Source organism: Epinephelus lanceolatus, chromosome 3, assembly GCF_041903045.1.
Source record: "Epinephelus lanceolatus isolate andai-2023 chromosome 3, ASM4190304v1, whole genome shotgun sequence".
NCBI classification, from domain to species: Eukaryota; Metazoa; Chordata; class Actinopteri; order Perciformes; family Serranidae; genus Epinephelus; species Epinephelus lanceolatus.
This window is the reverse complement of record NC_135736.1, coordinates 15499052-15627373: the sequence shown is the minus strand read 5'-3', so window position 1 is coordinate 15627373 and position 128322 is coordinate 15499052. Positions and strand designations below refer to the sequence as shown.

At 40.5% G+C, this 128322-nt stretch overlaps 4 protein-coding genes across 6 annotated transcripts in view; all 4 read right to left on the bottom strand.

Moving 5' to 3' along the window:
• Positions 1-7242: 7242 nt before the first annotated feature.
• LOC117255813 (voltage-dependent calcium channel gamma-1 subunit-like) lies at positions 7243-24546 on the bottom strand. Its single transcript, XM_033625016.2, has 4 exons — positions 23910-24546; positions 15228-15302; positions 10050-10196; positions 7243-9949 (listed from the first exon to the last, which is right to left on the bottom strand). The coding sequence occupies exons 1-4, from the start codon at positions 24145-24147 to the stop codon at positions 9717-9719; spliced, it is 693 nt and encodes a 230-aa protein (XP_033480907.1). The 5' UTR covers positions 24148-24546; the 3' UTR covers positions 7243-9716.
• An 8763-nt stretch (positions 24547-33309) lies between these two features.
• Positions 33310-54076, bottom strand: LOC117255018 (voltage-dependent calcium channel gamma-4 subunit-like). Of its 2 annotated transcripts, XM_078165692.1 has the most exons (5): positions 53939-54076; positions 53067-53552; positions 44494-44577; positions 40457-40597; positions 33310-39840 (listed from the first exon to the last, which is right to left on the bottom strand). In XM_078165692.1, the coding sequence occupies exons 2-5, from the start codon at positions 53287-53289 to the stop codon at positions 39266-39268; spliced, it is 1023 nt and encodes a 340-aa protein (XP_078021818.1). In that variant the 5' UTR covers positions 53290-53552; positions 53939-54076; the 3' UTR covers positions 33310-39265. The 2 variants fall into 2 exon arrangements, with proteins under 2 accessions (XP_078021818.1, XP_033479447.1); XM_033623556.2 differs by lacking the exon at positions 53939-54076 and having other exon boundaries at positions 53067-53906.
• A 24550-nt stretch (positions 54077-78626) lies between these two features.
• Positions 78627-103983, bottom strand: LOC117254831 (voltage-dependent calcium channel gamma-5 subunit). The gene is made up of 6 exons (XM_033623261.2): positions 103843-103983; positions 91301-91542; positions 85953-86039; positions 83408-83548; positions 82916-83061; positions 78627-81502 (listed from the first exon to the last, which is right to left on the bottom strand). Exons 2-6 carry the CDS (start codon positions 91494-91496, stop codon positions 81239-81241), a joined length of 834 nt encoding a protein of 277 aa, XP_033479152.1. The 5' UTR covers positions 91497-91542; positions 103843-103983; the 3' UTR covers positions 78627-81238.
• Positions 103984-117139: 13156 nt separating this feature from the next.
• prkcaa (protein kinase C, alpha, a) overlaps positions 117140-128322 on the bottom strand; it is a 211742-nt gene continuing 200559 nt past the window's right edge. For both annotated transcript variants that reach the window (XM_033624304.2, XM_033624302.2), the window contains one exon: positions 117140-118493. In XM_033624304.2, the coding sequence (XP_033480195.1) occupies positions 118329-118493 (165 nt within the window). In that variant the 3' untranslated portion in view covers positions 117140-118328. The remainder of the gene's footprint in view (positions 118494-128322) is intronic.

The window sequence follows — 128322 nt, the reverse complement described above, 5'->3', positions numbered from 1 at the left end:
TTATTGAAGTTGGTTTTGTTGGTTACTAAATAAGTATGTTGAAGTTTTTATCATTTTGTATTCTTCAGTTTTGAGTGGACGTTACGTCTTGATTTTCATACTACTGTAGTCGTGGTAACGGACAAAAGCTAAGTGGTCAACTGACGCAGAAACTACATGGAACAGTGTATAGAAGTAGATAAATTTTCCTCTAATCTGTAAATATAAAGAAAATAAAAGACTGAATTGTATGCCACAGACATGTCCTTAAATTCCTGTATCATGCTAGCATTTGCATTATGAATTATTTTCTGTTTGTTGGCTTCTGATCCTTAATTCTTAGACACCCTGGGAATAGCTGGGAATTATCTTTTGTGAGTTAGTAGTAAATGTGATTATTTACTGAAAAATAACAATACAAATATTGATTGCGTATTTTACTTTTCACCAACGTTTCATCAGCAACAGTAGATACAGTGTGAAAATGTCAAAATAGCAACAACATGTCATTCCTCCTTTGTTTGTGTTAAGGATCAGAGAACACCAGACGTCGCTTTCTATGATAAGAATATCCCAAACTGCTTCGCTTGTGGCCGATGCTCAGTCATTTTATTTTATTTCTTTTTGTTTGTGTAAACAGAAATCTTTCACCATGGAGATGTTTCAAAATCTGCTGGGGATATGAAATGAGTTTTTATTTTTTGTGCCTAGAATTGACATTAAGCTTTTTTTGTTTTGAAAAGGTTGCAGTACTCTGAAGGTTTGTGAAAGTGAAGAGAGAGTGGTGAGGTCAGAGTGGTGTGTCACGATTGGTAAGTTGAAGCCGAGGGTGTGATGAACACTGCCAGACGTTTTTGAACACGTGAACTGTCAGTATTTTTTGGTTAAATCTGAAGTATATTGAAACTGTAGAATCACAGTAAATACCCTGACATTTAAAAATACACATCAGTAATTCACCAGTGTTGGAGGTTTTTGATTTTATCCTAAATGGCCTAGATGTCATCAGTGTAGCAAAGAGCGGACTGTGTATTATTCTGATTGTTAATGCTGTCTATGCTCTTAACACACTGTTGGTCCCAGATGCTTTTCAGTCAGAATTTCCCAGTTTCTAGATGACTTTTCATAAAATGAGCCAGACTGCCCAAAGATAATTTTCTCTGTAAGACAATCCATTAATCTGTGGAACCTTATCATAAACAATAATCATATATCTCTCCCATGAGCTAATATTTGCTTCAGGTTGTAACAGAAACATTGATCATTGGCCATAATAAGTGAAAAGCATTTCCGTATCACTAATATTTTTTTCTGTGCACATTAGGAAATGCAAAGCAAACACATCCTCCATCTGTTTCAACACTCAGAGATTTAACCAAAAAAGTAACGCAGTAAAAGTTACTATACAATAATTTGTTCAAAATCGTGTGACTGTCAAAGTGTCTGTTTTTTAGACTGTGCATAATAAGAATGAATCAGTAATGTCGTGCACGTTGTTCCTGGTCATTCAGAGAATTACATTATTCGCTGTTTTTCAGTCTGATCTGATTAATATATTAATTAATATTAAAGCAGTAGATTAATCTCATTTCCTCTGTTTTAAAGGGTAAGTCTGATATTTTTCAACCTGGACCCTATTTTATGTTGTTGTATCAAAGTGACTGATGGGAACAAAAAAACTTGGAATTGGTTCAGTACTGAGCGACACTACAGGATGCAGTGTAACACTCGGGGCATTTGCGCACTGTAATGTCTACTTAAAGTGTAAGTTTCAGATTATTATTCAAATTATTATTATAAGTGTCTGACAAGATTATTGAAGAGACCTTTTTTGTTAAAGACCAGAAACAGCCCGAAAATCACTATCACCAAACCCACCAGACTCCATATAGATAAACGGTTATTTCATCATAGTAAAACACACTTGATTCAAAGTCAACAGGAGAAAAATAAAACTCACAATAGCCCACTTGGTTTGTTTTTCACTGCTCCAACAATCACCAACTTTGGTTTGGTTGAAATAAACCCTTAATTTACCCAGCTAGATGTGAAAGTATGCTGGCTCTATACACACTTAAATTTCTCTTTTTTTAAATGGAGTCTGGTGGGCTTGGCGATTACGATGTTGGAGCTCTTTCCTGTTAAATAAAAAGGATCTTACTCTTTGATAAAAGAGCCTGTCAGTGGCAAAAACAAGCACTTTGATTGGGCGTAAATTGATGGGTGAATAAGCCTGATTGGTTACATTACAGCCTTCTACGAGGCTGCTGGCTGCAGTGCTCTCACTGAATACTGGATCAGTTTTTAAAAAATGTTCCCATTAGTTACTTAGACACAAAAACGTGGGCAATAGGGTCCATGTTGAAAAATACTGAACTAACCCTTTAATTGAAAAAGCTCTGACCAAGTTTTACATTTGCGACATTCACGTGACTTTCTTTTCTCACAACCTAAAACACATGATGAACATAACACAGTGACAATTCATGTTTGAGCTCCAGTCAGTGAGTTGCTTGATATTAGTTGACACACACATACACTCACACACACGGAGGCCACACAGCTTACATGCACATGAGTTTCACTGCTTACACACTGAGGCCCCGGTGATCTGAAGGCCCTTGCAGGTAAAATATAAAAACGATGCTGATCCTACATCTGCCAGGGTTTTTCCTTTATAATGAAAGCAATACTGGAAACAGTCATCCAGTGCTCAGTCCTGCTCTATGTAATTAATTTTAATTGTTGAAACACCACTGCCCCATTTGCAAATTGATGAAATTGTAATAATGTCACCCTGCCGTCTCATGGCGTCCACACGGCAGTTAGTCACTGTTAAATCTCTCAAAGTGTCACGACTTGAGAGAGCTAGTACCCCACGACTAATAACTTAGATGTGTTTGTAACAGTCAGCGGAGAGCTTCATGGTTTTATTTGTACGTGTTTTAAGTTTTGACATTGTATTTCGAAGGTCCAGATTTTTTGACTTAGCGGAGAACAACACATACTTGTAAATATGCATTTTCTAGGTATTTACAAACAAGAACTTTGGGAGCGCCTCAATTTTGTAGAAGCTGTTCAAAGAAGAGGTATGCCCTTTTTAATTATGCAAATTCACAAAAAAATAATAATAATTCTAGAAATGGATAACAACAACCCAGTTGGTAGTTGCGACATCTTGTTGTAACTTTTTAGATTTTCTCTTTTCTGTTTTTTTAAGACGGTGTCTGGCTGATTTGACAAAGAGGAGACTTTGTGTTGCAGCTGTTATAAGAGAACTTATTTCACTGTACAATACATATTTTTAAGTGTATGTTGCTGGATTTGTCCTGTTCTGTTTTCTCACCGCTGTACAACAATCAACATGGATATTTTTTTTTTTTTTTTTTTTTTTTTTTTTTTAATGTGAAGACTTTTCTTTTCATGCATGTTGAGATGACCTGGCTGGTTTTTATCCCTGTTTTTATCAGTTTGTATTGATTTGTGGATGAAGAAAATGAAAAAGAAAAAGAAAAAAAAAAGCTTTTGTTCAACCTACAGAGTCAAATTTTGGTATATTATTTGATGTGTACAATAACTTGTGACATTATCAACAAAACTATTATGATATTTTACTAACATGTCAATCAAATATGTAATGGTCATGTAAGTTCTTTTTTTTTTTTTTTTCCTGCAGTTACTTAGCAGGGCTAAAGCTGAGGTTGCTCCCTGGTGTGCGTCGTATTTACGAAGCTTCTGTTTGTTTGGGGAATCATTTCTCCCCAGAGCAAAGTCGTTGGCTAATCTCTAAAGTTGTGCAATACTAATATTTCACCGCTTCTTCACTTTTATTTATTTTTGAAGCAGAAGAGATTGAGCCAAAGACATTTTAAAGGGATTTTTATTTACAAATTTTTGTCATTGCTGATTTATTTTTAAGGCTTCATTTTTGTCCTTTGCTTCCAAAATGAGTTTGACAGAATCTGTGAAACGAAGGGTCTCTACTCTTGTAATGAAGTTGGATTTGAATTGTTCTCATCACCCAGTTTTGCACCATATATACTCATCCTATGAATTATTCTCTTAAAAAAACAAACAAAATTTGTGTTGCCTTTTAAAGCAAGCGAAACCAACTTGTTTGTGTGTGGCACATGGAAAGGGAGCAACCTTTTGCCCAGCCAGTAGAGAGCACTGTGTTCAGCCTTCTATAAACGCCACATCTCTTCCTGTTATCTGTTTGCTCTCCTCTGTTCTTCCCTCGCTGCAGTGAATCAATGGCACACCTGTTCTCCCAGCCTCCCAGTCCCATTGGTTCCTCCCTCGTGGGTACAAAATAATGAATAGATCTGTTTTACTCTTCTTCATTTCAATTGGTGGTGGTTATAATAAAGGATTTAGACTGTGTTTCAAAGGTTTATTTTCTTTTTTATTTGTTTCTCTATTAAAGTGTTTTTATTGAAATTGCTTGAGTTTTGTCCTCGTTTTTATCATCCTCTGCATCACACAGTAGTAACATAGAGAAGCCTTTGTGCCTTCATTGAATACATCAGCTTGGTCACTGTCTACTAGGGCTGTGTATCATTTAAAAAAAAATAAGATACCAGGGGCTGGTTGCACAAAGCGCCTTAAGTACGACATTTAAGGTTTAGCTTTTCCTTAGCCGAGGAAATTACTTAAGGGTGTTCTACAGAATCTCTTAACCTCCCTAGTCCTGAGCTGTTGTTTTATCATTTTTAATTTCTCCTAGCTATTTGGGATCAGTAGGGCCTGATTAGTATAAGAAACTAACCATTATCAGTGATTATTAAGTCCCAATGTCCTCAAACTAGTACTTTCTAATTAACAGAGTCTTAGCTTGTTACTGTTGCTAAAATTGGTAGTTTGTATGGCATATCAAACTAATGTTTTAAATCATAAACAAGTATCGACCATGAAATTTAATCAGATTTTGGACCCTGTCCACTTTTGTGTCGGGTTCAGCTGCAGACTGACTTGGCATAGATGGCTGCCATCTTGTTTTTACATGGATTAGTGTATTGTGGTTTTGCTACCACTAGATGGCACAAAAAAGTGTCCACGAACAAGGACAACAGGTCTAAGTTAAGTAGAATGAAGTATAAGGTCAGGTAAACCCAAAATGTGATGTCCTCACATGAGGACACAGGGTCTCAGGAGGTTAAAAGGTTTCCTTAGTCAAAGAAAGACATGGGAGAAAACTGCAATGTTTGAACGGGAACATCACCATGACTTGGTGAATGACACAGTGTACCGTTGACTTGTGTACATGGAATACCTCGCCAGTAACTGATTGGAAAGATCCTGTTGTAAAAACTACAGGGCAATCATTAGTTGTATATTGGAAGAGTGCAGCTCGTAAAGTCAAGTCCTCCAACTCTAAATTATTAATTGACCTCCAGTTAAATTTAATGTGCAAAATCAATTGCTCATTATTAAAGGTTCAATCAGGTTCTGCTCAGGATGCCTTAATTTTCCTCACTGATCACTATTAACTCAGTCATGTTGCCGTTAAGATGCAGTCATACGTACCTCATGTTTTTTTTCTTTACTTGGGCAGCTAAGGTCCTCTGAGCAAAAGTTTAATGAATTTTAAGCAATGTCATAAGTATTAGACCAAGATGAGGAGAAAAAACTTAAGAAAACCTTAAGGAGAAGACTTAATGATCATTTGTGCAACCGATTTTATGTAAAGGAAACCTTAACTTGGATGTAAAGAAAAAACTTCCCTTAAGGTGCTTTGTGTAACCGGCGCCAGTACCCTTAAAGTGATACTGATAACAATAGACGACTTCATATGAAACCTTTTTTTCCCTATTTCGATATCCATTGTGTCAATGGAAGCATTCAGTTGTGTAAAATACCACTTGCATGCACAGGTGTGTAGTGCAGCTAGGGCTCGGTATTGGGACTTGAACAAACTTAGTTCCAAGTACTATCAAAACTTATCCAGTCAAACAATACCTGCATCTGATTCTTTTCGTACCCAGATCTAGGAAAAAATGACTACTTGTATGGTTTTCTTGCAGGCAATCACTGTAAGCATGCTTTGATTTAATGCAATGTGTGACTGGTTCACTACCGTGAGTATGGCTCTACAACACACCTGTGGTGTCTAGAGGCATTTCACACAACTGAATGCTTTTCATCACATGAAGGGTATTGAATGAAGTAGAAAAAAAGGTATCAAAAGAAGTACTCTATTGGTATCTATCAGCTTTAGGGTACTGGTATGTGACTTATTTGAATAATACCAAGTCCTAAGTAAAAGCCATACTTAAGAATGTTTAGCATGCTGATCTGCCAGATCCGCCAAGTACACCCCGCTTGACTTCACATCACAAATTGTATGGGTTGTAGCTACTGCGGCAGTTGGCCAATCACTTCGTCGCATTAAATCAAAGAAAGTTTTGGGTATTAGCTACAAGCAAAACTTTTTTTTTTCTAGATCGCTATACAAAAATAACAAATGCAGGTATCATTTGGCTGGAAAAGTTTTGGTACTACTACTTTGGTTCAAGGTTATTTCGGTCTATACCTTTAAGGTATTGAGTACTGACACCCAGCCCTACTGTGTACAGGAATTATTGATAGTTTTCAGTGGTAACTAGTTTCCTAGAGAGTCTCGAAGGCTCTGGGCTCCTCAGCACTTCGAATGTAAAAGCCAAGACTATGTGGTCTCAGAAAAAAATACCTCATATACTAGACAGGGACAATGACAAATAGTTAAAGCATTTTTCACCATCTACCTAGAAAGGGTCACAGTGTCAGCAGCAGCGTCTCCTTTGTCACAATCCAGCTCTTATAGGCCATGATAAAAGAGGGGAAATGCACACAGGTGTACTAGAGAGATAATTTCAGTCAACAGAACTTATAAACAATATGCTCACTAAATGTATGAAATGGTCAGTCAGCTGGTCTGTAGTGTGCTGAGTTGATGTATGAAAGTGTAACGTTGTATAGGTGGAAAATAAATTTAAGTGCAAATTAAAGTAACCAAAAAAGGAAAATGTGGCACCAAAGGAGAGCCAGTGACGGCTATCCTTTGCTACATGAAAGTAAAGAAAACAATAAATAATACAAATAGATCTCAGACAAAAGTTTTCCAAAGCTTATCAAGATTTAATTTTGGTTACAAACATATAGCAAATAACACACACACGCACACACAAAATGCATTCAAAAACTTGTTTAAGTGGATGCCGTATGTAATGAAAAAGACAAAAACATAAGAAAGACTAAGAATATAGAAATCCATTACCACGACTATAAGTATTCCTGTTTTTTTTTATTATTATTATTTCAATAGTTTTTTAGTCAAACATATCAGAAAAGTGAAGTCAGTCAAAATAAATATAAGTAGAGATAAACTAAATGGGCTTTTGCCCTGAATAAGCTCATAACATGGACGGTAGCTCTTACAAACAGCAGCTGGTTTTGCACAAAGAGTTCCGATGCATAGGCTGCTACACTGCAGCGCACCTGTATGTGCACAGGACAGCAGCTGTTTCATACAGTAGGTGATGCTGAGCAAAGCAAAAGCAAATCTGTGGTTCACAGATGTTCAGTGTCTCTCAGAATACCCACACAGCTACAGTACAACACAACGTAAAGATCATACAGGGATCTCTCAAGAAAAATCATGATTGGCATGAAATTTCAGTCATTCATAGATTTTCGATAACCGCTTATCCTGTCGGGGGTCGTGGGGGGGCTGGGGCCTATCCCAGCTGACATTGGGTGAGAGGCAGGGTACACCATGGACAGGTTGCCAGACTATGGCAGGGCTGACACATAGAGACAGACAACCATTCACACTCACATTCACACCTACGGACAATTTAGAGTCACCAATTAACCTGCATGTCTTTGGACTCTGGGAGGAAACCAGAGTACCTTGAGAAAATCCACACTGACACGGGGAGAACATGCAAACACCGCACAGCGAGGCTCCCTCACCCTGGGTTCCAAACCTGGAAACATCTTGCTGTGAGGTGACGATGCTAACCACTGCATCACCATGCATTACTACAACTCTGTGCAAGTCTTTTGATGACTTTAGTAAGTAGCTGTGTAATAAGCCAGCTAATGTACCCAAAGTAAGTAATCACTGCGAAATAAACTCCTTCAGGGTGATTCAAGACCCCTCCACTTTGCATCAGGGTCCTGCATCTCCCTGTCAACATTCATTCCATAGTAATAACTGTACATTATCTTATAGAATATCGGGAGAAGGCCTGGTAAGCAGCTCATAGAGGTTCTTCTGCTTTTCAAACCCAACTGGGCCAAAGCAACATTGCCTTGTGGCACCAGCCCACATTTTCTTTTTGCTCCTTGTTTGCTAATCCCGAATGAAACAAAGCAAACACTTTGCATGCAAAGCTTCAACTGTCAGTCATCCTGTAGACAGTTACAGATGAAATAGAGTCTCAAACCATGTCATATATCCTTTTGTATTGTGTTTGCGTGATTCAACTGGTGAATGATAGTCCATTCTATAATGTAACAGCATGATATTTCTTTACAGTTGAAATAAAACTCAATGGCAGTTTATCTGACGCTGTATGTACATGGAGCCAAAGGTTGGCAAGTAAACATCCTGCACCCGTTGGGGGTTTCTGTGATATTCTGCATGTTTGTTTACACAGAAACATGGACGAACGCAAATAGCAACTTGCCACGTTTCAAATGGGTCACAATGACGCATGAACACGAACAGAGAATTTTTTGTATCAGTTTGGTTTGGAAGCTGTCAACAAAAAGTAAAAGGCCTTGTATGTGCACCTGCTGGAGCTGAACCTTTTCCAACATGATCAGCGCTGCAGACTGAGTGGGTGTTTAGCATTCAGTCTGACACACACACACACACACACACACACACACACACAAACCTGCTCTGTGCTACTGTTTTGCTCGAAATCATTCATTTATTCACAAAGTTCTTATTTTGATCAGATATTCTTCATCTTTAAAGGTTCTTATAAATACAAAACTTAATATTTGAATACACATGTCTCCACTTCTCTTATCTAATTGGTATTTCTTGTAATTGATTCCTTGAGCGATCGCATACAAAAATCAACAGATGAACATTAGATATGTACAAGATATTATACATAATGCAGTGCATAAAATCACATGAATTAACCTACTGTGGACGTCAAACCACAACTGAATGCACTATATTCTTACATTTTTGACTCAATCTAAAATCTTATAGTCTTTTTAACTAAGGCGTTCATAATGAGGACAGCTGGGAGACCAACCAGAGCACATTACATAATAGTGTGATAAATCATTGTTAACATTTCTATGTCGGTTGTAAGTAAGGGTTGTATAGTATACTAATAGTGCTTACAATAATTGCAAATGGTATTTGGACAAGGTTATTTAGAAGTATGGTGGGGTTTTTTCAGCCTCAGGTCAGACTTGAGCTGTGATCTCCAGTATAACACTGGATGTGTTGAAGAGATTTGCTATATTTTACACTCTGAGTGGGAAAACAGGATAAGGCAAACATTTAAAACTTCACCAAAAGCCCCATGTTCAAGTTGCTGTATAATTTCAGGGAGGTAATTTTCCCATCGAGGCCATGGTCCGTCCACACCCAAACCAGTTTCTGTCATCATGACATTACCCTTTTATGGCCAGCTCTCATTCTCCAAATTAATGTAACATCTGTACTCAAAACAAAAGACACTGTCACTCTCCTCATATCCTGTATTCATCTGTCTGTCTAGCTATCACTCCGCTTGCTCCGGCTCGGCGTCCATGCAAGTCTCCCATGGATTCCTGGGCATCTGGGGCATGGAGAGGAGCAGAAGGGCGATGCCAGTGAGGAAGAGCAGGACAAAGCCCGAGCAGGCACAAGCGAAGGACCAGGAGTAGTAGTGTTCGATCCAGATTGTTTCCTCGCTCTCGATCATGCGTTTGACCGATTGACGCATCACCTCTAGTGAGATGAAGGCACAGAGACCTGGGAAGGAGAGAGATGTGTCAACATGAGGTGGTTTTTTGCCTTCCACACTGTAGAGGCTACAGGGAATTTGAGTTGTTGTTGGTTTATCTGAACTCACCTGCAAATGCGAAAAACATGCCAGCAGGTTTGAGGAGGTAATCTCGTCCTTTGCCTTTACCAGTACACGATCCCACCAAACACAGAGAGCCCAGGATGATGAAGGCCAGACTGAAGATGGAGATGGCTGCAGCTGAGATGTTGTACTCTGGAAAGAAAAAAGCCAAGTGTGTTGACATAACATGACTCATAGATGTCCTTTGAGTTCCAAAGACATCAAATATTCTAAGATCATTGTCTTCATATTGTGTAATTTGACATTGTTCATATCACAGATTAGCAAATCCACAAACCCTCCCGTACTACAGTCAATGAGACACTGCTTTAACAAGCACAATGTATTATTGAAAAACCACATACTCTTGGGAAATAATGACAACAGCGAGGTCTTGTCGTGACCCTTTTAGCATTATGTTGTCACACCCTAATTTGTTTGACAGTATGTTATCTGGGGTCCTTAGGAAATTAGCTGCTTTTGTATGACCACTTCCCATTAGTGTGTGTGTTTTTTGGAGATGTTCTGAACCAGTAATTAGTGTCAGGTTCTATATTTTCCTTATTGTTAACAGATCCCATTAAAAACAGACAAGAGGTAATAATTATATTAGACTTTTCTACCCTGTCTGTTGCACACCAACCTGTGTGGACACATAAAACTAAAACATACAAACAAAAAATGGATCAAAAATATATAAGTACTGTGATTGGTGGAAAAATGTACTGAATTGTAACACGGAATAATTCACATCTGGTGCTTTGGTAAGTTTTAACAGCGGTAAATACTCATGTCTGATCGACTCAGAGTAAATAAGATTGCCCACCTTTATAGTAATTATGGAATATGTTACCCAGTGCAACAGTGAGTCTTACAGGGTGTCTGTGTTTTCAATAGTTCTGATAGGAGCTCAAAAAGTCCTCCAACCCATACGACCTATGTTTGTTCCTACCGTCAAATACGACCCACAGTAGTGTCTCCTAAACTAGCCGCCTACTAGTAGTGGAGATCAACATCATAATCATCAAAGGTACAATGATGGTAATAGGTCGTATATGACTGTTTACCATTACGGTTTTAAACACATGGTTAACGTTGAAGTGGTCGTAGTTGTATTAAAACTGCTTTGTTAGGTTTACAAAAAAGATAATAGCTTGGGTTAAAATAAGTGTTTATTAAAATAAGTACATTTGTTATGTAACTTAACTTACAGAAGCCATTTAACGACTTAATTTGATGTATGTATGTTATGTGATGTTAGCATAGACTGTATGTAGAGATGGACGACATGACAGCTCCCTAAAAGTGAAGCCGAAACATCTCGATTGTCCCCTGGCTGCTGGCTGCAGTATAGGTCATAAAGCCCGTCGCCTCCATGTTAGCGGATGGGACATGGGCCAAAATAAACACTCAAAGTACATATAAAATAATGTTTCCCAAAGATGGTTCCTGTCTTTTAAGGTATTTTTAATCATGCTGCTGTATGTTCAAGTGTTCATTTATCAGATAACTTTGGCTTTAATTAGTTATTTAATGCCATAAAGTTCTATTCTATTCTAAAACAGGGATTTTACAACATTATTGACAATTGTGTGAGCCAAACGATGTGCTCCCATTCAGTGGCACTGGCATTGTGGCATTGATCAGATGAGTCTATGGGTGGGAAACTTGATATCATGGCGATCGCTACGGTGTAGACTCCGGCTCTGAATGGTGTCACCAAAGCAAGATGGCAGCGGCTGTATCTGGGGTATTTTAGCTTCACTTCTGTACAGTTTGGGTCATTGGAGATGCTTTGTCCATCTCTATATACAGGCTATGGATGTTACAAAGTTAAAATAACGTAACATTGACTTTTGGTGTCTCACAGGACACAAACAGCATCTCTTGGGTGAAAGTCCTGTGGTTGCTTGACTCATCCGCCCACCTTGATCTCCTCCCTACCCACACTTTTTTGGTCTTTATACAGCATCACCTGACTTCCTGCTTTGCACCTGTCATACTAACTATGGTCACTCAAGGTTGCCACCTAACAATTGACATAAATTTGTGTCGTAGTAAACTACTGGTACAAACGACCTGTGTGGTTGCATTTTGGAGGAGGACAGTCTCATGGAGCTCTGTAGTGCAGCAGGAAATGAGTCTTAAAACCTGGAAATGAGTTAGTATTTTAGCACTCCCAGTTCCCTCGTCTATGTCAGTGGGTTTAGTGAAGGTATTCAATTCAAACTTTAATTCAAGTTTAAGAGACTTTTGTGTTTTGCTCTATAACATCAAATATGTCAGTAAACACTCCACTAATATTTTTTTAAGCTTTTACATGTCTTAAGGCCCGAACATACTCGGGCGGAGCATACGCGGAACGGACTCCGCGGAGGTCCGCGCGGACTCAAAGCGGACGTCCGCAAGGCCTGTGCACAAAAATCCAAAAACCAATGTTGTTTTTTTTTTCAAGGGAACCAGTGCAATGTTAACGTCCATGTTGGCCTACAAATGAACGTCATTCCTGCAGCACTCTATGGCACAGAATATGAAGATATATCAGGCAATACTTGTTGGTGTGATCAATTCACTGTTGGTTTTGATCCTTTGCTGACAATAACAAAATATCACCAAACTTTTTATAAAGGCAATTATCTTTACAACATACAAATACACTATATGAAAGTAATTTGTTTACAGATACAGGGCGTCTGTGTAATAGGAACAGCAGCTGGCTTGTTTTTCCGATCAGAGAGGTGGATAGGATGTGAGGCCTTTGATCTGCCGCCTGTTCGCCTGTGAACCGTGCCCAGGGGAGAGGCCCTCCTTTGGGGGAGAGAGCCTTCATCTTCTGCTGGCAGGGGAGGATGGGCCGCACCCTGAACACTCTGTGCTCTCTGAGATACTGCACATCTGTGGAGCTCGCTGGCTAGCTCGGTCTGAAACACCAAAGTTTCTCAGCACCAAGAGCAAGGGAGACATCAAAAGGTAACAGTGTTTCAGTCATACAGGGCTCACTCCACGGGTGAAGGACTTCTCAAAGACTGACATGTTAAAAAGTCAACCCTGCCCAGCAGTTATGGGAAGTATGTGTTAATTTTTGTGTGATATTTCAATGTCTGTGAGACAGTATTATACAGCTTTGCTCTTGCATTCATTTTATATTCATGTGTGAATATATATGTGCAGTAGGCGATTTGAGGGAAGATAAGGGGGGGCGCTGTCCCCCTTATTAGCAAAATGACCAAAACTGTGTCCTCCTTGTTAACCTGCCACCCCTCTCCATCACCCCCGAGGTCACTAATAGGTGGACAGCAGTCCAGACCCAGATGCTATCCTATCCAGACCCTGACCTACATGTATAACTGATACATTATTGCAAATGCATTTTTGAAAAAGCATTTCTATTTCAACCAGCACCAAGGAACTCACAGACCAGTTGCGTGCGCTGTAAATCACCTCATTTGATGCTACTTAGCCAATAAAATATGTGCATTCCAATAAACATTGCCCCTCAAGAGACAGGAGAGCACGGTCTGAGAAAAGTCAGCTAAAACTTAACTTTTAATGAAGAATGGACTGTCTCTTACATCATCAGGGGTCGCCCCTCAGGGGTGATGGGGGTGGGGTGTTATTGATTTGTTACGAATTAACATATTGTTTCCTGTATATAAATATAATGCAGATTTATGTGCTCAGTGTGGGATTATTTAAGTGTATCAATACAAGACATGCATGCTGTATGTTGCTTTTCTTTCTGTTTGTGGGAGAGATTCGTCGAAGTCCCAATGTCTGGCCATAGTATACAGGTGATATTTTTTATGCTGACCAAGAGGACAATCTTCCAAAATAAGATGGCAAAATAGAGTTTATGTAGACATTTTACATAGTTAACTTGTGATGGTAAAATATATGAAGAACCTCCAAAGGCCCAGATCTATTCCTATTGTTCCTGACTTTTCTCAGCTTGCAAGATTTTCATTGCACTTCATTTATTTTGTGCTGGCAAAGTCCCGATGGCAGATGAGTGTCTTACTGTATGGATGGATGTGCCTGCGGTGACATATACATCTACTATGTTCATTCAAGCTCATGCACCATTATGGTATAGCCAAATGACTCAGTCAAGAGTGAGTAACACTGCAGGGAATTTAGGTCAGTGCTGCAATCATTCCAGCAAACTTGCAGTGTGTGTCTCAAGGGCTGGCCATCAGCATTGGGACGCTGTGTGTGTGTTAGAGGCTGGGGGAGGGGTACCTACATATTCTCGCATTTAGCATCCCTGAGGTTAGAGTGTGGGGGTGCGCACGACTCCACGCACAAGACTTTTCACATTTACACCCCAATAATTGAGTGTGACAGTGTTCCATGTAATGTGCGTTAGGGGGCCGAACACATGTGGGAGGGCTGTCATACAACATGCGCTGGCTGGGCTCAGTGCGGTCACAGCCGTAACAGGGGTCACTGGAGAGAAGATGGAAGGAATGGGGGACTGGAACACACACACACACACACACACACACACACAGCTATGAAATGTTCACTGTACTGGATATACGGTATATGTCTTGTACTGTTCCTGAGGCAACATGTGTGAAACATGGTCAGCCTTGTGTCAGTACACTGTGAATGCTTAGTGAATGAACTTTGACCCCCAGCGGGCGCCATCATAGGGGAGAAAACTCTCAACAAAAACATGTTAGATCTTCAAAAAGTATTAGTATACGCACCTTATCAAAAATAAAACTATGTGACATGCATTGCATTGGGCTGTTTCTGCTTTAAGAGTCATAAAGTTTTGCCAGTTATAACTTGTGTAAGCACACTGACTTTTAGCCGTTGGACCAAAGGTTGGGAAATGATAAAGGAAAATCCATTTGCCTTTCACCCAGAACTTCCTCACGTCCTTTAAAGGGTTTTGTCATTGACAGTCAGTTGAATACACCAGCTGTGACATCAATGACTGTTCCGCGATTAGAAATGAAACATGAATGAAAATCCGAACCCACAGAGGGCAAAGCTGCAGCAACAGCAGCAGGTGAGGTCAGTTGGGAATATATGATGCAGCCAGCTTGATGTTTGACTTCACACAAACCTGGCTGTCCTAATGTTCCAAGGAACATATTTACAAAATGAATTCACAAATGATGGAGGGATGGAATGAGAGTAAACACTGCCAGGAAACCAATGACAGAAACCTACCTTTTTGTGTTTTATATTCAAATATCTCGGCATCCTGCCCCGGGGTGAAGTGTCTGAAGTAGGTGCAGTTTTCCTCTGTGGAAAGAAAGAAAAGAGGATTTAGTTCAAAGTTAAACCTCCATTATTGATTGCTTTGGTCACTTGGAGGCAGCACAACGAGCTGTAAACACAACACTGACATCACCATATGAAGTTGCTTTTGCTAATGTGTTAGCAGCTGCTTACACATCCAACTAATGCGGAGCAACATTTATTATTTATTAACTTTTATTCTTAGTCATATTTGTGGCCCCTTGATTAATTTAAGTCAAACATTTACGCCATTTAGCTCTGTGTTGGTGTCCACCAACTCTTGAGGGAAATATATCTGGCTCTTCAGCTGCTAAATGCTTCACTAGCCTATATTAACAAGCTAGTTGCTAATTGTGTCTGTATGCAGTTTGGTCTTATGAAGGTAGATGTGGGTTTTAAGAGGTTCTTACTTTTTTGCTAAAAACAGCTACACACTGCTGTAAATGGGGTGGTAAGAACATTCAAGACTGAATCAAAACAGTAAAGATGTGGGCAGTAAAACAAGCCCCAACAGCGCTGGGCTTTGAGGCTAATTTGACATGGTGGCAAAACTAGGGAATTACCACTTCCAGGTCTGTCACATGAAGTCATGGGACCCCAAATGACATTTGTCATAAACATTTGTGAAAGACATGTCTGATAATTAGAAGATTTTTTTAGGTACATTTCCAGAACAAACAATTACCTATCACTTATTTAAATCATTATGTCCTAAATGTTGTAAAATTCACCACTAGTTGAATCCAGAAATATTAAAGATACAAATGGCATTCATGTTAAAGAGCCCGAGACCGAGGGGTTGGGAGGCGGCGTTAAAGGAAACATCAGTGCGGTTCCTCTATGGGCCCCATGAGACAGAAAATCTGGGTAATTTTATACCAGGATGTTGAACTTGTTTTGCTTCATGTTTAGGGCTGGGTAGCGTTTGAAAAATTACAATACCAGTGCCAATACTAATACCAGCACCCTTAAAGTGGTACTGATACCTCAGAGTAGGTCATTTAATACCCATAATGTGAATGGAGTGGTGGAATAAGAATAACTTTATTCATCTCCAAGGGGAAATTCAATTAAGCCAGACATTTTGGTGGCATCTTGGCATGCTGAACTGCTAACTCTGTCAATACACCAAGCTTTACGTCACCACACCAAAGACTGAATGGGTTGTTGCTGCTGCTGCAGGAGTGTGAGCTCCTCACTGGGGACACTTGAAGAGATGCCACCCACACACACACAGTGATAGGGCTAATTGTTAGCATCACACCGCTAATGTTACCTAATAGTTTTAAAGAGTTGAGCCATTTTGGTGTCAGTGTGAGTTTGTTAGGACCTTTTAATGACTGAGTGCTGAATGTTAGCCCCAATCGCTGTGCTAGCTTGTGCTAACTCGGTAGATGTTGAACTAACTGTTTGCCGAGAGGTGAGTCTGGATGATCCAGGATCAGGCTCCTGGTGCAAAAAGGATCGAATGTTAGTGTTGTTTGACGAAAGAAGTTTTGGTACTGGGTTTATAAGGTCTAATATTGTAGGCAACTGGACTTGCTTGCATTTCTTGAAGATGTTTCACCTCTCATCCAAGAAGCTTCTTCAGTTCTAAATGACTGGTACGAAGTACCATGTGAGTCGTTAGGGTCAGGTGGAACCTGGGGTGAATGAGTGTGAAGTCGCCTGGGGAGGGATCCCAAGACTGCATTGTAGGTGGGGGATAAGCTCACATGGTGGCCAGGTGGGTCAGCGACTCACATTGTGACCTTAGTGACTCTGAAACTAAGAGCTCACGTGACCCCTACAACTCTGCAAGGGTTCCCACCCACACAGGGTTTATAGCCTGCAACTTCATATCAGTCATTTAGAACTGAAGAAGTTTCTTGGATGAGAGGTGAAATGTCTTCAAGAAACGCAAGCAAGTCCAGTTGCCTACGCTATTAGCACTTACGATTACCATGACCTGGATGACTGAGAATCTTCACCGACTTAGTACTGGGTTCTTTTGATACCCAGCTCTATTTGTGCTCCACTGAACAACTCTAATAGGAATGAGAAGGGCCCTGCCTCTGTAGCTCTGTATCAGTATTCTTTATCCATCCATGTTGTAACATCAGAACAATTGGCGGAAAAACACACAAACTCTCTTTAATTCATAAATAATTCTCTGTGGGTTGTTCACCATGAGCCTTTGACGTTACACAGTCATTTGGTCTGAATAATTAAAACTTAAGTGGATTTGATAGAACTGTTCTTTTATGTATTTTTTTTTTTAAGTTGGGCCCTCTCATGAAATTTCATGATATTAAATTTAAATGTCCTCATATGCAAATACATGCTTTATGCACAAAAGCCAAGGGAAGTATCAAGAAAGGGTCATGTAGCAGAGACATGACTATAATAGTTAATTAGTTAATTAAAATGGCAGAGTGATGGAAGCCCGTAACTGCTTTCAACCAGATGACCAGAGAGTGTTGTGTGCTCATTCTTTGATTCTCGCACTTTGTTGATGCAAATCTCTCAACTTAAATCAAATTGCTTAAGTTCAACCAAACTTTAGTTGCTGGCAAATAAACCAAACCTCTATCAAAGTTGTTTCACCTCAACAGCCATTTTGTTGTTAACTCAACACCTAATGTGTTTTGGATAATGTCTTCTTCCTTTGTGAAACCGCTGAACTTTTTAACACTTCTCTTCAAGCTTTGCCTACATACTTTTGCACCATATGTATCATATGAATATGATACTTTAAACACTTAACACTACGATCTGCCTACATTGTTTTCACAAAAGCATCTCGCACATTGACACCACCAGGATAACATTACCACCGAAATGGCTGTGTGATGCCGTGCAGACCCCGGTCTGCTTTGTGTGGTTTGACTGTCAAAGTAAAAACGGCTACAGCAGACATCGCAGTCATTTTTTTTTCTCAAACAGAACGGGTGTTAAACCTTGGGGATAAAGCCAGGCCGCTTTATGTGATCACAGGCTGCAAGTTTGCTAGAGCAAATATTCTTTGATGCTATGCCAATTGTAGGAAAGAAAAAAAAGATAACAGGTTTGTTTTTCTGTCAAATCTTGATTACATTTGACTTATTTCACACCACATACTTCCTGTAGAGGTTTAAACATGTATACTTGGCTAAAAGTAGCTGATCAAATGCACACAGGGCGGCTGGCACTTAACATCGGAGGCCTTACCTCATGTAGCATGTGCGTCTGAACCCAGAGGAATGGCAATAAAAGAAAATAGCACATGGGTTGGGATGATATGTGCCGAGTGAGACCGTTTATGTACTGAATGTAACACCAGATCACTTAATCGCATGAAAAGTCAAGTGCATATCCGCGATCCTCATCATGCTGTCTTCACTCAGTCGCATGTTCTTGATCCCCTTTTACATACAACTCACCATAGGGCGTCAGTGCAATGCTTTCATGTGAAAACATGCAGCACCGCATGGTATCGTATAACCGTAAGAGCTCGACGACCCGTGCTGAGATGGTAAGGCAATTTTCCTATGTACCCTCGAATCCATTAAAAAAGCTAAAGGGGATGTCAGATGGCTCTACCAGGAAATGAGTAATTTGATATAATAGGCACAAACAATATCTCTGAATCATATTTTTCCAAGCCAAGTCAACATTACAATGTTTACAAAAAACCCTCCTTTGAAATTACAGGCTTTTAATGCTGTGGGCCAGCACAATACGGCACACACACAAAAAAGATGTTTTTATGAATGAGGACAGGGACTGGCCATAAAAAAACAGAGGTTGTTACTAAGCAACAAGCTCCACTGTTTTCACTGTGGAAGGCACATATGAGGGCTTGTCAACTTGTTATACTTCAGAGCCAAACATTGCATTCAGAAATGGGAGGCTGAAAAATGTCTCTGAACTTCACCCAGTCCCCAAAACTGTGAATATTCATGTTTTTAAGGAAATGCAAATCCACCCGACAGACAGTCTGCTTCATCCCTCTGCTTTAACACTAGACAACTCTTTTAACAGCATGATCTCTGGATGAGATAAGATTTCAGGCCAAGTGGCTCCTCATTCACTAAATGCAGATCTGGTTTGTTATGTGTGTTTAAGTGGAGCCACTCGGCATTTATTTAGCCTTGGAGTGGATGCTTTGAGCTCATTATCTGTATCAAGCGGCTTTATTCCCACATGTGACTGTGTGTGTTGCCTAATCACACCTTTTTGTACTATCTTTAGAGCGTGAGCTTTCATGAAACCGCGAGGACATGCTGATGGTCATAAATTCATCTGTATTCATCTGTAGAAGCATGCAGCCATGGGCAAACACACTCGCACGCATCGCCGCACCACTTGTTGCTGGTCTTAGTCCTGCTAGGCTCTGTTGACAAGCTCTGGAAAGTCTCTCTTGCTCCTAATAGGGCAATCTGTCATCTTTCCAGAGATCAGGAGAGGACACGAGATTAGCAGCATTTCTGCACATCATAGTTTACACTCTATATAGCTTTGGTGTGCACTGTCTGTTTATTTTGTCTGACAGACCGCTGAGTCTGGGTTTTTGTTTTGCGTACTCTATTTGGGTGTCATGGCCTGCCTCATTCTTTGATCCATTAGCAAAGACAAGTGAAGACAACGTCAGTTATGTTGTTCAGTGTATTCTGCTCTGGAGCCCAGCAGGTTTTGATACAGAATTTTTTTTTGATAACTCGTGCGCAAAATGGATTAATTAACACACTCTGAAAAAATAAACTAGAGCTTTTATTGAGCTGTAACCCACAGCTGCATATGGACACATGCAGTGAAGGGTACTTTTGAAACGTAGTAGGTTACAGATTGCTTGCTACCCTGTTAAAATATAATAAGTAGGCTAATGTAACTATTTTGATTACTTTGTCAAAATAATGCAGCTCATTACTTTACCTCACAGTTGATTATTTTTTGATTACTTTTCTGACACATGTTTTAAACTGGGCAATAAAGCTTACAAATGTCCAGAAATAGGCCACGTCAAAAGACGGTGTCATACCAAATTCTGCGACCTGTCAGAATCAGTGACCCAGCCCCTCTATCCTACAACTAACCAATCAAAAACTCACAAAACTCAGCATTTTTTAATGGAGTCTGGTACAGGGTCACAGAGTTAAAGATGCAAAGCAACAGAATGGATATTATATTCTTCGTAAAAGGAATATATTTGTATCTAACCCCTTTCTAATCACCAACATTTTGACTGGTAACTGCAATGCAATTACATATGTTTTCTCAGTAACTCAGTAACATTTATTTTGTAATTTATTCCCTAACTCTGTTTAATGTATCTAGTTACTCCCCAACGCTGCACATATGTCTCTAAGTGTTGAAGACATTACCCATCACCATGCACAATGCCTATCTCTGGGCTGGTAGGTCATATGAGTGCCTATAAAGGCAAAATACCAGTGGCACCACTTTCTTTTTGGACTATGCATCACAGCCCCCGGGAGTGTCAAGTAATTTGAGTGACTGCATGGGGCTGCACGGAGAATCGAGGCTGCAGGAGGGTCTCGTGGGAACACTTTGGTGGGACAGCGGGCCTCGGAGCTATGCCTGACTCTTCCAGGCGGCCCCGTCACTCAGAGGACCGCCGCACTTGGCGTGCATACCCGACCCATGCAGCTTCCACCCAAGACAGCTGAGTATTTACGTGGCCTATATTTATAAGTACAACGACTGCTTGCCATGCAGTTTGCACAATATGATTAAAAAAATCACACCCTTTCCCTTCCTGTCACCATGGTGAGTACATTGTGGTTAATTAATCGCCTGTCTTTGTGGCAGGGAGGAGCTCTGTAACATATCTGATGTTGCTTATTTACAGCTGGCAGCAGCTCAGACAGCCAGTATAAAAAGAGATCACGGAATGAAAAGAAAGCAGGACGACTCAGACTGGAGTTTAACACCTAAAACTAAAATAGCCTTCAGCAAGGGTGTAGGTTTTGTTTCAACACTGGGGAAGAGGAACACATGTCACAACAAAGGATGGGTGTGGGGGTGCTGCATCATGACATTTTGAGGGTCACACTTAAGTTAATGTATTCTGCTGAACACATCAATTTATGGTGGAAATAATGTTAATATCATTAAAATAAAAGTGCCCGGCTGCTGTCATGTTTTTATTCGGGGGAACAAATGAATCTCAGGTAAATTTTGGTTCGGATGAAACTCTTTTTCATTAAGCTGCAATGACATAAGTCTGCATCAAAAGTTTTCCTGAGATCATCTCACCATCTGCGCTTTGCCAGCAGTATACCTAAACAACGCCTCAGCCCATATTTTCCAGATGAGTGTCTCACAGTGAGAGGGACCTCCTCACGTACTGTTTAAGTCCTGCTTTGGATCAGAGGTTGACTCCTCTCAGAAGACGTGTGGCTGACTATGATAAACAATAGCATTCCTGTCCAAATACAGTTATTGGGCCAGGAGAAACCCCTGGAGACTGATGAAACATCTATCTGATTTACTGTACTTACTCCTGAAATCAAGACTGTGTAGATGGCCACCACAAATCACATGGATTTTTATTCACATGAAAGTTAGGAACATGCTGCCTGTAAAAAAAGTTTTGGCTCTTTGCAACACATATTATACAATATATATCCTAATATTTATACAACACTGCTGTAAGTGTGTGAGTGTGTGTAAAGGCTCTTGGAGCCACTTGTCGCTACAATCTGATGAATTCCCTCCGTGCCTGGGTGGGCCGAGCTGATTTCATACATTCAGCACATGCCTGGCATGTCTGCACCAGTGAAGCACCCTCAGACATTCCACCTGCTCTGGGAATGGCCCTGGACAGCATCCGGGACTCCCAAAAGTCTTACAGGGACATATTTTGGGAGTTTCTCTCAGCTTTGTCAGTTGGACAAATTTGTTGGGAAGTTCCAGGCTAATTTAATTAAAGTGACATGTCAGGGTGACAGGGTCAGATAACCATCAACAGTCAGATAATGGTTTCTCTGATGCCAGCACAGCTCTACGGATGAATGACTCTCACCACAAGTCATTGAGATGTGAGTCACTGCTAGACAGCGACTGCTCCACACTGTTTACATCCATTTTATTCAATTACAGTCTGCTTTTTATTCAAGTAGCCATAACAGCATCTGATATCAGAGAAAGTTTATTTTGAGACATTCAATGCAAGGTGAGCTGTTGCTGGAATATATAGGAGCTATTAGCTGACTGCAGCATCATTTAATAAACAGTACTGTTAGCACATACAGAGGCAGAATATTTTCACTTCTAACTGGGTGAATTAAGGATTTATTTTAACCAAACCAGAGCTGGGGCTTGTTGGAGCAGTGGAAAGACAAACCAAGTGGGCTTTGCGGCTTTTATTTTGTTTCTGTCCACTTTTATAAAGTGTGATTTGCATTGATAAAATTACTATTTAAATTACTATTTTTAGGTATAAAATAAGAAGGTAACATTTTATTTGATTTCATTTTAATTTAAAATAAGTACTCTGATGGTATTCTGACACAGAATGTTTTATGAGGATTACTGTAGTTAAATCTTCCCATTTGTGGAACTGTATTGCAATTACAGCTACACAGGAGGACAATGTTTACATATTTTTTCAGCCACCCTGCAGTGCAAATGTGATTATTAGGAAACTATGGGACCTATAAAATCAAATGTAACCAACAGGAATACTGAGATAAAGTAAAAGGACCCTAAAATTGTATGTATGGTGTGTCTCATTAACTTTCCATCACTGACTGTGAGCTACTCTTATTTCCTGAAAGATTTTCCAGAGAGCGTCTGTATATGTCAGATGTACCCACGATTTGTGAAGCATCAATTATCTACAGGATATGCTGGCTGTTTTTTTACTAATAATTACTCCTTAAAATAGAAAGAAGACACGAGTCGGTAAAATCAGCTGTTGTGGTGTTTGGTGTTTGCTTAGCGAAAGCCTCCTGGGACTCCATGGCTCATGCTCAGCCAGCTCTGGTTGATGTCCAATATCTGCTGAGGTCTGGCTAAGTCTTTACAGCTAACTGATAGCTAAAGCATCCTTTCAAGGCCTCGTCAGGGGGCCTGAACTGGCTGGATGTTGTTTCCACCCTCACTCTGTGGCTTATTCAATTGAGGGGCAGTGGGGAGCACCACCCAGCTGAATGAGGCTCAGCAGCGGATATGCAAACCGCCATAACATATCTGAACAGGGCCTGGGCTCAGAGACTAATGTGTTAGACCGAGACATTTCAACAGCACTGATGAATGACAATGGACATTTTTCTCCAGTATGCACTGTGCTTTCACAGTGAAAAAAAGTTTATCATTACATTATGGAAGGCTTCATGCATGTCATTCAGAATAGGATCCGTCTTCAGTATCATTAGGAAGTTTATGAAAGTTTAAAATGTCATATGACATGTCTGGTGATCCTGCATCTATTCTTAGAAGCTTCATACCTCAGAGCTGCGGTGTGGATTGCACAGAAGCAACTCACAGTCACAGACGCACAATATTAACACACAATAGAGCCATGCCCTTAGTCTAAAAAGTGCAGCAACAGAGAAACTTGCATTTCAGCTTTATTATAATTTCATCTGGCAGTTACAGAAGAGTTTTGCTCCGATTGTCTCTTACCTCCAGGCAGGCTGATGGGTCCGCAGCCGTGCCCCTCCTTGTAGGTTTCCGAACTGATGTAGATTTGCTTCTTGCACAGCCTCCATAGGCCGAAGTGGGCTGCCTCACAGGTATCATTCAGTTTCTCCACCCGTGGACTGAGCACTGCCCAGTAGTCCGTTACCACAGCCGTGAACATGCAAGCCATGCCCACCATCAGCACGAAGATGGCAATCTTTATCTTGGTGCGCTTGTGCATGTTTCCAGGTGATGAGGTTTCTGTTCAGAGAATATTCTCCCCCTGATATAATGGAAAATAAAAAATTTTAAAAAATCTATAAAATTGGATGTTCTGCAACGTGAACACACTGGTCTGTGTCCCAGGGGCGCCTTTCCTCAGTGACTGCAGCAAGCTTCCCACAAAGTCTCCTCTCCTTTTCTCTCCTCGTCTAAGACTAGTGTCTTCTCTCCCCTTGTCGCAAATCTGTGCCTCTGGTTCGAAGGGAAAGGGGCCAGACTGCTCTGTCCTAGTTTCAAGTCCCCTTTTCCCTACTCACTATGAGTTGCTGCACAACTGGGGGGCTGCAAGTTTAGACTTACAGCTGTTGAGGTAGATCAAGAAAGTTGATGACCACACCAACTGTCTGCCATGGTGGGCAGTGGGTGTGGGTTTGTGTTGAGTGTGTTGGTAGGTGTTTTGCTGAGGGGGGGGTCGGATGCTATAAATGTGACTGGTGAGTCAAGTTGTCAGGCTGTCTGCTTATCTGGTTACAGTGTCATTGGGTGGAGACATGTAACGTACCATGATATGTGGACTCACGTAAACAGTTTCTCTTATCCATATGTACACGCAGTTTTCCAAATAGACACTTCAGCATTGTGAGAATAGTTTTCCCCACGTCTAGTTTCCATCCACCCACAGTAGCTGTGTTTTCACTCCCTGCCTCACTACAGCGCCGCCTCAGTGTGTGGATTTGTCTCTGTAAACTATTTACAAGGAGAAAGTGGAAGTGTTTATAAAGTGTCTTACTGTCCAGAGAGCAACTGCGTCTTTATTGAGATGCACAGTGTGTCATCTGTACAGTGTCGAGGTAAGATCTTTTTTTTTTTTTTACTTTCACTTGTGTGAACATCTCACACATTTTAAAAGGTGAAATCAGTACAGACACTGATCTCCTGACTGCTTTATCTTTCTTTCTTTCTACATTTCTTTCCCAATGTTAGTCTATGGGAAAAAGTCTTTTTGGGCCCAATGGCATCATGTGACAGATCCAGATTTTAAAAACTGAGTATAGCGTTAGTTCAGACAGGACAAGATATCAAGCTCAGCTCATATCCCAGCTACATCAGCTGATCTCAAACATTCCTTTCTATGTAACCAATTGGTGAAACTCATTCAGGGTGCCCTATTTAAACTGCTCTGGCCTGCCTACTGTCTCTGCTTTCTCTGCAAGCTGCTTTGCAACCTGCCTCCACCCCAGCTCCTCCTTTTTCATATTGTGTCTGACTTATTAATGTAATTTCTGTTTGTCATTGATGCTGCTCTGTTCTGTTCCCCCGGGGTCTTTGCTGCTGCTCTCCCTCACTGTTGCCAACTCCTCAGTAAGAAAAGTAGCTATTGGCTGTCCTAAAAGTCGCTAGAAGTCGCTAAATGACGTTGTCGCCTAATTTGCATAATTGTCCATATGCATGTAATTGTAATGGCTGCTGTAGGAGAGAGGAATAACGTCGTGGGAGAGACAAAAACTGAGTAAAAAAACACCCTGAATATGTTTAGAACTACAAATGAACCTTCTTTCATTGATTTATATTAGACAAAGAAAATTTATATAGTGATTTATATTAGACAAAGAAAATTTTACATTTACATCCCTCTGACTGTAAACCAGGTCGGGATCAGAGCGATTCACATGCAGTCTGGACGTGGAGGGGTTAACGTCTCCTGCTCTGACTGCTGCTGGGAGGGAGGACTGGGCCGTCTGTGAATGATTTGGGGTGAGAGAGGAGCCCACGGTAGCATCTGCTGCCCGTTGAGAAGAATAAGAATGATACGTGCTCTCACAACAGAGTCTCCAGAAGTCTTCAATAACATCAGAAAAAGTCACTAGATTTTTCGCTAGTTGCTTTTTTGAAAAAGAGTCGCTAGAGGGGTCTGAAAAGTCGCTAAATATAGCGACAAAGTCGCTAAGTTGGCAACACTGCTCTCCCTGCCTTAGGCTTTCCATGTAGGTGCATGGAAGGGCAGGGAGGTTTGCTCTCTCTGCCTTAGGCTTTCTTTATTTGCGCATGGAAGGGCAGAGAGGTGTGGTCTCTCTGACTTAGGCTTTCTGCATAGGCCCAATGAAAGGCAGAGAGGCCCCAGAACAGAGCCATACCACCAAAAATAATATTGCAAATGGAAATGAAGTTTTCTTTGACAAAAGTGGTCCTGACTGAATTACAGGTTTTGGCCACTATGTAAAATTGGCTTCAAAGTTCAACACACCTTTTGGGGACCTGAAATAAAGTCATGCTACTTCTGTGTGTGTTTGTAATCAGAGCTCTTTTGGGGTTTGTTGTGGTCAGTCGGTCCAGCTGTGCGTGTATGTTAGTGCACACACAGCACTTTGCACTGCGCTCATATGGTGGTTACGACTGATATTGGGGCGGCATTGTAGCACCCACCCTCCAGATCCCCTGTGGTTCACAAAGTTTGTTCTGTCAGCACTGTTGCCATTGTTTAGCGCTGTTTATGGAGTTAGCACTGTTAGCTGCTAGCCTCTGGATCAGCTGGCTCCAATGCCGTAGCACTGTTTCGACCTCTCATTGTTCCGACCTCTCATTAGTCCGACGTCACGTTGTTCCAATATGTGATTATTACTGTATTTGTGTACCATAGAGGATCAGCAGATGCAACAAAAGTAGGCTATTGGTCGAGATACAAGTGTCATAGAGAGGAGAGAATGAAACACAATAACCTCCTGTTATTAACTCTGGGGTCCGGGTTGTGTGGGGAGCTCTCCGCGGTGCTGAACGGCTCCCGGTGGGCGTATTTCTACCTTGATGGTGCGCCGTGACCGGCTCTGGGTCAGCTGGGAAAGGCTTGAGGTGGAGCAGGGTCACGGCTTATGTGTTTGCCACTTTCTTTTTCATTTTAACCCACACCATGATCTTTTCCTGACCCTAACCAAGTGGTTTTTGTGCCTAAACCTAACCAGACCTTAACCACAGGGCATCATGATGATTTCGGAACAACGGGACTTCAGAACAATGGGTTTAATATGGTCGGAACAATGGGATGTCGGACCAATGGGCAGACCCCCTGGTTCCATGTTGAGAACTGTGCCCTGACAACCTTTACACGTTGAAGTAACCATAGAGTCCCTTCAGTCCACTGCATTGAGGATTAATAATGAAAACACAAGTCAGACATGATATAAGGGTACTTAAAATGTACTGCCAAGGAATTTTTGCTATTATAGACATTAACTTTAAAGAGAAGAGTTCACAGTTAGACATTTTTATTGCTCACTTCTTGTTAGATTCACTGCCTGTCTGCCTTGTGCTTCAGCACCTGTTCCATTCTGCTGTATTTTACACAGCAGCTAATAATTTCAGAAGGCCTTTTTCACAGTAGAAATAACAGGCAGAAAATTACAGGTGTAAATAATGAAATGAATGATATCTGAATTCTATTTAGCTGCCTTCATTTCAGGGTCCCCGGTATGGTGCATGCTTGCTCACTGTCACTGTCACTGGAACACTTGAATATAACAAAGCCATTGTTTGTCTTATTCCTAGGTTTTTCCTACAGCGACAAGTCAACATGTCTGCTGTGCTAAATGCCTGTTGTGATGGCAATAACAGAGCACAGTGTTTGCAGTTGGTGCAAAATGGTGACAAACTAGCCATCACCCTTTACACACTACACTGAGTTAGTTCTAAATCTAACTGCTACATTACACATGTCTTACTGGCACATCCTGTCATCTAGAATTTGTTCAGCTGAAAGAAAAACATACCAAAATTCCCCAATACAACAAAATAGTCCTAGATCAACAAAAGTTGTACCTTCAAAGGTCTTGGACTTTTCCTTTAATACTTTAAAATGTACTCTGTATACTGTCATTGTAAAAGATGAAGAGCATATATATGTGAAGAGGCACATTCTTCTCTCAAAGCAGGGCTGGAACATAAGTGGAGAAAAATGAGACCCTTAGAACAGCGTAAAAAGGTGTGCTAAACCCTTTGATAACTCCCCTACAGTAAATCACGGTGGTATGTCTCTGTTTATCTTTTTTAAGCCTTGGCCCACTTTGAGTTTCTTTAAAAGAATTGTGACCCACTTCCCCCTCTGCATGAGTACAGGCACCAGTGAAAGTGAAAAAGTTGTAACGGCAACAAAGTAAAACTTGAGAAATCACTGCAAACCTACATATACATACACACACACACACACACACACGACAAGCTAACATATGTATGAGTGTAGTCTCCTGCTGAGGGATCTGTTAGCCGTTACCACCAGCTACACTCGCCCACTTGTGTCCCAGAAAGCATTGTAGTAGTTCCTCTCCACAGATCCTCAATCAAACAACACCATTCTACTTTAAATCTCTTTTTCCCTCCTATTGCCACTGGTGATACAACAACTTCTCCATTTTTGTGGGTTTGGCCACTATGGGCAGTGATCCCATTTCACTCACCATCTTACCCGCTGAGATATGATAACATGAAGACTCCCCTAGCGGAAGATTTACAGTAGATTCCACAGCACATTGCAAACAGAAACCGTCAGGTTTTAAACAAGTCCAGTTTATTGGAATTATATAAAGATTGTGGCCACCCAGCGTGTCTGTTATCATTCATCCAACCAGGCAGTCACATTTCAAATCTAATGGACATTTGGGTTATTATTTCAGCAGTTTTTCCAGTTTTGTTTTTTTAACTTCCACATTGGCATTTTATATAATAACATGTAATGAAAGTAAAGTGTAAATATTCAAAACATGTTTGATTGCGCAGGTTTGTGCAACCCCTGTCACTGCAAAGTTGTCAAATACTGGCGCTTGGCCACAAGTCCGACCTGGAGCCGGACTTCTCCGTCGCCAGTAAGCCCTTATCTTGCACCGTATTTGACAGGAATACGGTGTCTGTGACCCCTGTTCAACCCACATCCAGCAGTATTCGCTTTTAGTTTCTGCTGCTGGTTGAAATCTGTACTCGCACAGTGTGCTCCTGAATGATTTGTTTTGCTTAAGCAAAACTATTTTTAGTTGCAAATGCGAGTAAAATGCTCGCACTGTAGAGCTCTGTGGAAAACAAATCACTGTAGCATATATAAACAAATCTAACCTACAAGTAAAAAGAAATAAATAGTAACTTTCACTGCTTAAAGATACTCAATAGCTCAGCTAATACCTGAAATGTCACTGGATACAAACCACTGCAGCAGCATATTGAGTGCCAGGTGGCCAGCACGCCGCTGTTATTGGACGGCGCATGGACACTCACCCTCTTGCAACTGGACTTTGAACTTATCCCACAGTGGTGGTACTGTGAGGTAACGTAGTACTACGGTACTCCAACAATGCTAGCGTGGGTGGTAACCAATCATGCGGGACATGGTCTCAATTTGTGTGACGCATGAAAAGAGACAGAAATGCTGTGCTGGTCGCCCTACTTCCACTGCCACTCACAAGCAGCAGCTAGTAGGGGGCCCCATTAGGGGTGATTCCAACGTGTTGTCGTTGTTGCAGTGTCTATAGGGGTTCCATCAGATTGTCATTGATATGGACCAATGTCAGCCATCTCTGGGGGCCCCCTTCCAGCTTGGGGCCCTAGGGAATTGCCTAGTTTGCCAGTTGCGACGGCCCTGCCTTCACCTGGGAGGCCAGTGTTCCCTACCCTTATGAATGTAAAGCCAAACTGTTGTTTTACCTCAACCCAACCATTTACTTTTGTTGCCTCAACCTAATCAAGTGTGCGTGTGTTGACTAATTGTAACCACATGCATTTGTTGTTGAAGGAAAAAAAAGTCAATTCACGATGTTGTACCAACATTGTACTTTTATTTTGAAAGAGACTATATGCAAACTCTACATACCCTGTGAAAACAGTGGTGTATTTTGAAAGGACAGAATGCATGTAACATGCTGAAGTAGACACGGCATCCCAGAATGTCAGAAGCAGACACAACCAGGCTATCTGGCACATCATATGTAGATGTGGAACGTTAACGCCCAAGCAGTGATATGTAATGAGGCCGGAGTGAGAATGTGTTGTTCTGTGATGCCTTAAGGTCTCCACTGGAAAGCTGTCTTGAGCCAATTAAGCTATGTCATATGTAATATGTAATATACAACATATTCTCACTCACAACTTGTCAGATATTACAGCTTGGTCAATCGCCCTGTGCTTCAGACTATGATGCTCTAGGTTCCCCTCCAGTGTCAGTTTTTAAACATGCCAATTTCTGCGACCATTTCCGCTTCTTACATGCATAGTGTAAAAATAAACTTCTGTGTTGACAGGAAACTTAGCTTAAACACCAAAACTACTATAGGTTTAAGCAACAAAAGTACTTTCTTAAAAAAGGTACATTTGTAATATAACTTAACTTATGGATGTAAGTTAAAAACTCAATCTTGGACCATTGGTTTCACATGAGATGTAAAAGTACTGTGTTTGTTTAATTCATTCACCACTTCCAACAATTCCGTGCGCAGACTTTCTTCGTCTCATACATACGCTAACGAGTGACTTGAACGTCGAAATCAGATGCCAAGGGAAACTGACCAGGATGCCATATTTTACTCTCATAAGCTATTAAAATTATGTCTCAGATTCTTCTTTAACGCTGATGAGTTGACAACTTTATCATACAAAAGTTGCAGTGCTGTCACCTCCCCACTGAATCATTACAGACATCTTTGATTTTTTTTTCAGGATTTATGAAGTAAAATGGAGTTCAGTCTGACTATCAGGCTATATGTAATGTATCCGCATAGGTGTCCATAGGTGAATTGATGACTCCCCATACTGTATGTGTTATCCAGCTAGAGTGACCTGTACAGGGTGCATCCTGCCCCTCACCCTGTATGAACTGGAATAGGCTAAAATTATCCCTTACTTCCTTTGAACTATTCTTGGCATGTAGGACACCACTGTGAACCGCCATTACCTTGGTTTTGTACTTGTGCCTGATCAAAATATCTTTACTGCCCATATACCTATCTATTTTGGTTTTAAGAGTCGTGCCTCCTAAAGGCTATGTAAGCTTGGTTTATGGCGGGTGTATTCCTGAACGTTTAACAAGCTAAAGTTCATGTGAGGTGAAGTCGGGGGGCAAACTCAAATATATTAAATTGAGTTGTTTGAGTTTTTGTTCATAAGCTGTTGTAAGCAATGAGTAACAGGAACATGTCAGATTTGGCTCAGGCTTTATTCACTATTTTATGACATTTTTGAGACTAAACATTTAATATAATAATAATAATAAGAAGAAGAAGAATGACTATTAATTACAGGTTTAGTAAACTGTAATTGTTACATAAATACACATTATTCGTGTTGATAAGTGTCTGTGAAAAAAACAAACATTCAATGATATACGAAATATAGTGCAGGAATATGATCTGTTTTCTGCAACACTGTTTACACATCTAATGGGCTGCACCAGTTGTCGTTTGCAGTCAATCAGTTGTTGGATAACAGACATTACTGAGAGTCTGTGACATACGTATGGGAGTCACACATCATCACCGGCCTGGATGACTCACCAGATACACAATCTAAACTGAACCTCTAATCAATCCAGTTCTTCACACTTTCACCATCATTTTAAATGATGACACTGACATAACAACTTCCAAAGGAGCAGCGACCCCTGACCTCACAGGCATTGGCTGCTCCCACCTCTGACGTTTGTTACATTGAGATCGCTGCACTGGAGCTGTAAGTGTAGGTCTGAGTCCTCGGGGAAGCTTCTGGCTCTCAATCATCTTCCATGGAAACCTCATCCTGCGGGCTAATGGTGTGGACAGAGCCTGAACCACTAAACTCTATTGATTGTAATCACAGAGGACACAAGGCGACATTGATTACGGCTTACTGTGACTGTGTCTCAATTGCAGGAATAACACCCTAATGTAACGGTCAGAAGAGTCATTGATCACTTTCTGGGAAAGTTAATGTGTATTTTAAATCACTTTGCGGTCATCTTTGGTCTCTGCTGACGTAAACCAGCTTTGGTGTTTCTTTACAAAGGTAGAATGTGGTGATGCAGGTCCAGGCAAGCTTTAGACTTGTACATTCACGGTCTCTTATTTCTGCACACTGCATACAAGCCCAGTCTGTGTGCCAAGTACGTGTTGCTGAATGGATTTGTAATTTGGTGGTGTAGTCGCTGTCCAGCTGAATTAATTGCATCCACCAAGACAGCAGAAAGAAAAAGCGAATTAATCAAGTTTTGCATAATTAATCTGTGAAGGCTCCTGTAAGACGATCTGGATGCTGCTCATTGTCAAATTTAGCTTCAAACACACTTACTGACTGAAACTGACAATTTATATTTAAGTGAGCTGCTGTTTATTTGCAATAATCAAAGAAAGCAATAAGACATTGATTGTGGCTCCTAAAATGATTAACCTTCTTTGATGCAGGATGTTTATCTATACAACTTCATAAATAAGAGCAACAGGTGGCTACTCAGAAGATCTTGTTTTGCCGGCTGTTTATGAAGACGTAACATTGTGTACAGCAGCCTCCGCCTGCTGCTGGGCCATGTGTTTTTTTTTTCGTGCGTATTTTTTAATCCTCGACACTGTGTTACAACCTCACTTACCAAAAGTTCACTTTCTGTAGCAGCGAAGGAGGAGTGCGATGTTCACTTTGAAGTTACTGATTGTGTGTGGAAAAGTAGAATTTTTAGTTGCTGTCTTTCAAATGACGTCTTGATAAATGAGGGACCTGGATTAACTACCGTTGCTGTTGTCTGCTGTTGTCTTGGGTTAATCCTTATTGCGTAAGTATGAATTTTGCTCTCATGTGTTATCTCAATGTGAACATAATGGAGCACAGTGGAATGCAACCATCCAACCACCAACTAGTTTCTGCTGCAGCTACTATACGACCTTAAATTGTACCCAATCTTTTATCCCATGTTCTCAGAGTTTGTTGGTGTTTTTCCTTTTCTTCTTAGAGACGTGTGCTGTCGTAGCGTCAGGGTTAATAAGGGTTGCTTTGGCCAATACAAATACACTTGACTTGCCTGACCAGTTACCACAACAACAAAACAAACATATCCATAATCACAGTAAGTGTAAATGTTAATGAATGTGCTTAAAATATACAAAGGGCTTACTTCATAAACTTGATAAAACACCGTGAGCAAACTTTGTCTTGAAAGAAAAATCAAACAGATGTTCAATTTCCAGTCACTCTTTTTTTATTTCAGAGTAATTTATCAGCAAAATGATACATTACAAACCTTTCATGGAAATAATTAGACACTTTGTATTTACAGGCTCTGTAGTATCGTATAATATACATTAATTATATATGTTGCCATTTCACCCATAATACAAGCCCTCAACTGAAACAGACACGCAGACCATAGAGGGTTGAAGGTGTATGAAGCACAATTAAAGATAAAACGACTAAAAGAACACACCAAAAATCTCTGTGTACCAATCTCACAGCTATGACTTTAAAATTCTGATTCTTTTTTCACCACCATTTCGAAATCCTTTATTATAACCATCTGATTCTCCTGATATCATGAGCCCCTTTTTGACAGCAGAAACTTTCCCCATGATCAAGATCTCATTGCATATCGGCTGCTGGGACCAGGATCTAAATGACTACTTTTTACCTCCCAAAAAGTCCCTGATTAGAGGGTAGTATTTTCTGAAAGTACAGGAACTTTTGGGGTGAGGTTTGCCAAACACACACAACACTGCTGCTTCACTGTACCGCTTTAAAACAAGGAAGTAGGGTAGTATTGATTTAGGGCCATTTTAGGATGAGGGGAGAACATTTCTCTTTGTTGGATAATATTCCACATTAAGTATGGCTTAGCTGTCAACTCCTGACCCATTTTAAAAAGGCAGATTTAATATTTTTTCAACCAATCTAAAAAAAAAAAAAACATTGATACACACCAGTGATTTATTTAATTGCCCTCATATTTTTAACCTTGTTAATGTTTACTGGGGAGAAGACATCTTGTCATTGTGTCGTCATGTCACCTGAGGACTTATTCTCACCTCCTGTCAAACGTGTTGAAAGAGCTGATTAGGTCATATTCACAGGTTTAAAGCAGGTGATTTCTGCTTGTTCTCAGATATGCTGCATTTCTGCAAACATTGCAAAAATTACAGCCATGATGGTCTGCTGTTTTTCATGTGCCACAGAGGATAAAAAAGGTTAAGCTCTAACTTCTGCCGGCTAAATCCAGTCTTAGCACAGTGACAGATGTCATGGTAATGGACACCTGCGGTTCCTGGATCGACAGTATGGCACCGATATATCAACAGGGAGCGAGGAATCAAGCCCACTTGCTGGGAGAAATCTCAGCCACTTTAAATTTTCAAAGGGAGGAGAGGGCGCTGCCTGCGGAGATGGGATCACTCAGGAGGAAATCACATCGGGCTTTAACATCCATCCTGTCACCTCTAAATACGTGGTGTGCAAATAAACAGTGTGAAGATCTCAAAATATTAAATTAACATGTTAACAGTTATTCCCTCATATGAATGAATAAAATGGCTCTCCAAGCAGCAACATGGTGTTCAATGTTGCTCTCACCACTGGCGACAGTTAATGACATTATACTAGTCAGACACTGTGGTTTTAGAAAAGAAAAATATGTTGTTTTTGTCCTGTGTTTGATAAAGATCTTATCTCTGTGTGCACAAATATCGTCAAGAGGGCTTAAAATGAGGTCAACAAGTCATTATTTAATGACAGAAAATCTAATGTCAGGTTAATGGCTCTGTTTTATACAAATGTATGCCAGATTTGTAATGAATTGTTGTAACACTTACACCTGCAAATTGTACTTGTAATTATATTGTTCAGCAATGACCACAAATCATTCCTCCTACAAGAGGAGACGTATGACCTATAATTAAATTCAAAATATCTTCGACTAAAATTACAGCTGTTAAAGTGCTTTTTAAAGAAATCATTGCTGGCTGTAAATGCTTTGTTATGGCGTCGGGTGTATCAGGTTCAGTATAAACATAGCTGAAGTGTGAACCATGAAGGGTGCTGAACCATTTGTCATGCCAGCAAATCAAGTTACAAAGGCAGAACCTGAGTTGAGATCCCAAAGCGTTATTTTATCCGCCCTGCACAGCAAGGTACCGATGCTAACAAGCACGTTGGCTACTTTTGTGACTGCATGGAGAGGTGACCCTGCCATTTTCCTCTCAATTACTGGAGGAGACATTTTGCTGGCGCACGACAGGAGGGAGTGGAGGCGCAGCTTTATTGTGGATGAAAATACCAGTGAGGGTCCATGGCATTCAAATGCATGGGGCTTAACAGCCTGGGTGATGGACAGAGGACGGGGTGAAGAGGAATTGCTCAAATTCAGGGCTGGAATGGAAAACAAGGTCATCAGACTGGTTTGGCATGACAAAGATACATCAGACACACGCAGAATGAAAATAAGTCAATTCTAATTCGAGGCTTCCCCTTGTCCACGTCAGTGACTTGAATGACAACAATAGCTGGGAGAGAGATTTCACACAAACTACATGCCCTCTCATGGCACTGTCATTTAAGTACGCATGGCAACCGCCATGACACTGATTCACTAACCAACAACCAAATTAAGCCAATTCCAACTGCTGCTAAAAATATTCAACTGGGAAACAAACCATGGAGCTGACATGGGACCCAGTCGAGCGTGTACTATACCAAGAATGAGTAATTTGAACTTTTACTAACCCTCCACACACACAACGCTTGCTTTGCTCCGGCTTTTGTTCGGAGACAAGGAGACAAGCTTTTTGAAGTCTGGATGAGCATTTGGGAGCCTGTTAGTTCAGTCAAGCATTAAGTTGGCTGATGCCGATTTCCTTTAACACCCTGTGGTTGCCTGACTGTCTGCCACACAGTTTCATAGCAGAGCCTAGCAGGCCCATCAGCCCCGCGTCATTAGCTAAATACTTCCTCTATAGAGAAAAACAAACGCAGTGGACCAATTCTTCGTTCATATTTTTGCATTAAACCACAAGCAAGTCTAAAACTGAAGTTAAGTGTAATTAGTTGAGCCTCAGCAGTCACTATTTAGGATAGCTGGTATTTAATGTGATGTAATGAAAGTCAGAGCATGTGGCTGAATGGAAAGAGTCCTGACCGAGGGTCAGGGTCAGGGTCAGGGTAAGGGTTAGGGTTATTTTTGTTCTTCACAGCATGGGAGCAGAGGGGAGGTGTCAGCCTGGGTGGGGCACCTGTTCAGTGGCGGCTTGTTCATGACCTTTGACCAGCTGAAAGAGGGAGAAACTAAACATCAGTATTTCCATAATGATACACCTATCCATAATTAAAGTCACTGAAGGCCCCCCAAAATGTATATATATGTATATTTTTTCTCATCACAAAAACACTGTATCAGTACCTACATTGATATCAGAACTTAACACACAAAAATCCCAAAATTGACAAAGTAGAATGTGACAAGACATTTTCCAACACTTGCAATTCTAAAACCCAATTAATGCAATAAAGGTTCTTCACAGGGCTAAGACAACTCTTCCTCATGGGATTCTCTGGTACTACAAAATGCCCTAACTGTCCACATGCAACAGATGCCATCACACTCTGCACGCTTTGATCTTACTGGTCGGAGGTCAAGAGCAAGCTATCCCAGATATTCTGCCTCAGCATCCCCATGAGTCCATCCATGTCACCCCTGGGTAACCTCTCTGCACTTAATGTCACACAACACTAATAGCATTAACTGCGGCTAAAACGATCATATAACACTGGCTCAATTTGTCAACAGAACACTCCACTCTAGACGAAATCACAGAAACCTTGCACAACAAAATTAAACCATATAACACAATTTGTTTATTGCATGTAAAATGACTGTCATCTGTCCTGTTCCCCCCGAGTCTCCTTTTTCATTGTAATGTGACAAAATGTATTTTCTGTTTCATGTTGCTGTTGTTCAGTTTCCTTTATTGTCATTATTTTCTTGTTAACATACAAAAAAAAACAACTTTTTGCACTAAAGGATAAATTTGGACTTAGCTGGATCCTATTTTCCCATTTATGTCTAAGTCTAAACACTAAGGGCATGTTCATACGGTCAGTTTATATCTTCTAAATGTGCTTGTTTATGCCACTGATGAGCTCAGATTTTTCATATAAGTGCCCAACAGCATTATGGAAATTACCCTACAGAGATAGAAGCTTTTATCAAGGATAAAATCCTGTTTATTTAATGAGAAACAGCCCTGAAATCACTATCACCAGACCCACCAGACTCCATTTAAATCATTTTAAAAATGTAAGACACACTTTATCAAAAGTAGACAAAAACAAAATAAAATCACAAAAGCCATCTTACTTTGTCTTTCCACTAGTCCAACATCACTAACTCTGGTTTAGATGAAATAAACCTTAATTAACTCAGTTAGATGTGAAAATATTCTAGGTCTCTACTCACTAAAATTACTATATATTTAAATGTAGTCTGGTGGATTTAACGATAGCAAACTGAGGCTGTTTCTGGTTAATAAAAAGGATCTTACTCTTTCACAAAAAGGTCTATCTCTGTAAGGAATCCTTTCAACAATATTCTCAGACACTTAGAATAATAATCTGAGCCTGTCAGAGGCAAAAACAAGCACTGTGATTGAGCATAAATTCACAGTGCATAATTGCCCCCAAGTGGTTACATTGCATTCTGTTTCACGGCTGCTGGCTGCAGTGCTCTCACTCAATACTGGACCAATTTCAAAAATTGTTCCCATTAGTCAGTTAGACACAAAAACATGTAAAAACAGGGACCAAGTTGAAAAATGCCAAACTCACCCTTTAACCCCTGAACAGATCATGAGATTAACTGGATATGTGTACAGATGTAGCCATCCATTGCCATAATAATGCCATTTTTCAATGTCATGCAAAGATAGTTGTCAAATTCAGGACGTCACATAACACAAACTCTCAATTCCTTTGAAATTATAATGACAACAAATTGATATGGGGCAATAAGACTACAGAAATACTTTGAATAGAAGTTCCGCATCGACTACAAATATATCAAAAACCCTCTTAACACAAAGGCAGTACAGACACATGTTAATTAACAGCAACACACACAGCGTGATCTCACCTCTGTTTTTACACACAGTAACAGTCTGTCTGGCTTAGATAAGGAAAACAACTGAAACATATTTGTTCTCTCTCGTGATAAGCTCTACATCTCTAAAAGTAAGATTCATTTGTGTCCATACATCGTCCCTGAGCGAATGGAGAGCAAACGGCACAGTCTGTACAAACAATGTTTACACTGATATATCACACAGCATACTGGAATGTACTAACATTACTGTGTGCCTTGTCATTTTTGTCGCTATATATCTACAGAAATCCATATGTGTCATAGCGTGGCAGTGTCTCAGAGCAATAACACACACTTCACATACCGCAGCACACATATTTACCACCTGACTCACACAAGCTTAAGAGAGAGGTTATTGAGATACAGTAGGAGTATTTAAATGGCAGTTGAGAAGGCTTAAGACTATCAAAGGTGTACAGATTAAGTTAGCACCAGTTGTGTTAAGTTACAAACAAATACAATACAATAATACTCAAACAATCACATGAATCACTTCATTTGAGCAAACAACTTTGGAGACAAACATCTTTTTGTCTCAGAATAAAAGAAATACGTTCTTTTCCAAAATGCTATACAAAAAATCATTACCTGAAGTTCAATATTCAGAATCTGTATTATATTGAGCATCAAGTCTATAAAAGCTTAATTATTTAATCAAGCAATTATCTTTTAAAGAACACCCGAAGATATACGATATTTTTCAGGAGGAGGAGGAGAAGTCACTTACACATGGTGGGTATCATATTTTAGAATTAAACTCTTCAAATGTTGCTACAAACGGTCTGCAGTCACATTTTAGATATCGTAAAAAGTTGTTCTGATATCACCTTCCCTCTTCCTCCAAATGCAACACAGATTGGCACTTTTCTGTCACAGAGGGACGCAATGGAAAAACAATTTTGAGGCCTGACCTTTCAACATTGCCGCTGCCTGAACAGCCCCGGGGAGGAGTTGTCCTTTCTCATCAGCTGTACAATATCTAATGTGCTCCATCAAGCCTATTGTTTTACACAGTCATACACTCCTGACCTCATACCGGCGTGGTCCTCCTGTTCACTCCATCTTTCACATCCTTCTGAAAGCAGTTGTGGACTTGTAAAAACCCAGAGTCCCTCTCTGGACTGTAGGGCCCTGCAGTCGCACTTCCGCCCTTCAGAGGGTCCCTACTGAGGGCGTACAGAGATATATCCCCCATTGGCAAACCCATCCCCAACCCTCCTCCTCCTCCTCCTCCTCCTGTTCCACCACTTCCTCCACCGATCTTCATCCCCACTGGAGAGGGGTCACGGGACGGGTCACTTGACCTCGAACTGGAGTGTGAGCGCCTTCGTCTGTAACGGTAACTTGGGATGCGTGAGTATGGCGAAGAGGAGGAGGTGGTCTTGATGAAGTCACGCCGGGCTCGGAAGCGTGTCTCTTTGTTTTTCTCAATATATATGTTGACCGCGAGGACGCCCACTGCTTCAGCCACGATGAAGGAGAGGGCGCCAAAGTAAAAGGACCAGCCGTAGTTGTAGTGGTTCTTCTTGTCCTCGTCTTTCTTGTCACTGGGATCTCCGGCATTGCTGGAGATGTAGACAATGATGCCGATGATGTTGCTCAGGCCTGAGGAGAAGAGAGGTGAGACAAGGAGAGAACAAAAAGCATACGGATGTTAAAGTTTAAGCATATAAGTGGATGATAAAGCCGACAGATGACACTACAGCACAGTGTTTATCCAGAGGCTCACACACACTCTACACCTACAGTATATCTTCAGCACATCACCTGAGAAAATCATCTTCACAAGTTAGCTCTATTCCTTAATGAGTGATAGAATCCCCTAATGAAACAATGAGGTATTGTCAACAAAACACAACTTGAACAGTCACACCTTTCCTGCACATTGTCACCTTCTGTCACGCTTCTTTGCACATTCACATAGAATTATTTATCACCGCCAATTAGAGAGAAACAACAGATTCAAGGGGAAGGAAAGGTGCGCTACAAGTGTGTTGGATATCCGTGCTTTATTTGTTGTGTTGTGTAAAAACACAACAAATAAAGGAAAAGTTGAGGTAACTTGAAAAGAAAGACATGAAACACAGCCACCAAAGGGAGACCCTCTTGTATTGTGTCTGTCTTCTCCTTCTTTCTGTCTCTGGCACTGCACAGAATCTATTTATTTTTTGTTGCACTAGTCTGTGTGTTTATCTGTAGCGTGCTGTCAGTCTCATCCTACCTGCAGCCACAAACAGAATGCCAGCGCTGAGCAGGATGTTGTTCTTGTTGTTGTAGACGCGTCCAACCCCGACACACAGGCCACCCAACATCAGCAGAACGTTACTGAGGATGGGGAATAGGCTTGATGCACGCACTATACCTGTTCATACGAGACAGTGAAGCCTTCTTTTAAATAGGAATTAAGACATACGTCACTTTTAATTTATGTGACAAAGGCTGAGCAGCATTTATATGTGTCAATAAAGTCATGTTAAAAGTAGAATTAGTTGTAGCTGTAGAAAAAATGACATTGCTGATTTTAAGACACTAGTACTGTAGTAGTAATAGTTTTGACAGTACTTGCAATAGATAATGAGGTTCATTCATTCAACATGCATTGTTATTATCATTAGTCATGAGGTGTTTAAATCTGCAGTAATACTTTTTGGCCACTTGGGGCAGCACAACAAATTGTAAAAACAACACCGACATATTAATACATAATAATACAGTAAACATTCACTTGTCTTTTAGCTCTCTTTTGGTCTCATCAACTCTGAGGTTAATCTTTGGACCTCTGGGTGATAAATGCTCTTTGATCACCAAACACTGGCCAATTTTGTTAATGACAGGGTGTCACCAAGAGGAAGGAGACATTCAAAAAAATCAAACATAAAAGAAAATGATATACTTTTTTTTTTCTTTTTTTCTTTTTTTAAATGGGGGGTTGAGTGTGGGTGGAGGAAACTTCTCTAGGGCACCAAATGAGCTTGCTCCAGCACTGGTAGTGGGCAGATAGCGTACAGTGATCTTTTTCGCTGTAACAGCTGCTGAATTCACGCTTTTGTTACCTCAAGGCTGGATTACTGTAACTCTCTATTATCAGGTAGCTCTAGTAAGTCCTTAAAAACTCTCCAGCTAATTCAGAATGCAGCAGCACGTGTACTAACAGGAACTAAGAAACAAGATCATATTTCTCCTGTTTTAGCTTCTCTGCACTGGCTCCCTGTAAAATCCAGAATTGAATTTAAAATCCTACTGTTAACTTATAAAGCTCTAAATGGTCAAGCTCCGTCATATCTTAGAGAGCTCATAGTGCCATATTATCCCACCAGAACACTGCGCTCTGAGAACGCAGGGTTACTCGTGGTCCCTAAAGTCTCCAAAAGTAGATCAGGAGCCAGAGCCTTCAGCTATCAGGCTCCTCTCCTGTGGAATCATCTTCCTGTTACGGTCCGGGAGGCAGACACCGTCTCCACATTTAAGACTAGACTTAAGACTTTCCTCTTTGATAAAGCTTATAGTTAGGGCCGGCTCAGGCTTGCCCTGTACCAGCCCCTAGTTAGGCTGACTTAGGCCTAGTCTGCCGGAGGACCCCCCTATAATACACCGGGCACCTTCTCTCCTTCTCTCTCTCTCTCTCTCGTATTCTATTACTGCATCTAGCTAACTCGGCCATTCTGGATGTCACTAACTCGGCTTCTTCTCCGGAGCCTTTGTGCTCCACTGTCTCATTGGTTAACTTCTATCACAGCGGTGCCTGGACAGCGTGACGTGTGTGGTTGTGCTGCTGCCGTGGTCCTGCCAGATGCCTCCTGCTGCTGCTGCCATCATTAGTCATTAGTCATACTTCTACTGTTATTATACACATATGACTATTGTCATACATATATACTATCAGATATTAATATATACTTTCAACATATTGTACCACAGTAACCAGAACTATAATTATAATATTATTACTTTCATTAATGTTGTTGTAAGCTACTGTCATTACTGTCTGTCCTGCATCTCTCTCTGTCTCTGTCTCTCTCTCTGTCTCATTGTGTCATATGGATTACTGTTAATTTATTATGATGATCTGTTCTGTACGACATCTATTGGACGTCTGTCCGTCCTGGAAGAGGGATCCCTCCTCAGTTGCTCTTTCTGAGGTTTCTACCGTTTTTTTCACCCGTTAAAGGGTTTTTTGGGGGAGTTTTTCGTTATCCACTGAGATGGTCCTAAGGACAGAGGGATGTCGTATGCTGTAAAGCCCTGTGAGGCAAATTGTGATTTGTGATATTGGGCTTTATAAATAAAATTGAAATTGTATTGAAATTGAATTAAAAGGTTGATGAGAGCGTTGAAACGGAACCAAAACAGTAAAGTTGCAGGTTGTAAAAACCAAAACAATGACCTTAAAGACATTAAAATGCTGAGTAGAACTGAGTCGAACCGCAGAGTCTGGTGATAACTCTGTGTGGGTTCAACACTAAGAGAAATGCCTTTTACATTACACATAGTCATTTCATCCATTGTTAATACAAAATCATTGATTAGATCAGTTTAATCATATTGAAGGTTCCCTGTGGAGTGTTTGACCTTTTCTTGTGGGTCCCCATTTTCCCTACCTGGATGTGATACACATTCCTGTATATTCATTGATCAACAGGTGGCTGTAACATGTCAACATATGCAGCAATGTGCCAGGAAAGACAGGGAAGAAGAAAGCTGCTAGTCAACATCCACAGATGTAAACAATGAGGGATCCAAAATACTTAAAACATAAACTCTGCATATGTCCTGTGAGGAAGGATGCATTCAGCACATTTCTTAAAGGCCAAGAAGACAAAAAAGGAGTTTGGTGAGTAACATGAATGTAAACTGAACTTCTGTTGTTAACAAGAAGGCTGCACACATGTAATATAAATGTCACATGTGTCTAGCAGAAGAATTCTCACACTAACATTATAAAACATAGAATATAGTAAATTTGGGTTTTCTGATCCCTTAAACCCTATGGAGGCAAACAGCAGATACACATTTTCCCTTTTACCTGTAAGGCTTTTATATGTAATCAATCTAGGTGTGAGCCGCAGAGTGTTGGAGGTATTGGCCGTAGAGATGTCTGCCTTCTGTCGAATATGATGTAACTAGATGAAACTTGTGCTCAAAGTTAATCTCAATATAATCCACAGACCTTGTCATTGGCAGTTTCATGTAGGAACTATTTTCTTTCTACCAAACTACACCTACAAACCGTATCACTGCGCAAAAAGAAGCGTGCATCTTCTGCTAGCTCATAGCACCACTGAGTTAGCTAACATTACTGCTCAGCTGAGGAGAACGGAAATAATGTTTAAACCTCACAGTGTCACAAGCGTGAGCCTCTTGTCCATGAGTAGATGTTTGCTCTCCTCTGCAAGGCGATACGGTCGGCGAGTGTAGTTCAGTAAAAAGAAAATAGTGCCCACGTAAAACTGCTCACAACAAGGTCTTTGGGTTATCTTTTAATCTATTTATTTTGGCGGCTTTGAGCATCACAAGCTGAGTGCCATTGAGAGAAGGCCAATATCTTTGCCAATCACACTAAAACAATCTAGATTGATAATAGCACAACAGATAAGAGGAAACATGTATTTTTGATTTCGGGATGAGCTGTCCCTTTAAGTTGTCCTAAAAATAACAAAATATGGCACTCCTGGTTGATGCATGCAGTAACTCTGCCATAAGTGCAGCAATAAAGTGAGTGAAAGACGAGGAAAAACTGCCTCAGGTTCGTCAGATGAATACTTCCACAGACACTAAAGCCTGATTAGCAGACGTCCCTGCCTTTCTGTGACGCTAACCAAGTGAATCCATGAGCGTAATGAAATTCATCATTTTAGACAACAGGGTGTTGTAAGACATTGTAAGACAGAATCAGTTGCTTTGGGGCATAGGGCAACCTAGAATGTGACATGCAGAGTGAAGCTGATCTGAAACCTCAAGCAATATGGATAGATGGATTGAACTGCGAGACCAGTGTGCGTCCTCATCAAACTACTTTGGACAGACGTGAGATCTTACGTGAGTAAAGTCATGTTTTAGACCAATTACTCATCAGCACACAACACACTTCATCATCTCCATTGCTCCAATTACTGTTATGACATCAGGCTTTTATGGGGGAGGGATAGAGATGTCATGACACATTAAGTACCCTTGTGATAACTCCATCACCACTCCAAGAAAAGAGACAGAGGATTAAGGGTTTAAGTGTTTGAAGATGAAGAGGTTGCAGCGACTTACGTAAGATGTACTCTGAGCTGTCTGTATCGTAGTCGTTATCCTCTGGAAAATGATTGATCCGAAAACAGCTTCCTTTGTTGATACCTGCAGAGGAGCCAAAAGCACACCGAGTGTTAATGTGACTGATGGTGATAACAATGATAACAACCTGTGCAGGGACAAAATGACAACAGTTACAGGAAAAATATTGTGCCTTTATAATAGAGCAGGGCACCAGATTCTCCAGTTAAGAAAGAGGTTAAACATAATGTCTATGAGACAAACAAGTTATAGAGTCTCTTTTTGGTAAAGAATATCGAAACAAGTCCTGAACTGTCTTGTTTTCACCTCCAACCATGTCAGAAAGCATGTGAGGACGGGCTGCTGTGAATCTGAGGTTCTGAAGTTATCAAGCCCTCAGGCACCTTCTTTTCAAAGACCCAGTCTCTTCACCGAGAAAATCTTCCCTCCACTTTTAAGAGAATAAAACATTGGCGCATTATGAATATTGAAAGGTTAGACTTTGAATTAAAAGTCCGATGTCTGATTCTGCCGCCGCATCCTGTCATTTCTGCCTTCGCTACTGTGTTAGTTGCACTGGAGCTACACCTGACATGTATAACACACCTGTGGATGTTGACATGCATCATCTGTGCGAAACCGATAACACGTCCAAAAACTAGACTGAACACAGCTTGGATTCTCTCAGACACCCAATAAAATGTGAACCAGCAGTATGAACTCTGTTATTCTGTCAATCATTCATTCATCCTCTTGAGGGTCGTGGGGGGGCTGGAGCCTATCCCAGCTGACATTGGGCAAGAGGCAGGGTACACCTTGGACAGGCTGCCAGCCTATCACAGGGCTGACACATAGAGACAGACAACCATTCACATCTACGGGCAATTTAGAGTCACCAAGTAACCTAACCTGCATGTCTTTGGATTGTGGGAGGAAGCCGGAGTACCCAGAGAAAACCCAAGCTGAACCAAGAACATGCAACCTCTGTAAGAAGGGCTACCCCACCCAATGCTAACCACTGCACCACCGTATTCTTACAACAAGAAACTTCTCAATCCTTCATGTTGCAGTTTCATAATTTGGATGTTAAGATAAGGTCAAGATCCTTCAGTAGGCACAATATTAAAACATTTCTCTTCTCACCAAGAGAACAGAATCTGGATCAACCTGTTCACTGTAACAAAACATCTATTCAGCAGATGTGCCTGATGTAAAGGTACCCTGTGAAGTTTTTGACCACTGGTAAGAATATGAAGCAATTGTGATATAAGCAGGTCACCTTTTGTTTGGATCTTGTGCACACGTACAAGCATGTGGGTGATGTGACACACACCTGCCAAAGACTTCACACAATACCTCTGTTTGAAAATAGGCTGCAGTGAAGCGTCAAGAAACATGTGCCAGCAAACAGGAGGGAGAAGAAGACTGCAAGCTGGCAAAACTCGATGTAAACGATACAAAATGTAAAATAAAACAAAACAAATTCCACTCTGCTATTTTTCATGAGGAAGGAAATGCATTCAGCAAATATATCAGCCTTTAAAGAAACACACAATGCGTTAACACTGAATATAAACGTAACTATTCCACATGGAGTCTAGGTTACGGGATGTAGACTGTGGGTATAAGCCTGTCAGTGGCTGCCTCTCTCAGACGTTTCCTGCATGTTTTTTAAAATCCCTGTCACTGCGTGAAATAAGCATAGCCAGGCGTATCTCCACACTTCATTTTAGCGCTATGCATGAAACAACAACCTCAACCTGAAGCTAGAAGCTCACATGTTAAAATGTCTTTTAATGTTTTATGCAGCCTTTTCTTTTGTAGCCATTTTAATACCAGGGCCACCAAACCAAGTTCCCTCCTGATTTTGGCAGAGCACCATCGCTGCATCCTGGGCTTAGCGCCGCCCAAGACGATTATGATTGGTTTAAAAAAATATAAACAACCCAAAGCATTTTTCCCCCTAAGTGCAGAATTACAATGGTTTCAGCGAGACCTTTCTCCAGTGCTGGCACATTATGAGACAAGTCTGGCTGTAGCCCGGTTTCCATCAAACACTTTCGGTATGGTACCTTTGGAACCAAAACTAACCCTTCAGACATGGTATCCAGGCCCTAGGTCACTCACTGCTCCGTCCAGCACTCACTGTATTTCCTCCTCCATTAGTGTGCACCTCGTTTATTGTCCAAAGAACGGGGTTGTATGCCAGCATTTTCAGAACTACATAAAACACGCTGCAGCGAGAGTCCCTCTTGATGGGATATTTAAAAAGAGTGGGTTTGTGCATTTAGTCCTTCTAAGGCAAGCTCAGGGGTTTAGTATTGCTGTAGGCCTCAGGAATGATGCTCCACGATGCTTTTTTTTTCTCCTTCAAATGAGGATTGGGATATGTGCAGTTCACATAATCTGGTTGAAATTATTAATTTTTAAAGGCTTGAAGATTCACTCATTACTAAAAATCATCCAAGAGAGACAATAAAAACTAAAGTAATGGTCAAAGTTGTCACATTAAAATTTAAGTTTGTTGATGGATTCATGTTGTCAACTCATGCATTGAGTAACATTACAAGTAAACGTTCCACCTTAAAAGTTGCTGGCAGTCGACCCAGTAAAAAAAATTTCTTAGACCACAGCTGCTGTGAGAGGCAGCAAAACGTCCTTTCATTTTATAGTTACAGTTTACTAATAAACCTCTCCATGGTATGAACAGCGGTTACAGTACATGAGCCTCAAAACCAGCCACAACTCTGAAATTTCTAACTAAAATTTAAGGTGTGCTGATTGATTCATGTCATCAAACCATGCACTGAGTAATATTACAAGTGAACGTTCCACCTTAAAAGTTGCCGACAGTCGGCCCAGTGAATGAAGTTTTTTTTTCCTCTTTCATTTTATAGTTATAGTTTACTGATGTATGAACAGAGGTTACATAAAACCAGCCACAACTCAGCCCTGAGCAGAGTGACCATTCGCTATTGACCAATGAACAGACTGCAGTGTTCACAGTTACACCTTTTGGTGCCAGATCTGTGTGCTAGGTACCCCAACAGAGGGGGGACCAAAAATGGGGCCGGTACAGAACAGTTCCATTGGTACCATCCACAACTTTTACAGTGGAAATGGGAAAAAAAAGGACAAACTGAACCGTAGTGTACTGCCTGGTGGAAACAGGGCTTATGTGAGACTACTCCCCAGAGTGCCTTGAAAGCCACTGTACTGTATGTAACATTAACATTCAGCCTCACTAACATGTGCGGTTGTGAACACCAGTGAATAGCCTTACAGTGATGGGATTTTGAGGGGGCGTGCACTGTTTTGGCTTGTGGCGAGCTGTGTTGTGGCTATAACATCAAAATCCATGTGGACGTTAGCTCGTTAGCTGCAGTCACTGGCTGAGTCTTTGTATGCCTGAGTGGCTTTGTGCACCTAGTTAGCATGGCCTTGGGCTACATGGCATTTTGTGGTAGACAGCTCATCCAGATCAGTTACAAATTCTGTGTTGGAAATCATTTACGAGCTAGGAATGCATTCACCATGTCTGTTAGGCTGTGAGGGCGCACATGATGTGATCTGATGAGGAACGCTACATGTAAACAAAACAGTAGCTGTTTACACGAGGCACCTTTAGTACGTTTCTTACTTAACATTGCGGCATGATTTCATCCCAGCCATCAGCATAAAAATTTCAGTGTCACATTTGTCTGCTACATCTCCATGGTTAATCTGAGAGTGCTGGGAAAGAGAGAGAATGAAAAGCAAGAGATAAAGTGATGAAACATCCTCAACAGCCCAGACTCAAAGAGTCTATCTCCACCAACTCCACTCTCTCAACCTCACTCTTTCAGTCTCTTTAAACCCTCATCTTGTCTCTTCTTAAAACACTCACCACTATCATGTCTCAATTACCTTCTCTCCCTCCTGTGTTCTAAAGTGTTTTCCTCTTCGACTCCCTCTCAGCTTCCTTTTGATCTTTTATGTACCAAGCACATTCTTTGGATCGATGGCAGAGGCAATCATTGTGTTATATAATTATCATACTGTGTGTGTGAGAGTGTATCTTGCATGTATTTTATATCTATAAGATCAGTGTTTGACTGTAATTGGATGTTTTCTCTTGATTGTGTCATCCCAAAGGTCTTGGGGAAAAAGCAGTCACAGGTGTACGGTAAAAGATAACAGGATAAAGACATTAAAAAAAAGAGTTTTATTTTGTACGATCAAACCAGAAGTGAAGATGTCAAAGTAAAATAATTGTATTAATGAATAAAACATGGAGAAGTCCAGGGAGTTAATAATCAGAGGAATGACGCTGAGAGAGATAGAGAAAGGAGAGAGAGAAAGAGAGTGAGCTCAGTAGGGGAGGTATCTCCCCAGAGCCCATCTGTCTGAGAGACCCGAGCCCATCTTTTATTACTCAGCATAGCTTCACCATGGCAACCTCCCCCCGGCAACCCAGAATCACATTTCTAGCTCCGCTTCTCAGAGGACGCCTTTGACATCTTACTAATGCATTCACCAGACTAACACACACATACTCCGGTGCTCCACGGAAACGCACACACACTAACAAAGCTACGGAACCAGAAAGCAGCCTTTACAACACTGAGAATCTCAAACAACAATCACATTATGAAAAATAAAACTTGGTGAGATGTTGGCTCACAGCAAATCAGCAGGATTTACCCATTTGAAGTCGGACCAAATGTCTGTTTGAAACACGTTGTATGTTTTAGTGCCACTCTGGCATGTTCAGCTATCAGGGGTGATGGCTTAAGTGAGAGCTCTTGTCGTGTTTCAGCATGAATGGCCGCGGAACAAGACTTCACTTTGTTTCCTTTTAAAGCTCATTTGCCATCATTGCTCACCTTCAGCGAACCTCCTCCTTGTTCTACACGACACAACACTCATACAGGCGTCTGTTTGGCACATAAGAGCGACAAGCGTAATTTCTTCTACAAGGTTAGCCAACGTGTCCCTGGGCTTACCCATTATTTATGCTGCTCATTTGACCTGATATAAGTGGTTGGATTCCATCTTGTTCTTTGTTCCTGGAAAAGATCATATCTCAAGTGGACAGTTAAATGAGCGGACAATTAAAGCTATGACCCCTATTTAGTCTTTTCTCATAAAATGGACCAATGATGCTCATCTTCAGGTTCATACTTGAGCTTTGGGTTTCTACTAGAACATGTTTACATGCTTTACTGTTCTTTATACTGTCGATGCTGGAACGCCTGCATTCAACCTCCTTCTGAAGGCCTTCGTTTTAGCATGTCTCTTTAAGCCCGTCTCGCAAAACAGCCTAGATTGGTCAGCATTTTGGACTTCCGTATCTCAGAGTCTCTGCACAATCATTGCAACCCAAGCCCTACAGAACAGCTCTGTGCTTTGAAGCCAAATTTATATGGTGGCCAAACATGGAATTACAACATGCCATGGGGCCCAAAGAAACTTTTTCCTATAGACTAACATTGCAAAAGAAACATCTGTGTGTCACAACCCCCACGAAATGGCTCTTTTCACCGTCAGGATTTGATCCATGCAGTCCAATACCATTTCTTAAGTCTAGAGAGCCACATGATTGAATCATTTTGTCCCCATTCAAGTCAGTGGAAGGCTAAACCAGAAGTTAGACGCTCAGCTGTCGTAAGTTTCTTGTGTGGCTGCTCTGTGGGCCCCATGATGTGGAAGATCTGGGTAATATCATATCTGAAATCACCTTTTTTTGGCTTATTGTGCCACTGAGCAACTTTCATAGAAATGAACAAGGCCCGCCCCCAGCGCTGTATCCAGGTCTCTTTATGCATCCATGCTGCAGCAGGGGCATGACTGTAATGGAGTATAGCATTTTCTACTGTGAAAAAATTGCATGTTCCCGCAGGAATATGATCCAAAATCTGGAGGAAATCCGCAACATCTGCGACCAGGTTTACATGTTTTCCTGATGTTAGCATGTAGCTACATGTAGCTACACGTAGCAGCGTAGTATGCATGGAGCAGATGAACAAATAATGTTACCATCTGATGTCACCTTATAGCCAAAATTGAAAAAGGTTTTTGCTGTAACATTATGAATGTGATAGAAAAAAGGAAACACATAATAGGTTGACATTTCAACTATGTATTTAGCCAAAGAGAGACACTTAGAGGGTGTATCCCAACTGCTTATATGCTGGGAAGTCACTAAGATCTTTGGTGTACGAGTCACTGGATGTCATTATCATTTTAATTTCACCAAAATCTTATAAAGTCTTTTGGGTTCAGCTAGCATCACTTGTAGATTACAGGTGTGCCGCCAGAAGCCAGTTAAATTGAATTTCACAGCTGTATGGCAATAGTGCTGATGTGATGTGTGACAGAGACACAGCAAGAGAAGAAGTGTTACTTTCACTCTCCGCTGTGTGTAACACACATCCAGCAATTTATGCAGGGAAAGCGAAGATAGTGGAAAAGATGACAGATGCTTAAGAACAGCAAGCACTCTGCTTCACTTCTGCTGATGGTACTCTCAAGGGTTGGAAGTGGGGGAGAAGGGAACGTGTCTTTTGATTAACTTTACAGGAAATCCATAAATAGTCATGCATTTTTATATGTATCAAACTCCAGTAAGAGTAGCAACAGTGCAGAGCAAAAGTGTGTGGTGTGGGACTGCATTCATCTGCATATGAGACAAACCTCTGGGCAAGTACTGCAATGTCTGAGAGACGCTGCCTTCTGGTCACAAGGAAGAACATAGGAGATGCAAGCTTCCTTGTCATGAGTTCATCTAAACCAGTGGTTTTCTCTCCCTTTATGGAGTTCTGGGGGGATTCCAGAAAAATGCGGAATAGTTTATTCTCACAATTTAATTCGTTATAGAGGTGAGTCCAGTGTAAGAGCCATAAGAGTATTCTGATCATAAGGTTTCACTTCCTCCACGGTTAACTCCTCTGCTGTAGTTGACAACTAACTGGTCTTAATCATATCTAACAACCAAAATCTTTTCAGATGGGAGTGCCTGAAGCAAAATCTTATCAAATGAGGCTCAGTGTCTTAATGTGTATCAACTAAGGGGGGCTTGACATAAAGCGGTTGAAAACCACAGATCTAAACACCACATGGTTTTGGGATTAAACAAATTTCCTTTACTTTTACTCAAGTGTTTTCTTGTGATCAGTTAGGGAATGGTGAATATGTGTCAAATGTCATAAAAACTATAATGATTGTAAGTACGGTATTATATTCTGTGATGTGCTTATTTTCAGTGTTGTGATGTGATTATAGTCCATAATGCAATCACAGTGCTCAGCACATTGCTGGAACATCTACTTGGCTACAAAGCATGAATGAGAGGCCATAAAAGAACCACCTGTAGGCAAAATTCTGCCTTCTGTCATGGTGTTCACAACGAGAATATTTCGCAAGTCAGCAACTAACTATTTCTGCCTTTTAGTGTGTCATGATCATCCCCATGCATCTGAGGTTTTTTCGCAAATGTAAGACTTATTCTATGTATTAAGCCTCGTTATTTAGTTGGTCTGTTAGTTAAAAGGAACACAGTCATTCAGAGTTGAGGTTTCAGCACCAGCAGCAGTGGACAGCGCCACAACAGGGGAGGCTGATGGAAGACGTCACTGGTGATGACTACTTTCACGGATCGACTGACTGATCTCATTGATCTCATTCTCCTCGCTGAAGCACTCGTGTCCAAACAACAACTAGCTGTAAGACCAGCGCAGGGAGCCCAGCCCCAAACTCCTCGCACGCGCGTGTGTGTGTGTTGGGGGATCATGGATACGCAGAGCAACAGCTGAGAAAATGTTGACAGGATTTTTATGAAGTCAGTTTCTTGCTGAATTCTGTAGCTGAAAATTATTTCATCAGTCTAAGCAATTTTATGGAAGTAGTTGCCAAGCAACCGTCCTGAGTTAATGAGAAAATTAGGACGAGTCCTTAAATTATTCCTGGGCGATTTGGAGACATTTCTTGCTTGTAACAAAATGTAAAACATAAAAAAAAAAACATTAGTTCTGGCTCTTTGCCGTCATCTGTCTACTGAGTGCTCTTTTTCAGTGACAAACTAAATCATTTACGAGGGAAACTGACGCAAACGTAGCATTATGCGCGCGCAACATCGCCTTTGCGCGCAACAAGCAGCACTTTCCCTCCAGTTTTTCCTATTTAATATCATTCCAACGTACCCTTTGTGCCCATTCAGCGCACTCAACAATAGAAATGACTGTTGGTGATGATGCACCCCTTGGCACATCTCCAGTTTTGGTGCGTCGTCACACAAAACAAACAGGAAATCATTTGTTGGGAATGCCCGTGTACTTTATTTTGCACAAAAGAACAGTGTTACAGATATTTTCATTGGGGGTTTTCCCAGTTGGAGAATTCGTCTGGATCACAGACAGAAGATGTACTGACTATTTGATCAATCACACTGACTATATTGTCCCCCTCCCACCGTAAAGCGATCAGGAGATCAGGGGGCTCATCTATGGACACAATGCTCGGCTGTGCCAATGAGCACAACAGAAAAAGTAACAAAAAAGTTTGCGTAATAACTAGTCACTAACTTATTAACTTACCTTCGATACAGCAGATCCTCCACAGCCCGGAGTGCGTTAGGTCGCCTTTGACTTTCTTGGTTTGCATCTGGGACTCGTCCGTGGTGGCGTTAGTGGCGTTACAGATGTAAGCCCTGGAGTAAAGCCAGTAGTCGGTGCCGATGGCGATGGTCATGAGACTAAAGGCGGCGAAGGCCCCCGCGATGGCCAGCAGAGTCTGAACCCCTCGGTCACACCATGCCATGGCGTCTCATAATGTGTGAATCCTCCACAGCAGCTTACGCACACGGCGAGGAGCGCATGGTGCCCATGATCATGGTCAGAGGAAAGCGCACGCGTCTCGCGTTTTTTCCCTCTCACCAAGTCAAGTGTCGATCCTTAAAACTGTTCAATCAGCGGTCCTCTCTCTACCTGAACTTCAGTCGGAGTTCAATCCAAGTTTCCGAGTTTGATACGGTCGCAGCTTCCGTTGAATCCCTTTGAGTTGTCTGGACACATCTTCAATTCCTGCCACAGGTGGGGATGAGGGAAAAAATGGAAATCCCTTGATTAAGTAGACTTTTCTGATAAATATAAAGCAAAATCATGACATTTATATCGAGCACATGCGGCTGCAGCTTCTTAACTGTTTACTATTCAATATTAAAGTGCACGGTTTAACAAAGGATGCAGCATCGCTCATCCAGACCACACCTTCCACGGCTGTAGCCAGGCCAATGAGAGAACAGCTGCTGGAGGAGGAAAACATCAGACCTACACTAACATATACAGTCATGTTAAAGAGCAGGAGAATATAGCGACTGTCTGTGAGGAAAAAACAGGCTTCCAGGGTTTGCAGCTCGTCTTTCACACACAATAATAAAAAAAAAAAGAAATCAAGCACTTCTACTCACCCACGTACAAAAAACACGCACAGATCATACACACGTAAACTGGGTTTTCAAATGTTTTCCAAAAAACATCCACAGAAATCAAGCAAAGGATAAAAACACAGCCACTGACAGCAGAGTGGAGATTAGAGAGGCTTGAATTGTGGCTGAACTACTTTAGCAGCAACTTAAAAGAAGTTGAAAGCATCGCCACTGATGAAATATTCCTTAAAACATCCATCAAACCCACTTTGAAGTTCGAGCAGTCTGCTTGCAAGATCACCCGGCTCATAAAAGTAGAAGAGTAAGACATAAATCTTCGGCACAACCAGAAACTCGTGCTCCTAAATGAATGTTTAAAGTCTGCGTTATAGGGCCAGGCCTGTCACTTTAAGCTGTGGGTTGTGTGCAGTTTGGTGGGGTTTGCTTTTCACACTGACACACACACACTGAGAGGGGCAACCAGAGAGGGGCTGCAGGCTTTGGCTGGGGTTGCTGCTGTTTACACTGTCCCATGTCCTGGACTGGGTGCCACATCACTTCTTGGTCCCTGCAAAGAATGCGGGTCAGGGTCTTAAGGTGTGTGTGTGTGTGTGTGTGTGTGTGTGTGTGGCTGGAAACGGGATAGGACAGTGTGGATTAGGAGATAAAGTGAGGCAGAAAGGAAGGAGAGAGAAGTGGAGGAAGGGATGGGAAGATTGGTAAAGTGAGAATATGATAAAGAGGAGCATGCAGGAGAAATGGGGGAGGAGGATGTGGAGAAGAGCTCAATACTTTCACATTTTACATATTAAGGCTGTAAAGCAAGTGACAATAATGTATTCATGCCACATTTTTGGCTGTGAGGCAGCAGAGTGGGCTTTAGCTTTCAGTCTGAGCTGGAATATGTCCACCGGACTTCAATCATCTTAACAAAGGGGTGAGAGCGGGGGAGTCACAGCAGGTGAGCAGAGGCCGAGAGACGTGATGCTTTAGATTGCATCAGCAAACAGAAAATTTGTGGAAGATTTTGCACAATGGCTCAGAAAGCTTTTATGAAGCCACCTACTGTCTTTCTTTCCAGTGAAAGACTAAGCTATTATTTTGTTTCAGTTTCAAATGCTGCTGTTTTGTAGCTTGGTGCAGGACTTAATGACAAATCTTTAAATAGAGATGTAAGTAACAAGCAGGTTGGGTGTTCTGTGCTATGAGACACGCCAGATAATTTGTAGTGATGGGTACAGAGCTCCCATCAGAGAGCACAGGCACCAAATTAACTCCTTTACTCAGTAGAAAAGAACATTAAAAAGATACTAATTATATTGCTTTGATCTGTAAATATCAGTTAATAGTGATCCTGAGGTGATGTCACTAAATGTCATTTTCTGTGACCAGCTAATATATCCTAACAAAATAGGTTGTTTGCTACTGACTCCTGAAACATATATGACCATTCGAGAGTTCCAGAAACACGTAGGCTACTGACGTTAACGTTGTGAAACGATTGCAGTTCTGCACCATGGTTTGGATTAAAATAATTAACATGTTTGTTATATTGACCTTTTGTTTAACACGGGACACAAACAGCAGTCTCCTGGGTCAAAGTCCTGTGTTTGTTTGATCCAGCCATCCACACAGATTTCCTCCCTATGTGGACTGTGTTACTCTTTACATCACCTGACTTCCTCCTTTGCTCCCGTCATAATTCCTATGACCATTAGAGGTCCTAACAAATAACATAAATATGGGTCGTAGGCTGGATCAATGCTCCAAAACCCCAAAATGTGTTACTATAAATGACCAAGAAAACCAAAATACAGTTAGCTCAAAGACCCAGGAACCACTGAATTGTTGCCTCTTTTGCTTAAAAAGATAAAATAATAATGGATTATCAAAATTAACAAAATCTAAAACAAAGCATCATCTGCATAAGGACTAAGAAATCAGCCAGAAATATATAAGTAGTCGAGTGGAGTTTTGTATAACCCAATATCACATACATTGCCACAACGGGCTTTAGAGGCCCACGGCAGCTACAGGTCTTGACTCACCCCAAACTCTGCTTAGGTGCATTGTCTTTCAAAGGAGCAGTGTGTCGGATTTAGCAGGATCTATTGGAAGAAACTGAATATAATATTCATAATTGTGTTTTCATTAGTGAATACAATCATTGCATTTTAATTAGCTCAGAATGAGCCCTTCGTATATACATAAGGAGCGGGTCATCTTCCACAGTTCCAACATATTGCATTACCATGTTTCTACCATAGCCCAAAAGGAATAAAACCAAACTCTGGCTAGAGAGGACCTTTCAATTTTTCCGCTTTAGTGAAGGCCACCATTTGTTTTCCTACACACTTGGAAAAGAAGAGGTGGGTGGAGGGGCATTCAGTTAGTTTCAATCTGCAATCTCAATGCTAGATTCCACTAAATCCTACACACTGCTCCTTTAAGAGGACGAAAAGGCAATTAACAAAAGATGCAAAAAATGAGTATGATTTAGTAGAAATATAAGATGCAATAATCACGAGTAAGATTATAAAAAGTCAAAAACCACAGTGTTATAAATCCAAAATAAGCCAAAGAAAAGGGTTCAATGAATAGTGACATACTGTAAGTCCTCAAGGACAAGACAACCTATGAGTCCAAAGCCTTTCTTCACAATGTTTTAAGTCCACATTATCAGGGCGTAGGCATACAAGGAACTCCTCATGGCACCTGAACCAAGTCTAACTCTTCAACCATATATATTAGATGACATACAGCGTAGTGCACCTAGGTTTCCCAGCCACACTGTCCCACTTCATCTTAGTCAGAGTGTCTGTGATTGTTCCTGTCATCCCATGTAGTTTGGCTTTCAAGTATATTGTCCTTGGACTATTTTTTGCATCCTGACAAAACATGCCTGAGTGCTACTATTTTTTTTTTTTTAATAAAGAATGACAAGTTGGCTTCTCAGCTAGCCTGTTGTAAAGTTTCCGCAGTATTAGGAGTACACAGGGGCCACTGATAATGAGTTTAATTCTCATCACCATGTCCCCGAGTTCTTTTCAACTCCACTGTTTCCTCTCTCCATTTCCCAGCTTCGCCATTGTCCCTGCTTAACTTGAGAGAGTGCTTTGGCACAGCTTGCCATTTCACTCTGGTAATTGATGTCTCCTCTGCCAGCTTCCTCTTCTCTCATGGTGTTTTCGTCCTGCAGGTTTTGGCCAGTGCCAAGAAGAGCGCCTCCTCTATGACCTCGCTGAACTTGCTGTACTATAATGGCAGGCTAAGTGTTGCTGGTGTTTCTTAAATGTTTTTTTGTGTGTGCTTGTTTTCCAACCAGCTTGAGTAGCTGCCATAGTCTGGCCTGTCCAGTGAAAGAGATTAATGCTGCATGGCTGCCTGGTGTACAGCAAAATGTGAATGTGCCAATGTGCCAGGCCTATTTAGATAGGAAATTGGAGGCTTTATCAAGGAAGTAATTGGTTATTTCTTTTGAATTTATTTTGTCAAAAAAATACAGGCTGATTTTGGCAAAATTGTGGGGTGAATGAGAAAGTGTTTGACTGTTTTTTTCTTTTGAAAGGGTTTTGATATGTTTTATGTTTTTATCTATGGGTAGACCCACACGCTTTTCATACGTGCTAAGTTAGAACAATAATAATAAGTGTTTGTCAAAAAGGGCAGAACTACAAGACAATGTTTCTTTACACTGTAACATGCACAGTGACATGACTGCTCTGTGCTTATGACGATTGCAGTCAGCAACAGAATATGAACATAACTGACCAAGCACGTCAATTTGTGACAAGGTCGGAGTGAGAATGTGTTGCATATTACAGTCAAACTGTAAGCTAAAATATGTTTCTGAAAACATTGGAGGGGAGAAATAGGCAACACAGTGACAGAGTCTTGGTTTATAATTTTATCAGCGCTGCCTAGTTTTACTGTTTGATCTCAGTTTAGTCTGAATTTGACAGACAGAGGGACAAGTTTGTCTCCTGATACCCTTCTATACTCTTTGTGTCCGTGGTATCGGCATGGGTGGTGAGCAATACAAAAATGTTTAAGTACAGCCTGTAGTTTTGAGCAACGAAACACATTATTTGGTAGAGTTTCACTGGGAGGGAGCAGGGAGATCTAGACACTGCTTAGCCCCTTGACGCCTGAATTTACTTACAATTACAGTACAGGCCAAAAGTTTGGACACACCTTCTCATTCAATGCGTTTTCTTTATTTTCATGACTATTTACATTGTAGATTCTCACTGAAGGCATCAAAACTATGAATGAACACATGTGGAGTTATGTACTTAACAAAAAAAGGTGAAATAACTGAAAACATGTTTTATATTCTAGTTTCTTCAAAATAGCCACCCTTTGCTCTGATTACTGCTTTGCACACTCTTGGCATTCTCTCCATGAGCTTCAAGAGGTAGTCACCTGAAATGGTTTTCCAACAGTCTTGAAGGAGTTCCCAGAGGTGTTTAGCACTTGTTGGCCCCTTTGCCTTCACTCTGCGGTCCAGCTCACCCCAAACCATCTCGATTGGGTTCAGGTCCGGTGACTGTGGAGGCCAGGTCATCTGCCGCAGCACTCCATCACTCTCCTTCTTGGTCAAATAGCCCTTACACAGCCTGGAGGTGTGTTTGGGGTCATTGTCCTGTTGAAAAATAAATGATCGTCCAACTAAACGCAAACCGGATGGGATGGCATGTCGCTGCAGGATGCTGTGGTAGCCATGCTGGTTCAGTGTGCCTTCAATTTTGAATAAATCCCCAACAGTGTCACCAGCAAAACACCCCCACACCATCACACCTCCTCCTCCATGCTTCACAGTGGGAACCAGGCATGTGGAATCCATCCGTTCACCTTTTCTGCGTCTCACAAAGACACGGCGGTTGGAACCAAAGATCTCAAATTTGGACTCATCAGACCAAAGCACAGATTTCCACTGGTCTAATGTCCATTCCTTGTGTTTCTTGGCCCAAACAAATCTCTTCTGCTTGTTGCCTCTCCTTAGCAGTGGTTTCCTAGCAGCTATTTGACCATGAAGGCCTGATTGGCGCAGTCTCCTCTTAACAGTTGTTCTAGAGATGGGTCTGCTGCTAGAACTCTGTGTGGCATTCATCTGGTCTCTGATCTGAGCTGCTGTTAACTTGCGATTTCTGAGGCTGGTGACTTGGATGAACTTATCCTCAGAAGCAGAGGTGACTCTTGGTCTTCCTTTCCTGGGTCGGTCCTCATGTGTGCCAGTTTCGTTGTAGCGCTTGATGGTTTTTGCGACTCCACTTGGGGACACATTTAAAGTTTTTGCAATTTTCCGGACTGACTGACCTTCATTTCTTAAAGTAATGATGGCCACTCGTTTTTCTTTAGTTAGCTGATTGGTTCTTGCCATAATATGAATTTTAACAGTTGTCCAATAGGGCTGTCGGCTGTGTATTAACCTGACTTCTGCACAACACAACTGATGGTCCCAACCCCATTGATAAAGCAAGAAATTCCACTAATTAACCCTGATAAGGCACACCTGTGAAGTGGAAACCATTTCAGGTGACTACCTCTTGAAGCTCATGGAGAGAATGCCAAGAGTGTGCAAAGCAGTAATCAGAGCAAAGGGTGGCTATTTTGAAGAAACTAGAATATAAAACATGTTTTCAGTTATTTCACCTTTTTTTGTTAAGTACATAACTCCACATGTGTTCATTCATAGTTTTGATGCCTTCAGTGAGAATCTACAATGTAAATAGTCATGAAAATAAAGAAAACACATTGAATGAGAAGGTGTGTCCAAACTTTTGGCCTGTAGTGTATATAAAAACAATTATTTGTGTTTTTGCTTCCAAGCTGATGCTAAAATAAGTGGAGATTGTTCATTTGTCTATAGCACATAAAATAGATATACATTTAGGTATGATGCAAAGTAGTGACAACAGGTATAAAGGGTAAAAAGAATGGTAGTTGCCGTGACGCCGTCGTGAACCCTTCAAACTTCTCCGTCACTCCATTTCGTCACGGTGCAATTCACCGCCAGAGCGGTAGGAGGCTGCGTTCCTTTCCTGAATGGTTATCGTCGTCTCTAGTTGATTCTTTGTTTAGCTTCCGGCTTTTCCGGTCACAGAGAAATGAATGCGGAGCACGGACAGACGGCTCCGTCCGTATCGGTCTGTATCCGTATTGAACGTTGAGCATAAATGGGCCTTAATACTGCAACATCTACATCGCAACAGAAGATGTTTAAAGATGGCGGGGATGGCGCAATCTGGAAATACGGAACCTGAAATGCGTTGCTACCAAGCAAACCAATCACAGCCCTCTCGGTCTGCGCTGGGTCTGCGTCGCCTCGACGTGTAGTTACATTTTTGGGGAGGTGCACGTCAGGCTACGCCGGGGGCTACGGCGAGCCTTCTGCGTAGCCACATACCCTACGACGTAGCAACGTCGTTGATTTAACGCAGGACCATAAATCAGGCTTAATCCAGGAAGTGTTTCCGCGATGCGCGTATCGAGGCTTGTATAGTTTCAGATGAGTGACGTCATTGATGACGCCCGAAGCCTCGCTGCCAGGCTTTACCATGTGACTGGTTCGGGAAGTGGTTCAGATCTTGGTGTGAGGTTTGCACAGAAGTGATACAGAACACGAATATTACCCCTTTTGCCATTATTATATTATATAACACTACACAACAATACAATTTTTAGCCAAATGATTGGTTTATACACATAGGATGCATTCACAAAACAATAACAGTTTATTGTAGATGTATTTGATACAGTGTAGTCATAATATACTCACTAGAAAATACACTATATTGATAAAAAGAAAGTTATATTATTATTATTATTATTATTATTATTATTATTATTATTAATAGTTATTCCCAACACCCATTACTGACACAAAATACCGTGTATCACAGATTACATGGTTAAGGTCACAGCTGCCTGTTTTACACACTTTGGCCAGCAGGTGGTTTCGTGTGCACATGAAGCCTTGAGAAATGAACCCTTTTCTGAACCAATTTGCTGGAAAGCTTCAATGCTCCATGAGGCTTCATCTCACCATCACTAGTACCTAGTACACAGATCTGGTAATAAAATGTGGAGCTAGAAACCCTGCAGTCTGATTGGTCAGTAGAGGACAGTCACTCTGCTCAGGGCTGAGTTGCGGCTGGTTTTATGTAACCTCTGATCATACATCAGAAAACTATAACTATAAAATGAAAGAGAAAAAAATAGCTTCATTCATTGGGCTGACTGTCGACATGTTTTAAGGTGGAACATTTACTTGAAATGTTACTCAGTGCATGAGTTGATGACATGAATCAATCAGCACACCTTAAATTTCACCATGACATCTTCACTCCTACTCTGTCCTTGTTTCTCCAATGTGGAGAGTGAGCATGTCACTTGAACTGTCTTTGCATGAAACAGCCTTACTCGTGGAATTCACGAAAGCAGTTTTTGTTTTTGTTGAGGCACAGGTGAACGTTGCACTTTGCACATTTGAACACAGTCTGGCCCTTACAATTTGGGAATTTGCAGCGTTGCCGATCTCTTTCAACCACTGGCCAGTGACCCACAGCATCTGAACGGACTTCCTGTGTTGGAATAGCCTTAGCTGGACCTCGACGCTTCTTCTTTTCAAACTCCCTTTCAACATCCGATGAAGGCGGCCCCCTCTTGTTTTTTGACAGATCCTTGCCTTGCATGCAGAGCGCCTGTGCAATAGATGTTCTGAAAGCAAGCAAATCCATCTGCTTCTTTCTCGGAACACTCAGTGACTCACAATCACGCCGATACAACAACCAGCTGTTGACAATGACCATATCCACAAAGTGAAAAAAGAACCTATGGTAGTACTTTTTTGACCTTATGTGGATGCGGTAATCTGCAATCAGTGCATCAAGAGCATCAACCCCGCCCATGAACTTGGTGTACAGGCTGATGATACCTGGGCATTCCACAGACACTTTCTTTTTCAACTTTCTATCCCATCTTTCTATGTTAGAAACAGGCCGGGCACTGGCAAAAGTGCTGGCAACGATCACCCCGCTGTTGTCAAACCATTTGACTGCTCTTATTTCCACATTGTCTATGTCAACCTGTTGCTCTTCAAATGTCCCTCTTCTCTTTTTCTTTGTTTCTGTGTCTTCACTGAAACTGCACCCTTTCAGGCAACTTTGCTGCACAGTACCAAGGGCTGGTATCCCCTTGTTTGCAAGAGCAACAAACAAATCCAAGGAGGAAAACCGGTTGTCAAAGCACAGCAAGTGATTGGCAGCATCATGAATATCTTGTGCAAGCTTTAGCACAATGTTTCCACTTGCCCCAATGTCTGGTTGTCCTGGTGCAGGACCAATTTTCCCTGCAAATATGTCAAATGAATGCACCAGGCCTTCTGTGTCACAAAGCACAAAGATTTTGTATCCCCATTTGTATGGCTTCTCGGGGATATACTGCTTTAGACTTGATCTGCCTTTGAATGGCACCGTTTGCTCATCAACAGATAACATTTGAGCTTGAGGGAGAGCCTGAAATTTGGGGAGAAGTGAATCAATAAGTGACCTGACTTTGAAAAGCCTATCACCGTTATTGGGTGCCATGTTGTCACTGAAATGAATGAAATGTATTATTTCTTCCCATCTGTCTCGGGACATCACATCAGCCACCTGCGATACTCGACATGCACTGGACCAGTACATTCTTGGCCTAGGTAAATGCAAAACACTCATGTACACTACAGTGCCAATAAACTGCTCCAGTTCATTCTGATCCAATTTGAGGGCACAATTTTGATTTTGTTGTGTGCAATACAGATTGCTTTGTTCCACAATACCACCCAAAAGATCAGCATCAAAAAAATCTCTGAAGTATTGAATGGGCAGTCTGACTTCATTAGCACCCAGAGGAGCACCTTGCCTAACTGGATCGTCTGTTACAGAGTTCTCTTGCTTCGCCATCTTCCATGCTACCTTGAGTCTTTTTCTTTTTGTAGTAGCAGCTGATTTCCTTCTTGCAGCAATAAAGTCTTCATCACTGCTGCTGTTGTCAGCACTCTCACTACTGCCGCTTTCATAACCTGGTGCAGAAAAAAAATCACTTTAGAAAAGTGCAGACATTTTTATGTACATTATATAAACATCATGTACACATGGTTACATTCAAAAACATATGGCCATATGTAAACAACAAAAAAGTTGAAACTCTTCAAAATGATAGCATTATTACTGCTGCTTCAGCAAACTTGGTGTGCACACTCAAAAGTCTCAAAGTGCAATTGAGTACAACAAATCATGAAGCACAAAATACAACACAACATCAAAAGATAGACCAAAATATATTTACAAAGTTTCTTATATATTTTTTATATTATATATATATATATATATATATATATATATATATATATATATATATATGTACACACACACACATCCAAATTTTGCTACCGTTAAACCTTCCCCACATTTTCCCGGGCTATACGGTATTACCCTGACTAATTAATAATCACTTTAAAGGGCTCACAGGGAGTCGCCAAAATGTCGGCTTGTGCCTATACCGTTCAGAAACATAATAGCAAACATTACATAGGCCTAAGAATACTGACAAAAATAACAAAACATGTACAACATTAATAACTTTTATTAATAAATATTTAAAAAGTGCAAATGCAGCAGTCAACCAAACAGAATTAAACAGGCTTAACAACAAATTGTCTGTGGGCTACAGTCCACTCCAAAAAAGTAACAATAAATAACGGCAGTAATGATAATGTGTGCTATACAGCGTATCGTCAGACCGCAATGAGTACTGTCCAATGGTTTATTTTTAGAACTTATCAACATAAATCAAATACATTAAAAGCACAGCTCTACAGCATCCAGTACTAGGGCTTATCAAATTAGAAAAACAGAACAATAAATAACAAGGCATGACTGAAAATGAGCATAGGCTATATAGGCTATATAATCCCATCCTGAGAACGCAACGGGAGATACTGTTGGTTAGTTTATTTTTAGAGCCTACCTTTAGTTTGAAAAGTTCACCCTCTCCAAGTCCCAACTGTTTTGACCGTCAGAACAGGCTACTCCTCATTGAAAATGACATAAAAACAAAGTATAATGATAACTATAGCAGCATCCTATGCGTCAAAACTATTCGAGGTTTTTCGCCAGAAAAACCAGCATGTTAACTTTTTCCAGCTGGAGCAGGGCACGTGGTGGATTGACAACTTCGGCCGCGGCGCTGAACACCCGCTCTGATGGAGAGCTTATGGCACAAACGCACAGGTACTTTCGGGCATGTACACATACATATCCATACATTCTATTCTTTTTAATTATATTTAGACTATTCGATGTATCACTGAGGTTGCATTTATGAATGATCCATATTTGTATTTCTAATGTTAATCTGAACCAGCTGGTTTCTGTTAAAAGGGGCACACGCCCACAAACCATTTAACGCTGAGGACGGCTATTCGTTCGACTGCTGCTGTGCAATCCACTATATTAAAAAGTATTACACTTATCAGTGAGTGCTGTCGGGTTTTTGTGCTTTGCTGTAATTTTTTGGACTGGCGCCCAATTACACTTTGAGACTTTTAAGTGAGCACGCCAAGTTTGCGTAAGACTTACACAACAGTACCGGCCAGCCGGCCGCGACCTCCCCAAGATGATGGCGACGCTGACGCATCGCTGAAACGGGCCGAAGCCGTCAACGAGGTATCTACCTTAATGTATAAGATATCTATAGTGCCGACGCCCCTATTACTGCCGTTTTCATCACCTGGGGTACAAGTTTTGTCTTCATCGCTATCCCCACTGTCACTGAGACAGCTGTCGTCACTTTCGAGTGGTGGAATCCCGATATGAAATCCACCTGATCGCTTCCCGTCCAACATTGATGCGTTGATTTTGGTCTGTGTTATAAAAAAAAGGCAGAAATGACATTTATATCTCAGCACACTATCTTAATAATGATTAAAGAAAAGTAACTAGAATGGCATTTCCTACAGAAAATGCACGTGAGTGCTGAAAGCCATCTAAATACAGCATTATTTATATGCTGCTGTTTTGGACTAATGTAGCCATTATGGACGAACGTAGCGAATTAGCAACAAACCGAAATCTCCAAATAACGTAAAAAATATTCGTCACATGAAGTCTATTCCAACATGGCAGCTGTAGAAGCAAACAATAAACTGCTACGTGTGTTCATCTTAGCACAACTTACCTCAAATGGGACAATCTCTCCAAGTTTGCAGCCTCCACACACAGTGGTTGCTAGTCAAAGCGTGAACTTCCATGAACCGGATGTAGTTCCCACTCAGACCGGTCCTACCAGAAACTAGTGCTTGCAAAAGGTTCCTAGGTGCGTACTGAATATGCACAAACTGGCAGCGGGGGATTGCAGACGCTATCTCGGCTACAGTCTGAATCATTTACACATACTACCCACATTGTTATGATAGAAAGCTGGTTGAAAATCAGCAAAGTATCCTTTTAACTAAATTAAGATTGAACTGAACTCCCCTCTGGGTGGTGCCCTAGGCGGCTGTCTATGTCGTCTATAGGAAGTTATTATGAATATAGAAGACTGGGGTAGTATCGCGCAGCTACCAGGTGTAAATGTCTTTAACTACATTCAGTTAACAGAGCACTCAACAGAAAACAATCATGCTCATCATTACTCTTCACCAGAAGAGGGAGGGTTAAAGATAATGACCAGCATGACCATTTTCAGTATATCCCTCTTCTCTTGTGTGTCTCTTAGTGTTGTTCAAGGATGAGGTGAAGCAAAGACATGTGCCTGCTGCAGTCACTGGCAAGATGTTGTGTGTGTAGACAGTGCCCGGAGCAGAAGAGAGAGATAAAGAGCATATGAGATTGGGCTAAAAGAAAGCAAACACAGACTTAGCCCTAAGGGAGCCAGGGGCTTGCTATGCTGTGACAAGCACTAGCAAATTTCTCCTTTTTTCTCAATTTCTCACAGTAACAAAACATACCAATAGTTTTAAAGGAAAGTTCCAGTTAATTGCAACCAAAGTCTTATCGTATTAGCTTTGGCATCATTTCTCTCAGTTAACAGAGCACTCAAAAAGTAATTACTGAAATTTGGAAACATGCTACGACAAAGACAGTAGGGAAATAAACAGTTAGACATTTAGACAGGTTGTAAACAAGCCAAGAGTTTGGTTAACGAAACGCATGCTTTAGTAGGAGGTAAAAATGAAAGAGAGTGCACCTGAAATGTCAGTGACAATGCGGATTGTCACTGACATTGAAAGGAATTGGCGATTAACCAAACTGGAAGAATCTTGTTTAATCTGGACAGACAGTCTCAAAACTTATAAGAGGGGCCTCCGCAATGCCAGAGCAAACTATTACTCAGCATTAATAGAAGACAATAAGAACAACCCCAGGTTTCTTTTCAGCACTGTAGCCAGGCTGACTGAGAGTCAAAGCTCTATTGAGCCTTGTATTCCTTTAGCCCTTAGCAGTAATGATTTTATGAGTTTTTTTAATGACAAAATTCTTACTATTAGAGGCAAAATTCATGACCTCCTGTCCTCAGATAGTACCTATCTAACCTCAAACACAGCTGTAAGACCTAATATATATTTAGATTGCTTCTCCCCAATTTCTCTTCAAGAATTGACAGCAGTGATTTCTTCATCTAAATCATCAACGTGTCTCTTAGACCCCATCCCCACTAGGCTACTTAAGGAGGTCTTTCCTTTAGTTAACACTCATATATTAGATATGATCAATATATCCTTATTAACAGGCTATGTACCACAGTCTTTTAAGGTAGCTGTAATTAAACCTCTACTAAAAAAGCCCACCCTGGATCCAGAGGTGTTAGCCAACTATAGACCAATATCTAATCTTCCCTTTATGTCAAAGATCCTTGAGAAAGTAGTCGCAGACCAGCTGTGTGATTTTCTCCATGATAATAATTTATTTGAGGAATTTCAGTCAGGATTTAGAGTGCATCATAGCACTGAGACAGTACTAGTTAAAATTACAAATGACCTTCTGATTGCTTCAGACAAAGGACTTGTCTCTGTACTTGTTTTATTAGATCTTAGTGCGGCGTTTGACACTATTGACCATCAAATTCTACTGCAGAGACTGGATCACTTAATTGGCCTAAAAGGTTCTGCACTAAGCTGGTTTAAATCTTATTTATCTGATCGTTTTCAGTTTGTTGACGTTCATAATGAATCATCCTTATGTACCAAAGTTTGTTTTGGAGTTCCGCAAGGTTCTGTGCTCGGACCAATCCTATTTACTCTATATATGCTTCCTTTAGGTAACATCATTAGAAATCATTCTATAAATTTCCATTGTTATGCAGATGATACACAGTTGTATTTATCGATGAAGCCAGAAGAAAGTAATCAATTAACTAAACTCCATAACTGCCTTAAAGACATAAAAACTTGGATGAGCACCAATTTCCTGATGTTAAATTCAGACAAAACTGAAGTTATTGTTCTTGGCCCCAAACAACTCAGAGACTCTTTATCTGATGAAATAGTTTCTCTAGATGGCATTGCTCTGGCCTCTAGCACTACCGTAAGAAACCTCAGAGTAACATTTGATCAAGATTTGTCTTTTAATTCTCATTTAAAACAAACCTCACGGACTGCATTTTTTCATCTGCGTAATATTGCGAAAATTAGGCCTATCCTGACCCGAAAAGATGCAGAAAAATTGGTCCACGCTTTTGTTACCTCTAGGCTGGATTACTGTAACTCTCTATTATCAGGTAGCTCTAGTAAGTCCTTAAAAACTCTCCAGCTAATTCAGAATGCAGCAGCTCGTGTACTAACAGGAACTAAGAAACAAGATCATATTTCTCCTGTTTTAGCTTCTCTGCACTGGCTCCCTGTAAAATCCAGAATTGAATTTAAAATCCTACTGTTAACTTATAAAGCTCTAAATGGTCAAGCTCCGTCATATCTTAGAGAGCTCATAGTGCCTTATTATCCCACCAGAACACTGCGCTCTGAGAATGCAGGGTTACTCGTGGTCCCTAAAGTCTCCAAAAGTAGATCAGGAGCCAGAGCCTTCAGCTATCAGGCTCCTCTCCTGTGGAATCATCTTCCTGTTACGGTCCGGGAGGCAGACACCGTCTCCACATTTAAGACTAGACTTAAGACTTTCCTCTTTGACAAAGCTTATAGTTAGGGCCGGCTCAGGCTTGCCCTGTACCAGCCCCTAGTTAGGCTGACTTAGGCCTAGTCTGCCGGAGGACCCCCTATAATACACCGGGCACCTTCTCTCCTTCTCTCCTTCTCTCTCTCTCTCTCTCTCTCTCTCTCTCATATTCTATTACTGCATCTTGCTAACTCGGCCATTCTGGATGTCACTAACTCGGCTTCTTCTCCGGAGCTAGATGGAGAGATAAACCAAGGGAGGGATGTCGTATGCTGTAAAGCCCTGTGAGGCAAATTGTGATTTGTGATATTGGGCTTTATAAATAAAATTGATTGACTGATTGATTGATTGATTGATTGATTGATTGTACAAGGAAGCTGTGTGCATGCACAGTTTGTTTATCCTGGGGTTTGTTTAAAACTATTATCTCTGTATAAACAGATATCTATATATATATAAAATCTGAAGACACCTGCTGGACATGATTTTAGTAACAGAAGCATTCAAGTTTACGTTTGTGGTCCGAGTAGTGTTGATCAGTTACATCTGAGCAGGTTTTGGTAGCATGCAGGTAAACAGTTAGTGTGAAGGGAAAAAGAGGCACAACGCATCAGCTGAAATGCAGTCTTGGAACCCAGCAGCTATTATCTGACAATAATCAAGCTTTTTATTAGCATTTTTCTATTTATCTGCTTTTATGTGCAGATAAACACATAGATATATGATTATAGAGATTCACCTAAATGATGTTTAAGCCTGTCTCAAGTTGCTAATTGAACTGTAAACAATGACCTGCACACAAAAGAGGAAGTCGTGACAGCTCTGGAACCCACAAAATATTTTAGCCATTTCCCCCAGATGCTTATCATCATCTGGGTTTTGATGTTGGTTCAAAACCTGCATGATTGTTTGATACTCATGTCCCTTGACCTTTCTGACTTATTATTTTAGCAATGCCACCGTGATCCCAGATCTAAGCAATTAACTTGGTCATTAGAATATTGTTGAAGTGGAGCTTGGAGAAAGTAACAATGGCCAAAACTATGACAGTAAGACCCATATTGTAATGAACCAGAATTGTCTTAACCCAGAAATGAGAGAGAGACAGAGTGTGTGTGCTTTGAAGGTGACTTTTCCAATAACGAGATGCATGTGAGCTCCAATATTACACCAAATGAAATAAGCTGGCACAGGGTTAGGCAGACAGGGAGAGAGACAGACTTTTCAGTTTTCTAATTTTCCTACCCGTTTAGCACAGAGTGGTATCGGCACCAAGGCATTTCAGCCCCTTGGTGGTTTCACAGCCCTCACTTTGGACCATCTGTCCCCTGCTCCCGATGACTTTTGAAAATCCTGCACACCCAGGTCAGTGGCAGCTAGCAGTCACTGCTGTGGGTGGTTTTTGAGATTTTGAAAAGGGGGTGCATATTTGGAGGGCTGATCTTCAAATGCTAATTTTCAAGTCTCTCGAGTGCAATCAGGCTTTGAATCCTGCTGCACTACGGCAGTGATTGGAAACAGGAGTTCTCTCTGAATATTTCAAGAAGCCAAACCGTTATATTTTCAGAGAAAGTTGCTTTGTTGCTAATTGATTGGGAAATCATTTTGGTATTTTTCACATTTATAAAGGGTGAAAACAAGTAAGCAAGTAAATTTAATTTCATTAAATAGTGATGAGTCTGGGTTTAACGGACAACCCAGACACACACGTTGATAGATTTCAAAGCAATTGCTTAATGATAGGAACATTCAGATGTGTTTACCTCTCAACTTAGCTGGAGCTTTCATCATTCCTGTGTAAGAGGGTGAATGAAGTGGAGCAGGGTGAAACACAGTCTGGGCTGATACAGTGTGTCTGGTAGGAGAGGTGTCTATCCCAGCTGACACTGGGCGAAAGGCGGGGTACACCCTGAACAGGTCACCAGACTATCACAGGGCTGACACATAGAGACAGACAACCATTCACGCTCACATTCACACCTAGTAACCACCAACAGTAACTTCAAGTAACAAAATATTTGCTGTCTATTAGCTGCTGTCTGATGGGTCCAAACTGCCAAACAGGAAGTGAAAGCCCTCGCTGGGCTCAGACTGTACCATTTTGAGTAGAGTACAAAGGAGCGTCATCCTACCCTTTCGTACCCCCTTTCACTGTCTGAATGATATACCATCTGCCATTTCCATGCATACTCAGTAATAATTTCATGCTTTCATTGTCATTTGGGGCTGTCAATTGAGATATCAGCTGGTCTATCAGCCGATCACATTTAGCCAACAGTACAGCGACACACCGTCAGTGTCAGCCTATCATCTTGCTGCTGTCTTTTAAAATATGATTCTCTTTCTGCCTCTAGTACATTCATGCTCTAGTTGTGCACACCCTCAACCTCTCCATCACTGTCTAGACTTTGCAGATGCATCAGCTTCATCAGCCTACCAGTCTCAGCAGAGTCATCAGCCACCATCAGTGTCTGGGCTTCTTAAGGGGAATTATCATCCTGCTGCTCAGGGATGATGCCCTTCAAATACAAAATCTCCCTGTGAAGTCTAAGCACCAGAGTCTTTCTGTCAAATCTTAATCAGCACATATCATCTGTTAATTTGTGCACCTGCAATCTGTAATAAACAATCATCGTTACTCCATTCACTGTCTCTCCTGATTAGAATAAGTGCTATTCCATTGACTTAACTGATTATGGGCTAATATTTGGTTTGTCTTTGTCTTTGTGTTTAGAGAAGCTCCTCAAGGGTAGTTCATTGTTGCAGTTGATTTCAGGTGCACATCTGCTGGAAAGTTTGCTGCGAGCTGCCCAAAAGCAACGGGCCTAGTCAAACTGTTCTTCTGTTGACGTATGGATTTCCTTGTGTTCTTTGGAAAAGTTTATTTGTGTCTCATTTTTGTACACACTGCAGTTTTGTTTTCACACCTAAAACTAGTCTGAACTGCTTGATGGTGTTATGTGTGGTGCTATCCTTCCTCCGCTCACCCAATCCTTACAAAGTCACTGACCACAAGTAATTTGCTGCATGAAATTTCAACACACAAAACAGACGGACCATGCAAATACACACACCTCATCATCTAAAACCATGATTACTATCACAGTAGCTCATGCATTTCTGTGATTCCTCCCCATGTATCCTCCGCCACAGCAACACGCTGAATAAAACTTCTGAAGGGAAACTTGTTAGTTCTCGCCTCTCTTTAGTCTTTCTCTGTGTCAGTCTTCAGCTTTAATGAGTAAACACAGCGGTTTATCCCACAGTGTACAGCGCGCTGACCCGTTCTCAGGACCAGCGTTTTTACTACCAATCAGTTAAAAATGGAAGCTGCTCACAGGCCTGACAATCATGGCCCAGATGAACAAGATGTGAGTGTTTGGCGCTTGTTAGCAGCATCCCTCATGGAATTGAGTCCCAGTTTGTTTGTCCTTAATTTTGTTTAAGTAACAGCTTCAAAATGAAGGCAGCAAACCCACTTCTGTCTGTCTGATTTGGCCCATGGGTCTTACTCTGTTGTTGTCTTCTTTCTCCTCTACTTTCAAAATAAAAAATACTGTCTAAACTAATATAAGTGTATAATACTACAATGTGTGTTTTGGTTTAAGAGAAGTATTGGAGGTGGACAAAATAGCTTGAACAGCTCAGCTCACTAACAACACTAACACAAAATATGGACGCAAAAATGACACAGCATTAACAAATCTCAAAAAGTAAATCATTACATCAGCTCGTTAAGGCTCGCAGAGATTGCATGGATGAAGGATGGCCATCCTTTTGTTGTCGTAGTAGGAGAAGCAGCGACCTTTCTCTCCTTGTGTATCTTGGTTAAATCTTTAAAGACCTTTGGTTTGTTCTGCCCACAGATTTAACGAGCAGGGGGCTCACAGTTGGGGAGAAACAAATTGTTCCATCACTCAGTGAAAAAGAGCTAATCAGTCGCTTCAGTGTACACACATGCGCGCGCACACACACACACACACACGCACACACAAACACTGCCATCAAATCATGTAAAGTCTAATTCATTAATTAATCACTCTTAACAAAGCAAGCACAGAGCACAGAGGCCATGGTATAGATAAAATCCAGCGGGAAACATTAAAAAGCCACAACTGCCACCATTAATGAGGTGACCTGACAAACACACAGAGCCTTGGGCTCCGTGCTGCCAAGTGCTTGTCCTTCAGGCCCCCTCAACGGATGGAGAGGAACCTTCTGTATTTACAAATAACCTATTCAACAGAAGGTAACAGAAGATTTGCCTTTTCCACAAGCTGTCAGGGGAAAAAGAAAAAAAGAAAAGAAACAGAGATGGAGAAAAGATGATGAAAGACATAGGAATACTGAGAGACGAGGCTAGATGGAGTGATAAACCAAGAAATGGCATGAAAGGAGCGTGTGTGTGTGTGTGTGTGTGTGTGTGTGTGTGTGTGTGTGTGTGAGAGAGAGAGAGAGACATGGACTATCGATACATTATTCATGACCTTCCTTCCATGGTCCTGTAAGGCTGGACTCATGGGAGTTACTATACATTTAGATCATTATGGCATTATAATAATTTTATAACATCATTTTCTTGGCCTTTATTCCTCAGATTGAATTCATCAGTTTTTCAGAGTAAGAATACATTAGTTATAAGATAAAAGGATTTATTTATTTAGCGTTACCTTCTGCCTAGACTTACCAGGTGATAGATTCAGACAAAAAAAAGCCTTTCAGAGGGTATATGAAACCAAAATAAATAGGAAGGTTAGAAGGTACAGAGGACACATGCATTCATATTGATATTTGTATGCGAGCAATGCCACACCATCTGCCCTCAGCAATCTGGCAGTGTAATGTGGCCTTGACTTTTTGGGCTTGTTAGAATACAAGTCAAGGCCTTGTCCAGCCTGGTGCGACTTTTTAGTTCCACATAACATCTGCCAGCACACACAGTGAAGTAAAATACTGACTGCAGGAATTGATTGTTCTGTTTTTCTCACCGGCTTCCTCCACAGAAAAATATGCTGCTGTGAGCACAAGTAAACAGCAAGAATCATTTCCACCAGCTGAAATTTTGATAAAAAGTGGATTGAATAAGCATCTCACTGAGTTTACCGATGATTAGTCTCACATGGTCAGACCTGTACAACACTGTGCCAATGATATATGTGACTTTGCTAATGTGACGTTATTCTGAAACAAAATATAATTAAGCAAACATAATATTACTTTTACAAGCAGATACATTCTGTTTTGTTTTAGCTCAATTCTTTTACTCATTAGCTTGTTAACCACTTTTCATTTCAATGCTCCTCCTTTGTCATCTCGATCATATATTAGTGTTTCTATACACAATTGTTAGTGTGTAACCTAGAATGACATAAGATGTAAAATGTATCACCAATGGTAATCCAGTTACATTACACTATTATACATCCATCCATCCATCCATCCATTTTTGTAACCGCTTATCCTGTTAGGTGTCATGGGGGGGCTGGAGCCTATCCCAGCTGACAATGGCCGAGAGGCAGGGTGCACCCTGGACAGGTCACCAGACTATCACAGGGCTGACACATAGAGACAGACAACCATTCACACTCACATTCACACTTACAGCCAATTTAGAGTCACCAATTAATCTGCATGTCTTTGGACTGTGGGAGGAAGCCGGAGTACCTGGAAAAAACCCACCCTGGGAGAACATACAAACTCAACACAAAAGAGCCCCCCCCACCCCAGGGTTCACACCACCTCCCCTGGATTTCAACCAGGAACCACCACTGTGCCACCCTACTTTATTTTACATGTAACCAAAATCAAAGCAGCATTTCTTAACAACAACATATGTTTGAAAAACCCGTATCATGAGTTATGTATTCAATAGATGAGAAAATTCATAGAAAAAAACTTCCATTATGATACCCATACACTTTTATACTTGATGGAATCAATGAGGTGAGGTTCTTGGGGACTGTTCACTATTTAAGAAAATCGCCAAAATTACACTATTTATCAAAGCCAGAACATTTTTCAGATTTTCAAATTTACAACGGTCCCTGAACATATCATGCTCTTTGGTCACTTATTGGTCATATAATGATTTTATTTGCTAGTACCAGCGAGGGGTGGCTGCCATGCACCCATTTCTTGCTTTAGTACACAAAAATCTGAAATGAAGCAGTTTTTAAGGAGGACTTGCACTTTGTTGAAGAAATTAATTGTTTGTTTTGGTGATAAATCTCACTTGTGCTGTTTGCTCATTGCGTTGGCTCTGATATATCTACATTTGGTGGCCTTTGGGCCTTCTTCAAGATCAGCAATCATGCAGAATTCCCAAAGGCCAAAATGTCATTAAAAAACAAAATGGAGCCAGTGTGTGTGTGTGATGCTTGTGTTCTACAGTCAAATCTACTGCCAGTGATCAGCACTTCGTTATAATTCTTGGTGTGCATTACTTTAATATTTTAAATATAAAATAAATGGTCATTTATGGTGGACAGAGAGTCATGCATTTTGCTCCAGTCGCTTCAGGAGGCTCAAGGAAAGTATTTATAGTTATGGGGAGGGTTAAAATGAAAAAAAAAAAATAAAAAAAAAAATGAAGACACGTCAGCCACCTGCCTCCACTGATAGTAACATACAGTCCCTCTGTCTTGTTCAGGTATGGAATTTCTCTTTAGTCATTAGTTCAAGATCCACAAAGTTTAATTCTGCGTCATACTGGCGTTTGGCCATGTCATCGAACTGGTTTGCTGCCTCTGTTAACTAGCTGTCTGGTAGTCACTTGACCCATTTGCAAGTCACTTGCGGTCCATTCATAATGGACCTGCACCCCACTTTTTGACCGGGACCCACCAGTTGGCAACCGCTGCTTTAGGTAACAGGCATACTGTGCTTTGGCGCCATCTGAAAAATACGAGTAAAAACTCGTGAGTCTGAATATTAGATAAAGTGCTACAGTGGATATTCAGATCATACGCACAGTTGCACTGTAATTGCCTGACCAGACTCCCTTTACCAATCATCCAATTTATTGTGGCCTTGAGTCCAAGAGAACACAGAAACCTCTCTAGAGGGCCCTCTGCACTTGGTGAGACAGAGACTAAACATCAGGTGGCCTCTGGCAGAGTGAGGGGGCAGGGCCCAAGAGGAGCGCAGGACTGTAAAGGGTGCAAACTTGCCCTGGAGCAAACCAACTAATTGAGCATAATGAATAATCATTATGTGAGCAAGAAGAATTGCAGATGGGCTACTGTCATAGATATCTAAATATTGTTTGTGTACTTACATATTTGTTTTTCCCTCAGTGAACATTGTGCAAAGGAATCTCTATCACAATGCTCACAATACTCTTTGAACCATTGAGGTTCAGTCTTACAGAAATCCCTTGAGTTTTGGATGTATTAAAACAACACTTAAGATGGATTACACGGAGGCAAATAATATAATTAGAAAATGATATATACAGGAAGTCTTTAAATAGAGCATACGCATATCTGTTTATTACAACATTACCTCCTGTTGTTCGGTCAACTTAGGCTCGGGAGCAGGGCCACGCCTCAACCACACCTCTAATTACCTGCCAAGCCTACTTATACCTGGTCAACCCATCCTGTTCTGTTTGTCTCAGATTTCTCAACCCACCCTCCCTTTCCCTTCCCTTCACCGATCATCCTCCCTACCTCATCCCTAGCACGGTCCTTTCATCCTCTCTTCCCTTCTCCCCTTATGTCTACTTATTCAATCTGGTGCATATCTCTCCCATGTCTCATTCTAGGTACCGTCTGGGGGGTCTGTAATCAGACGGAGACGGACAGAACCCCCACACTGAGTCTCCCTCTGCCCGATCTCCAGTACATCCTCCCAGATCAACCTAATACAAGAAATTCCTCTTCCACCTTAACCTCCCACTTCCTGAATTACAATTAAACCTTCAAATGACATATTGTGTGTGTCCTTGCCAGTGAAATCATGGTTAAGAAAGGATCATGGTTTGGCTTAAAATACCTGGTTTGGGGACACAATCCCTGCTTGAAATGCAGTGATGTTTCAGTAACAAACAAGTGCTTTTCATGTCACTATTCCTGCTTGAAACACAGCAGGTCACTAAAAGCTGCAGCTTGGCAGGCGTGTCACTTAGGTGTCACACCATCCACTATCCTCCCCTCCTCCCGATTACAAAGTCCGCTTATACACTACATACCTTTAGAAAAGTTGATATGATACATATGAAACATGCAGATATAACATATCTGTGGTATTCAGTTGCCTACAATGCCTACTTTTTCTTCTGGTGACTGGCTGAGTTCACAGAATTAATCTTTAGTTGAGAAATCTGCTTCATTTGAATCCATGCCATAGTAATCTGGGCTGCTCTAATTGCAAATCAAGGATCCCCAACAATGCCAAGTAAATGTGTTCTTCAATATTCTGAAGGAATTTTAGGCCAGAAGAAGAATGTTTACTCAATTACATCAGACTTCTGTAGGGACTAACAGAGCACGATAAGCAATATGAGCATATGTTATTATCTGAATGTTAAAGTTAAAGGTATTTTTAGGGACTTTTGAGAAAATATTTGGTGCTCAAGCCCCAGAAGCCATCTCCTTACTCTGCTTCTGATGAACCTTGAACTATAGGTGGAGAGTGGTTAGCACTTATTAACAAAAGTTCTAAAAAACTGTACTAAATCTGATCATCTGGAATCACTCCCACTCTGAAAAGGACTAATGGCTCTGTGTCTCTTATTTTACATGTAGCACCCAGTACACCCAACACAGATCCCCTGTGTGCCTTCTGTGTGCCTCCACGAAATTGACACTAGATGGAGCTGTTGTCAAAAAGATACTGAGCCACTTCTCATCAGCAACAGCCAGTCTCAGAAGATCAGAGGGATTGATTAAGAAATAATTCATCTAATTACTTTATTCCCTCATAGTACAGCAGGATGGAGACATTTTATTTTAAAGAGTTTACCACCAAATGTGCATTAATTATCACCAACAGTGAACTTTACAACATATGGTTTCATCGTTGGGGGTAATCAATTTGGGAAAGTGCCAGCACATCAGGCCAATAGATGAAACTGCTCGTTCAGTTTGTGGGAGCATCGGTACACGATGCAGATTAGCTGTTTCCATCCTGCTGATAGCCCCCATTACATCCCATTCCCCCAGATAGATGAGTGTCAGCTCTCACAGTCAGAGCAGTGCTGTGGTTCACACTGTGTCTAACTCTCTGTGACGGAGATCCAACCTTATCTCTGTTTGAGGGCAGAGCCCTGCTAATGTGCTTTGATAGCCCACAAGAGGGTTTACTCTGTTCTTAAAGTATTTTTCTCTCACAGTGCAAGTTAGTGGGAAAGAAATGTGACGTAACATGATCTTCTCAAGCCAGGTTTTTAGTTGTGTGACCAAACTCCAAAAACAATGTGATCAGTAGTTCATATTCTGTTGTTATACATCTGCACTGACAGTATCTTGTTGATATGCATTTCTGTTCCGTCTCAACAGAGGGTGATATTGTACAACACATAGTTTGCTTATATGACTAAGACTGTTTTCACTATAACGTAGTAGACTATATGTTACAATACATGTTTGAATCAATGGTTTCACTGCTTCATTGCTAATGACAGGCTTAAGTATCTGTCGTCTCAGGTCTGTTTACTGTCCTTTGTACTCAAATGAATAACAGCAACCCCATATAAATCGTTTTACTACAATTATAGAAGGATGCTTTACTGTTTTTTATTATGTTACTCTTACCGTCTGAGTTTTAAGAACTTGTTAAAGGGCTTTGTTACTGTGATACAAACAATATTTTTCATTTTTGCCTTTGAACCATGAAAAAATAGTAAGAAATATAAATAAATACCACCCCAAAACTGGATCTTACCTTTAGAGATGTTATAGCTTTATAATCATAATATTTTTATTTATGTAGCACCTTTAAAAACAGTTGCTAAAGTGCTTTTACAACCAAAGCAAAACAGAAGCAAGATACCTTTGAGGCAATATAGCAAACTAAAGCAAAAACTAAGGTAAAATTAAATGAGAAAGGATGCAACAACACATTTCTACATTTTCTATTTTTATTTCCATTTGCAGTAATATATTTGGTGGTGTGGCTCTGTTCTGGGGCCTCTGCCTTTTCTCGGGCCTGTGCAGAAAGCCTCTTCCACATGCCTAAGTGGAAAGCCTTAAGGCACAGAGAGAGAGAGAGAGAGAGAAAGAGAGAGAGAGAGAGAACACACCTCTCTGCCCTTCCACGTGCAAACAAGGACAAGCCTGAGGCATAGAAAGCAAACCTCCCTGCCCTTCCATGCGCATTATGCCTACATAGAACCTAATGCCTGCCTAAGGCAGGGGCTCATTCACATTCTCAAGCTGACTCCCTTCCATCAGTCAGCTGCTCCATCAGTTGATTGGGCTGTTTGAGATCAGCTGATGTAGCTGGGATGTGAGCTGGGCACAGTCACCTTTAGATTTAAGCCTCAACTTTGGAACAACCAAATACTGTGATGATTGTGATGATCAACATTCATGAAGCCTTACGACACATGGACAAGAAGAAGGAACACATTGTTTATCAAATTCCATTAAACTTTATTTCATTGATTATACATATTCCATTGCACATTTAACATCATGAAAATGACTCTGATTGTAAAAATACACAGATATTGACAGTTCATGTCTGACGATGACACCATCTGAATACTTTACAGTTATGTAAGTATAACATTATGCAAAAGCTCACATTCTCAATGTGATGCAGGAGGCAAAGCAGCTTTCACATAATCTGCAGATGAATCTACCCAACAACAACCATATATTTTTTACATGTTCTTTCATCTATACAAAAAATGAATCTATATACACACCGATGATTTCATATTTACACTGTTTAAAATAAATAAAATGTAACAGGTCTATATATATACCAAAACAGAGTGAGCATAGCTTGGCACTGTGTGTGTTTATTAAAGTGTGTGTTTGTTTACATGTATTGCAGGTGGTAATGCCATAATCCAGTGATGAGATGTTGCATGCCATTAATAATATGTGGAGTTACACCATGCAACACTAAGTACTGACGATAATTATAATTTTCGTTATATATCAAACATAAGATTATTGCACAAGACAAAATGCTTCTCTGTAATATGATTACTCACACTTAATGCTGCATGAAATGTATATATTCAATACATAACCTCAAGTCACTTAACCTGGATACAACTTCTTTCTTGGCACACTAAGGACTGCAGTATAGCTGTATGTAGAATACCCTGTCATTATAAGGGGGTAAATTAGAAAAATATGCATCTATAATTTGAGTTATTATATCTCAGTGAAAGAGGTATTTTACTATATGTAAAAGAAAGATCTATTAGCAGCGTTTCCTTCGGCACATCTTACATTCACAACGGCTCCATGTCAAAATAGTCTTTAACACCACCTGACTCATTCACATTCACCATCAAAACCCACGACTACACAAACTTCTTCTCCACTTTGGCCTGTTCTTCTTTAAACATATAACTAATGTTTTTTTAACTCTTATCTGATCTTCACACTCAGACAGTGCTGCCCCTGTACTGCTTCTTTTCTTTTTTTATTTGGGTTAAATACACTTGTTGTCCTCAACTCCATGAAGACAACTGAATACAGGAATCATATGTTCTCAGAGAATATAAAAGGTTTATGTACATCTGTACTGTTTAATGCAAACCATTCCTGTATTGTTCATATCAATGGGTTATGATGAGAGCATATTTATTTGTTTGTTTTGGCTGTTTCCTTTACAAGAATATACAATAATACACTCAACGTTTATATAACCATTAATATATTCAGACTTAGGCCTTTAAAAACAATGTTTCTTATACTAGAAGTGTATAATACAAACCCTTCCTTTGGTGTCAGTACTTGCAAAATAAAAGGAAGCAGTGAAATGTCCAAATGAGGTGGTCACGGCCAACTGTGACAACACTCAGGCTGTCACAATGCAAATATAAAAAAGTGAAGCCTTCCACCCTTCAGGTACAGCTTTAAAAGTTTAAAAACACCTGTGGCTACATAACAATAAAGGGCTCCTCTGCAAACGACCTAAAGGGAGTTATATTAGTACTTCTGACTGTTCACACCTGATACAGAAATACTGAGAGGGTGGTGTAAGAATTGAAGTTCATATGGAAGGTCAAATACCATCTGTCATTAATCCAACTCCCCAAAATGATCTGTTTAAGTGGCTGAAATTCATTCATTCATCATGTTTCATGAGCTCTAAACTTGAACATGAAACAGTTTGTCTTTAATAGCTGTGACGTGTCAGAAAACACAGTATAATACAGCAAAAAGCCACTTTCTGCAGCACACTGCAACTGAGGAGTGACACCTAGGGATGTGAGGGAAAGCTGCACACTGGGTGCACATGTACGATGTGTAGAAGACAAAAAAATTAACAGTTTTATTTTAACCTTATGAACCTTTAGAAATCAAGTCTGCACTGTGTGTGCAATGGTCTTAGGTCAAATTAAGCAAACCACCCTCTGAGATTTATCATTTTAATCAACTCTCCCCTTCACCTGAGGTGATGTCACTGATTAGTTTCTGCTTTGTGGCTGAAAACTCACACTGTAGTGTTTTTGAAAACCTGACTCTGCATGCATTGCACACAGTTGCTTATCCAGTTCTAATCCCTGTTCCAAACTCTCCGTGTTTGCAGATGTGCAGCTGTAATCCTGTCAAAAAGCTATCAGGATGGTGGCAGTGCTACAAACAATAGTGGACTTTCTCCCTGCAGGTTGAGGCTACTCAAGTTACTCCTTTCAGATGACTTCACCCTACCTTTGTCGATTCTGCAGGTGGCTAGTCACCTGTCACTGAAAAACTACAGAAAAACAGATTAAAGTACAACCTGGTCAGACTCTTTTGTCTCGTGTCTTCTGACAGCTCCCCCCTAAACAAGACTGAGCTGAGGATAAAGTGAACTGGCTAACCCTCAACTTAAGTTAGGCTCCCTACAAAACCAAAAAGTGTAAATAAAAAAATCGGTAGCAGGGAGGGCAGAGAGAATCAGGTCATAGTCAGGACACTTGAAGAGGAAAGCGATTCAAGCTGGATAATATCAAATTATCAGACAATTTTACTCCAAATTCCAGATAGATAGAAACAACCACTGATCCTCTGCCTCAGCAAGGTGAGGAGGACATTTGCTCATACTCTGGACACTTGAGGAGAGCAGGGTAGTGGGAGGAGTTCATCTGGAGGGAGGCCTCAGAGGAGATGGAGGAGGCACTGCGACCACGTCCGGCCCAGGCGTCTGGATGGAGGAACTGGCCGGAGTAATCTGAGCAATTGCTGAGGCGAGGCCGGTAGAAGCCCTGATGGGGCCGATACATTTCCTCTGCTGTGTAGCGCTTCATGAACAGGTACACTGACATGACACCTGCCGTCTGAGGGAGAACAGAGGCAAAGGAACACTCAGTTCACTCTCCAAAACACATTCTGTTCACAAACATGTCAAATTCAGGTGACTTTAAACCAAACACATGAAGGCATTTTAACCATTGAAATTATTCATTCCAAGAATTAAATAAAATGAATTATGGAAAATCAGAGAATTATGCACTAATTGATGATTCATGACTTTGCTGAATAACAATCTGAAAAAACAACATCACTTGAACACTTGAATCATGGCTTAGTTGAATGGGTTTATGCCAGGATGTGTGTATGTGCAGTATCTGTTCATTTCTTTCTTCTCTTTTCCTCTTTGAATGACATCAAATGCACAATTTCACAGAAAAAGAACAATGCACATTCAATGTTTCCCGTCATTGTGACTTCAGATTATTGTGATTGACTACAGGAGAATTAAGTATCAACAAAAGACACAGAAAAACATGAATCATTGCTTACTAACCCCACATTATCATGTTTTATCAGGGCTGTTTTGCACAGTCCAGTACATTAGAGACGATCATATCTCAGAGAAGGGACTTGTATTAAAGTCTTTAGACAGTATTTAAGGATAAATGAGTGCATCTGTCAAACCTGATCATTCCCAGGGTGTCAAATACCAACACTGGATAACATCCCACGGTATGCGATATTGAAGCCAAAGGCACCCTTTAACTCCATTTTAAACCCCATATGCAGCAATACTTAATGCTGAGAGCAACTGACTATAAAGAGTGAGAAAGTCCACACAGGGTTGGAAGGAGGGATGGTGGATGGATCAAACAAAACCAGACTTCCAACCACAAGACCATAGTTCATGTCCCGTGTGAAACCAAGAGTCGATGTTGTTTTAATGTAACTGTACGCAATTTACAGATGGTTGTTACACATTGACTAACGTGACTTTTATAAGTCATGTTACATTACGTAACAAACTTACTTATTTTAACTGTTTCACTACATGATTTATGAGTTATACTGTTTTTCAGTTGTGCGTCCCATAGACACACTACACTGTGCCCTGTGCATCGCTATGAGACACTGAGGCATGGCAAAGCATTGGTATTTGATGACCTGGGAATGAGAAGAGTTGGTTGAATGCCTAAAGTGTATCTTGAATAATGAACGCAACAGATGAGAGATGTAAATTAGCAAAAGCAAAGTAATGCCAGAGCTGTCATTAAGCACATACTTATGAAAGCATGAGCTTGGATAACATCTTAAAGGCACCTGGACAGACATGAATTAAGTAAAATCTTCTAGCCTGGAACCTAAATTGAAAAAAATCTGTGTCATGTAGATATACATCTGGGTTTCAAGCAGAAACAGACCCACGGCTAATGTTTTGGTCAGGCAAGAAAGATTTAGAGGATTCGTTTTGATGCTTGTGAAAAACATTAAGTTACCTCAGTGAGCAGGAAGGAGATGGCAGCAAAGGCAAACGACCAGCCATACTTGTAGCTGAAGTATGCCTCATTAGTTTTGGTTCTGTTCAACATTTCATCGTTAATGTTGGAGATGTACAACACCAGACCAACCACCAGAGAGAGACCTGAGGGAGGCAGGCAGAGAAACACAGAAACACACAAACTCCAATGACTATGCAGAGAAAGGTAGACGGAATTTACAAAAACATTGATAGTATATGATTGGTGTCCCTCTTGTTGCAGACCATGCATCTACTGATTTCAGATTTTAATAGAACAATAACAGTGTTTCATTGTGTTCTCTTCCTTAATTTAAGTGACACACACCTGAACTCTGCAACATAACAGCTATGTTTATTAAAAATCCTTTCACCATTTACTTAGTTCAACACATGTTCACCTTCTCAAATGTACCTGTGTTTGTTGATTTATTTATTTGGATATGTTGTGAGTAAAAGCCAAACCAAGTACCTGACAGGATGAAGAAGATTCCAGAAACAAAAGCCAGGATGGTGCGATGGGGTCGGATGTGACCGATGTTGCTGAGTACAAAACCGATAAACATGAAGAAGAGGCTGACCAGAGGGAAGGGTGTGGCAGAACGGATCATCTCTGGAGGGAGACACGAAATGTTTGATTTAAGATGTGACCTACGGCAGCAGTTTCGGACCCAATCCCCATAATTCTTAGGCTACCGTGAAAATATTCATATTATATCATAACTTATATATTATAATAAATATTTTTCATTAGTAAAACATTTGTTACAAGCTAAGGACCGATATGTTTCCTCACACCACCTCTCCCTCTTGTCTTCCTTCTGTTACTCAAAAGTCTGTCATCTCGTGTACGACAGGTTTGGCAAAGCAGACTGCACCCTAAGTGCGTCTAGTGGTTCATGGTGATGCGGCATGTAGATGATGATCATCGCTCTTTGCTGCATGTTATGCATATCTCTCCCACTGATGGGGAGGCAGAAGCAAACACTGCCAACCAGCTCAACAAATCACGAGAACCTGACCCGATCCAAGCCAGGGGCAATAATGAGAAATTATGGCTCAGTCCAGCCCTGCCTGAGCCTGAAGGGGTTGGACAGAGCATCAGAGCTCTAGTTGTTCCTACTTGATTCTAACATAAACTTTTTTTTCTCTTTGGGTTTTTTTTGTGTGTGTTTTCAGTGACTTTGTGAAACTTTTAATGAAAGCTTTCCCTTAGAGTAGCAGCATGAGGTTTTCCACTGAGGCTGGTCTTACTCGTCAAGGCAGCATCATGTGGGTTTAGGAATTTGGGTCCTCGTTTATATCAAGATGAAGCTGGACCTCCCTACTGTGAGCAAATGGTAAAGCACCTCCCAGAAGACAAACAAGTCTGTAATATTTCTCTCCACACCCCCATTGTGTTCTCCATTACACACAATGTTGCCCCTCCAGCTAAGTGGACCAGAAGTTTAAGGCCATAACCTTAATGGAACTGGTTATTTAGTTGAGTAAAGTTTGGATTGTGTGGTAAGCGTGTCCATTATATTCTACTGTGGATATCCAACACCATAAATAAAGTCTTTCTGGATTAATGTTGAGTCTGAAACAAAGTCAGGAAAAGCTTCAGTTCTGAATGGAAAGTTTTAACTAATGCATACAGGATATTAATGTAATTTTACCAGTGTGCCTGGATGAATACTGAGCCAATTAACTCTTATTATCGCCGTCTATTTAAATCCTTTCTTCCTATATATCTGTCACTTCAGGGAGTCTTCTTATTTTGTTCTCACATTTACACTTTTAAATTCACGCCAATTCTTTCATGTTCAAGTTTGTCACTTCTTGACCTTCATATCTTTACAAGACTTCTCCTGTCTCCCACTTCTTTTTTCTGTTTCTCCTTTTCTTCTCTAATAAAGTGAAAGAATAATCGCTCCTTTGATACTTCTGCATTGTTAGTTATTATCAAAGGAGAGTTATTTGTTGCATCTCGAAAGACATTTGAAGTGTTGAAATTTTACTCTTTTTGTGCCCACATAATAAGCACATCAAAAACAAATGGATGAATTTATTTAATTGTTTGAATATCTAATTTCCCCTAAACTTGTTTATTTCAGTTGATGAGTCCCAAGAATGTGTTACAACAACCATCAGAGAGGGAGGCATGTAAATGTACCTCTATGACCACCTGGTTTACCTCCGTCTCACTATGTCCTTCTTCTTTGACCTTAAAGGCTATCTTTGGACTGCAGCTTGAAGACATGAGGGATATGGGATATGAAGTGGCTGCTTGTCGGCACACCACCAGTACTCATGTGTATCCATGCGTGTTCACGCTGCAGGGGGTCTCTACAAAATGAAAATGGCACCCTTACATTTTTCATACACGCCCAGCTCTTATCTTGAGTGGACTGGCCTTGGGGAATGGGCCAGGAATAGCACAAACAACACAGATGACAGCATTGTGCAGAGGTGTGGACTCAAGTCACATGACTTGTACTCAGGTCAGATTTAGGTCATAAATGTGATGTCTTTGGACTTGGCATTATAAAATAAATAAAAGGCTTGTGCATTGCAGTCTCTGTCAATGTTAACCCTATGGTACCACTGGCCTGGAGAGGACTACAGACAGACATGTGCTGCCACAGTGACACATGGTGTTACCAGACACTTTTTCACCTGCCAGCAATGAGGTTCACTGGGAGGGCGTAATGTGCTGGAGGTCCAGTCCATCTAACCAGTTCCACTCACCACTACACAGGTGCCAACACAACATGACAAATCTTGAAATACCATGGGAAATAACTGGGTTCTCTCTCCTGGTGTCCGCTGCATATTGTAGTATCACTTGTTTTGCTCGCCACTTTTTTTTTTACCGCTGCCTCTTATTAAGCCAATCTTTTATGCATTTCTTACACTGCACTGTAACTTTTAAGCTTGTATATTATACCTGTCCCACTATATTTCAACTTATTTTTTTTCCATTCTCTAGTTCTCTTGTTCTCTTGTATAATAGTGGAGTGTGAAAAGTTACTTACTCAGGACACTAACAGTGGACTCAGAGGTCATCTGGACGTTAGTGGGCATCACATACTCGATGGTAAAACATCGGCCTTTCTCCTCCCCTAAAAGAGAGGACAGGGAGAGAAATACATTCAGTAAAATTTCACATAAATCTAGAGCACTCTACAAAACTGATTAAACTGTTAATTCACCCACTGCGACAGAGAAAAGTCAAACACAGAAACATGTACAGTATTCTGGCAGAATACATAGATGTCTTGTAGCCTTTGAATGATAATAATACCTATCCTGGCAATTAAACGTTATGACTGCACATCACAAATGTCAAGTTTTTAGGATTTATTTTCATTCATGAGAGTAAGCTTTGTGTGATGGCTGTGACACGATTTCAGCTTTCTCCTCTGTGACGTTGTTGAATGCCACCTAACAACAACTTCACAGCAAGTTGCAAGCAAGCATGGACTCAACAGCTTGTTTCATACAATACACAAGTTCTACTGTCAGTATTTGTGTGAGGAACACCCAGCATTAGATTTCAGCACCTTTCCCTTCATCGCTCTGACACATACAGTACAAAGTCTAGCACCAAAACGCACAAATACACACTCTTGTAACTGATGTCTTTATCAACACTTAATTAACCCCACACTATGAGGTGTTTGATTAGGTGAGATTTTGTGGTTCAGCATATGTAATTAGCTTTCATAAAGTGTTGATAATGCATACTAGAACAATGCAAAGTGAGAGTTTGGACCAGGGCAGTCCTAAAATATCAGCATACAGTAGTATAAGTATTACAGTTAAGGATCACAATGGTGCATTGATTACAGTTCATACTAACAACACACATGCCTGAACTATTTTGCCAGTGTTAGTCATTGATGGAGCATTTTTGTAAACTTCTCTGTGTGTGTGTGTGTGTGTGTGTGTGTGTGTGTGTCCTCTCTGTAATCTTGCATTTCATGCAGATTATAACCCATCCATTTAATTTTTGTGTGTTTGTGTACATGTGCACAAGGGAGAAGAAGCCTTTGATGTCAAAACTTCAGCTTCAGGGTCAAGCCGGGTGAGTGCTGAAAAATTTGGTAGGAGGTAGCGCCCCAGTCTAGCTGAAAACTAATTGCATCATGTCGGGCAGAGTTCATTACTTTGTGGTTCCTGGTACAAACTCTCATTACAGCAAGAATTTAAGGTTTAAGGCTGGCCACCTTGCCTGAAAAGACCCCCCTCTGCAAGCATCATAAAATGCGATGCAGTATCATAACATAAACTAGAATTACCACCTCATGGTTGTATGCCTCCGCAAACCAGTCAAGTTGCAGGTACAGTTTACATTCATGTCACTCCAGATTCATACATAGCCATGACAGCTGGCAATGCTTCAGATATGGGTGTTGTTCAAAGAAACTACAAATTTTAAAATATGGATGCGTCACGCACATCTTCAACCCAGCAGCACAGAAGATCTATACAATCAGCACAATTTCAAGGAGGGCATCCAAGATTAGTGTCACAAATTCAGCATCTGGCCACTTGTTTCCCCTTCTGTGGCTGGAATTATGTAATTCAAGAAGACTATGTCACAGTGAGGTTGACCTTTGACCTCTTGGATATAAAATGTTATCACTTCTACATTTTATCCTTTTAGACATATGTGAAATTTGATCATAATTGGCACATCAATTTATGAGTTATGGGCAAAAACATGTTTTTTTGTGGTCACAGTGACCTTTGACTGCCAAAAATCTAATGACTTCATTGCTGAGTCCAGGTGAACGTTTGTTAGCCTGGAAATCCAGACCCAAATCTAGAAAGATTTAGGGTCTGGCCATGAGTAATGAAAATGGCCCAGCTCGAGGGGCGGCACCAAGCATGCATTTGTAAATATCACTGCACGCAATTGGATAACACTACGACCAATCAGAACAATACACGGGGTGACGTATCCAGAGCGCTACCAGCGGAGCTAACTGGTAGATTAGACTGTTGCCGTATCCGGTCAGCAAAACAGCAAAAAGGTCCTTCTTGCAAAGGAAAGATTCGAGCGCCGTCTTCTGTTCCTCTTTTAGAGAAAAAGCCAAGTCTAACTCGTTCATTGTAGCGGCCAGAGCCGTTTCAAACAGCTGGTGTTCATCCGTAGCCATCTTGCAATGTTTACTGACTGATTCCGGACTTTGTTGTGGCAGTGCTGTCGTCATCTGTTTAGCTTGCCTCTGGCCCGCCTACATTAGATAAACCAATGTGATTGGTGCAGCTCGGTTTCATGGGCATAGGTAATGAGCATCATTACTGATTGCCAGAGTGACTCGCTGAGCAAATTCAAATTGTGCTCTTGCGAGAACTCTGGATTTCCAGGGTAAACGTTTGTGCCAAATTTGAGGAAATCCCCTCAAAGTCTCCTTGAGATATCACATTCTCCAGAATGAGACAGATGCAAGGTCATAATGACCATGACCTTTGCTCCCCAAAATCTAATCAGCCAACTGTTGAGTCCAAGTAGACATTTGTGCAAAATCCGAAGAAATTCCCTCGAGGTGTTCTTGAGATATCACATCCACGAAAATGTGACAGATGGACATCCCAAAAACAAAATGCCTCCAGCCACAGCTATCGTAGGCACTGAGGCATAAAAACTGACCTTTAGGGAAAAGAGTGTCTTGTGTACTTAATAAGTGCAGCTGTTGTGTGTTTATGCTATCATTTAGTAACTATAAATTAATCATTAGACAAGATGGGACGAAATCTGGGTGATTTAACACCTCGGCTTCCTGACAGAAACACTAGAATTTCAACGCTCTGAATGCATCATGACTGATATAGATGAATGAGGACTGAAAGATTAAAAATAAAATATGAGAGCAAGAACTGTCGCAGAGCGTGTGAGGGAGATCTACAGGGTAAGCAGGCAATCATGAGCCTGTCAATTATCTCTCCCCCACTCTTGCTTTTATTTGGCTTCTCCTTTTGCTTTTGGCATTAAGTCATTATGTAATGCGGCAATATTGAAAATATCCTCACAGTTACACTTAGACATTATGTAATGTAAGGGATGGAGTCTGTGGTTCCTGGTGGCTCTCTTTCCCTGGGTTATTAACCATCACTTAAAGGTGTGGGAGGCTTCTTCCTTATTGACAATCAGGCTCGACAAGCTTTCTGTTGTAGCTTGACTGTAAAGCTAGTGGGTTTTTTTTTGTTTTTTTACCTCTACATAAAAACCCCCAATTCTCAGCCTATTGAAATATAATTGCAAAAGATGGAGATAATGACTATTGCAAAAGACCTTGATTATGCTTCCACATTGCAGACTTAATGGGTCATTTTCAGTCAGTCTTCAAGGACTCCAGTAACACAGCTGTTCCGGACTTGCAGTGAAAAGCGTTTATAGAGAAATGCAAATGCAAATGCAGTTTAATCGGGGGAAACTGCGCTCTTAAAAACACTTGGGAGAAATACTTTTATTTCCAAGAATGGCAGGTCATGCCAAAAATAAAAACCACGCTGAGTTCATTTTATTTACTGAACTAGTCCTGCTGCAAGCCTTGCAGTCTACAACACACAAGAAGCCCAGTTCCCCATATGGTCCGATGACAGACTGTAAGTGCTGGCTGCAGAGATCCTCTACATGCTGTCCTCATGCTGGAATCAAATAGCCTAACACCCAATGAACTCAAACTGACATCAATACTAACCAAAACACAATGCAACCTCATTCACGTTCCCTTGCATAACAACATAGTGTGCAGTAATTGTTTCTGGGTCAAATCAGAACAGTTAAGTGGGCAATAAGGCCACTCAATTGCCCCTAAAACACACACTGGACCATTAGTCCATTACACTGCTACGTGGTAGAAAAACATCTGTTACCTAATTACAACTGGGTTGCCTGAATGATTAACCCTGAAATGGGACAGAGCAGGTCAGATGTGAAACAGGGGTTAAAGGAACAACTCCACAATAAATGAAATAACATTACAGGATAAATGACATATTTGCAAAACAAAAGCTTTTTCCTTTTTTTCAGGCCTAAACAGAGTTATCATTGATTGTAATAAATGAGAGCTACAGTGCACATCCAAAAAGAGTAAGACAGCATATTGACTCAGTCAATTGTTGCTGTTACCAGAGGAAGCAAAGGGTAAGAGCAAAAGTTGATACCTGGTTTACTCTGGGGCAACACTTGTCTGGAGGGTTGTTTCTCTAAGAAAAGAATAAAATCTAACAGTTAGTATTTCTTTTCCAATCAAGACCTCCAAGCATGCCTTTGTGATGTTGGAGCTGGGGAGGAACGATGTTTTGAAAGGCCAGAAGGTGTAAAAAAACCATGCACTGCCGACATACGTAAGCATCGCTAACTGTACAGTCAGTAATACTTGTTTTTCATGTTGAGTGCTTTGGCGGAAAAGAAATGCAGGTCAAAGAGAAGGAATAAGAAATAGCAGTCAATCAATCCAAGGTGCCTTTGGTGCCAGGAGCCAGCCACTGGGTAAGTCATGAGGAAAGACATCAAGCAAAGCCAGTCTTTCAACTGGAATAAAACTACTTGACACTTTCAAGGATCAACCTAAAATTACAGCAGAGCGTGGAAATCAAATATGAAAGGAAACACACTGGTCCTATCACTGCACAGAGGTTAAATCAAAGTTAAAATATTCATGCTTAAGTGCTAAAGAGTATTGGTTAAAGAGGGGGAAAGAAAGAGGAAAGAAACACAAGTGACTGTGCATGTACAGTACACATTTTATTGAATGCTAGAAATTGAGGCCTAGATTCACCAAAGCAGTGTGGTATAGAGGTGCCATGGCTAATTAATGTTATTCTTAACTACATGTGCACTTTAATATCTTTATTTAACTTCTTCACAAAGATTAGGTGATGAAGCTGAATTCACTGATAGTTCACAAATTACTGTAAATATGTATGCAGAACATGTATCATCCTTTAAAAGATGGCATTAAAGTGTTGCATGCAATGTTTTCATGTAAAATGGCATGTTAGCCAGAAGTCTGTTTGTGCCTCTGCACGTATTTCTTTGAGAATAAATGTACAGACCACTCTTGCACAGGAGTCTTGGTGAATCTAGACTTTGATTTTGTACTTTATCCTTTAATAAGATTCTTTGTTTTGGTACAAACTGATTGTGGACATTACTTCATGGATAACTAAACAGGGATCTTATGCATCTAAATTGTTTCTCCATCTCTCCTTGCCTGGATAACAATCAGTATCTAACACTAATTATAATCAAATGAGTCATAAAGCTCTGTGTCAAAGCAGAATCTGACAGAAATTAGATATACCTTGCCTCGAGGGATGAGGGATAAAACCACATAATCTATGTGTTTCAGACTTCACACTAACTCACCAGCCAAGAAGCAAACCCTCCAGAGGCCAGAGTGAAGGGACATGCGTATCTCTGTGCTCTGGTTGAGGGGAAGGATGACGCCCTCCTCTAGGTAGAGCCAGTAGTCGGTGCTTACGGCGATCCCCAACAGGCCCAGGGCGCAGACAGCGAACACGCTGCTCAGCAAAGTCAGCGCCTTCCTGCCACATAGGCTCATACCACAGCCTCAACAGCAGGGGGTGCGCCGCCGGCAGAAAGGGGAGCTGGCAGAGGAGAAGAAAGAAAAACATTTTCACTGAGTCCCTTAAAGTAGAGGGGAGCAAGTTATCACAAAACATCAAACTGTCCCTGAGGGAAGAGAATAGGAGAACTGGAGGACACAAATGAGAAAATATCATTTCAGAAAAAAAGCGGTGCTTGTACATGTTGTACCTTAAAAGAGGCTAAAAAAGAAAGAAAGTCACTCTACTGAGTTACACTTTTCTCTCAAAAAACTGAAACCATCATCTCATAGCTGAAAAACTGTATAACTTCTTATCACAATGTGTGACAATGATATGATTAATGCATTAATATGTTAATAATAGTTTGGGGGCAGTAGATGGTGTGTCTGTGGGATGCAGGGTGGAGGGGAAAGTCTGGGTAAAGTTCTGAGGTTTATTGTTTCCTCTTATTTCAGGTTTATAATGGAAGACTTTGAGAACTGACTCCAGTCAGAGATGAGTTTGAAATGAATGGGAAGTAATAAACAGGAATATGATAATAGATAGCTTTAACAAAGGACTTTCTTCCTCTTAGCCGAGAAAGAAATCTGGGAAAGATCCTCTCTTCTCCCAAGTTTCTCATTAGAATTTGAATAACCACATTGTGCAGGGCCAAAGGCTTAGTGGAGCATGTTTGGAAAAATATTATGTAAAGTTTTTCATTTGACTGCCCTCATGCTGCCTGCAGCCAAAAAAACCAAACAAACATGCAGTATAACTCATGACACTGATGATGCTCAAAAGAGCACTATAAAACTGCTTTCTCTACATTTTCTGCTATAACACAACTCCTAATATCTCATAAATCCACCTCTGCTCTGTTACATCTAGTGATGCAGAGACAGCATTGCAGATGGCGTACAGTATGTGTCAGCGCATGAATGCGTGCGCTCGTCACACAAAAGGATGGATCTGCTCGTACGGTAGCTGATGCCCACATTTGCCGGAAGCTGGAGTGCTGGGGAGCTTGGCATAGGATACGTGTCAAAAGGAATTGATTTTACATAATGAGTTCTCAGTGGGCTGCCATATTGAGCACCCACTGGGAAACTGGAAAGATGGAGTGAATATGTCAAAGGATTTTGAAGTTTTCATAAGATCTGTGCCATTTCTTTTCTCTCCATGGATCAACGTCTTGTATTATGACTGGATGTAAAGCCACAGTGGAATATAGAGTGGGGAGATCTCCACACATCTGCCAGCTTGCAGTGTCTAAACAGACAGAACAGTCACATGTAAAGGGGTGAGGTGTGGCACTCACAGTTATAAACAGAGCTTTAAAGAAGATGCAGCAACTAATATTTCAACAAATTGCATGTTTTCAGCAAAAAGATGACACCGACGCTAAACACCTCATGTGGCTGCATCTCTCAGATTACACACGTTCTAACACTAATATACAGTATTTCTAAAAAAGTATGTAATATCATATAAAACAATACAAATGAATCATTTAATTTGATCTGTATAGTTAGATTGTGTTCAATGTATATATTCTGTGCAGGCTAACCATATACACTCCAGATGGATGTGAAGCTGGTTGCCCCACTTCTTAGATAACAAGGGTAATAAATCCTAGAAGACAATTGTTGTAAGTCCAACACACACTATTAATAAGATCTGTATGCTCAGCACATGCCCACAGCCTGTTTTGTCTATTCTGTTCTTTCTTTTTTATCTTGTATCCATTTCTCTTCCTCCCATGTATCAGTGCTTATCTGTAATGTAACATGTATCTTTAAAATTGGAAAACCTTTTCTTGCTTTAAGCTATAATATAGTTTATCTTGGTTGTACATTTGTGTATAGGTGCACACAGGAGTGATCTCGCATGCTTCAAATGATAATACTCATTTTATATAGATCACCTAATTCAATTACAAAATAAATGTAATTGTAAACAGTTACTGAGAAAAATATGTGATTGAATTACATTTACTAATCAAAATGTCGGTGATTACAAAGGGGTTAGATCTGAATATATTCTTTTTAGTAAAACTTTTTATATAGAATAAAACATTCACTCTTCTTTGGCATAGCCTATTTGTGGACTTTTTGCTTTTGCTTTATTGCCCAGTTTAAAACATTAGAACAGTTATTAAAAGTAATTGGTTATATTATATAACTTATTATTTATTTAACAGGGTAACATGTAATCTGTAACCTACTGCATTTCAAAAGTAACTTGGCCAGTACTGCCTGTTACATTCTCTGATGTGAAATTACTTTTCTAAGACATGTGAGCGTGATAACACCCTTTCATCCATAATTAGGTATAATTTAGGACAACAGTCACATAGCCATTACAAAAAATTACTTTTAATGATACCTGTTCAACCTAATGTGACTACTGAAATTTCACACAATGAAAATAGTAGTGTAAAAAAGAACACAGACTCTAATCTTTTCTATTTTTATCTATACGTGTCTTTTCCTGTCTCTTGAGACTGGGCTGATGGTGAGTGGATGCAGTTGGGAAGCATGTCTAAGCAATCAGAGTTCACTAAAGCACAAAGAACCAGCATTAATGAGAAATGATATCATTAAACCTCAGCTATTCTTGACCACGCTGCAATCAGTGGCCATTCATTTACAATGTCCATGGCTCTATTTTCAGTCATTTAGCATCAAGCTACAACTTGAGGACAAGATGCATGCTTTTTACTCAAAACTTTTTTGTGTCACTGTACATGACCAGAGGGCTGTTTTAAGCACACATTGAAGGGTTGATTGCACATAAATATAGGTTTTCACAAATAGGGTATTATTACTGAAAGTGAGAAGAAAGGAGCTATTTAAGCTGGTGGTACCTTTCAAACACGTACAAAAATCGACAAGGATACTGTAACGATAGTAACGATGCTCAAAATAGCCACACCAATCATCATATAATAACACATGCAGTATGTGTTTGAATCTGAATTTAAAAGTCAATGATACAGTTTTTGTTATATGTGTCAGAAATACAATCATGATTAGAAATGCTTTTTCGTGACATACAGCTGCTTTTCTGTGACCCATTAAAGATCAAATATTGATTGTTGTTGCCAAAAGGTTTTGACACAGATACTATTCACATAAACCAGATTAGCCCTGTATTTCTACAGTATAAAGCCCATGCTGAGAACTCTATTTTGAGAACAATTTACCACTATAATGAGGAGCTGCTGAATGACATTGTAGCCATTTCACAATAATACTTTTCTAGTGATAATAAGATAGAGACTTTTACTAGGGCAGCTCAGCTCAGTTCAATTAGGAGACAACTAAGGCCAGAAATCAACATTTGGACATTGTTTTTGTTGCATTTTCCCAGTAATACCAGCAAACTGCTTAGAAAAAGCTAGAGGCACTTCTTGCAGTTTGGTGAAACTCGAACATAATCAAGAAAGGCAGCATCTTTTTTCCTGTGCCAGCCAGCAACCCCTTCACCACCTGCATTAGGTTGCATTATGAATAACATTACTGAGATCACTGCATGGGCCAACTCAATATGTGTGAGGGCAAAGCTAGAACACCTTGTGGCATGTATATAGGAGCACTGTATTGATGTGTCCATGGCTTTGGTAGAAGAAAGGACAATGAGTAATACCAACAATTAGGCATATGAATAAACAATAAAGCTGGGTCCTACTAGTCGACCAAATGTTAGTCAACCAGAAAGATCATTAGCTGGCAAGATTTCAACAAACAAACACACATGAAACTCTATTAGGAGCTGCACTTTGTCAAAATAAATCAAAAACCTATATGACTGGACCATGTGGTAACTTAATTTGAAAGGACAGACACAGGAAGTGGCCACGCTCAGCAGTCAGACAGGACTCACGTTAACTTACAGAGCTGGTACCTGCAGTTATTACACAGGCTAGTTAATAATATGTCGGGCAGGAAATCCAAAGTGTGGGATTATTTTGAGAAGGTGAAGGACGAACCCAAGGTGATATGTAAACTCATCTTCATTCGTCAACTACAAACATGACGTATCATCTGAAACATGGAAGTAGCTACATGCCCATTAGCCACTTAGCACAATCATTACTACTTTGCCGACAGCGTCATTAACAGGCGGCTCGCTCAGTGTGTGACGTGCACTGTAGATAAAATATAGGCCTATATTAATGATGGTTCATTAGTACAGTTTGTATTTCTCTGTAATGTAGCATAGTGTTAACAATGTTACTGATACTATTCTTTCTCAGACCTTGACTTCATACCAGTGTTGCCCCGTCCAAAATGTATAATGTAATAATTAAATTTATATCATAAACATGCGGAGGAGTAGTCAACTTATGGCCCGAAATGACAACTCTTGGTCGACTAAGAAAATTCTTAGTCGGGGGCAGTCCTGAGAAACAACATCTGATTTTCAACTGACACCAACTGTACTATCTTAGATTAGAGAGACAACTGACCAAACAAATGGCCAAACATTTAAATGGACAATCCTAAAACTGCCTAACACAAAACCCACAGTCAGTCCACAATCACAGAAAATGTTACTGTCCTGGTGATGTTCCAGTCAAGACATATTTTACTGACAAACTCCCTATTGTTGGATGAATGAAAACATTGAAAGATATGGCAACTAAATTGTCAACTAATTTATATGCAGCATCGTTCTGTCACGTGTTGGGGGGCATTCTTAAAAGGAATTTTCTAAAGTGTCTTGCAGTTTCTGTGAGGAGTATCTTGCAAAATATTTCCAAGCATGTCCCTGTGCTGTGGATGCAGGAATGTGTAAATAATTACATTAACAATTGCTGCATTTCATTCAAGGGTCACATATCCAGTGCCCTGCTATTATGTGTGCTGGTTCACTGGCATGCATTCTTTGGACACTTTAATGTTTTATGTGCTTCTCCTACTATGAGAGGTCAAATTGTCCGTTGGGAAAAAGTTACCAAACTTGGAGTTTATATTTAAGTGCTTTTATCTGCTTTCATCAGTGATGATGTGGCTGGCGACTGCCGGCTTGACTAAAAATTATGTGATTAACCCTTTCCCTTAACTCCAGAAGAAAAGAAAAGGAAATTAGGGTGCGAACAATTAATGGACAGAAGGTTGAGAGTCAAGGGTTTTCCTTTTCAACAAAATGTTTGTTAATTTTTTGCTTCACACAGGTTTGAACTTCTCTAAACTAATGAGAAGAAATGAAAAAGGGGGGATAAAAATAACTCTCATATTCCGCAAAGTTAAACAGAACAGGCATGTGTATACTGAAGGTTCAGAATGAGTCCTCCACCCTTCAGAATACATACACACACACACACACACACACACACACACACACACACACACATACACACCCAGTGTTATCATATTCAATCCATTATGAATACTGATAATGCTGCTCATTCTCCTGGTCTCTAAGGGATTATAAATGGCTTTATAAAAGGTTCTGTTTTTATTATTGAGAAACGTTTCTCATTAGATGTTCAAAGCCACTGTGACCAACACAAAAGCTCGTGGTCCCTCCCTGCCTGCAAAGGGATACACAAAACACCCTCTCTCCTGAATAAACATCAACATTTCCTTTGAACCTGGTTGAACCTGTGGCAAGGCTGAAGTCTGCTCCTCCTTAGGCAGAAGTTTTATAACTTTATAACCTAAAATATATTTTTCCTGTGCAAAAACAGACACTAAAAATATTTTCACAGATTATTACAGAAAACCTTCCACTATATAAAAACATTATTTTCAAAAGGATGTAACTGAAAGCAACATGAATGTGATACTGAACAAAGCCACTAGGGGTCCAGAGGCCATCAAGTAAGGCGGAGGCACACCGCTGCTCGAGTAAAGGGCACGTCATCACCAAAAGTAGGGCATTCCTCTTCTGTCTACTTTGTTAACATGCACCTAACCTCCTGTCAACCTTAATTTAAACAGTTCACCGCCAAAAATACCCCATTTTCCGAGAACAATTGGAAATCCAATAGCGAGGCAAAGAGTAACGCAGATGTCTCCACCCTTTTCAACTGCTGTAGTGTGCTATGTTGAAACACAGACAGACCTCCAAGGCACAAACATGGCTGACCCGTAATGTCACATTATGTTGTAGATATAATTTGTTATCTCTTCTTAACAGGACAACTTCTAGTAAATAAGTCAAATCTGGCTTCTGATGTGAAACACAGCAGTACCCTAACACTGTGTGACACACCAATGCTATAGTGATCATCTCTGGTTAAACAATTGCAAAGATAAACAATGTATTACAAACTGACTGGGCAATTTGTGTATTTGTTTCTCTTTGTCGAGGGTTTTTCAGCGTCACAGCATGCTTATTGACCCAGCCACTGTGGCTGCAAGAGCGTGGCTATGAGTGCAGTCCCTCTGCTGCTTCTGATGTAGACAGGCGACTAACACTGTGGGAGTTAGTTGCTGTTGGTTGATGTTGCTAGGGCTGGCTGGAGGAGCCTGAGGACAATAGCAGTTCAATGCATGAGAGAGGAGATATGTCATCAAGCCACAGACACAGCTGGATGAAGCTGGCAGCCCCCATCGTCAGCCTGCTGAGATCTGCTTGTACAGTTTAAGCAGATGAGCTAAAGGGAAAACACAACACAAGCCTACATGTGATGCACACATCATACATACTCTCTTAGACTCTGTACATGCACCCTTGTACATGAAAACATCACCATACATTAGAGCGCAATACACTGACCCCCAAACTGTCTGCAGCCACTCTTTGTTGTCCTCACTTAATGCATTCTGAGTATTACAGAGGGAGTGTGTCACTGGTCATAACAGTATTACACAGAATGCTATATTTTTCTGTATCTCGACTGTCCAAAATGTCTCCCAGCATTAAAAGCAAAGCTAGTATGAAGTAAACAGCCCAGACAGATTATTTTGGGACCATTATATCCAAAGCAGCAGTGGCACTATGAATCCAAATGTGACTTTTTAACAATATTTCATACAACAATCAAAGTTACATAAGTATCAGTCTCAGAACTGATCAAAATCAAACAATGGGTTCCCAGATTTCATTTCACCTTTCACCTTTCCAGAAGGACTGTCTGTTTACATTCCACTCAACTGTGACTCATACCACAAACAGAAACCAGAACACTTAGGACACCAAAATCTTGTCCTGTTTGCTATATTTTGCATATATGCGCATATATCTGTTTATAGGGATTACAAAAGTATCACCTGCCCTCTATAAGTTGAAGTCATAAATATTAAATTCTGCCGTTTACTGATTGGAAATAGGCTAACACATAAGCCTCACTCTTGATGAGCAATTTTACCATAACTACTGTTGCCAATCTTGATTTTTTTTTTTTTTGTTTTTGAAGAAGGAAAACCATTTGAAAATTTAAAAAGGAGTTTAGGGTCTGACCCAATAATGACCTAGAAAAGGGCATTTTTAAGCCTGCAGTCATGTTCAGACTAGATATAAACTGTTCCTACAATGGCCAGTTTTAAAAGAGGCTACACACCCCTCTCTAGTATATTAACCTAGACGCTGCATGGTAAATATTTTAATGGATTATGTATCGACTAGAGCAACTGTTCGATTCATCTAATACCCAAACACAATACCCAACAAGTTCTCCATCCATACCACCACACCTGTATTGTTTCTTCAATCTAATACAACCCACAGGAGCATTCCCTAAATTCGTGTCCCTACTGGTTAGGTTAGGTTTAGGAAAAGAATGATGGTTGGGCATTGTCATGTTACATACTTAACCTGATATTATGAAGTAAAGGTAATGTGATGACGAAACAATACGTGACTCTAGATTACATATGTGCATACGTTAAAATGACTCAGTGTTGACTTTGTGGGGGACCATGGATGTATTAGAGAACTGGGTATGGCACAGCAGCTCATCCTTGCTTCCAATTTTTCCAGTGGCCACTCGCAGTATTGCAGCGGAAAATTCCCTGTGGCCAGAAAATCATTTTCCCCATAGACCGCCGTTATAAAAAGAGACATCTGTACAACTGTTGACAGAATAATTTGAAGCACAGATCAGTTATTACTCTTTGTACAATTAATCCTTGATCCATGGAGGTTTAATATTTTTAGAACTTTCCCTGAGCTGAGAAAAAGGACTTTAAAAATCTGGGATGTCATCACAATGTAGAGTCTATGGACCAAGTGGGAACTTGAGGACAAGGCCAGTAAGAGAAATACTAGCAAAAATTCTCTTTGACTGAGTAGGTGCCCTCTTGGGGTTTGGTATCCAGATCTAATAATACATCCATGCACGTCATAATAATTATAACCACTCGAGGTTGTTGCCCATACCAAACTTCAATTTGATAATAATAATAAGCTCCTTATCAGCCTGTGGTGTTGTTTTTTTGGGGAGGAACACACAACTGAACAACTCTTTTGTGCAGTTGGGAAGAATATGTCAAACCTTTGCAATTAAAGTTACTAATGATAAGTGCCTTGTTTCCAATCTGAATACAGCAGCCATTGTTGTTTTGTCTGGTTTCCCAACTATGGGGTTCTAACAGTTAACGTTATATCAAAGAAGACAGTTCTTTTCCATATGCTCTCATCTATCAGCCATTATGTTTGAGCTGTGCTGGCCTCCAGTAGGGAGCTAACAAGCCAGAATGATTTCTCAGTGGTCTAATTTTGGAGATGCCTCAGCCCTCCCTTGAAGACATGCCTCCCAAAAATGAGAAAATACAAATCTCTGCTGTGGGCCAGACAACTTACAGCACATCATCCGGCGCACAGCAGAGTGAGGTGGTGGTGGTGGTGGTGGTGGTGGTGTGAGTTGTCAAGACAGAGAATGAAGTGGAAATTTCGTGTCATATTCTCACCTCTTCTCCGCAGTGAAATCACGAGATTCGGGGCACAAAATCAGTCAACTGGCTGTTAAATGTTGTGCCACATTTGCATACAAACAGTTGAACCAGCTGACCTCATGTTGAACGTGTTCTCTTAACTCACCCTCAAGACTCTAGAGCAGACTGCATCAAAACGCAGTACATCTGTAATGTCAGATCATCTTAATTTGATGGGGCAGCTCTGGATATAGCCCAAGCATTTCATGCTGTTCCAAAGGCAGTTCCCTTATGTCTTTTAGCAAATGGTTTTGGCTCTGAGCTGTCATCCCCCGTGTCTTCCTTCATACAGTATCATGATCAGAAAGTGTACAGATAGCTTGTCAGTCAGCTTGTTCTCTACATTTTAATATCTTCCAAGGTAATAATGAGATAAAATGCCAAAACTTTGTGTTCATCAGGGACAGTTATCCTGAACTGTTTTTATTCCATGTAGACATATTAGTAACAAAGATAACAGACGGGTCTATTTAATCTAATAACACATAAGTGAATGGTACAGTAGTGATCTCTAAAAGGGTTGACACTCCATCGAGTCTGGCACAAAAAAAACAGTGACCCACAGCACTAACATCCATTTTCCTGTATTTGTTGTGAGAACAAGTCTCCCATTTATAAGTGCTTGACTTGGTTCTGTCGCCAGGCAACACTATACAGAAAGGCCTCCGAATTAGTCAAGCATAAATGAACTGATGAGCGAGCCCCAAATGAAGGCTTCCTATTTGGTAGTGAATTTTACATGCTGGAGAGGGGAAACAGAGGAAAACAGGAGAGAGACACAGAGGCAGAAAAACATCACAGAGGATTATAGAACAAAAATATACACAGGACATGTTACACAGTCTTTTAGGCACTCAAACACACACACACAGAATAAAGACAAGGAATGACAGTCTTATGAAAATGCAACTGAAAGATATCAATTATACATGTAAATATTTTAATAGTAACATCCTATCGTACAAGACTTTAACAATGACTACCACAGTCAGTGTACAGCCACAGCGTACTACCAATCTAAATTAAAACTTAAAAAGTGGATTGCTGTCACACTTCAAGGTGTTTGAAAACTGAGCACCTCTCTGCCGTGACAGCATCGTGTTTACTTTTTAAGGATAATCCCATGAGGATGTCTCTTTGAGCCTGAGTGATCACTGAAACTGGCGAGGCACAGCCAAGAGAGTGGGTTGACGCTACAGGGAATTCTTATTTACTGTGCTTAACAAATTTGTTTTACTGTTTAGCATGTTTCATACACACTCAGTACCTACTAATAATATTGCTATGTCATCCTATTTTTTTACAACTGTGACAAATTAATATTATCCTCATGTGTTTATGACATAAATCTGAACAGAAACAACTAGAATTAACAGTTTTATGTCAAAAACTAAATCATTTTAATCTTACATTTACTAATATTGCAATTAAGTAATAGTAGACAAGCTCTTTCTCATATTACAATGGTAGTATGTGCAGTAGGTATAATATTGCAATAGTCCAATACACACTGAGGACACTGACTATGATCATGTTTCTCCATGTGGAACCTGTATCAGGCATTTAATGATGACCTGCAGCTGTGTTTTCTTGTGGGCATAAGTGACAAGTTAGTAAACTGTCAACAGTGATATTGCTGAGTTAACAAGGCACGAAGGTGGATGGAGAAAAGGAGGAAGACTGCACAGTTTTAATGAGAGGACAAATGAACAGGGCTGTAAAGCGCTCTGTAACACACTGTGGATCCTTGAACTCTTGAAAATCTGCCCATTATGACCGGCTGCATGAAGACTTGCACCCCAGAGATGGGAAATACAAAGATTCACTGACTGCCAGCCACGGGTTAAATATGTGGCTCAAGATGGTAGAATAGATTTTGACAACATGAATAAAATAAAAAGCAATGCCTGTAACATTGACAGACAATGTCTAACAAAAGCAGCAGGGTTTACAAGTAGGTCGACTGACTTCAGTTTTATCCTGAACCTATTTAAAGCTTTAAGAATTCTTTCTTTCTTTTTTCAAGAAAATTATTTATAAAAAAGTGAGTTTCCAATAGCTTTTGAAAGACTGAATTGAAATGGAACAAACACTAAAATGCTATGCAAGTGGCATCTCTTTATGTTTGAGTCAGAGTCTGAACCACATAATTTCAAGTCCAGATAACACGGACAACCTATTATCAATGTCTGCCTTACTGCAACAAGTACACAACTCTCATCCAGAGAGGATGTGGGTTGCGAGCCTGTATTGAACAGTGGCAAGAAAACATTTTTCCTCCTGCAATTGCAGAAAAATAATCCCCTGCTGCAGCCCACACCATCCCTGTCTAAATTTGTGCTGTAACAGTATTTGTCTGGCTGGAACACTGAGGAGTGGATGTCAGCCAAGTAGGCCTGTGGGCTATCTAGTTGTTTACCACTGCTTACTTTCGGATAACTTTCTGCAGTGCTGCAGTGCTAAATAAAAAGAAATTGTAGTAGGACTTTCAGTTACTGACCAGAGTACAAGGTGTAGAGCCTAAAAATTAACAAAATCTCAAAAAGCATTAATTCATACATACTGATCATGGGTAATCTGATAAATAGGTGACTACTGCCCATCCACATCTGTGTATTTACACTATTTTTTCAGTGTTTTTTCATTTAATTTAAAGCTAATTCATCATTGTAATTATTGGTCAGTGATGTCAGTGTCTTTAGCCTGAGTCTATTTGTTGGCCACATCCTGTGTGAAGTAATCAGAGCCAGCTGTTTGTTATGCCTGTGCCGTTTAATCTTTGGCTCGGGCTCAAATCGCTGTCCGCGGTGCTGAAGCTCCCACAAACGCTCCCTGGCTGAACAGTCAGTCAATAATGAGCTGAGTCCACGCAGCGTGTTGTTACACAGGAATATAGTGGGAGCTCATTTATCTAAACCCCCTTTGCACACGGCTCTATCGTTGCAGTAATATCTAAAGTAAACGTAGTGTGGTCAAGTTGTTTTCATTTGGGCGTTATTTTCCATATAACGACTGTGGGTTTCTCATCAGTTAACATTAAGTTATTTAAATCTCAGTAGCTCTATTTTCTCCTCTCTCTTTCCATTTTCTGTCACACTAAAAACGAGCAGTTGTGTCACACCACTTTTCTTTCCTCAACTAGCTACTGTCAATTATGTCTCCATTATCACATCTGTGTTTACTTCGAGTAAACTCCGCTCCTCGCTTTTAAATGTGTTAAAGTGAGTGAATATAAGTTAGTAGAAGCTTCGACTCTGGTTATCAGTGCAATTGTCTGTTTTACTATTTAAGTATTAAAACAAGTGTGAGTATAACTGGCATAAATAAACCCGTGAAAAACAGCAAACAACAAACAAAGCACACCGTGTTATCTGTCAACAATCAACAGCGCGTTTCTCTGTACAAACTGCCGACTGTGATATGTATCTGTAGAAACCGCACCTCAGAAAAACACAATTAAATTGTTTACTACCTTCACGAAGAAGACTCGTCGAAAAAAAAACACTCTTCTCCCTCTACTTTTATTCTTTCTCTTCTTTTGTTTCTCTCCGTTCAGTCGGTCCGTGTTGTCTCAGGTTTGGCGCACGATAAGCCTGTGTTGCGTTCAGGACCCGTGGCTGCGTAGCTCGCGCACCACTACTATCCAAGCCAGCACTAGTGGCGCGTGGCACGTGGCGCCCCAACTCTCCGCACTCCACCTCACTTCAGGTGTGCGGAGGACAGGAGGGAGAGGCTGCCTGCATGTGATGTGGTTTGAATAAGTTTATGCACCAAACCAAACACAACCCTGTAGGCGCCGAGTTTTGTACACATCAAATACTGAGCTGTTAAAGGTGGCATGGAGTTGTATGAACCTTTACAATTTGACTTAAATTCATATGGGTCCTGAAATGCACAGCATATCCTCTTGATACCCGAACTTTTGTTTGGTATGCATTGTTAATTTATCCTAGCTATTTGAGATCAGTAAGACTCGAAACTTATAAAAAATCAAACATTGTCAATGATAATTAAGTCCCAGTGTCCTCAGATGAGTACTTCCTGTTGCTAAAATTTGTTTCATTTGTGCTCCATATCAAACTACAAACATTATTAATCAGAAATAAGGAAGTTTCAACTATAAAATGTGATCAGGTTTTGGATCTTGTCCACTTTTGTGTCAGGATCGACTGCACACTGACTTGGCAGAGATGGTTGCCATCTTGTTTTTACATGGATTAGTGCATTGTGCAAATTACCCTTCTGTATTTTCACTGACAGAAACCTTGTTACGACTTACTTCCTCTAGATAGTCAAGTTTGATCATCTTCTTGGCAATCTTGACACAAAAAAAGTGTCCACGAATGAGGACAACAGGTCTAAGTTAAGTAGAATGAAGTATATGGTCAAGTAAACCCAAAATGAGATGTCCTCATATGAGGACACAGGGTCTGAGGAGGATATATTTTAAGTGTCAGTACTGCACAGAAAAAGCTAGAAGTTAGAAATTAATACAATAGAAGTACTGTCATTACAATGCAGTCTGACTGTGACCTAAAAAATGTCATTGGACATCCCTCACAGTAATGGATGGATTCATGGACACAGGCCCAAATTAACAGGTACCAACCAAGAAGACACAAACATAAAACCACTACAAAGACACACAAAACGACAACAAATAGACAAGACAGCTGCAAAGAAACAAAGAGACTCAAAATGACTCCTAAAAGGAGCAAAACAATAACAACAACAGCAACAACAAAATTAGGGATAGATGATATTAGATTTCTTGCCAATATCCAATATGGCGATATATAACATATATGTAACATATATGGCGACAACAGATAGCCTACCAATACCAATATCAATATCACCACTTTTATTCACCAGCTAGTTTTAGTGATCAAGTCTTCACTGTGGTGAATTTAACATTCAACACATTCTCACTCTGATTTCGTCACATATTGACGTTTGGTCATGGACTTTCCACGTCTACATATGACGTGCAAGGTACCCTGGGTGCGTTAGTTGTTGACGTTCTGGGACACCGTGTCAAGTTCTCTTCTTTAAAGATATTTTTTAACAACAAACACAAATGGTTCAGTTTAGGCAACAAAAGCACATGGTCAGGTCTAGGAAAAAAGAACAGGGTTTGGCTTTAGAATCTTATGGGATGCGAACACCACTTACGGGTGGAAGTAGGTGTTCCTGTGCACCACCCGTACCCTACCGCTCACACCACTCTGACTTTTGCCGCCTTAACTTTCGTCCTTGTCCTGCCACGTTTTCCCCTGGTGCTGCCAGGTGCCGTTAAACTATAATGGCAACCGGCAGCATATTTTTTTGTTGGTTTCTGGCGCTGCAAGTCACCACCCAAGCGCCGACTTCAGAGTGAGACCGTGCTCTAACATCATATTATGCATGCATACTCTTATTGTGACGACCCACCTGCAGATGGAGACATGACATAGAATGCTTTTCAATGTCAGTGATATTCATTCAATGTGCAAAACAAGAAAAAGCATGTTGGCCAATTCTGATAACCCCATTTAAAGCCAATATCTGCCGATACCGATGGCTTGCCAATATTATTATGCAACTCTAAAAAAGGAGACACAAAAACACCACAAAGAGACACAAAACCACAGAGATGCATAATGACTACAAGGACGTGGTGGGGCCTGTGGCATGTCTGTGCCCACGGGCCCATTGTCTCCTAATCCAGCCTTGCTCATAATGCGTGCTGGAACAAGATTTGGTTTCTAGCCAGGCAAAGCTGCCAGTTCCCAAAAAGTCACAATCACTTTTCTGTACAAAATTCTATTTTTTCATCGGCACATGCAACCAGCTTTCAAGTGCTATAGTAACTCAGGAAAACTGTGTACTTTCTAATAAAAAACAAAAATGGGCTGCGGTAGGAAGGCACCACATAATGAGCTTTCACACTTACTCTGATGAGAAGCCTTTTTGGCAGTCTCTGCTTTTTTTTCTCATAAATTTTATTTCCTCACATTCTTCTCTTATTTTAAATTGGCTTCCCCAGCTGAGACACAAACTGTGGTTTTGTTTTGATTTTTTCATGCCATGCCTTCAAACACTGAAGGGAATATTCTGCCAAAGAAAAAGAGCCTTCAGCAGAATCATTCAGGGGCTTCTGTTCTTTTTTTGTATTACCACTCCTCAATAAATGACATCAGTGTAACATCTGGTTCATACTTCATGTGGAAACAGATGTGTAATAGTCTGTCACATGTTTCTGCATGAGGTCAGGGACCTTGTGTAATGGCAGAAAACAGTGGCCGGACAGATGAAGGATGTAGCCTACATATTTAATAAACCCAGCTGAAATTTATGTTTAATATGACAGGTTCATGATAGCATCTGGTCACATGTTCAGGACGGCACAGATTTACAGACAGTCTGAGCTGCTAAATTCAGCATAAACCCTCTATCGACTTTCATTCAGTCATTTAGGAGCATCTGGTGGATCCTGTGCATGTGTGACTAACTGCCACATTCTGCTCCCGACTGATCATATAGTCAGCTTGGCTCTGACTTGGACTCTCACGTAACCCCTGACTGACCTAACAGGAAGGCAATCGGGACCATCATATCCCATTTTGCATCACCTGTGTCTTCTCTCAGAAGCTTATGTCTCACGCATTTCATCATATACTGTTAGATGTATTCTCCCTTCTGCTTCCTCCACTTTTAATGTATTGTTTAACTATACATGTTAGGCAATCAGTATTCTTTAAATGGGCTGGTTGTCCATTTCCTTTGAAAGACGAATATACAGATTTGATTTGAAGGAGTACATCGATTGTAAGGAACAAAACATATATAGGTAACAAGCCCCGTCAAGTTTAGGGGACGCTCATGGGTATCCACAGAACCAGTTCAAGGGATCCCTCGTCAAAATGTAGCCAGAACTGGTGTGTTATTAGCCCCCTTTCCGACAAACTATGGCAATTTGGATGTTACCAATGGATGCCTTATGTAGTCCTGTTTTACAAGATACCACCAGCGGCACTGGCTTCCTTCTCCCAGTAATCAAAGCCAGAAGCAAAACTTAGGCCCAATCCCATTTCTACCCCTCACTTGGTATTGAGTGCCCTCGTTTGCGAGATAACCCTTGATGAGGGAAGTGAGAAATATTAGGGTAGAGATCTTTCCCTAAGAAATGAGACACCACTTCATGCAAATTGGTGTGGCCGATGTGCAGGCATACGTCACGCGTAGTAGCAGCGCAATGAAAATGCCGTCTCCAGCGCTTGTGTTGTGGCGTGTGCTATGTTTATTCTTCTCCGTCTGATGAATCAACGGAGAAGAAATGCTGAAAACAGGAGTCGCCTACGACGTCTTCTAGTTCTGATCGATTTTGTTCGGGTAAGTCGATTTGTTTAAATATTTTGATGCTGTGTTCAACCGAGTTGCTGATGAGTTTACGCTAGTCCAACCATCTGTTGTATGTATAGCCTACATTCCGATCGTACAGTAAGAAATTGTTTTCCAAAACTTGCCGAAGTTGCTGACTTCGCAAGGTGTTTCATCTTCCACTTCGTTGAAAGTGTGGGTCGCGGCTCCCTTGGAATCTAGGGCGGGTTTTAAATGTTGGAAACCACTTCCACTACCTCAATTCTGTTTTGGGACACCAGTAGCCTAAACGTGAACGCGCACAACCAAGTGCAAGTGGGTATTTCTAGGGGAAGTGTGGGTATTGGGACAGGTCCTTAGTCTCCTGCTGGCTGAGTGAACACTAACAGCAATCATGAACTTCCCTGGCATCCTTCAGGTATTTGGGAAATACTAAGCCCCTGCTGACCAGAGCAAAGTGAAGTGAGCATAAGGCTTTAAAAATGAAATATGATAATCTGCCCATGATATTGAACTATATACAGAACAAAGCATGTCTCCTAGTTTGCTGTCACTGAACTTCAATACCTTCTGGAAGAAAGAGTGGAGAGAAATTTGTACGTTTATTGTTTGATTTAGGAGCCAGAAACCTTGTAAATTAGGCTCCCCTGTCTACAAGAACGTGGACTCAATTTGGAAAACATAAATCATTCAGTCAGCTTCTGTGAAACAGCGCGGCTTAATCATTATTCACAAATATGCTAATGTGTATCAGACTGTAAAGATAATGCATCTGTTTTACTTAAGGCCAGAGCTGCTCTCATAACAGCACAATATGTTTATATACGATTTAGCTCAAACTGTTTCATAACAGATGAAGATGTGTGTGCATGCACGTCCGTGCATTTGTCTGCTTGTGTAATAGAGGGAGAATGAGAGAAACCAGTGGACTGAAACATGTAAGGTGTTAAACAAAAGCTCGCACGCCAGCTGGTTCCACAGTCAACACACTGCAGGCCGTTCTCTAATCACATGGCAAGCATGCATTGTATGAAAACACGTGAAGGAATGAACACAAATTTAATAATGTTGTACAGTTTGTGCCCGCATTACAGCAATATTACATCTCAGGGGAGAAGAAGCCCAGTTTTAAATCTAATTAATTAATGAGATACAGTTGGACTGACTCTTTTCCTAATGCAGTATGTCATATTTAAGTTAAGTATGGGCTTACAGGCTTGTTTGACATTCAAGAACAGTGTAGCAAGGGTTGGTAAGTTTGTAAAACAGCCACAGTGATACACCAGTGTGTGCTGTAAAACCTCTCTCTATCACTCTAAGGCACCATTTAGGACACTGGCCACCTGCCAGCGAGGAACTATAGTAATTATGGGCCCCTGTTTAAGAAAACATCAGGAAGATAGATGGAAGCTATCAAGGGAGTTGTGAAGAGTCTGGGGATATGTATAGTGGCTGCAGTTTCGTGACTAACAAGATAGAAGAGAGTCCAAACTGGAGGAGAGGTCAAGGTTGGAGAAATTAATGGAAAACTTTTCAGTGATCAATACAATAATGGGGAACAGCGGTAAGAACGGCAGACTGTATTTACCTGTTTTTTCTTAGTTTATTTCCTCCTAAAGTTAGCATTTGCACTGTTATGTTAATCTTGTACTGTGGAAAAGAAGTAGAAGGATGCTATTTATGAGAAAAAGTAAAGATGTTACATTATAATCTATTCAGAAGCAAAGCAGGGGATGGCTTCTGGGGCTCCAGCGCCGAATGTTTTCTCAAAGGAAATCTGGTATAATTGAGTAAATGTGGTTCTGTTGAGTGTTGAAGACCACGTTCACTTCTTGGGGATCCTTTTTTGTAACAAGAGCAACCCAGACTGTTGTGGCATGGATTCAAGTGTATCAGATTTGTGAGCTAAAGCACGTACTGTGAACAGTGTAGGGTAACAAAAATAGATTTCAAGATTAGTAATGCTGTTTACTCCAGTGTTATGTAACTTAAGAAATAGTAACATCTGACAAGTTCTGCCTCTTTCTAGGTGGCAGGAGTGAAAATTAGTCATGCTCAACATTTGTTGTGTTACGGTGTCAGAATGATGAAGAGAGTTGGAGAACAATTACAAAATAGGATGTAGGCTCTACAGAATCATTGTTTTCCCCTTGGCAACTATCATGTTTTTCCCAAATGATGCACAGATTTTAAAGCATTCCATTACCTCAAATGGCTTGATAAATACTGCATGTAGTTGGGAAGAAAATCTCCCTGACATACCACTGGTCCCCCAAGGTTTGGGCTGAGCATCAGGCTGAGCATCAGGCTCTGCCCCTGAATCTACCGCTCCTAATGTAGTTGAAGCACTTTTTTGGCTGCTTGTTGTGACAGGTATTTAGTTAGGCTAGTCTCCTAAAAACTAAGTTAATCCTTGAGGGGATAGTTTGGATCTTTTGTATTGGGATTGTATAAGGTACATACCCATTGTTAGTATATTACCTAATGTGAAAGTCAATCTGCACCACCCCACTTCGGAGAAGGCGGCTTAAGTGTGACACAGAAGCTGAGTAATGTACTGCTGTGAAGGGGTCAACGACAATAAGTATTTTAGCCGCGTAAAAAAAAGTTGATATCAGTTTAACTGTATGCTACATTTAGAACATTTTCACAGCTTTACCTTAGCATCAGACAAAAAATTCTGGTGGGAAACTAAAGTTGTTATATCCTCTCTTCAAAGCCAAGCTCCACTGAGAAAACAGGGATTTAACATTACTGAACACAGGAGCTGCTGGTCTACCGCTGCCTCAATCAGTTATGCTGTTTGTGATACCTTGTGACATTGGTGTTTTATAGAGTTAGTTCAGATTTAGTAATAAATAAATAAAGTCACATAATAATACAAATTAACTAACTGATCAAGACAGTGGTAGACCAGCAGCTTTTATGTTCAGTGAGCCAAAATGGAGTCTGGTGACTTTGACGCGAGCAAAGACGGGGAACTGAGGTCTGTCTGATGCAAAAAGGTAAAGTGATGAAAACACTACTTTTTAGGTGGGACTTTTTTTAAGTGGCTAAAATATGTTTTGCTGATGCCCCCATCCACAACAGCACTCCTGCCACTTCTCCAAACTAGGGGCACCAACTGGATAAGTACCCCATACAACCCCCACATTGTCAATCTGAACTATCCCTTTAAATAGCCTCCACATAAACCCTCTCCTTGCTTCAAAGGAAAGCCCCAGCTGTGCTCACACAGTCTGAAATGTGGCAGAAATCTTCCTGTGTCAGTCAAACAACCAGGCTGTGATGCTCCACTATTGTCTTCCATCACTAACACCCCTCAGCCTTCACCAGGATTCAAGCTCAGCCATCCAACTAATAAAGACACAGAATTGACAAACCCACATGTAGGATGAGATATGCCTACCACTGAACATAGGGCAACATACTACTCCTGTAAGAGGCACACATGAACACAGAATACATGCAGACGTGTTGAAATGAAGAAGTCGGGGGAGGCTCAGCTTTCTTTGATCAAGCTTTGTGTGTCACAACAACAACAAAAAAAACTGTTTTAATAATGGTAATATTTTTGCTTATGCATACACTGTACAAGATAAAAATGAAATCCTGCCAGTGTCTTCACCAAACAACATTGTATGTGTGTATTATTTACATTTTTTTTTAGTGATGTTGTTTTGTCTTTTTGAATCAGAAAACCTGACAGGTGTCACTGACACAACTCTTAAAATAGATCAACACGCACCTTTCCCACTGAAGGAGAAACTCAAAGTCTGCACGAAGACTGTTGCATAGGAGAGTCACAATCTGTCTTATAATTTCCTGGCCAGAAACCCCCCCCCCCCCCCCCCCAAAAAAAAAAAAAACATTTGCAGAAGTGTTGGATCTCATTTTCCTTTTTTTTATTTGCATTATCATACATTAGGTACAAATGACACAATCAATTACAAGGTAAGTAGCTCAGACTCATTTTAAAGGTTTCAGGCTGACAGGGGAAGAAAACAAACATACACCATTTTGCAAAATACAATATATTCTTTCTTTTACAGTCTATGTAGATATCTACTGTAAGTCATTTATGTACAAGGACAGGGGTGCTGAGAGAATAAATGAACAAAGAGAGGCGAGTTAGAGACCATGTTACTGTATGGGTTACGGGATAAGGCTATTCTGCACATTGTTGATCCTGTGCTCTGGTACGGCCAAAAAGATGGCAGCTCACCTCAACTCTCTCATTACACAGTGGACAGGACACAGCGGAGAGTGATGACTGACTACGAAGGATAGACGTTACACAAGATTTATCTAAAGCAAACCTGAAAGGAGTACTGTACGAAATGCCAATCAAAAAAAACCCTCTTTCTTAAAACCTTCCATTTAAAATAAAACATAATCAGACAGTTACTTCATCATCTTCTGGACATCCTGATCAGTTAAAAACAAAAAGGTAAGGACATCAAACAGAATGTAAACAAAGTAAAACTCTTTTCCCATGGGGCACTGGGGGGACTCAGTAGAGAAAAGGAAAAGGTGGAATTGATGCCAACTGTGTAAATCGCACGAGAAAAATCAACCGCTTTCCTGACCTGACGGGATTTAAAGGGTGAAAAGGACGAGCGTGCTGTCGATAAGATGATGGATTGACTTGGCCCAGGCACTGAGGAAGGAGGAACAGGTGGAGTGAAAGAGGGGCGTACAAGAGACGACGAGGGAGGGGCGGTTCGATGTGACGAGGCACAGGGGTCGTCCTTCAAACAAGCCATCATCATCATCTATCTTTTCGTTCATTTAACTATAAACCCCATCAATCACCCATCCATTGTTCCTTCACTCCCCGAAGATCATCAATTGATATTGTCGATACAGATATTAATTAACTCACTACATCATTCAGTCATTAATAGGCACAGGGAGGTAAAGGTGAAGCAAGCAGACACGGGAGGATAAGTCAAGTTGTGACTGTAAAGGTTACTGGCGTCAGACAAAAAAAAGTTCTTAGTTTGTGATGTACTGACCAGATGATGGAGCATTTGTGTGAACAAAGCGTGCAGAACGTTTTTATTTTAACATTTATTCACATTCATTCATTTGTAAGATGTGCTGAAACACTGAAAAATGAAGTATAAACAGAATGAATTGACTTTGACAATGGATTTAAAGACACAGAAAGTGGTGTAAAGGTATGAAGTAAACACGGAGTAGAAAGTTTAGATCAGAGCTGGATTATGGAGATTAAGAACACGATGTACAGTATATCTGTTCAAGTTGGGAAAGGCACACAAGGGGAGAGTAAGTAATCTTTTTTTCATGCCCACACTGACTGTGACGTTTTGAAAACATTATTAAGAAGAAAGAAGTTTGGGAAGCAAGTAATCAGAGATTCTATTAAAGGGATGGATCTATTAAGTCAGCACATACAGAGGTGCAAGTGAGGCTCGGACGAGGGCAAGAGTGTTGCTGAGTAAACTCTAAGTATGTACAAGGAATATTTTCTCTCACTTCTGTGGAATTCACTGTAGGTGTTAAATCAAAATGCTCCACAAGTTGAAATGTTATTTTTTTCCCGGACACAACTCTGCCCAAGGCTACACAGGCAGGAAAATCTAGTGCCGTATATGATGAGTCGTTTATCAAACTGACTGGCATCGTAAAGCGTACTGACACAATGTGCACTGGTATACTCATGGCAGCATGCTATATGGTTTGTGGCCAACAGAGTGTACAGCAGGTGTGGCTTCAGGCAGGTCTCGACCCACGCTGGGAGAAGCTGCCACAAAGAAGAAGTCATCCATGTGACTACAGCTAGTGCAACGCTGCTATTGTCGGGTTCTGGCATTTTCCAGGTTTGGCACATGCAAAAGGTTATATACTATAGGAAACACGGCAGGAGAGAGCACATTTCTTAGAAAAACATGGAGAAAACCGTACAAACGCTTCAACAGTTCCTATATCAGTCAGATATGTGTTTTCTAATGTGATATATCCTTTGAAACATTCCTGAATTTCTGAGCAGAAGCTAGAGAAACAGAACTGACAACACTGACAGCAACTTACAACAGCAAAAGCATAAGAAACAAAAGTTTTACAAAGTGACAAAAACACAACATTAAGATTACAACATAAACCCCATTCATGAGACACTAAAGAGCGAGTGGTCCCACTGGTCTAGCAACTAGCAGTGCGTCTCAGTCACAACTGACGACAGATCTGGATTCAGTGTTCCACATCGCCCTAAAAGGGTAAAGGCAAAAGGAACCAGGGGCCATATATATATATATATATATCAAGCTTCTACAGGAAAGAGCACTGATCTAAAACCAGGGACTATGTCTCAGGAAAGTCTTTTAAAAATTGTTTTAGTATCTATTTAGATTAATAAACTAAACGTCTACTCTATGTTCTTTAGCCCCTGTGATCTGCATTCTTTTGGCAAAAATCACTTGTTCCTCGCTCTTACTTTCACAAATAGTTTACAAATCTGCCTGAGCAAGGTGTTTCATTACTGTAGCAGGACTGTGTCATTGAAACTTTACTTGTGATTGGTATGCAGTATAGTTACAAAATCCTGCAATCACCTCTCAAAGAGTCTAGCTGGTCTAAGATCAGCACTCTTAAAGGGTGACATCAGCATTTTTCAACCTGGGACCTGTTTTCCCATGTTTTTGTGCTGAAGTGATTGATGTGAATATTAATTTTTTAAATTGGTCCAGTATTAATAAAGAGGGCTGCAGTCAGCAGCCGTGCAATGCACACAATGTTACCAGATGGGGCAATTGTGCACCATTATTGTACATCCTTTAAAAGAGGTTATTTTTGCCACAGACAGACTCAGATTGTCATTGTAAGTGTCTGAAGTGTCTCTTAGCCTTTGGCTTGATCTGGTCTGTTTGTGAATGTGTTTAAGTCTTACTCAAGGAAAAGTATTGTTCTGAAATCTCATGAGATGTGACTTGTTGCAGGAAGAAAACATTAGAAACGCAACATCGAAAATCTTTTGAATAAAACACTGAGCTACCTTTTCTGTACTTGTACTCTTGTCTTCCTGCAACAACTCATGTCTTGTAAGATTTCAGAGCGAGACTGCTTCTTGAGCAAGACTTAAGACACAATAACAAACAGACCAGATCAAGACAAAGGTAAAGAGACACTTCAGACATTTACAAAAACAATCTGAGCCTGTCTGTGGCAAAAATAAACACTTTACTGGACGATAATTGTCCCACCTGGTTACACTGTGGGCATGGTACTCTCTTAATGCAGGACCAAATTCAAAAGTCCTTGTTTGCATCAGCCACTTAGAAACAAAAGCATGGAAAAATAGGTTCCAGGTTGAAAAATGCCAACGTTATCCTTTAAGGTACCGGACTGTGGTGTGTACTAGCCATGTTAAATTTAGCCGGTATAGCGCTATGGTTACAGTTATAGTCCACCTTAAATCTGTGTTTTTGGTGTCATTAACCTCCCATATAGGTTTGTCCAGGCCTGCAAGCTGAAGGTGGGTTTGTTTGTCTAGGTGAAGACTGAGATGGATATTTTCATATAAAAAAAAAAAATACATTTGAAATCAAACTTTAATGTTTTGACACCTTTTTTTTTTTTTTTTTTTTTTTGAAAACTTTCAGTAAAAATCTGTCATTATTTTAATCCATTTAAAGTCAACCATGAATCTAAGCTAACCATGGGCATTATTCTTCAAGAAGGACAAAACCGGTACAAACTTCCAAGACCACAAGGGGTGACTTTTACCACTAAAGTTTGATTTTGAGTGGAGTATCACTCTGAGGTCGTACTGTAACTCGTTTATAATTACTAGCATGCAGCCTTTAGCGGATCACGTGCATGAATGATGCCTACCAACAGCATGCAGATACAGCGGGACAGTCAACAGCCAGACACGCATCCAATCAACACACAATTTGCAGTCATTGAATATGAATAAAGAAAATAAAAGCTTTGATAAATCTGCCAAAACAAGTAGAACAGATATATTTCACAACTTGCTCACTCTGGACTCTTAAAGACATCCAGCTGTTACAAAGTTGATCTGCACTGGGTTACTTTCGTCATTGTTTAATTTTTTTTTTCTTTTTTACACATACAAATATTGGTTTTATATAATTAATGTAATAAAAGCACATTCAGGTGTTGGTATAAAAACTGTAACTTGCTATACTCTTTTTAAATAACTCATGATTATTTACAAAGGAGTTATGCACTGATAGTAGATGCATTAAAATATCAATCTGATCTAATGAAAAAATATGTATGAGATCACAAAAGAAGAGGAGATTAAAAACTAATCTATTTTTAAAGACATTAAAGAAATTAAAAGGGGTGAGAAAATAAGTGATTTAACTCAGAATTATTGTGTTGACAGACTCCTAATGAGGGATGTATTAGTTTTTAGGACAACAAAGCATTGGCAGAAGAATTGCTTCTACTGGTTTGCAACTTCTCCATCTAAGAAAACTAAGGGCATGATATTGTATGCAGTATAACATTGGATGGTTAATACACAATGACATCATGTTATATTCCAAAAAAAAAAACAGTTTATCAAAATGTATATGTGTGTTTTTGTTGAGACATTTATGACTAATGGGAGGATTTGTAGTTCTGGGTGTATCATGGGACAGAGACAGTGGTTCACACTGACTAATGTTAAAACATGACAAACTGTAAACCTTTGATTTTTTTTTAAGTTTTTTTTTTAACTGAAGGAAGATATAAGAATGTCCTACCACTGCCCACATACTAAACTGATAACTGTGTGTCCACATAGTGTCCACAAAATTATTGACAAGAGAAGTATACAATCTGCAGCTTCAGTAAGGGCCAGAAAATTGGTGTGTGAATTATAACTGTTAGGGCTGGGCAATATATTGATATTATATCAATGTCATGATATGAGACTAGATATCATCAGATTTTGGATACTGTATCGTAAGTGTTGTCTTTTCCTGGTTTTAAAGGCTGCATTACAGTAAAGTGATGCCATCTTCTGAACTGACCAGACCATTCTAGCTGTTTGCTTTTATTCACTTAGCCATTATACCCACATTACTTATGATATTCATCAAAAATCTCATTGTGTAAATATTTTGGGAAATCTGTCCAGGTCCACATCTTTGAAGCAGCCCACTTTACCGAGTTTAAATTGACTGATTCGTCTGGTATCGTGACATGAGACATCAGTTTCTCGGTTAATATAAAAAACAATCAATGTGTGCAGTGGGAGGACTTGATTAGCCAATTAGCACCATAGGTGGGGCTAACTCGCTGTCAAGCTGCTGTTAAGCATTGTCAAGTGGTGCTCCAGAACTACGAAGGCTACAGACAAGATAGACACTGCTATTGACGCTACTCTAAATTGGCTGTCTTCTCAATATCACCTGATATTGTAGTTTTCTTTCCTTTACTTTGCTCTCAAAACCCTGGCAAAACAGGTATGTTGGCATGGCTACACATCAGTGTGGACTTAAAATGATGTAATACTCAGATTGATATATTGCCTCGAGTGATTGGTGAGGGAAAATCGTATCTCCCTCCCCCACAGAAATCAGTTAAATGTCAGACTGAAGATGGAAACAGAGTTTAATCAGCTGACAATTCTGTCTGGTGTCAGGCAACCTTACAACATTGTCGTAATATCGTTATCAAAGTATTTGGTCAAAAATATCATGACAAGTGATTTTCTCCATATTGCCCAGCCCTGAAAGTAGGTAAAATAGGGTAATAACTGTTAAGCTAACAAGCTAAGTTTTGATAGATTGGAATCAAACCTGATGCACTTTCATACCTATGTGTCTCACATATTTGCATTTTTACAGGCTGCATATTTTCTATAATTACACAACTGTTCAATCTTGAGTTGATTTGCTACGCACACTGGAAGTTGAGACTGGCTAGAATCATATTTGACTTAAAGAGAATTGTATACCTTCACCGTGAAATCAACAGGGGAAACAAACTGTAAACATGATACAGGAAACATTGAATTACAAGGTGCTGTTTCAGCGCCTGCACTGCCTGTCCTTCATATTTGGCTGTAGTCTACGCTGCCTTATGTGAGTGGTTCTGAGGTCATCACATTATATCTACGGTATACTGGAAACAAACTGTGACCCATCAACTAGATATGTAGACCATAATGTTTATCTTTTCCAGGACCATACGTCTTTAATATTCTCTTGCTTATATTATATACAGCCATTATTCTCTAAATGTCATCATATAGTGGCATAGATAACTAAAGCCTGACACCCTTCTGTCTCGGTGCCTCCAATTATGGAAAACCTTCAATACTAATTGCCGCGATAAGGAAGGGCATCCTTGTCTACAGTACATGCTCATCATTAAACTAAAGGAAATCATTTCTTTTGATGGCTGAGGATCTAATCTATATAATGTATACTGGCAAATATATTGTACAGAACAATTATGCATGCCCTACAATGCTGCTTGCGAATAAATCCAATACATAAAGGTTTACAGTGGGCCTTGATCAAGTTGTGGTCAGATGTTAGGTTGACGGTTGCTTTACGTGGGTGGCAGTGAACAGGGAGGTTCTTCTGGGACGCTTCCCCATCCTTCTCATACGCTGTTTATAAGCGACGGGTGTATAAACTGTGGGTTGATGAAAGAGAACCCTGCAAACTCGGCCTGGTCGATGTTGGCGATAACCAGCTCATCTGGCGGTGTGAGCTGGGGCTGGGTGCGTGTAAAGAACTTGTCAAAGTTCTCTGCTCCTTTGCCACACTGTAGAAAAGAGAGACAGGAGAAGGAAAAGTTAGACATAAGGTATGTAAAAATAACATGAGAAGTGCAAGCAGACCGACAAAACAGAACACACACGAAAAAACTGGAGCGCTGGCAGAAGTTTGTGTGCGCATGGCAATTCTGTGAAGGCAAGAGACGTTCAGCAGTTTTCAACTTCTTGGAACTTTTGACAAATCAGCCCAAAGCACAGGACACGCATTATCATTAAACATCATTAAACAGCCACCATACATCCTTTGTATGGTGGCTCTGACAGTCAAAACACAACCACATTTCAGAAAACACAACAGCATTTCAAAAACAAAAATAAGATTTCACGAAACACAACCACATTTCAGAAAGCACAGTCACATTTCAAAAAACAATACATTTCACAAAACACATTTTACAAAACAGCATTTCTCAAAACAAAGTTGAATTTTCACAAAATACTACATGATTTGTGAGATGTAATGTTTTCTGAAATGTTGCTGTGTTTTGTGAAATTTGATTGTGTTTTATGAAAAATTTTGTTTTCTGAAATGTTTTTCTAAAATGTTTTGGTTTTGTAAAATGTGTTTTCTGAAAAGTTGTTGAGTGACGTGTGATTGTGTTTTGTGGAATGTGGTTGTGTTTTGTAAAATGTAATTTTGTTTTCTGAAATGTGCCTTGTGAAATGTTGTTTTCTGAAATGCATTTCCTGTAATGTGTTTTCTGAAATGTGTTTTGTAAAATGTAGCTTTGTTTTCCAAAATGCTGTTGTGTTTTCTACAATGTTGTATTTTGTGAAATGTGGTTGTTTTATGGAAAATTCTGTTTTCTGAAATATGTTTCCTGTAATTGTTCTCTGAAATGTTGTTTTCTGAAATTTTGTTTTTTTCTGAGATTTGTTTTCTGTAATGTGTTTTCTGAAATATTGTTGTGTTTTATGAAAGTGACTGTGTTTTGTGAATTTTTTGTTTTGTGAAAAGTGGTTGTGTTTTGTGAAATATGTTTGTGCTTTCTGAATATTGTTGTGTTTTCTGAAACAATGTTTTTTGAAAAGTTGTTTTCTGAAATTTTGTTGTGTTTTGTGAAATGTTGTTGTGTTTTGTGAAATGTCGCTGTGTTTTGACCCCAGGACCACCCTTTCATTGTCATCACCAATGACATTGCTAAATGAAATCACACTGGGCTGTGCAACTAGACAATGTGCATGGACAATTACAACAAGCAACATTTGTGATTGTTCCCACATCAACCTGTTGTCTAATCAAACTGCATCTTCACCTGCCCCCCTGACCTACATAAAACACCTGATCCCCCACTTTCCCCACTGCTACATGCAGTAGGAGGCCAACAAGATTACATGCTCTACATCTCATTCACCTGAATCACAATGCACCCTTCTGAATACCAAAGCAACACTGACACAGCTGTGGAACAGCAATGCAGTTTCCAGTAAACAAAGGCCCAGGATTGATTCTATGGGGGAAATGGTGTCAGGACCTCTGCAAAGAAGCACATTGTGTTTGGTCTGACCTCATAACCTGCTGTGATGCAGCTTCTTTATCTTGGCTCAGAGGTTATTTGTACGCACTTTTTGTGCTGTTGACTCTCAAAGCTCATTATCATACAGAAGAAGGACATGATTCCTTGAACAAAAATAGCAACAGCATCAAGATGCATCAGGCTCACAAAAGGGTTAATTAGCGTGTTCATAAGAGGAAGGTAACCTGTCAGTGTTGAACAGGCGACATCAAAAGAGTTTTCATGTTTGTGTGATGAGAGAATAATCAAATGAAATCAAAGACATGGAAACACATCATGTCAAATGGTGGATGAATTAGCACTTAAGAGAATTTCTCAGCAAAGGAAGATCATGTGCATGTTCGTGGATGCGCATCTCAATTTGTTGCTCTAATGATATTCCCCCTGACTGAGGCAAATCGAACTTGACATGTAGCTTTAAAGATAAAAAGAAATGCTTTTAAGTGTTGTTTGAATAGTGAGTAATTAAATTGTGTTAGTACTGCAGGTGCAAATTTCTGTGACAGTAAAGTAAAGGTGCAATTTTGAAGATTACTGAGATTTGCGTTTACATTACTTATGTGCTCAGACCAGAGCAGAAGTACATATTGCACGGCTCAGTCACTTCCTATGATGCACACACAACCAGTTCCTGTTAAAAAAACCACACCAATGTCTGTATTATAGGCTTTCCGTCTAATAACCATTTCCATCATGACTAGAGGACCAGAGAACATGCAAACCAACTGTTTGATCTCTCTCCAAGATAATCTTGTTTATGGTGCTGTATATTTGCATGCAGTGATGCAGTTGCCAGTCGGTATCCTCTTTGGATAAGCTTTTATAGAGAATCTGCTCAGGAGGTGTACTCTCTAAAACAAGATTGCAAGCATGCCTTGGTACCTACCATTCTTTTAAAAACAAACAGGATGACTTCATTAATATGATCATGATGTATGTCAGCCCCAACCACACCTAGCACTAGTGTGTCATCAAATCTAAACCTGCATTAGCACTGTACTTTTAACTTATGGCCACAAACTTCTAAAAATCAGTCAATCTGGACTTTGCACTCTCTCTTGGGGACAGAAAACTTTAAAGAAGACTTATTGTCCTTACTTTTTTTAGGTTCATATTTGTATTTCGGGTTTATACATAAACATGTTTACATGCTGTAATGGTCCCAAACAACTTTATTTCCCTCCTACTATCTTCATCACCCTCTGTCGCCCCCCAACAGTCAGTCTTCTGTATCACTGCATTCCTCCACCGTCACTGCAGCTGGGAAAATGACTGTAATAGAGAAAAGTATCACTTTCTGGGGTCTGCCCATTGGTCCGACAGCTTATTATTCCGACAACCCATTGGTCCGACATCCCATTGTTCCGACCATATTAAACCCATTGTTCTGAAGTCCCGTTGTTCCGAAATCATCATGATGCCCTGTGGTTAAGGTCTGGTTAAGTTTAGGCACAAAAACCACTTGGTTAGGGTCAGGAAAAGATCATGGTGTGGGTTAAAATGAAAAAGAAAGTGGCAAACACATAAGCCGTGAGCCTGCTCCGCCTCAAGCCTTTCCCAGCTGACCCAGAGCCGGTGGCGGCGCACCATCAAGGTAGAAATACGCCCGCCAGGAGCCGTTCAGCACCGCGACGAGCTCCCTACACAACCCAGACCCCAGAGTTAATAACAGGAGGTTATGGTGTTTCATTCTCTCCTCTCTATGACACTTGTATCTCGACCAGTAGCCTACTTTTGTTGCGTTTGCTGATCCTCTATGGTACACAAATACAGTATAGCCTAGTATAATCACATATCGGAACAATGGGACGTCGGACTAATGGGATGTCGGACCAATGGGCTGTCGGACCAATGACATGCGCCCCACTTTCTACCATGAAAAGTCAACAACAAAAGCTTCAGATCACAACCAGACATGTTTCAGCAGGTATATGATCCAAAATCATGGCGAAAGGAACAACATCAGGGACCAAGACAACATTTCCCTGATGTTAGCATGTAGCTAACATGTAGCAGTGTAGGCTATGTAATGTAAACACTAGCAGTAAAATGCCTGGACTAGATGACCATATAAAGAAATCTGCCACAAGTTGATGTCAGCTTGTCTCGGAAGTGGAATGAAAACATTGGAAACAGAGTATTCAGAATGGTCTGAAGGTTGGTCTGAGGTTTTTGCTCACAGGGATTACTTTTACATACATTTACCTCATTATTTAAAACTTTTGGCAGGTTTAAATGAAAATCTGACATTGTAACATTGTATATATGACCAAAAATAAGGAAACCCTCATTTGGTTCCTTCTAAGTAGCAATACTTAATGTTCACTTTACACATTTGAGGGCGTGTTATGCAATGGCATCAACATAAAATTGCTGCAAATTATCATCTAGATGTGGTGTGTTACACCAGTGACTCTCCCCCTTAGTCTACAACTGGCTAACCTACAAAAAACATTATGCAAGTGTCCTCCATGAATCAAATCAACTTGTAATATGTCATTAGGGAACAGCAGATAAAGTACTTCTTTTAAGTTATTCTACTGTCTTAACTGCAGAAGGACTGAGAAGAAATGGAGCAGTGGAAAAGACAAAGAGCAAGCCCATAAAAAAGACAGTGGGGCTGTACATATCATCTTTCTCTGTCCTCATCAGTGAGTCCACCTACACACTGGGCTCACCTAAGTGGATGCATGCATTTGCAAAACACATATATCCAAATACGCACACACGCATACTTTATCCTAAGACCCAGTGCACAATCTTAACATTCATGTTCCCTTTCTGAGCCACTGTTCTGCAGCTGGCTGTCAGAACAACCGACTCTGTGAAGCCAAATGCCACGGGGCTCTGATACAGGGCTTGAATAGAAAGAGAGCAGGATGGCAACCATAGCACCTTTGGCACTGTTGCCATAGAAATAAACACTGGTGCATTAAACTCAAAATGTTGCTGTGACTGCTGAGACAATATTTCGCCAAACATGAAGTTTCACTGAAGTTTCAGGTTATATAAGCACAAAGTATAAAGCATTGAAAAGTAAGATATTGAAAACACAGCTTTTAGTTTTAATGTTTCTCTGTGATTTACCCTCTCTGTCTAATTGCCTAATGCTCACTCTAGAAACACATACAAGACTTAAAGGTTTATAAGTTTCCATTTTCCGACAATGACACTGGTGAATCTGTATACCCTTCTTTCGTCAAAAGCCTTTTAAAAAACAATCTTACCAATTTAGATACATTACCATGTGGGAGGTTTCTCGCTGAGCTTATTTGCTTGATATTTTCAGCTAATTGGTGATTTTTGCTCACATAAAACTGATGACAGAATATTAACGCCAATTAAACTTTTTCATGAAAGGAGAGATTTATTGTCATTTATTTAGCCAAGTTTGACTTCTGCTTCAACCATCATGTTTACTTCTTCAAAACAACCCAGCAGATATCACTCTCCAACATCTGTCCCTCTTCTGGATAAGTAAGAAGTAATATTAGCACTGACTGAACACAAAATGAAAAACCATTTAAGCTGGGCATACACTAAATGATTTTAGAAAGGTTGTTAAATTCCAACTCCTACTGTACGAGTAAATCGTCTGCAATGTGAAGTCAATATTCATGATTTATGTGCTCACACTATATGGTCCGATCGTCAAGCCACAATCTAAGTGCTCACACTGTATATGTAAAGTAGACAATAAAATGGCCTAATGGCCCTTGTAGACCGTTCTGGCTATTAACAATTGTCAGTAAAGATGTGTCTGAAAGCTCCTGGGCAGTTAGAGGTTTGTTTGCTAGTGGTGGTCTGTAATGTTACACCAGTATGGTTCACAAATCCAATATTTCTCTTGGCAATTGACAGATTTCTCCATCAAAGACGCAAGGTAAGCTGTTGCCACAGATCGACTAACCTGGCCTCCATATACTCCGTCCATATGACGAGTTGTGTTACTATGGCACTTTCAGACGCTTTGTTTGCCTATTTGCGCAGGCACAGTGAAAAACTGACCTTGGAGAATTGACTCCTAACTTTGCTTCAACTATGCAAGAGCCTGACGATGGCCAACCAAATTTTGGACACATTAGAAATTCATTCAAACATACACTGACCGGTCGATCGCAGTTACTTGGGCCATGATCTGCCCCTGTACACTGCACAGCAAACAAGGCCTGATGAAGCTGAAATTCCATCTGACTCAAAAGTACAGTGCATGGTCAGCTTTAGAGTTCACAGAAACTGACTGGCTGACTCATACAGATTTTTATCTAGTACAGGAAAACGGCCACTACCACTGTAAACCTCCTCTTATGATGATTTATTTAAAAAGAAAGTGTGAAAAGGACATTTTTAGAATTGCCATGAGACATAATGTCACATTGATTTTTTCAGTCCTTTCCAATCAGTTTAAATTGTTGGTACATAACTTCATGACCAACTGTGACCAGGCTTTGAAACTCTTGACTAACTTGTGACTAATTGGCCTTATCCACTGCTGCCCTACATTCACGGACAAGACATGGAAGTGTGTGTGTGCATGTTTGTGTTTTATGTGAGTGTCAGTGTGCCTGTGTGTGCCAGCAGCGGCTTGTGTGTCAGTCTTTGTGTGTTTAGAAATGTCTGGCTGCGTTTGTCAAGCAAGCACAGTGTGGTATAACAGTACAGACATTTCTATATTTACTTTCGTCTTTTTTTTTTTTTTTTTTTTTTTTTTATTGGTGAGGCCAGACAACACACGTCAGGTGATTTAACAGAAGTGAACACAACAGAACATAAAAACATTGAGACACAGACATTTCTAAAGTGCATGTGTGTGTGAGGTTTTTATAAATGTCTTCCCATGACTATTGTCACTGACAGGTGACGTCCACTCCAAGCCACTACCACCCTGTCAGAGCGGATAGAAGACAGGATATACACTTTAAAATGTGTTTGTGTGTCTCCGAAGGTACTCTCTCTTTCCCACATAGCAGGTACCTGATGGGTAGTCTCCAGCATCCTTCAACTGCTGTGTCTCTCCTTCTCTCCTATCCTTGTCTTCTTCTATCCGTCATTGACCAACTGTCACTCAAGCAAAGTGACACACTGTTCACTCCGACTTCCACCGACAATTGCCAGCACTGAGATGTGCCTTTTTTGGATCACAGTACAGTTACTCCGTGTGACACCGGGCCTCTGTTCTCAAGTGATATTCCTACCAGTGTGTAAAGCGAAGCATATGCAGAGTGGAGCTTCAGCTGGCAAACTGGCGGAGCTGAGTCTTTGGAATTTTTTGGCAAATGTAGTTCAACGTGGTCTTTTTTAAGGTCAAGACGCGCCAAACCGATGTCAAAGAACCAGTGCTGACGAAGAACGGCCGTTGCATTGCCTAACATCACCTGTGTCTCGGCCAAAAAGTTGAACTTGAAGACAAGGCAAAGACTACAGGCCAGCAGCCAACTAGCGTATACACTTTGCACCTGCATGAGAGCAAGTAACTTTCAACACCAGCAGACTGTGGTAGTCTGTATTTGTCATCAAAAAAGGAAGCCGAAAGGCCAACGGCTAGTCGATGCTAGTTAGCCAGTTGGCACATCAACAACACAACCTGATGGTTACAAATTAGATTTAACAAAAACAATTATGAACCGGTTCTGCTAAAGAGCTCATTGGCTAAAAAGAATGATCCTACCCTAATATAACAAGTGTGTTTCAATCTCACGCCCTCTTAACTTTAGCTGTTTGTTTGACATCCTCTCTTCTGTTCTCTTCACGTCCACGGAGCTGAACTGCCAATCAGAGTATTTCACTCTCTACCAGCTCAGACACTGATTCAACATGCTGAATCTGCCAAAAATCTGCCAGACAGGGGCCAACTAGCGGCAACAGTGCGGGACACACCACAAAAGCTAGGACGACAGACACTTACCGACGGCCCAACGCTGACCAACAGCCGACATGTGGCTTGGTGTGTCAGGGCCCTAACAGAGAGGTTGTGGGACTTAGCATTTTGTATTTGCTTCTCACAGTACTGAGTGCTGAAAGTAAAAAAAAATAAATTCTGTTTTGTGTGAGAGTGTCCCGGACCTTGAATACACTAGAAAGTATTTTATAAGAGCTACTCTTATGAGATAAAAAAAAAAAGCTAAAAAGATTATCCCAGCAAGAACAAAACCAGAAAATGAGATTATGAACTATGGTCATGAAAATCTGCCCCACTGCCTTTGTGATATTTCCAGAAACATATAAACTAAACGCTGGTCTTACATCTCCTATTTTCTCATGGTGAGATTCAGCCAACCCTTATGGGGTGAGACCAAAGCTATTATGCTGTTGAAACATCCTCCCATACACGGTGACACAGTGTCCTACATGGGTTTTTGACCTACTTTCTCTCATCTTTAATCTCCCCCTCTCTCTCTCCACACACACAGACGCGCACGCCTCTGCACTCAAGCATATTAAAAGAACACTCAGCTACTTAGGATGGTAAATGAGTGCCTGCCTCCAATAAGAGTTGTGCCATGACTCTCCCTCTGTCTCTACCTCCCTCTCTCTCTCTGAAGTCACTGGCATGAGAAGCTTTCTGTTCTTGTCATAATCTCCCGAACATCTTGCTTTGTTTTGATGAAATGTTTGCTTGTCATCAGCAGCTCACAGCTCACAGAAGGGCATCAGTCATTTGTACTTAAGATATTATTGAGCATTGAACAGAGAACAATACTTCATCTGCAGTGCAGAGTGGGGAAGTAACAAGTTGCAATGCAGTATAGAATTTTAGTTTATTCCACATGTGCAGAAATGTTTTACTGACTTCTATGGAATTTATCTACAACTGAAGACTTAATTAGAACCTTACATGAACATGACCACTTGTACTTTGGCTAAACACATGATCCAAAGAGTTGGACTACTAAGTAAACTAAAAAAAACCTGATCAGAACATCTTGGTCTCGTTTTAAGCCAGTTTCACATTTACAAACTCCTGCGGCATCGATGCAGATGTAAAACTTCATACAAACATTTTCTGACAAACAATCTGTTGAGAAAGTAAATGCAGATTTAATGATAGTGGTGATAGAAAATTCTCATGATCCCAAATTAGGGTCATGTGAAGATATGACTACACTTGAGTATTGCTATGCTATGTTTTGTGATACTTAACAGATTCTCAAAACACTGAATTGATTTTAATCAATGATTTACAGTCAAAGATTGGGGGCAGTAGTCCATTTTGTGTTGTGTTTAAGCCCAGTGGCAGGGCTGAAAAATGAAGCCAACGAGAAAGTGCCAAAAACTGCAGTTCTTTGAATGACCACTTGAGGGTGGCTCTGGAAGGCAGACAATCCCTATACACCCCCATGGTAAAATGCCCATGTTTATGGCCTGGTGAAAAAAATGGTTTTGGTCTCTGTAGCTAATTTCCCCATTTTTGACAACTGTACAGGGGTGAATTTCTATATAACTCACTCGTTAACATTTTATTAAGGCTTAAAGTTACACTTAATTATGGGCGGGCTGCTTTGAGTGACAGGCTGTCTGCCAATAGTGTTCTCAGCTTCTCAGCCAGATCCACCCCTCGCTCCTCCACTGCACCAGCCTCTCGACCAAATGTGGTTGCCTCTGGCTCCAAAAAACCAAGATGGCGACAACAGAAATGCTGAACTCGAGGCTTCAAAACAGGACTCCATAAAGCCATAGGTGATGCTATGGTAGCTACATCCATTACTTTTTACAGTCTATCGTTTAAACTCCCAACTGCTAGATAGCAGTGTTGTAATCTAACTTAAGCCATCTGACTCTTCCACTCCAACGTAACAACACATCACTCGCGTAAACACAAAGAACAGGCCTACAAAATAGGAAGAGTCATAAAGCAGATCTATATATCTATAGCTTCTAAAATTAGATTGGACAAAAACTTTCAATATCGCAATATACTGAATCGTGACCCTGTATCAAGACATATATTGGATCGCCAGACTCTTGCCAACACACAGCCCTACCCCAACTTTGAAAATAAATAATTAAATAGAAAAAATAACTACATAAACAAACTGAAAATGCTCCCTCTTATGTCCCGTAAGCTAAAAGAGGAAAGGCAGATATGCTCAGTCAAGTTGCAACAGTCTGTGCCTCTCATTTTCTTACAGCTACAGTGACTCACAAGTCATCCGTATTGCCTTCATTTTCTCCGTGTGTGTGTGTGTGTGTGTGTGTGTGTGTGTGTGTGTGTCCCTGTATCCCATCAGGCATGCGCATCCCTTCCTTGGACACTGTTCCAAGACTTCTGTGCAGTGACTAAGACCTCCCACTCTTTCTT

What these genes read in the sequence shown, in the direction of transcription:
- LOC117254831 (XM_033623261.2), bottom strand. Translation starts at nt 91,496, where the DNA reads ATGAGCCTATGTGGCAGGAAGGCGCTGACTTTGCTGAGCAGCGTGTTC. An exon ending in GTCCACTGTTAGTGTCCTGA is followed by an intron (nt 83,549 to 85,952) that starts GTAAGTAACTTT and finishes GTCTCCCTCCAG; the next exon opens with AGATGATCCGTTCTGCCACA. An exon ending in AATCTTCTTCATCCTGTCAG is followed by an intron (nt 83,062 to 83,407) that starts GTACTTGGTTTG and finishes TGCCTCCCTCAG; the next exon opens with GTCTCTCTCTGGTGGTTGGT.
- LOC117255018 (XM_078165692.1), bottom strand. Translation starts at nt 53,289, where the DNA reads ATGGCATGGTGTGACCGAGGGGTTCAGACTCTGCTGGCCATCGCGGGG. An exon ending in CAGCTCAGAGTACATCTTAC is followed by an intron (nt 40,598 to 44,493) that starts GTAAGTCGCTGC and finishes TCGTATGAACAG; the next exon opens with GTATAGTGCGTGCATCAAGC. An exon ending in CATTCTGTTTGTGGCTGCAG is followed by an intron (nt 39,841 to 40,456) that starts GTAGGATGAGAC and finishes TCTTCTCCTCAG; the next exon opens with GCCTGAGCAACATCATCGGC.
- LOC117255813 (XM_033625016.2), bottom strand. Translation starts at nt 24,147, where the DNA reads ATGCACAAGCGCACCAAGATAAAGATTGCCATCTTCGTGCTGATGGTG. An exon ending in TGAATATAAAACACAAAAAG is followed by an intron (nt 10,197 to 15,227) that starts GTAGGTTTCTGT and finishes TTTTCTTTCCAG; the next exon opens with AGTACAACATCTCAGCTGCA. An exon ending in CATGTTTTTCGCATTTGCAG is followed by an intron (nt 9,950 to 10,049) that starts GTGAGTTCAGAT and finishes TCTCCTTCCCAG; the next exon opens with GTCTCTGTGCCTTCATCTCA.